Raw genomic sequence first — 144,179 nt, 5'->3', positions numbered from 1 at the left:
GCAGGCTGCCGCACTACAGTTTCAGCCCCCGACACAAAGCCCACTGACTGTCGGGCCATACAATGCCCAGGTCTGACACCAGCAGCCTGTGACAGGGAGAGCTCCGTGCGATGACAGGAAGAGACTGGACAGTGCTGGGGAGGGGGCTGCACCTCCTGTCTCCTCTCTCCCCCTCACCCTCCTTCCCTCTGCCGTGCAGTCTTACAACCCTCCATAGGCAGAGCAGGGAGGGGAGAGGAGGAGAGGCCGTGTATCCTGTCTCCCTCTGCAGCGCAGGGCGGGTGAGTGTCTGTGTATATATGTGTCTGTGTATATATGTGTCTGTGCATGTGTCTCTGTGTGTCTGTGTATATATGTGTCTGTGTATATATGTGTCAGTGTTTACACGTGTCTGTGTTTACATGTGTCTCTGTGTGTCTGTGTATATGTGTGTCTGTGCATATATGTGTGTGTGTGTGGGGGGGGGGGAGCTGCCTAATCTGGGGTACAACTATGCTCGTAATCTGGGGGACAACTATACTGATCTGGGGGACATCTATACTGATCTGGGGGACATCTATACTGATCTGTGGGACAACTATACTGATCTGGGGGACAACTATACTGATCTGGGGGACAACTATGCTCCTAATCTAGGGGACATCTATACTGATCTGGGAGACATCTATACTGATCTGGGGGACAACTATACTGATCTGGGGGACATCTATACTGATCTGGGGGGCATCTATACTGATCTGGGGGACAACTATACTGATCTGGGGGACAACTATACTGATCTGGGGGACATCTATACTGATCTGGGGGACAACTATACTGAGCTGGGGGACATCTATACTGATCTGGGGGACATCTATACTGATCTGGGGGACATCCATACTGATCTGGGGGACAACTATACTGATCTGGGGGACAACTATGCTCCTAATCTAGGGGACATCTATACTGATCTGGGAGACATCTATACTGATCTGGGGGACATCTATACTGATCTGGGGGACATCTATACTGATCTGGGGGACATCTATACTGATCTGGGGGACATCTATACTGATCTGGGGGACAACTATACTGATCTGGGGGACAACTATACTGATCTGGGGGACATCTATACTGATCTGGGGGACAACTATACTGATCTGGGGGACATCTATACTGATCTGGGAGACATCTATACTGATCTGGGGGACATCTATACTGAACTGGGGGACATCTATACTGATCTGGGAGACATCTATACTGATCTGGGGGACATCTATACTGATCTGGGGGACATCTATACTGATCTGGGGGACAACTATACTGATCTGGGGGACAACTATACTGATCTGGGGGACATCTATACTGATCTGGGGGACAACTATACTGATCTGGGGGACAACTATACTGATCTGGGGGACATCTATACTGATCTGGGGGACAACTATACTGATCTGGGGGACATCTATACTGATCTGGGGGACAACTATACTGATCTGGGGGACATCTATACTGATCTGGGGGACAACTATACTGATCTGGGGGACATCTATACTGATCTGGGGGACATCTATACTGATCTGGGGGACAACTATACTGATCTGGGGGACAACTATACTGATCTGGGGGACAACTATGCTCCTAATCTGGGGGACAACTATGCTGCCTAATCTGGGGGACAACTATGCTGCCTAATCTGGGGAAAAACTATGCTGCCTAATCTGGGGGACAACTATGCTGCCTAATCTGGGGGATAACTATGCTCCTAATCTGGGGGACAACTATGCTCCTAATCTGGGGGACAACTATGCTGCCTGATCTGGGGGACAACTATGCTGCCTAATCTGGGGGACAACTATGCTCCTAATCTGGGGGACAACTATGCTCCTAATCTGTGGGACAACTATGCTGCCTGATCTGGGGGACAACTATGCTGCCTGATCTGGGGAAAAACTACCTGGCCCTTCCACAATATTTTTAGTTTCTCATGTGGCCCCATGGGACAAATGACAGCCTTTGGCTGTCCAGGCATGCTGGGAGTTGTAGTTTTGCAATAGCTGGAGGCACCCTGGTTGGGAAACACTGATTTACTGTTTTAATGTGTGAAACTATCTGCTGCGCTCTGTATCTAATCCTGTCATGTGCGATACTGTCTGCTGAGCCTATGCATCTAAATCTGTCATGTGTGATACTGTCTGATTAGCTTGTTTATATGACATTGCGCAGGGGGACGTCACTCGTCATCAGAGAGAGCCAGCGTTGCTGTCACGCACCACCACTACCGCTGCCGCTGGCATAAATAGGGTTTTGGTAGGTATTCTCTAAATGTAAATTTTTTGTGCGATACAGGAAAATTCCCCCCGCATATATATTGTATCCCTCCAATCCCCTATGCCATTTCTTAAACCCCCCTCCCATCCCCCGTGCCATTTCTTAAACCCCTGATCCCTCAGCCCCTGTGCAATCTGACCCCTCCCCTTTTGTAGCTCCACCCCCCACATAGCCACACCCATGACAGGTATTTTTCTGAGGGAAAGGTGGCAACCCTAGTCCAGGGAAATTGAGATTTGACGTCTGCAGCGAGCGCTTCTCACTGAGCGACGGGTCTCATCCCAGGTATTGCAGGGGGACCCCCCACGATCAGCTACTTATCCCATAACCCATGGATAGGGGATAAGTTAATTTTTGCCATAGTTCTCCTTTAATTGGCCAGAACACACCTAAAATCGGTCCCAGCCAAACATTGCTTCGTGTCCTGTCATTTCTCCCAGCTGTTCTTTTTCTACCTGCTTGTAAGGAATGCCTACACTCTCTAATTCCTTAAAGTGGTACTCCGCCCCTAGATATCTTATCCCCTACCTTAAGGATAGGACAAAAGATGACTGATCACTGGGACCCCCGCGATCTTCATGCATCACCCGGCGTTCTGAATAATATATTTAGAACTCTGGGTTCTCGTGGTGCGGGTCGTGACCTCTCGCCTCGCCCTTTCCATTTATGTCTATGGGAGGTGGTGTGATGTCACAAGAAGGTGTGGCATGATGTCACGAATCCCACCACAGGAACCAGTGATCTAAACATACTATTTAGAATTTTGGTTGCTGCATGGGGATTGCTGGGGTCCCAGCAGCAGGATTCCCTTGATCAGACATCTTATCCCCTATCCTTTACATAGGGGATAAGATATCTAGAGGCGGAGTACCCCTTTAAGGGACAGTTCATGTACCCAAAAGTTGATCCTTTGCAACCGTATGACCCCTAGCAAGTTCCCTGCATGAGTCCCATTCATCAGAAAAAGGCTTGTGCATGGAACTTGCTGGGTGTTCTACGTTTGCCTCATAAACTGCACCACCCAGCACCAGTTGCCTCTCTCCGCACCGCATTATGCAGATCGTGCAGGAGAGCAGCTTTGGTCATCCATGTTTTGCTAACTCTATTTTCACACACAGAAATAAATAAATGAGTCGAACAAGTCAAAGAACAGTTTTAAAAAAGGGGAACTTTATTTATTATTTATTAAAATGTTTGTGTAGGGGATTTTTTGTAACCTCCCATCACTCACAAAGAGCGTACAGTAACTAATACTCAGGACAGGAAAAACCTCCAGAGGGGAGGAAACCTGTAGGGAATCCATGGCTACTGTATGGCCCTTCCTCTGGGCATACTAAAGGAGGTTACCTCTAGAATTTGGGCAAATGTTTCTGTGTATGTGCATGATTCCTAGGCCTGTGCCTTCATCCAACGTCTTGCTGTAGGTCCCGAAATGCTACTCCATGTCCTGGAAATAGTGCATCTAAGATATGGGACAAAAAAGATAGATTATTTACATGTTTATCATAGAAATGCACATGGAACTGCAATAAAGACCTTTTGGACAAAACAATGTAACACTTACCAGTCACAGTCATGTGCATGACTTTGCATTCCCGCGTCCCTACACAGTGTCCAGCACCGGCCCCTCACTGATGGAGAATGAACAGGAGCAGTGTTATTTCTGCTCAGTGCTGCTCTTTGGTGGACAATGGTTATGACATCACATGTGTGACACACTGTTACCTCCTGGGAGTTCTATTTCAGTAGTGCTGCTCTCTGATTGGCTGAAAATCAAAAAAGCTTTCTAATATATTCTGTATGACTGTTATCTAAGGTTTTTGACAATTTTTATTAAAATGGCGCCACTCCCTGTGGGTGCGTTATATTTGTTTCTCCTAACCAGACATTCTGTATATGTAATATCATTTGGTGGCCCCAACAGCCTGGGCCCATAGGTTTCTTACATAGATCAATGCTACTCCGGTAGGCTCAATGAGCAGCGCTGGCCGCCGGGACGTCTGACGAGTGACGTCCCTGACGTTGCTGTCTGGAGCGAAGGATGTCACTAGTCAGACGTCCCAGCAGCCATTGATTTAAAGTGGTCGTGGCTCCTGCTGCCAGTTCAAGATCAGACACCATGGCCCTAGATTGACATACTGCAACACCGATCCCCTGTGGCTGCCCACCTGTTGCAAAACTACAACTCTCAGCCTTAGGCTGTCAGGGCATGCTGGGAGTTGTAGCTTTGCAATAGCTGGACAGACGTCTGTCGAAAGGGGGGAAAAAGCACCAGAAATAAAGCAATGTGGGCTTTGAAAAACACCATTTATATGTTGTTTTTAATCACAGCCTAAGCCTAGGAACAAACACAATTCTTGTTTGATGTTTTTTTTCTTTTTTTGCAAAAAACAAACAAACATCAAAATCTTCCCCCTCATGTCTTTTCTCAGCTATCTTTGTGTTATTTTTGCTGAAAGCACTGGGGGGGGGGGGGGGGGGGGGGGGGTCTTAGAGATTTATCAAAACCAGGGAAGAGGGAAAGTGGACCAGTTGCCCATAGCAACCAATCAGGTAGTTTCTTTCATTTTTAAAAAGGCCTCTGAAAAGTGAAAGAAGCGATCTGATTGGTTGCTATGGGCAACTGGTCCACTTGACCTCTGCACAGGTTTTCATACATCTGTCCCAATGTGTATTATTATCATCATCATCATCATCATCATCATCATTATTATTATTATTATTATTATTATTATAGGAAGTGTTTTTTCACCCTCTGGCTTTTCTCATTACAAGTCATGTGATTCTTTCATCATTTGACTGAAGGATTTCTATAAAAAAAAATAGTGAGAAAATACCCCTCCCCCCCCCCCCAAAAAAAAAAACATGCTCTCGGCATCCCACAGATTTGATAGCCTAAAAACACCATAAAAGGATGAAGAAGGTGGCTTGACACGCTGGAGCAAAGACGCACATAGTGTGGGCTCCTGCCTGACCGGTCTTATAACAGGCATTTGACCGGGATATGGGAGGCAGATCATGGAACAAAAAGAAGCCAAAGGTCGCTCAAAGCTCCGGGCATCCACCAAACCCCATCACACGCTTCTTTGCTCCCGCTCCTGCACCGCGACAGCCAGGAGAGTCTGCCCGGCCGTCTTCCTCAGCGCCGGCAGCTTCGTCCCACGTGACCTCCTCACTGCATAGCAGCGCGGCGCTGACAAGGCCTAGGCGCACAGCTCCCAGGGGAAAAGAAGACAACGCCAGCCTCTCTGCCATGTCGCTCCCACACAGCGGACCGCTATCATCGCCACCACAGGTGGCTCAAGTAAGGTCTCTTCCCTCTCCCCCACTTGAGAACTTTCCGGCGTTGGGCTCGCCTCCCCCGCTGGGGAATGACACTCTCCTTACCCGGGGGCCTGTGCTCTCCACAGCTTCCCCTTCTCTAAACATGGCGGACATGGTGCCGGCCCCCGCCCCATATGCTGCGGCGGCAGCTGAAGTTCGTGTACTTGTACACGACCGCCCTAGCGACCGTTCCTCCAAGACCCTGCACGGTCTCCCTGCACCAGTCATACCAGACCACCCTCCTCGACCGTCTGGAGACGCTGCTGTGCCCGACGCTGACCTCCGTCCACAGCCTCTATCACAGGCAGCCACTACACCTGACCGAGACCCCAGTGTCGCCCTGCCTGATCAAGGGCACAAGGTTGTCAGAAAGCCTAGACCCCAGAAACATACAATCTCTGACCCCGGCTTACCCCGGGGACCCTCCCCTCTTCTGCTGGATCACCCCTCACCTGTCAAAGGACCCCCAGCCAGAGATGTTACAGACTGGACAGGTGAAATGGACTCAGATGCCTCCCATTCTGATAAAAGCCCGCATGACTCCTCTGCTGAAAGTGATGTTCCGGAATACTGAGGTGAGAGCCCGCCGGCTAAAAAGAAGCTATTTAAAACTCCACTGAAACACGGCCAATCAGACGCATCCTCATCCTCTGACGACTCACACACCCTGACTGGGGGTTCCCCTCCCAAACCTGCCGTACCCAGGCTTACGCCTCTGAGAACTGCCACCCCTGCTGACCCCACTACTCTACCTCTGCCCATGCTTCCCTCACCTGAAGCAGCGGCTCATGTCCTTAAGGACCATCCGGAGTTACAAGCTCTTCTGACATTGCTGCCGACCAAAGCTGATATGCATACTTTAGCCTCGGAACTCAGGTCCGCTTGGAAACAGGATCTTAAGCCAGTGAAGACGGCCGTCTCATGTCTCCAGGATAGAGTTCATCAACTTGAAGACCTACACTCTAAAACTGCCTCCCAGCTGCAACAATTGCAGGAAGCCACGGCTAACCTGACTCTCCAACAGGCCCTAACGGTGGACCATATAGACGATATGGACAATTGAAACCGCAGGAATAACATCAGAGTTAAAGGTCTCCCGGAATTGGTACCCCCATAGGACCTCTCTACCACCCTGCAGAGGGTTTTCAATGAAATCCTACAGAAACCTGCAGATTCGCCACTGGAACTCGATCGCGCTCATAGGGCGCTTAAGGCTAAAAGCCCAGACCCCAAAAACCCGAGGGACGTACTCTGTCGAGTACACCACTTCGTACAAAAAGATGACATAATGCGTAAGGTCCGTACCATCAAGAACGTCACCTACAACGGGACCCAGATCCACCTGTATCCGGACCTGTCCTTACGCACCCTTCGCCTATGGGCCTAGCTGAAACCACTCCTCCAGATGCTCCAGAGGGCGCAGATTGTTTACAGATGGGGATACCCTTTTTCGCTGTCAGCCCGACACGGGACGACAACTGCTACACTCCGGTGTCCTGCGGATCTGCCTGGCTTCCTATCCACTTTCAAGTTGCCTACTGTCCACCTGCCTGAATGGGATCTACTGTTCACCCCAATGCCTAGGGGTCCGCCGACCGCTTCCACACTCATACGACCCTCCCCACCCGGACCAACTGGGAGGACCCCAGACCAGCTGCCTCAACGACAGAAGCGCAAAACCTGATCTGGTTGGGAACCATACCCAGCTGACTCTTAAGCGCTCATTGGACTCTCCTGTACTGAGTTGTGGCCCCTGACTACCTGTCCGATGTCCCCGGTCCGTTAGACTCCTACCGGTGGTCTGCGTACCCCCCCTTTTTTGGTGTTTGTCCACCACGCCCTGACCCTAGTTATGTTTACTGGCCCATATTGCCTCCCAGCCATTAGTTTTCTTTACTTGTCCATAGCCTGTTATCCATTAGAGCCCTACACTCCTGCATTAGTGTCGGGCCCCATTAGCTGTTAATCGGTCCTGTTTAAGGCCCACATAGTTCCTACTTACTGGTTTATGAGTAAGATGTTGTTTCGTGATTGTATACACCTTTTGCTCTGGCGCGCCTTCTGCGTTGCCCACATTAGTATAGACGTCGGACTGGATCCGACTAAGTCTGCGGCCCTTATGGCCTCCCTCTCTAGACCCTTTGTACCTGTGCCTATGCAGTTACTGCTCTCCCTCTTTTTTACCCCCTCTCACCCTACTGTCTTCTCTTTTGTTCCTTCTTTTCACAGGTACCTGAATTTCGTGCGGTGTTGGCCTCTCGGACTGGACTCCCCCCCGACCTCTCTCCCTCCTGGTGAGTTTGCTACTATTTTAGGTTGCTCTCATGGCAGCTGACATTCATGTCTCTACCCTTAACGTTAAGGGTTTTAACACACCTGAGAAACGGGCCCAATTATTATACTCCCTACATAAACAACGGGTGCATATCCTTGCCATACAAGAGACGCACTTTAAAGTGGGCCATCTCCCCCCACTCACTAATAGATACTACACGACCTGGGTACATAGTGTTAACCCTGAGACCAGAACAAAAGGAACCTCTATAGCCTTCCACAAATCCCTCCCGATTAAGATCCGCTCCTCTATCTCTTTGCTAACTGCTCACTCTCTGACAAACCCCTCACTATAGCATCTATCTACGCCCCGAACCATGACCAGGTTTCCTTTCTCATAAAGACTCTAGACGCACTCTCCCAATTTGCGGATGGCCCTATAATCTTGTGCGGGGACTTCAATCTGCCCCTCTGTCCTGCAGACGACACCTCCTCAGGCCACACTTACCTGTCCCACACCAAACTAAGAGCTCTGAAACGCAAGCTTCACCTCCACCAATTGGTAGATGTCTGGAGAGCCCTGAGTCCCCAAGACCGCGACTATACTTTCTACTCATACCCTAGGCATACTTACAGTAGGATTGACTATGTGTTTTGCTCGCACTCCCTCCTACCTCGGTTCTCTTCGGCTGAGATTGGAGTAGCGACCCTATCTGATCATGCCCCAGTGACCTGCACCTTCTCGCTGCCCTCTTTCGCCAAACCCCAGGCCTCATGGAAGCTAAATGAATCTCTACTGCTTGACGAACTGTGCCTTCTGGATCTCAGGTCAGATATCTCTCACTTTGCTCAAGATCATGCTCATGATACCTCTTCTCCCCTAATTAAGTGGGAAGCACTCAAATGCGTGCTACGTGGCACTTTAATGAGGCTTGGGGCACGGCTCAAGAGGGCAGCTTCGGACAAGTTACACTCTCTACTCCAGCAACTTCACAATTTAGAGACACAACACAAAGGATCTCAGTTTGAAACGACCTTTCGCGACCTCCTCAAAGTACGCCAAGAACTTCTGGCGCTACTTAACAGCAAACACAGGTACTATCGCCAACTCACAGGCAAATTGTTCTACACTTGGGGTAATAAGTCGGGCCGTCTCCTGGCGAGAGCCTTGAAAGATAGAAAATCCTCCCTGTTCATCCCTGCTGTCCGGTCTACAACTGGACAGACCACATATCTCACTGCAGAGATTCTAGAGTCCTTCCGTTCTTATTTCGACCCTCTACAACCTTCCTAAACCTTCGGGTCTCGATTCCTCACTCTCCTCCCTTCCCTCCCTTGCCCAGTACATGGCTGCCACTGCCCTCCCGCGCCTCTCCCCTGAGGTCATTGCCACACTTGATGCTCAGTTCACCCCTGAGGAGCTGAACCTTGCCATCTCTAACATGCCCGCTGGCAAGAGTCCCGGGCCAGATGGCTACACAGCAAAATTTTTCAAGGTCCTCAGGGAGGAACTGACGGCCCCCCTACTGTCCGCCTTTAATGAGGTCTCCGATGCCTCCCCCATCCCCCAATCCTTCCTCAGGGCCTTTATTACGGTAATCCCTAAGGAAGGGAAAGACCCCCTCCTGTGCCCCAGTTACAGGCCCATCTCTTTGCTGAACTTAGACGCCAAGCTCTTTGCAAAGCTAATAGCTACTAGACTGGCCTGCCATATGGAATTCCTGATCCACCCGGACCAGGTCGGGTTCATTCGTAGTAGAGAAGCGAGAGATAACACTCTACGGGCCTTCGCTGCCATACATCATGCGCGCCATAGCAAAATACCTCTATTTCTGCTCTCACTTGATGCAGAGAAGGCCTTCGACCAGGTGGATTGGGAATTCCTAGGGGCCACCCTGTCTCAAATTGGTTTGGGTTCCTTAATGACACAACGCATCATGGCCCTATATAGATCCCCCCTAGCTCAAATTTGTATTAATGGCCAACTGTCCAAGCCCTTTGAGATTTGTAATGGCACGAGACAGGGGTGCCCTCTCTCCCCGCTCCTCTACGTACTATGTATGGAGCACCTGCTCGTAGCCATCCGTAATAACCCGGATATCAAGGGATTGCCCATGTCTCGTGACCATTGTAAATGCTCGGCATTTGCTGACGATGTACTATTATTCTTGTCCTCCCCGCTCACCTCTCTACCGTCCCTGCTCTCTACTATCTCTACATTCTCCAACTACAGTAATTATAAGTTGAACCCCTCTAAGAGTGAAGCCCTGAACATCTCCCTTGAGCCTCGTTTGGTCCAATCACTTAAGTCTCTATATCCCTTTAGGTGGCAACCGGTGTCTCTTAAATACCTAGGCGTTCACGTCCCAGCCAATCTAACAGTCACGTTCTGAGTCAACTTCCCTCCCCTGTTACAGACGTTGCGCTCGGACCTGGCCAAATGGGAGCGCAGAGACTTCTCCTGGCTGGGCCATATTAATGTCTTCAAGATGAACGTGCTCCCACGCCTTTTGTATCTCTTTGCCTGTGTCCCCACATGTGTGCCTCGCACCTTCTTCCGAGAGGTAGCTGCACTCCAGTCGGGCTTTGTCTGGGCCAACAGCCGTCCGAGAATAGCTAGAAAATTTTTATATAGACGTAAGACGGAGGGGGGGGGGTTGGCACTGCCAGATTGCCTCTCTTACTATCTAGCGACAATCTTGGTCCGTGTCTTAGATAGCTTTCGAATCCAAAAAGGAAAGCAGTGGGTGACATTGGAAGGCCAGTCCTGTGGCCTGGCTCCCAGAAACCTACTATGGCTGCCGGATACCCTCTCCGCCATACGTACTTCCACTACCCTACCCCCTGTTATAGACTCGATAGCCCAAACGTACTCAACTTACCTAACAAGATTACCTTTGTTCTCTCCAGATGGTCCTCTGGTACCCCTGTTTGGCAATAAATCGTTCCCCCCTGCACTTTCTGCCCCGACATTTCTTGCCCTGAAACGGATAGATAACCCCACATTCCACTCACTGCTACTAGCCGATAACCTGAAACCACTCCCCGACATTTTGGGAGACTCCCCGCACTCCATAATGCATTTGTTCCAATACAACCAGCTACGCCACTTTTATGCCGCCAACAAGGACTCCCTCCTCCTTCACCGCCCACTCACCCGGTTTGAGACCCTGTGTGTAACAGACGCGGCGGTTCCGCACGTGGTCAGGGTCTTATACTCCTTACTACTAGACGTGAACTCCTCTACCCCACTCCCCTTCCGCTCTGCCTGGGAGAAGGAGTTGGGCCGTACACTATCGGATGGAGAGTGGACGCGAGCCTTTAGGTTCTGTCACAAATCCTCGATTTCTTCTCGCGCACATGAAACCAATTATAAAATCATATCTCGGTGGTACAGAGTACCTGCTTTTCTTTCCCGCATGTATCCTTTGGTCCCAGATACATGCTGGAGATGCGGACACACAGGGGGAACCATGACACACATCTGGCTGACGTGCCCGGGTCTTGATGGTTACTGGGCCTCGATTCTCCACACAATACATTCTCTCACTTCCCTCTCACTCCCGAAATGCCCATCTACATTACTGCTTTCCATCCTTCCTTCTGCAATACCCACTCCAACTGCGAAATTAACCCACTTCCTCCTGTTGTCTGCAAGGGCGGTCATACCACGATTATGGAAATCCTCTACTCCCCCGACGTATTCGGCCTGGCTCAAGGAAGTTTCTCAGGTGTGTCGCATGGAAGAACTGCTAGCGGACTCACAGAGCCAGCTCCTTAAATTCCAATCGGTCTGGTCTCCATGGCTACGATTCCTGTCCTCCCCGGAGTTTCAGACTCGGGGTATACCAGAGTGATTCGCCACAGGGGTTGGGGTGGATGTCCAGGCTCGAGAGGTATGTACACTACCGTAATCATTCTGTTTTCTGCCCTACCTGTTTTTCTCTCCCTTTTATCCTCCTTTTTGTCTTTGTCTTTCCCTCTCCCTCCCCCCCCCCGTCCCATTACTGTTTCTCCACCCCCTCTCTGACCTCCTTTCTCCACCCATCTCCCTTACCATATAGCCCCTTACTTCTCGTCTCTCCCCCCCCCCCAAACATGGATGTTACACTCTTACTACCCTTTCACATCATTGCTTCATGCTACATGTGACCTCTGTTTTTATTTCCCCCCTACTGATAACGATGTACGGTGAAGTGGACCCTGTCCCAACCCCATACCCTTCAACTCTCCCTACATTCTACTGAAAGTGTACTCGCTCCACCTTGATATCACCAACACCAGAGAGTTGCCTTTACCTTCATAGCTTCCCATTATGATGCATTCGGGGTGTATTGTATTGTAATGTGTTGTATTTTACTGTTCCCGATGTTACTTGTACATGATATACGTATATCTGTGTTATTACGAAACTTTAATAAACTTTACTTTAAAAAAAAAAAAAGGATGAAGAAACCCCCATTAGTGTCTGGTGTTTCATATTACCCTATTGATTCCAACCTAACATGTGCCCGCAGCGAGCATGGTGTTTTTTATGACAAACACGCCAAGTGTAATCCCAGCTGAAATAATGTTTTCACAATAGGTGTGAACAGGCTGCAGGCTGTGCTAGATATATTTGCATAGTTGCGGCATACAGCACGTGCAGCATTTATGTGGCGGCTTTCCGCTGGCATATATGGCTTTCTGTGCTGGTGAATGCAGCGGGCACTTACTGGTGGTTTTTTCCTAGCTGCACAGTTTTGCACCACAACCACTCTGGTTGGGACCAGGCTGACCGATCTAATGACCAAGATGCCGCAGTGAACGGCTTTCTTTCTGTGAAAGTTCTGGTGAACTACAATGCTCAGAAGAGGAGGAGCGCCATTGAGCTTTTGGAAAGAGAATTAGTTTGGAATGGTCAGGGCCATGTGCGTTTACAAAGCCCCCGTGGTGCCAGAACAGTGGACCCCCCCACATGTGACCCAATTTTGGAAACTACACCCCTCACAGAATTTAATAAGGGATGCAGTGAGTATTTACACCCCCACAGATCTTTGAAACAGTGGGCTGTGCAAATGAAAAATTAAATTTTTCATTTTTGCGGACCACTGTTCCAAAAATCTGTCAGACACCTGTGGGGCGTAAATTCTCAATGTACCCCTTATTACATTACGTGAGGGGTGTAGTTTCCAAAATGGGGTCACATGTGTCAGGGGTCCATTGTTCTGGCACTATGGGGGCTTTGTTAACACATGTGGCCTTCAATTCCGGACAAATTTTCTCTACAAAATCCCAATGGTGCTCCTTCTCTTCTGAGCATTGTAGTTCGCCCGCAGAGCACTTTAAATTCACATATGGGGTATGTTCCTACTCAGAAGAGATGGGGTTACACATTTGGGAGGGCTTTTTTCCTATTTTCCCCTTGTAAAAATGAAAAATGTAGGGTAACACCAGCATTTTAGTGAAAAAATATATATTTTTTCATTTTCCCATCCAACTTTAATGAAAATTCGTCAAACACCTGTGGGGTGTTCAGGCTCATTATACCCCTTGTCACGTTCGGTGAGAGGTGTAGTTTCCAAAATGGGGTCACATGTGGGTATTTTTTTTTTTTTTTTACATTTGTCAGAACCGCTGTACAATCAGCCACCCCTGTGCAAATCACCAATTTAGGCCTCAAATGTACATGGTGCGCTCTCATTCCTGAGCCTTGTTGTGAGCCCGCAGAGCATTTTACGCTCACATCTGGGGTATTTACTTACTTAGGAGAAATTGTGTTACAAATTTTGAGGGTATTTTTTTCCTTTTACCGTTTGTGGAAATAAAAAGTATGGGGCAACACCAGCATGTTAGTGTAAATTTTTTTATTTTTTTACACTAACAGGCTGGTGTAGCCCCCAACTTTTCCTTTTCACAAGCGGTAAAAGGAAAAAAAGACCCCCAAAATGTGTAGTGCAATTTCTCCCGAGTACAGAGATACCCCATATGTGGCCCTAAACTGTTTCCTTGAAATACGACAGGGCTCCGAAGTGAGAGAGCGCCATGCGCATTTGAGGACTAAATTAGGGATTGCACAGGGGTGGACATAGGGGTATTCTACGCCAGTGATTCCCAAACAGGGTGCCTCCAGCTGTTGCTAAACTCCCAGCATGCCTGGACAGTCAGTGGCTGTCCAGAAATGCTGGGAGTTGTTGTTTTGCAACAGCTGGAGGCTCCGTTTTGGAAACCCTGCCGTACAAGACGTTTTTAATTTTTTATTGGCGGGGGGGGGACAGTGTAAGGGGGTGTATATGTAGTGTTTTACCCTTTATTATGTGTTAGTGTAGTATAGTGTTTTTAGGGTACATTCACACTGGCGTGTTACGGTGAATTTCCCGCTAGGAGTTTGCGCTTCGGCGAAAAATTTGTCGCAGCCCAAACTTGAAGCAGGAAATTTACTGTAAACCTGTCCATGTGAATGTACCCTGTACATTCACATGGGGAGGCAAACCTCCAGCTGTTTCAAAACTACAACTCCCAGCATGTACTGACAGACCGTGCATGCTGGGAGTTGTACTTTTGCAACAGCTGGAGGCACACTGGTTGGAAAACCTTCAGTTAGGTTCTGTTACCTAAGTCAGTATTTTCCAACCAGTGTACCTCCAGCTGTTGCAAAACTACAACTCCCAGCATGTACTAATCACCGAAGAGCATGCTGGGAGATGTAGTTATGCAACAGCTGGAGGTACCCAACTACAATTCCCAGCATGCCGAGACAGCTGTTTGCTTTCTGGGCATGCTGGGAATTGCAGTTTTGCAACATCTGGAGAGCTACAGTTTTTAGACCACTGCACAGTGATCTCCAAACTGTGGACCTCCAGATGTTGCAAAACTACAACTCCCAGCATGCTCAGACAACAAACAGCTATGTGGGCATGCTAGGAGTTGTAGTTTTGCAAGATCTGGAGGGATATAGTTTAGAGACCACTGTATAGTTGTCTCAAACTGCAGCCCTCCAGCTGTTGCAAAACTACATATTCCAGCATGCCCAAACAGCTGTCTGGGCATGCTGGGAGTTGTAGTTTTGCAACATCTGGAGGGCTACAGTTAGAGACCACAGTCTCGGTGTAGTCGAGTGAATTCACTTGCGATTTGCGCTGATGGGGGAGGGGGGGGGGTATTTGTGCGGGGTGCCTGCTGATTGATATCAGCAGTCACCCCGGCCCGGTCCCCACCCGGCGCGTGGCGGGGACTGAAATTCCCACGAGCGTATGGATACGCCCTGGGTCCTTAAGTACCAGGACGTCAAAGCGTATCCATATGCCCTAGGTCCTTAAGTGGTTAAACACTAAGGTTGAGGTTGGGGAAATTTGCCAGATTTGTAAATTATTTCTATTTAAAAATCTTAATCCTTCCAATACTTATCAGCTGCTGTATTCTACAGCTGCTGTATTTCTTTCCAGTCTGACCACAGTGCTCTCTGCTGACACCTCTGTCCATGTCAGGAACTGTCCGGAGTAGGAGAAGTTTACTATGGAGATTTTCTCCTACTCACAGAGAGCACTGTAGTCAGACCGAAAAGTACTATACAACTTCCGCTATAGCATACGGCAGCTGATAAGTACTGTAAGGATTAAGATTTTTAAGAAGTAATTTACAAATCTGTTTAACTTTCTGGCACCAGTTGATTTAAAAAAAAAAATGTTTTCCCCCGGAGTACCCCTTTTACGTAACACCTGTAAATTCTGCACTTCGAATATCAGCAGCCACTGAAGAGAGAGGTCATCCAACAACTGAGGTCCCAAAAAAATCTGCCACTAAATCCCTCAAGCAACCGTTCAGCCCCAGTCCAGAACCATCTGACCCGACCACAGGGACCAGTGTAGAGGAGAACAGAATGCCCTGGAAGGGAAAGCATTGGACTGAAGGGGCACATGACAGGGGGATTAGGCAGCGAGGAAAGGGTTAATGGGTTAGAGCGGGAGGTTCAAGGAGGATAGGGAGGAGCTAGGTACAGGGGTTATAAGTAGGTAGGCAGGAACTTAGGGCCAGTCGGGACACGAGGAGGAACGTGAGAAGAGCTCCCTATCTGATGGAGGACATGGACGCGATCTTGAGGCGAGTGGGGGAGGAGGTGCTGCTCCGTGGGCCCCAGTGGTTCGCGGAGCAGTTTCCGGGATTCGCGGCGCAGTCGGTGAGGGAGTTTGGGCCCCAGTCCAGCAGCCGGCGCTCTCGCCCTCCGGAGCGCCTTTCACCTGTGGCCTCTCCCTCTGCTAGACGCCGGCGGGTGAGCCCTTCGGCCGTTGCCGCTGGCGGGAGGTCCGAGGCGGCCAGCGGTGTGCGGTCGGGGGGAACGCCTGCCGCTTCAGATGCTGCGCTAGTGGGGACCGCGAGGCATGCGGGAGCGTGGTGCGGTGGCCTGCTCCCTGGGAGTGACGGTGATGGGGGAGCAGGCCAGGGGGAGGAGGACGACACGTGCCCCGGCTGACCCCGCCCCCCAGTCGGGGGGGGGGGCGGGCTCCTGCGGCCCTGGCAGTCACCCAGGCCTTGATTCATGCTGCACCTGCGGCCTCCTCCACTAGAGGAGGCAGGCGGCATACTAGATTGTCGCAGGCTGCTGCTGCTGCAGGGGGAGCTGCAGTGTACGGGGGGGATGAAATTAGCCCTAGCGATGCCAGTGGTGATGAGCTGTTGCTGGCTGATGGTCCTGCTGTTGCCCTGGACCAGTTGGCCAATCCCCTGCTTCCCTCGGGGTCGCAGGCACGGAGGTTAGCGGGGGCCGGAGTTCTTCCTGTGATGATGCCGCTGTTGGGGGTGATTTGACCGGTGTTGCTGCATTTCGCACGGAGGGGGTTCTTCAGGTCCAGCCTCCTGTCGTCGATGTGAGCCGAGTCCGTGATGTCCGGAGCCATCCCGGAGCTGGAGTTACGGCTGCTGGTCCAGAGCCGGTGAGGTCGGGTGAGTACACCACTGTCTCCACTGCTGCGGGTTCAGGGAGGGGGGGGGGGGGGTTGGGGGGTTTGCAATATTTTGTAGATGGGTTGCAAGCGTTGCTGCGCAGTAGCGGGTTGTCTGCGGGTGGGTCGCCGGTACCTGTGTGGGGCGCAGCGTCTTTGTCCAAGGGGCTGGTGGATCAAGGGGGTGCCGGGGGGGTGGATATAGTCGGGGGTTCTGGGGTTGCTCGGGCAAGCTCACCCCCGGTGGTGGGGGCGTCGGGATCCGGTGGGGGGGTTCGTTTGGCTGATTCTGCTCGGGGGGAGGTGTACGTGTGTTTCGAGGGCCCCTTGGGCGCGCACCTTAAGGCTGAGGTGCGGGAAAGGATTTGGAAGCGGGAGTATGTGGATATTTTTTCGCTACTCCCGCTTGAAAAATTTAATCTGGACAGGATTAGGCCGGATGAGTTGAAGCGTATGGAGAAGGTTGAGGAGGAGGAGCGCCGGCGGTATCGGCTGATACCTCGGACCTTCTCCAACTGGCTTCAGGCGTTCGCTAGTTTGGCCAGCGTTGTGGGAGAAAAGTCGCCGGAGTATTGCTCTGGTCTCTTTTGTTATTTGGTCGCTGTGGGAGAGGTGTATTGGGTGTATGGGGGTTCGGTGTGGCTTCGGTACGACGAACAGTTTAGGCAGCGGATGGCGGTGCGCCATGATTTGAGGTGGGACCATAAGGACATAGGGCTGTGGATGCGGCTTATGGCGGCTCCACGCAGTGGGGGTGGCCTGCAGTCCTTTCGGGACAGCGCCGGAGGTGCAGGGCCGGGGTCAGGGCGGTCCGGGGGGGCTGGTAAGGGTGTTTACTGGCAATTCAATGAAGGGAATTGCAAGTTCGGAGCAGAGTGCCGTTTTAAGCACGAATGCTCCGGGTGCGGAGTGGGTGGCCACGGGCTGTCGCGCTGTTTCCGGAGGGGTAAAGGCAAATTGGGGGAGGTTGATGCGAAGAGGGGTGACCCCAGTGCAGGTGGCAAGGATGGAGCCTTTCCTCGCCAAGTACCCAAATAGGGCGGCGGCGGAATTTTTGAGGGCGAGGTTTACGGACGGATTCCGTATCCCCTTTGAGGGGGTTCTGGATGGGAATGGGGAGGTTAGGAATTTGGTCTCGGCTCTTGCCCGGCCAGATTTGGTGGAGGAGAAACTGATGAAAAAGGTGTCTTTGGGTCGGATGGCTGGTCCTTTTGACTCGCCTCCGTTGGTGGGCTTGAGGGTTTCCCCATTGGGTTTGGTTCCTAAAAAGGAGCCTAATAAGTTCCGCCTGATTCACCACCTTTCACATCCTTCTGGAGGGTCGGTGAATGACGGCATTGACCCAGCTATCTGTGCTGTGTCTTATACTTCTTTTGATGCGGCGTTGGCGTGGGTCCGGAGGTACGGCCAGGGGGCCTTGTTGGCCAAGACGGACATTGAGGCCGCTTTTCGTCTGTTGCCGGTACACCCGGACAGTTTTGCGTTATTGGGGTGCTGTTTGGGAGGGCGGTTTTTTGTAGACATGTGTTTGCCCATGGGCTGCTCAGTTTCATGTGCGTTTTTTGAGCAGTTTAGCTCCTTTTTGGAGTGGGTGGTGCGGGTAGAGTCAGGTTTGGATTCGGTTTTGCACTACCTTGATGACTTCCTGTTTTTGGGCCCGGCGGGGTCTAGGGTGTGTGCTATTTTACTACAGGAAATGGAGAGGGTGTCGGGCTGGTTTGGCGTTCCGTTGGCGCCTGACAAGACTGAGGGCCCATCTACGTCGGTGAAGTTTTTGGGCATAGTGATCGACACTATGGCCATGGAGTGCCGGCTGCCAGAAGATAAGCTGGGCGAGATGAGGGAGGCGGTTCGGAAGCTGAAGCTGCGAGAGGTCCAGTCTTTGCTGGGGCGTCTCAATTTTGCGTGCCGGATCATGCCTATGGGGAGGGTTTTTTGCAGACGTCTCGCGGCGGTCACGGTGGGTGTTTCTCGGCCTAATCACTATGTGCGGTTGCCGATGGGGTTGCGTGAGGACCTGAGGGTGTGGCAGGATTTTTTGGGTCGGTATAATGGGCGCTCTGTGGTGATGGGGAGGCCGGTATCGAGCGTTGACCTGGATCTGTATACCGATGCAGCTGGGACTTGCGGGTTCGGGGCTTACCTTCAGGGTCAGTGGTGTGTGGGGCAATGGCCGGAGGTATGGCGGGAGACGGGGCTGACTAGGAACCTTGCCTTCCTGGAATTGTTCCCGATCATGGTTGCGGTGTTTGTATGGGGGGAGCTGTTTCGCAATAGGAATGTGTGCTTCCATTGTGACAACCTGGGGGTGGTTTTGGCTATCAACAACCAGACGGCGAGTTCTCCGCCAGTGGTCACGTTGCTGAGGCGATTAGTGTTGAGGGTGCTAGAGCTTAATTCTCAGGTGGTGGCGTTGCATGTGCCGGGGTGGATAATTCGGTGGCTGACGCTCTCTCTCGCTTACAGTGGGACCGTTTCCGGGAACTGGCGCCGGAGGCCGAGGTGACCGGCCTTCCGTGTCCGGAATGGCTGTGGCGTCTGGTTTAGAGGTGGCGCTCGCTTTAGTCTGTCGGTCAGTAAGCCAGGCTACTTGGGCTTCTTATCGACGCTGGTGGTCAGACTGGGAGACGCTACTGGGACAGTTGTCGTTTACGGGCGCCCCTGCAGATTGGGAGGCGGCCCTATTGTATTATGTTGGTAGGGCGTTTTGCGAGGGCGTGTCTCCGGCGGGGATTGGCCATCGGATGTCGGCTTTTGCGTTCTGGTTCAAAGTTCGTGGTTTGCCGGACGTCTCTAAGTCGTTTTTGGTGCGTCAGGCACTGCGGGGGTTTCGGAGGGGGGTGGTGTCCAGGGATTCGAGGCGTCCGGTGACTTTTCCGCTTTTGTGTCGGTTGGGGTCGGCGTTGGATGGGATTTGTTTTTCGGATTACGAGCGTTGTTTGTTTCGATTGCCGTTTGTTTTGGCGTTTTTTGGGGCATTTCGGATTTCGGAGTTGGTGGCCCCCAGTAGGCAGCGTGTTGGGGGCTTGCTTTTTTCGGATGTTAGTTTGGAAGGTGGGGTTTTGCGTTGTTTGCTGCGCCGTACCAAAACGGATCAGGAGGGTCGTGGGTTTGGCGGCCTTACGGGGCTCGAATATGTGTCTGTTTTTTTGCTATGCGGCTTTTTTTGAGTTGAGGGTGGGGCTTGTGGGTCCTTTATTGGTTCGTGGGGGGTTTTCGGAAGTGTTTGGCGGCGGTGGGTTGTGTGGCACGGGATTATAGCTCGCATTTGTTCCGCATTGGGGCGGCTACCGAGGCGTCTCGTTAGGGCTTGGGACCCGAGATCATTAGGCGGATTGGGAGGTGGGAGTCGAAGAGGTTTCAGTTGTATGTTCGTCCTCATTTGCTGTGATTGTTGTGTGTTGGGGGAGTGCGGTTTGTATTTTGTTATTGTTTTTTTTCTTTCAGGTGGCGGCCCGGGACTTGTGTGGATTATCGGCCACTCCTATGTGGTGAGGGGGGGGGTGCGGGCTGGTGTTCGTCCGGCGGGCCGGCAGTTGGGCTTGACGAGTTCGGCAGGTCAGGTCCACTGGTTGGGGAAGAGCGGAATGCGGTGGGCGGAATTGTTGGCCAGGGTTCAGTTTTTTGTACACTTGGACAGAGCCCCCAACGTCCTTGTCGTACACCTAGGGGGGAATGATTTGGGTGTGAGGAGATCCCGGGATCTGACCCGGGACATCAAGCTGGACTTGATGCGATTGTGGTCGTCCTTTCCAGGCCTGATCATCGTGTGGTCTGAAATGGTGGCCAGGAGGAAATGGAGGCAGGCCAGGTCTGTGGTTGGCATTAACCCCTTAAGGACTCAGGGTTTTTCCGTTTTTGCACTTTCGTTTTTTCCTCCTTACCTTTTAAAAATCATAACCCTTTCAATTTTCCACCTAAAAATCCATATTATGGCTTATTTTTTGCGTCACCAATTCTACTTTGCAGTGACATTAGTCATTTTACCCAAAAATGCACGGCAAAACGGAAAAAAAATCATTGTGCGACAAAATCGGAAAAAAAAAAACGCCATTTTGTAACATTTGGGGGCTTCCGTTTCTACTCAGTGCATAATTCGGTAAAAATTACACCTTATCATTATTCTGTAGGTCCATACGGTTAAATTGATAACCTACTTATATAGGTTTGATTTTGTCGCACTTCTGGAAAAAAACATAACTACATGCAGGAAAATTTATATGTTTAAAAATGTCATCTTCTGACCCCTATAACTTTTTTATTGTTCCACGTACAGGGCGGTATGAGGACTCATTTTTTGCGCCGTGATCTGAATTTTTTATCGGTATGATTTTTGTTTTGATCGGAATTTTTGATCACTTTTTATTCATTTTTTTAATGGTATAAAAAGTGACCAAAATACGCTTTTTTGGACTTTGGAATTTTTTTGCGAGTACGCCAATGACCGTGTGGTTTAATTAATGATATATTTTTATAGTTCGGACATTTACGCACGCGGCGATACCACATATGTTTTTTTTTTTTTTTTTTTACACTGTTTTATTTTTTTTTATGGGAAAAGGGGGGTGATTCAAACTTTTATTAGGGAAGGGGTTAAATGACCTTTATTAACACTTTTTTTTTCCTTTTTTTTTTTGCAGTGTTATAGGTCCCATAGGGACCTATAACACTGCACACACTGATTTCCTATGCTGATCACTGGCTTGTATTAACACGCCTGTGATCAGCATTATCGGCGCTTGACTGCTCCTGCCTGGATCTCAGGCACGGAGCAGTCATTCGTCGATCGGACACAGAGGAGGCAGGTAAGGGCCCTCCCGGTGTCCGATCAGCTGTTCGGGACGCCACGATTTCACCGCGGCGGTCCCGAACAGCCCGACTGAGCACCCGGGATACTTTCAGTTTCACTTTAGAAGCGGCGGTCAGCTTTGACCGTCGCTTCTAAAGGGTTAATACCGCACATCGCCACGATCGGCGATGTGTGGTATTAGCCGCGGGTCCCGGCCGTTGATGAGCGCCGGGACCGAAGCGATATGATGCAGGATCGCGGCACGATCCCGCTTCATATCGTGGGAGCTGGCGCAGGACGTAAATATACGTCCTGCGTCGTTTAGGGATTAATAGAGCACGGATTAAACTCAATAAGGTGGTGGGCAAATTCGTGGCCCGTAATGGTGGCCTGGTGGTGCGTCATAGAGAATTGGAGGGGAGCTCTTTGGAGTTCTTGGATGATGATGGCGTTCATCTGAATATTTTTGGTATGGATCTGTGGATCTTGGAGATTCGGGAGGTGGTGGAGCGAGCACTTAGTCTGTGGCGGAACGGGGACAAGTGAGGAGTCGCTTGTCGTCGTTGTGGCGGTGACAGGAGAGAGGCCTGGAGGTACAAGTGGATGGCATGGAGGTGATGGGATACAGTGTGGAGGTGGGCTGGGAGCGGTCCCAGCCCGATGGAAAATTCTGCAAGGGAACATGGGTTCCCAGGATGGTTGGGGGGCCTCACAAAATGGTGCTCCTGTGCAGGCGCTAACGGCTAGGAGCAAGTGAGGCCCCATTCTAGCTTGGGCTCGGTAACAGTGCCTTCAGGTCCTCCACCTGTATTAGGGACATGTTAATTGGTTAACTTATGTTAAGAATGTTTTATTCAATGTTATGTATGATGTTCATACAAGGTTGCCTTACAATGTTTTATTGTTATTTATGGTTTGATATTTAATAAAGGGGCTGCTGTGGCCTTGTTACCACCAACACTGTGTCTGTCATGTTTAAGGTAAGGGATTCCTCGTTACAAAGGGGGCTTTTGGGGGTTGGTGGATGGTAGGCTTTAGCAGCTATAAAATCCCCTAGTCAAGGGTCCAGGCTGTAAAAGAGAAGAACACTGGAGCAGCCAGATACACTGACTCTAAGGCTGAGCCTCATACTTCTATCGAAGCTGCAGAGTTATAGGGGAACTGTAAAAATGAAAGTACTGCGACCCCCAGTGTGGTCCGTCTGTGCCCCCATAAGGGTCAGGGTTGGAGGAGGCACAGGTTGAACAGACACACTACAATGGGAGTTGTAGTACTGTAGTTGTTAAAGAAAAAAAATATGTTTTCATCAGGTTGCCCATAGCAACCAATCAGATTGCTTCTTTCATTCTTGAGAAGACCTAAAAGAGAAAAATAAAAGAAGTGATCTGATAGGTTGCTAAGAGAAACTGGACAACATTTTCTCTCCACAGGTACATTTCCCCGATTGTCTTCATATTTAGGATGAGAATCTACTGACAAAGTGAGTAGCCAACCATTTCTGGGCATAAAACTCTGTAAGAGACAGCAGTCTGGGGGCGTCTGTGGTGGACATAAAGGAAGGGGGGGGTCCAGGGAAATTGAGATTTGACGTCTGCAGCGAGCACTTCTCACTGAGCGACGGGTCTCATCCCAGGTATTGCAGGGGGACCCCCCACGATCAGCTACTTATCCCATTACCCATGGATAGGGGATAAGTTAATTTTTGCCATAGTTCTCCTTTAATTGGCCAGAACACACCCAAAATCAGTCCCAGCCAAACATTGCTTCGTGTCCTGTCATTTCTCCCAGCTGTTCTTTTTCTACCTGCTTGTACGGCATGCCTACACTCTCTAATTCCTTAATGTGGTACTTCGCCCCTAGATATCTTATCCCCTACCTTAAGGATAGGACAAAAGATGACTAATCACTGGGACCCCCGCGATCTTCATGCAACACCCGGCGTTCTGAATAATATATTTAGAACTCTGGGTTCTCGTGGTGCGGGTCGTGACCTCCCGCCTCGCCCTTTCCATTTATGTCAATGGGAGGTGGTGTGATGTCACAAGAAGGTGTGGCATGATGTCACGAATCCCACCACAGGAACCAGTGATCTAAACATACTATTTAGAATTTTGGTTGCTGCATGGAGGGACAGTTCATGTACCCAAAAGTTGATCCTTTGCAACCGTATGACCCCTAGCAAGTTCCCTGCATTAGTCCCATTCATCAGAAAAAGGCTTGTGCATGGAACTTGCTGGGTGTTCTACATTTGCCTCATAAACTGCACCACCCAGCACCAGTTGCCTCTCTCCGCACCGCATTATGCAGATCGTGCAGGAGAGCAGCTTTGGTCATCCATGTTTTGCTAACTCTATTTTCACACACAGAAATAAATAAATGAGTCGAACAAGTCAAAGAACAGTTTAAAAAAAGGGGAACTTTATTTATAATTTATTAAAATGTTTGTGTAGGGGACTTTTTGTAACCTCCCATCACTCACAAAGAGCGTACAGTAACTAATACTCAGGACAGGAAAAACCTCCAGAGGGGAGGAAACCTGTAGGGAATCCATGGCTACTGTATGGCCCTTCCTCTGGGCATACTAAAGGAGGTTACCTCTATAATTTGGGCAAATGTTTCTGTGTATGTGCATGATTCCTAGGCCTGTGCCTTCATCCAACGTCTTGCTGTAGGTCCCGAAATGCTACTCCATGTCCTGGAAATAGTGCATCTAAGATAGGGGACAAAAAAAGATAGATTATTTACATGTTTATCATAGAAATACACATGGAACTGCACTAAAGTTCTTTTGGACAAAACAATGTAACACTTACCAGTCACAGTCATGTGCATGACTTTGCATTCCCGTGTCCCTACACAGTGTCCAGCACCGGCCCCTCACTGATGAACAGGACCAGTGTTATTTCTGGGGCTATGCCTTCATCCAACGTCTTGCTGTAGGTCCGGAAATGCTACTCCATGTCCTGGAGATAGTGCATCTAAGATAAGAAAAAAAAGATAAATTATTTACATGTTTATCATAGAAATACACATGGAACTGCACTAAAGTTCTTTTGGACACAACAATGTAACACTTACCAGTCACAGTCATGTGTATGACTTTGCATTCCCGCGTCCCTACACAGTGTCCAGCACCGGCCCCTCACTGATGGAGAATGAACAGGAGCCGTGTTATTTCTGCTCAGTGCTGCTCTTTGGTGGACAATGGTTATGACATCACATGTGTGACACGCTGTTACCTCCTGGGAGTTCTATTTCAGTAGTGCTGCTCTCTGATTGGCTGGAAAAAAAAAAAAGCTTTCTAACATATTCTGTTTGAGTGTTATCTAAGGTTTTTGACAATTTTTATTAAAATGGCGCCACTCCCTGTGGGTGCGTTATATTTGTTTCTCCTAACCAGACATTCTGTATATGTAATATCATTTGGTGGCCCCAACAGCCTGGGCTCATAGGTTTCTTACATAGATCAATGCTACTCCGGTAGGCTCAATGAGCAGCGCTGGCCGCCGGGACGTCTGACGAGTGACGTCCCTGACGTTGCGGTCTGGAGCGAAGGATGTCACTAGTCAGACGTCCCAGCAGCCATTGATTTAAAGTGGTCGTGGCTCCTGCTGCCAGTTCAAGATCAGACACCATGGCCCTAGATTGACATACTGCAACACCGATCCCCTGTGGCTGCCCACCTGTTGCAAAACTACAACTCTCAGCCTTCGGCTGTCAGGGCATGCTGGGAGTTGTAGCTTTGTAATAGTTGGACAGACGTCTGTCGAAAGGGGGGAAAAGCACCAGAAATAAAGCAATGTGGGCTTTGAAAAACACCATTTATATGTTGTTTTTAATCACAGCCTAAGCCTAGGAACAAACACAATTCTTGTTTGATGTTTTTTTCTTCTTTTTTTTTGCAAAAAACAAACAAACATCAAAATCTTCCCCCTCATTTCTTTTCTCAGCTTTCTTTGTGTTATTTTTGCTAAAAGCACTGGGGGGGGGGGGGGGGTCTTAGAGATTTATCAAAACCAGGGAAGAGGGAAAGTGGACCAGTTGCCCATAGCAACCAATCAGGTAGTTTCTTTCATTTTTAAAAAGGCCTCTGAAAAGTGAAAGAAGCGATCTGATTGGTTGCTATGGGCAACTGGTCCACTTGACCTCTGCACAGGTTTTCATACATCTGTCCCAATGTGTATTATTATTATCATCATCATCATCATCATCATCATCATCATTATTATTATTATTATAGAAAGTGTTTTTTCTTTGGTGTTTTGTTGTTTTGCAACAGCTCGAGGCTCCGTTTTGGAAACCCTGCCGTACAAGACGTTTTTAATTTTTTAGTGGGGGGGGCAGTGTAAGGGGGTGTATATGTAGTGTTTTACCCTTTATTATGTGTTAGTGTAGTGTAGTGTTTTTAGGGTACATTCACACTGGCGTGCTACGGTGAATTTCCCGCTAGGAGTTTGCGCTGCGGCGAAAAATTTGCCGCAGCCCAAACTTGAAGCAGGAAATTTACTGTAAACCTGTCCGTGTGAATGTACCCTGTACATTCACATGGGGGGGGGCAAACCTCAAGCTGTTTCAAAACTACAACTCCCAGCGTGTACTGACAGACCGTGCATGCTGGTAGTTGTACTTTTGCAACAGCTGGAGGCACACTGGTTGGAAAACCTTCAGTTAGGTTCTGTTACCTAACAGTATTTTGCAACCAGTGTGCCTCCAGCTGTTGCAAAACTACAACTCCCAGCATGTACTAATCACCGAAGGGCATGCTGGGAGATGTAGTTATGCAACAGCTGGAGGTACCCAACTACAATTCCCAGCATGCCGAGACAGCTGTTTGCTTTCTGGGCATGCTGGGGATTGCAGTTTTGCAACATCTGGAGAGCTACAGTTTTTTGACCACTGCACAGTGATCTCCAAACTGTGGACCTCCAGATGTTGCAAAACTACAACTCCCAGCATGCCCAGACAACAAACAGCTATGTGGGCATGCTAGGAGTTGTAGTTTTGCAAGATCTGGAGGGATATAGTTTAGAGACCACAGTCTCAGACTGTATAGTGGTCTCAATCTGCAGCCCTCCAGCTGTTGCAAAACTACATATTCCAGCATGCCCAAACAGCTGTCTGGGCATGCTGGGAGTTGTAGTTTTGCAACATCTGGAGGGCTACAGTTAGAGACCACAGTCTCAGACTGTAGCCCTCCAGATCAACTTACCGGCTTCTGTAGGATCCCGGGAGCCGTCCTCTTCAGAAGCACATGATGCCGCCCGCCGATCAACGTTACAGCTGCCTCCGGACGGGTAAGTGGACGTCGGCGCCCGGTCCCCTTCGGTTCCCCGTTCTGCCCCGCCTATTGTGGGTGGGCAGGACGGGGAAAACGAAAGTTAACCCCCCCCCGCCCCCGGTCTGCTATTGGTCGTCGCCTCTGACGATCAATAGCAGACCAATAGCAAGGATAGGAGGGGTGGCAACCCTGCCACCTCACTCCTATGCCTACAGGGGGATCGTGGGTGTCTTAGACAACCGCAATCCCCCTTCTATTCCGGGTCACCGGGTCACAATAGACCCGTATGACCCGGAATCGGCGCAAATCGCAAGTGTGGGGGGGGGGGTCTGATGACCCCCTGGGCATTTGCGCGGGGTGCCTGCTGATTGATATCAGCAGTCACCCCGGCTCGGTCCCCGCCCGGCGCGCGGCGTGGACTGAAATTCCCACGGGCGTATGAATACGCCCTGGGTCCTTAAGTACCAGGACGTCAAAGCGTATCCACATGCCCTAGGTCCTTAAGTGGTTAAACACTAACCTTGAGGTTGGGGAAATTTGCCAGATTTGTAAATTATTTCTATTTAAAAATCTTAATCCTTCCAATACTTATCAGCTGCTGTATTCTACAGAGGAAGTTATTTTCTTTTTGGATTTCTTTCCAGTCTGACCACAGTGCTCTCTGCTGACACTCTTTATTAGAAAAATACAAAACTTATCAAATACAAAACACAAAGCAAGCTAGACCAGCTATAACATAAATAAGAAATACTCTAGAACCAAAAACAAAACCTCATAAACAAAACCCTGCCTAACCGGCCAGCCCAGCTTTACTAAGATACTAAAATACTAAGATATTAAAATATGCCCAAAATATCTAATCAAACACTCACACGCTTACCGAAAATGAACATAAGAAAAATAAATAAATAAATAAAATAGCACAACTTGGCTTGTCAAAATATAAACATAAAAGTTATCATTACCCGACTATAACTCAAAACCATCCATACTTGGGAACACGCAACAAGAAAACTAAACAGAAAAGTAGCAAGCACACCTAAAAAAATAAATAAATAAATAAATAAATAAATAAAAATTTATTATATGTTTTTTTACATTTTTTTTAATATATTTTTTAATTTATTTTTTACATTTTTTATATTTTTTTAATCTATATATATATATATATATATATATTTTTTTTTTTTTTTTTTTTTTTTTTTTCTTATAAAAAAAAATTATAAATAAAAAAATTTATAAAAAAAATAAATTAAAATAAAAAAAAACATACAAAAAAAAACAATTATATTGTAATAATAATAATAATAATAATAATAATCAAAATAATCATATCACACATACATTCACTTACAAATCGTCCAAATTAACTGGATCCTCTATCCGGGACTAATGAAAATACCAAAGAAAACATAAAACAGACCAAATAACTGAAATAAACAAAATAAACCACATATCAACACAACAACTGATCCGGCTACCATAACGCTATAACATGAAACAATATGAAACAATATAGATATAACACAATATAGGTACAAAATTACTAAATTTACTATATAAATAAAATATAATATAAACAAAATATATGCACTACAGAAAACTCCTACAAAATCAATAGAAAACCCTAGGAAAAACCCTACACTAAAACTGTACCCTCACCCACACCACCCCTCCTGTACATGGGTCAGAGTCCATATCGTTCTTACAGTTCACAAAGTCCAGTCCTTAACTGACCCATGTCAGGTCCCCCAAAGATGAACACCACCACCCACAAGCACACCCTCCCCACCTAGCACTCCTCCCAACTTATACACAAACTTATACACACTGAACCACAACCCACTTTAGGCCCAAGTTTGGTCGCCTGTAAGCCCTTCATACCATATCAGCTTAAAAACAAAACAAAGAGGACTTCCGGTTCCGGCACGGCCGATGTAGAAGCCTCTGCAGTGAGCTCCCGCACCTCCCCAGCTTGTACCTGCCTGTACCCGGCTCCATACGTCCTCTCGTCCTGGTGACAGGCCCCCGGAGACGCTGCTCACCTCCAGGTATGGAGCGCTTCATTCAGCGCAGTGGAGGTCCGCCCGCAACGCCGCCACTGGCCTCTGCCATGAAATAAGCCGGCGGCTCACTCAAAATGGCCGCGGCCGCGACTGATAATACCGCAGTGCCGCGGGCGGCCTGCGCTGCACTCCCACAGCCTCTTCAGCCCTCTCCACACACTGAGGACTCTCAGGGGGAAATGGAGGTCACTTTGTCAGCCCCCTCACCTGCCAGTGCCTTACCTCCAGGACAGGTGGATAATGCAGATAGCAGGGGCATACATAACACCTCTGAGACTGCAGCACCAACAAGCCAGCCTCCTGTCTCACAAGGACTGCCAGTCCACTTTGACTATCAAATGCTGGCCACTGAAATGGCACTCCGCATTACCCCTAATGTGCAACAGATAGTGGAGGAGTATCTTAAAGCTACCTTACAGAACCTGACTTTGGAAGTGTCTGCTCATACAGGGCGAATCACTGACGTGCAGCAGAGGGTGTCCCACTTGGAGGATGGTGATTCTCTTATGGAACGACGATTGAAAGCGGCAGAAGTTGAACTGTCCAGAGTATCGGAGAAAATGGAGGACCTTGAAAACAGGTCCAGAAGAAATAACCTGCGTATAGTGGGTGTACAGGAATCTATACACCCCGCTGATCTGCAACGGTTCTGTGAGAGGGACTTACACAAAACACTGGGCCTGTCGCACCCCTGCCGGGTGGAAAGGGCACACAGGATCGGCCCGCCTCCAGATCCGCCTTCAAATGGTCCTGCAGCTTTGGCACATCGCCCTCGGCAAGTAATTTTGAAATTCCTGGACTTCAATGATAAGGTGGAGATATTACGTGCTTACAGACGACTATCCCAACCCCTTGTAGTCCAGGGTATGAGCCTTCTCATATTTGAAGATTTCTCTGTGGAGGTGGCTAAACGGAGACGAGCTTTCAGCGCCATCTGTACTGCACTCTTTAAAGCCAAATACAGATTCCAGTTACTGTATCCTGCTATATTGAGAGTGTTCCACCCTGACGGATCTATTTCCACCTATAAATCTCCAGAAGCCGCTTCCTCATCTTTGGAACAAATCCTGACTTCCTCATCCAGAACATCTGCACGCGCTACCCCGAGTAGGAGATCCCGCTCTTCCAGGCGAGACGACCGCTCCAGATCACCTGCCAGAGATGTAGCATGCTCTCCTGCGCCGAGAAGTCGCCGACGTAGACAACACTCTCCAAGGAATGGACACGGCGGGGAACGCACCTCCTCACCAGACTGAGACTTGTATTCCTTTTTGCACTGCCTCGCTGACTGATCCTCCCTTTCGGACAGACCGACCGCTACCCACTGGGAACAGGTTTTTCTTCTCCTCTCCTATTACTCTGTTATGTGTGTATATTTTTCTTTTTGCGGAGGGGGCATACCATTGCAAGAGGCCAAGATTGGAGACTACTTCTCCCTGGGTTAGCGTGTCTCTAACATGTGTTCTAACGTTGATATCACCGGGTCTCGGAGCCGACTAGTGAGGGGGAGGGGGCGGGGGGCCTCATTGTCCTGCTGTTTTTGATGCTACCTATGTCGTCAGAAAAAAGGAAGTCCCTTAACCCGACCTGGTGCGACTGGTTCCATCTGTCGGCCCACTGGGTTCTCATTAGTGTTTTTTTGATTGTTTTAGTTTATGTTTTCATTATGATGACTATGTTGCATTATTCTCCATGCTGTTTTTCTTTACAGGACATGGGTTTCATACCACACACTAAGGCTACACGTTATTGTCAGAACACACATTGGTTTCTTTTAGTCACTACTATGACATGCCTTCTTCCAACTGCATATTCTTTAGTGTTTTCTGATATATATCTGCCGGTCTCATTAGCAGGGTATTGTTATGCTTAAAATTATATCCTGGAATGTGAAGGGCCTTAGGTCCCCACACAAGCGGAGATTGTTTTTACGCTTCCTGAAGAGGTCCTATTCTCCGGATATTGTGTTATTACAAGAAACCCACCTAACAGACCAGGATTTCTTCAGGATGCGTCAACAATGGGTGGGTCAGGTTTACGGGTCCTCCGCCAAAGACGGCAAAGCGGGAGTCCTCACACTATTGAACAAGTCATTTGCCTTTTCTCTTATCTCTCACAGTACTGACTCGGACGGCAGAGTATCACACCTCACCATAGAACACAATGGGGAAATCCTGAGCCTATACAATATTTACGCACCTAATGGGGAGAATGGATCTTTTTTTAGGGAATTGGCTAGTGAGATCCAATCGGATACAGTAGACAGGAAACTGATAGGGGGCGACCTTAATACCGTTCTGGATGTCCGAGTAGACCGGAAAAACCCTAATGTTCACAACCCATTACCGAGAGCTCGGGATTGTGTTCTCACACCCTTCATGGACCAATTGGGCTTAGTGGATACCTGGAGACTTGTTCATCCGGACGATAGAGAGTTTACGCATTTCTCCAGTGTCCACGGATCATGGTCGAGATTAGATTATTTTCTTATGAGCATGGAGTTGAGCTATCGGTTGTGTTCGGTGGACATTGGAGATTTGGCATTATCAGACCATGCCCCAATAATCTTACACCTATTTCCCTCTTGCCCCAAGGGAATTGATATACTCTGGAGATTTCCTTCCTATCTGACAAAAGACGAGGACTTCGTGGAGTTGCTCAGGGCCTGGTGGTTAGAATTTGCCACTACAAATGACTCACACAGGCAAAACCTGGTATTGTTCTGGGAAACAGGGAAGGCAGTCCTCAGGGGACGGTTGATAGCCCATATCTCGGCACTAAAGCGCAAATCCAGCACACAACTTCTAGCCACCAGCTCTCGCCTAAAGGAAGCCTACGCTCTTTTTCTTAATTCCCCAAACGAATCACATAAGGAGTAGTGTTGAGCGGCATAGGCCATATTCGAATTCGCGAATATTCGCATATTCGTTATATTCTCGTTATATTTTCGCATATGCGAATATTCGCGTATGCGAAAATTAACATATGTGAATATTAGCACATACAATATGTGAATATTAGCACATACAAAATTAGCATACGCGCAAATTCGCATATGCGAAAATTAGCATATGCTAATTTTCGCATATGCGAATTTCCGCACGCCAGTCTCACACAGTAGTATTACAGCCTTCTTTACACCACACAAGCTGGAAGCAGAGAGGGATGATCACTGTGATGTGTACTGTGAAGAAAAAAAAAAAAAAAAAAACGAATATTTGTAATTACGAATATATAGCGCTATATTCGCGAAATTCGCGAATTCGCGAATATGCGATATTCGCGAATAATATTCGAATTGCGAATATTCGTGAGCAACACTAATAAGGAGGCATGGAAACAGGCCAAATCTGACTACGAGATATGGCTAGACAGACATGAGCGTATGAAAAGATTCCAATTTGAGGTTGATCTCTTCCGTCACGGCAACAAAGCTGGACGTCTTTTGGCTTGCCTGGCGAAAGGGAGACAGCCCCCCTCCCACATAACTACACTTAGGGACTCCACAGGTACTTTAAAACACGACCCTCACGCCATTAATACAATTTTAGAAAACTTTTATGCCACTTTATATGAAGACTCCCCTTCTAACCTACTGGCAGGAGAAACATTTTTGAGGAGTCTTGATCTCCCCTCTCTGTCGGATGACCAGAGGGAGGTGCTTAATGCTCCAGTCACAGAGGCAGAAATTCAGGCTGTCATCCGCAATTTACATAACAATAAAGCGCCAGGCCCTGACGGGTACACCGGGGAATTCTTTAAATCGCTTTTACCACAACTTTCACCACTACTTACCGATGTATACAAGGAATTTCTATCTACGGGCAATATCCCTGATGAAGCTTCTATGGCCTATATTAAAGTATTGCCTAAAAGGGGTAAAGACTTAAGGGATCCCGGCTCATACAGGCCCATATCATTAATAAACCAGGATATCAAAATCTTGTCCAAAATTCTAGCAGACAGACTGGCGAGGTTCATGCCGACACTAGTGGATACCCACCAGGTAGGCTTTATCAGACAACGATCCGCAACCATGAATATCAGAACGGTCGTGGCCGTCTTGGACCGGCTCCAGCATAGCCCTCAACGGGGAGATCGACCAGCGCTACTGGCTCTTGACGCCGAAAAGGCGTTCGATAATTTGAGATGGGACTGGTTGGGGATGGTGCTGGACCGGGCGGGCCTGCACGGTGCGTTTCGTAATTATTTAACGGGAGTATATAGGGCGCCCACGGCCAGGATCTACACGCCAGGGATACTGTCATCACCCATTGCGTTATTTAAAGGAACGAGACAGGGTTGCCCTCTTTCGCCCCTTCTCTTCGACCTTGCATTGGAACCTCTAGCGCGATCATTACTGACATCCCCAGTGTACGAGGGCATCAAGGTCGGAGAGCGGGAGGTGAAACTTACCATGTTCGCAGATGACATTTTGCTCTTCTTAAATGACCCAGACACCTCACTGCATGTTATTCTTGACCACCTAACCCTCTTTGGCACCTTCTCGGGATATAGGGTCAACGTCTCCAAATCGGAACTACTTCCACTGGGTGTACACCCGCCGCGATGGGTGGCTAACATAACTCAATTGGGTATACGCATAGCGGATTCCTCGGTTACCTATTTGGGGATCAAAGTGGGAAAAACTCCTGATACGATTTATTTTCTTAACTTCCCCCCAATCATATCCAAAATATGCACAGAACTGACAAGATGGCATGGCCTTCCTCTAACCTTCATGGGGAGATGTCATTTAGTTAAAATGATTAGTTTCCTAGCGGCTCCTATATCCACTCCAGACCTTACCACTACTCCTTAAACACGCAGATATACATAAATTAAATTCGGCCTTCACTAAATTTATATGGGCGGGCAAGCGTCCCCGCATTGCTCTACACAAATTAATGCTAGATAAGAAGGAGGGGGGACTGAATTTCCCTAACGTGAGGGGATACAATCTTTCTTGCTTGTTTTGTTTTGTGATCGATTGGATCCATGGCTCTTCCTTTCATGTGGTAGGCGATTTGGAAAGGGCGCTCGCGCACCCCTGGGATCTGCGGATCCTGTTACACACCGCTTAAGCGAAAATGCCCAGCTAATGAAACAATCTGTCCTTCTAAGGGACACCGTGGCCACATGGAAGGAAGTTCGTAAATTATTTAAGCTACCATTCCTGGTCTCTAAATATCACCCGTTGACTTGTCATCCCGAATTGCCTGTAACCATCCCTACACACACATTCACTTTGTGGGCACACCAGGGTCTATCTTCTGCATGCGATCTTATTGATAAACCCAACAAACGCTGGCTATCTCCTCAAACCTTATTGAACACCTTTCAACTGCCACCCTCCCATATATTCCCTTTAAATCAGTTATATTCTTTTTTTTCCTCACGCTTACGCAACCCTAAGATAGAAACACATGACCATGCCATAGATTACCTTATTGGTTCGGTCCCTCATAAGCTGTCGATATCCTCCATATACGTGACACTTAAAAAGATGTTGATCAAGACGGACCCCTCTAAAATATTTGCTTCCTGGTCCAAATGGATCCCTGATGTGGATATCTCTGACTGTATATTACGTGGGCGGTTGATCATTCGTAGGTGTGTCATTAATGAACGATGGCGATAAACGTACTTTAAACTTGCTCATAGGGCGATCTATGGTTTTAACATCTTACCGACTCCCAATATCCCGGATAGGATCACTGCCTGCCCCAAATGTTCCACTCTCCTAATTGACCTTTGGCATGGCGTTTGGACTTGTTCTCACATAGTACCCTACTGGAGAATACTGCTCACCTATATTCATAGGCGTGCGCATGGGGTGTGCCGGATGTGCCCAGGCACACCCTAATCAAGCCCAGGGAGGCATCCGAGGCCACCATGAGCAGCCCGCAGAGGACCCCCCCGTCACATTCGGGACATCCCTGTGTCCCGAAAGATCTTTTCGGGACACAAGGATGTCCCGGTTACCTTTCTACAGTGGCCCCCGTGTTAACTTTCAAAACACAGGGGCCGCCGGGAAGTAGCGCACGCAGGGACGTCATTGACGTCCCGTGCGTGCGCCCATAGCAACAGAGGAGCGGAGAAAGAAGGAAGGAAGAGGATGCGCGCGCCGGCCGGAATGGTAAGTGACCAACACGAGCTGGTGTGGGGGAAACTATACTGCACCTAATGTGGGGGAAACTATACTGCACCTAATGTGGGGGAAACTATACTGCACCTAATGTGGGGAAAACTATACTGCACCTAATGTGGGGAAAACTATACTGCACCTAATGTGGGGAAAACTATACTGCACCTAATGTGGGGGAAAGTATACTGCACCTAATGTGGGGGAAAGTATACTGCACCTAATGTGGGGGAAAGTATACTGCACCTAATGTGGGGGAAAGTATACTGCACCTAATGTGGGGGAAAGTATACTGCACCTAATGTGGGGGAAAGTATACTGCACCTAATGTGGGGGAAAGTATACTGCACCTAATGTGGGGGAAAGTATACTGCACCTAATGTGGGGGAAAGTATACTGCACCTAATGTGGGGGAAAGTATACTGCACCTCATGTGGGGGAAAGTATACTGCACCTCATGTGGGGGAAACTATGCTGCAACTAATGTGGGGGAAACTATGCTGCAACTAATGTGGGGGAAACTATACTGCACCTAATGTGGGGGAAACTATACTGCACCTAATGTGGGGGAACTATACTGCACCAAATGTGGGGGAACTATACTGCACCTAATGTGGGGGAACTATACTGCACCAAATGTGGGGGAACTATACTGCACCTAATGTGGGGGAACTATACTGCACCTAATGTGGGGAAACTGTACTGCACCTAATGTGGGGAAACTGTACTACACCTAATGTGGAAAGATATACTGCACCTAATGTGGGGAACTATACTGCACCTAATGTGGGGGAACTATACTGCACCTAATGTGGGGGAACTGTACAGCACCTAATGTGGGGAGCTATACTGCACCTAATGTGGGGAACTATACTGCACCTAATGTGGGGGAACTATACTGCACCTAATGTGGGGGAACTATACTGCACTTAATGTGGGGGAACTATACTGCACTTAATGTGGGGGAACTATACTGCACTTAATGTGGGGGGAACTATACTGCACCTAATGTGGGGGAACTATACTGCACCTAATGTGGGGGAACTATACTGCACCTAATGTGGGGGAACTATACTGCACCTAATGTGGGGGAACTATACTGCACCTAATGTGGGGGAACTATACTGCACCTAATGTGGGGGAACTATACTGCACCTAATGTGGGGGAACTATACTGCACCTAATGTGGGGGAACTGTACTGCACCTAATGTGGGGGAACTGTACTGCACCTAATGTGGGGAAACTGTACTGCACCTAATGTAGGGGAACTGTACTGCACATAATGTGGGGAACTGTACTACACCTAATGTGGGGGAACTGTACTGCACTTAATGTAGGGGAACTGTACTGGTGCAGTACAGTTCCCCCGCATTAGGTGCAGTACAGTTCCCCCGCATTAGGTGCAGTACAGTTCCCCCGCATTAGGTGCAGTACAGTTCCCCCACATTAGGTGCAGTACAGTTCCCCCACATTAGGTGCAGTACAGTTCCCCCACATTAGGTGGCACCTAATGTGGGGGAACTGTACTGCCAACCTAATGTGGGGGAACTGTACTGCCAACCTAATGTGGGGGAACTGTACTGCCAACCTAATGTGGGGGAACTGTACTGCCAACCTAATGTGGGGGAAATGTACTGCCAACCTTATGTGGGGGGACGTATACTGCACCTAATGTGGGGGAACTATACTAACTGTGTGTATGTGTGCGTATATATACATATATGCACGCGCGCGGCGTGAGTTTGTGCTTTAGGGTGCACACCCTAATGCAATAGGCTGCGCACGCCTATGCCTATATTACACAAACATGGAATGTGACTCTGTCTAACTCTCCAAGAGCTCTACTGTTTCATCAATTCAGACCACCTGACCCTGACCACTCACGACACTCCCTACCAAAAGTAACCCAATTGGTCCATATTATACTATTGGTGGCATTGAGATGTATTTTTGATTCATGGCTGTCATCCTCACCACCTACTATTTCTACGGTGACTTCCCAAATGAAGCGTCTATGCAACCTCGATAGGCTTGACTCGGAGAGGCATAAGACCACACGCACTACCAAATTCTTTGATAAGTGGGAAGTGTTTATTCTAGAGCATTATTCAACAGATGAAATTGCAGAAATAGTTAGGCCCTTCAGTTCCACTGAGTGGTACTGTTTGGGAGTCATCGGGTATACCTTGGGGGCCCTACAACTTCCATCATGAATACACCATTGCTAAACCTGTCAAGGGGGTACACGTTTACAATGTTTATGCATACACGTTTGAATGGGATTCTTGAACTGTGTAGCTCTACTGTTGATATGATGAAATACTGTTCTGTCTACATACTGCTCATGTATCAGTCCATATGTCCACATGTCCTAATGACCCTATTGCACAGCTCTGTATCCAAATGGCGAATGTTTTGCTCTATCGTTGGATTGTTATACTGTTTTTCTTTTCTTTTTCTTGAAAATTTTCAATAAAATGTGTTTAAAAAAAATAAATAAAAAAGGTAGCATGCACATGCATTAGCCCTCCACCAGGAAGAAGGATGGCAGACCTGATACATCCAAAATAATTTTACACTCTTTCTCTAACTCCCCCTACAATTCTCCCTAATCCTATCCCTCCATTCAAACTAACCCTGTTCTCATCCTATCTCTATCCCTATAACACTGTCCCTAACCAAAATAAAGGTACTCTACCTAAAAGGTCTAGTACCTAGGGCACATCAAAAGAAAACCCTCTCCATAGGAGAGAAGCCCTACTGTTACCAAGACTGCCATACTCCAAAGACCTGATCTTCCCGAGGTCACCGATGATGTTCCTACAGACCTCCACCTCGGAGAGGATTTTCTGTTGGGTGGACACTAAGCACCGTGCATTCCACGTGTAGCACCTAACCACTAAACTAACTAAGAATAAAGTGCCCCGATCTTGGTCAATCAGGTTCCTGAATGCCCCATAAGCCCAGTCCGGATAGGTAAGGCCGGCAAGTTGATTCCAGCCGATGGAAGCACCCACCCTGTTGTAAACCCCTATATTAAAGGGACAATGAAGCAGGAAATGGTCCATGCTTTCCAGCGTGTCCCCGCACTCTTCTCGGGGACATCCCCGGTCATCAGAGTTCATACACTTCAAATTGTCCCTCACATATAGCTTCCCCTGAAAGCAGCGCCAGGCCAAGTCCCAAAACTTCTGGGGGATTCTTTTCATGTTTAAAAGGTACAACCCCACCCTCAGATCCCGACCTGGGCAGTCCCTGAGCGCCATAGGCTTCTGGAAGTGGGTCAACAGAACTCGTTTGTCAAGGAACTGCCTTGACTGGGTCCTGATCTCCCACACTCCCAGACCCCACCGACGTATCGCCTTCAGAGTCGGGGTAGCGTAAGCCGGAAGATATCCATGGGGCGTACGGAGGTCCTTCACTTGCCCTCCTGTCTCCCATTCCTGGAAGAAAGGCCGAAACCATACCCTGCAGGAGAGTACCCACGGTGAAGCCCTCTCTGACCAGAGGTTTGAGATGTTAGCTTTCAAGAAGGTGTTGGTTAAGAACATAGAACCATAGATAAACCCCCTAGTCTCCTTGTGCGGTACGTAACCTCCCTCTTGACTAGGTTCATCCTGTTTCCCCACAACAGTTGGAAAAACAGGCTGTAGATCCTAGTGTAGTAAGCTTCTGGCAAGATACATACGCTGCCCAGATAGATAAACAAGGGGAGAAGGTACGATTTGATCAGGTGTACCCTTTCCCTTCCATTGGTCCACCTTCTGAGCGGCATCCTGGAGCTTACCATCCAAGTTTTTGGTGGGATAATCATCCTGGCTGAATATGATGCCCAAAACTTTTGCTGACTCTTGGGGCCCTGGAAGGGTGTCCGGGAGATCAAACGTGGGATCTCCCCCTCCCAGCCAGAGACTCTCACACTTATCCCGGTTGATCTTAGACCCAGATGCCTCCGAGTAGCGGTCCACTTCCAACATCACCACATCGACCTCCTCTCGCGAGGAGACATCGTCAGCGTACGCCACCACTCTCTTGGCGACATCCAGCTCCGCCAGACTCATCCTGACTCCCACAACGGCCCACAATCTACCCTCCGGACGAAGGGATCAATCGCAAACACGTATAAAAGCAGGCTCAAAGGACAGCCCTGACGGACACCGGACCCCACCTCAAAAGAGCGGCCAGACCAACCGTTCACCAGTGGGAAACTCTCTGCCCCTGCATACAAGATCTTAAGCCAATTAACAAAAGTACTCGGTAAGCCATATCTCAGGAGGACGGACCAGAGGTACTCGTGGTTCACCCGATCAAACGCTTTGGCCTGATCCAGGGACAGTAAGTACCCCTTCCAGAAACCAGCACTACTCCGCTCCACTGCCTCCCTGACACTAAGGACCGCACTTAAGGTGCTTCGGCCTGGAACAGAGCAGTGCTGAGCCCCCGAAAGAAGCCGGGGTGCAAACTTCACCAGCCGATTAAACAGTATCTTAGCCAGAAGCTTCCTGTCCGTATTGAGAAGAGCTATGGGCCTCCAATTCTCAATACGGCTGGGATCTTTACCCTTTGACAGAAGAATCAGGGCTGACCTCCTCATTGAATTCGGCAGAGTGCCCGAGGAGAGACACTCATTGAATACCTCAGTCAAGAGGGGAGCTAAAGACTCCTTAAAGGTCCTGTACCACTCGGATGTTAAGCCATCCGGACCTGGCGACTTCTTAGGGGCTAGCCCCTCGATCGCCAGTCTCACTTCCTCTTCCCTGATTTCTTCTGCCAAAATATCAAGAGAGGGGTCTACCCCTGGCTCAGGAATGGTTTAAGCCAGGAAAGCCGACATCTTGTCTTGATCTAGATCCTTCCTTCCCAAGAGGTGCGAGTAGAAGGATCTGACGACCTCCAAGATCCCTTGTCTGGACCGATTCAGAGATCCTGTACTATCAATCAGTCCTGAAATGACTTTACTACTCACTGACATCTTACAGTTTCTGTAAGGGTCGGGCGAGCGGTACTTCCCGAAATCCCTCTCAAAAACCAAAGATGCGTGCCTATCGTACTGACACCCCATCAGCAAGGATTTCACTCTGGAGATATCCTCACGGCTACCTCCAGTCGAGACAAGAAGCTCGAGTTTCCTCCTCAGACCCTGATACAGGCGATACCTGTTCAGGGACCTGAGGCTCGAGAGCTGGCGGAAGAACCCCGCAACCCGCTTCTTGAATATCTCCCACCACTCTGACTTACTACTACATAGGCCCAGTAAAGGTACCTGACTCTGAAGAAAATCCTCAAAGGACTGTCTTATCTCCGCTTCCTCCAAGAGGTACAAATTCAGCTTCCAATAACCTTTTCCCATCCGGGGGGTCTCTGAAACATTCAGGGAAAACAAAATCATACAGTGGTCGGAGAACTCCACCACAACCACGGACACTGCGGAAGAGACGGATTCCTCCTTTAAATAAAACCTATCTATCCTAGACCTGCGACTACCTTGATGATAGGTGAAACCCGTGTGGCTTGAGGGGCTCCGGATTTGGGCGTCCTCTAGGCGAGCTTCTCTAGCTATGCTAATCAGTGCCACACTATCGCAAGTCAGCGGACCATTGGAGCCTCTCCTATCTTGGGACCTCGTGACATTATTGAAGTCCCCTCCAAAGATCACTTGCCGACTCGTAAAAAGAAAGGGCTTAATCCTCATAAAGAGATCTTTACGGCCCCGCTTAGTTTGCGGGGCGTAGATGTTAATGAGCCGGAGCTCTTGTCCCTTCATGAAGACATCTAAGATCAGGCACCTCCCCATTTCTAACTCAATAACCCGTCTGCATTCAACAGGAGCGGTAAAAAGGACCGCCACCCCACTATACGGCTCAGCCGCAAGAGACCAGTGGGAGGGACCACGCCTCCACTCTCTTCTGGCTTTTACCAGGGAGGCTAGATCTGACAACCTGGTCTCTTGTAAAAAGAAAATGTCGGCTTCAACACGGCCGAGAAAATCAAAGGCTGCGAATCTAGCCGTATCTGATTTTATGCTGGCACAGTTAATGGATGCCAACGTCAGTGGGGTGAGTGCCGCCATCCTGGGTGATTGAGTTAGATGGCCTCACCCCTTAAACCTTCTTCCTCTCCTTCCCTCCCCCCCCCATCTGAATCGGAGTAAGACTCTTTGCCTCTTTTTAAACTCAGGGATATATCCATCCCAGGATCTTTACCTCCAGCATCTGGTGTTACATCAGCCCCTGAGGAAACTGCCCCAGAGGAAGGAGGCTCGGCACCTTCTGGAGGCCGCACTGCCTCCGGACCCTCGAGAAGAGGAGGGGAGATGGTATCCCCAAGGGCCTCATATCAATTTGAAAGGACGATCAGAGGGTCAGAGACTGAGTTGTTCCTTCTATGGTCTGAGGCTACAACTGAAGAGGAGGACGGCGCTGCCTTACTCTTACCCTTCTTCCTCCTCTTCTTCTTTTCCTGGCCACCATTTACTGTCTGCCCCTCCTTCTCCTCCTCATCCACAGTTTCGGATTCAGAGGCATGACTGGAGGAAGGAGCATCTTGACCTTCTTCCCTACGCAGTCTCCCTATCTCCTCATCCAGTTCAGTCCCACCCAAAGCCTCAGAGTTATTCTGACCTCCTTCTGAGCCAGTGTCTGGAGTGGGACCCCGAGCCACCCCTGGCACCTGGGCATTCTCAAGGGCCCTCTCCAACCTGCGCTTCTCCTCTCGCCTCCGCATAGAGGGGGTCTTATGTTTTTCCTTTACTGGCTTTGGTGCCCCCTCTCCTCCACTAGTCCCCTCCCCCGCAGGGGCAACCGTTAGGCTCTCCCCAGCCGGGGCGGTCACAGTGTTAGAGAACGAGCGTGGACACCGGCTGAACGGGTGACCTAAGTCACCACACAAGTTACACCGATCTGCCCACAGGTGGCCACCAGATGACCCACCGCACAGCAGAGGGCACATATCTGCTGAGTGCAGTTGGCACTAAAGTGGTTTGGGTCACCACACCGTTGACACAGCCTCGGCTGCCCCTGGTAGAAGATCTGAATCCTGAAGAAGAAAGGCGGCCGAAGGGATGTGGGTGACCGTGTTCCCTGAACGCCTGAGACGAACGGAAAACGTCCAGGCCCCAGACCATATATTGTGCTCGTCAAAGTTCTTCCGGGGGACGTCCGTCACCTCCCCGTACCTGCCCAGCCAGGTCATAATGTCATAACAAGAAAGTGACTCGTTACGGGTCAAAACGGTCACTTTCTTTACCATACTCTGGCGAGATACCGCTTTTACAGCGAAATCTCGCCATCCGGGCTCGTTTTTCATCAGCTCATAATTAGACCAAAAGAGATCTAGTCCTTCCGGCCTAACAAAGCTGACGTCAAACTCGGAGGAGCCGAAGGGGTGAATCAGGGCAAAGATGTCCCCAGCCCTGAAACCCATCTGGAAAAGAAGCTCCACCACCTTGCCCCTTTGGGGGCACGCATCTTCACCTTTCCAGACCAAACGGGCCACATTCCTGCGACCTACCTCCTGCCCGGGTGTCTGGAGGGACCATACGGTCTCCCCATTCCTCTCTCGGAACACTCCCAGACCATGTCTCTCCACCCAATAAGACAGGTCCATCTCCTTTCCCTCTACCTGGAGCGTCCTTTCTCCTCTCTTTAGTGCCTCCAGGAGGCGCCGTTGCAACTGACCTTCACCAGATGCAGGAGGTAAAGATCCTACTGAACCCCCAGCCTCCACACTTGCATAACTCCTGACGACCGGGGGGGCAGCCGAACCAGACACCGTCCCTACATCCCCGCCTAGGCCACCTGTACTGCCACAAAAGCCACTCTTATTCCTACCATCCACACCACTACTACTACTCTCATTCGCTCCACTACTCCTCCCATCTGCACCACTACCACTCCTCTCATTCACACCACTACCACCCCTCCTATTCACTCCATTATCACCACTCTTATTCACTTCACTGCCACTCCTCCCGATCACTCCACTACCACTCCTCCCATCTGCACCACTATCACTCCTCTCATTCACTCCACTATCACCACTCTCATTCACACCACTACCACTCCTCCCATCCACAACACTACCACTCCTCCCATCTACACCACTACCACTGCTCCCATCTACACCACTACCACTCCTCCCATCTGCACCACTACCACTCCTCCCATCTGCACCACTACCACTCCTCTCATTCACTCCATTATCACCACTCTCATTCACACCACTACCACTCCTCCCATCTACACCACTACCACTCCTCCCATCTGCACCACTACCACTCCTCCCATCTGCACCACTACCACTCCTCCCATTTGCACCACTACCACTGCCACATACACTCCTCTCATCCACAGCACTACCTCTCCCATCTTTCACACACCTTGTATTAACATTGCTTTTATTGACAGTATTTTTGGGATCAGCAGCTGCTTCACCCACTACCTCTGGGCTGGCCTGGACATGCTTTAGCTTGGCCTTTTTGTACATTCTCAGGTCATCTGGCGGCTGCCATTGTCGGCGACCCTGACTCCTCCTCCATTCGAGATGTCACCGCTGACATCACCTCCCGAAGCTGAGGCTGCCCCTCCAGGCGCACCTCCACCACTCCTCCTGCCACTGATGCGCAGGGACTACACTCTCTCACAGGAGAGATCCCTGCAGTGCCTGCGCCACACACTGCGCCCAACCGCACGGGCTCAGCAGCAGGTTCTGACACCTGGATGCTCCCCCCCCCTCTCAGGGGAGTGCCCCGCAGCACCGACACTACTAGCAGCGCCCAGGGGACCGCCCCCCGAGCAGAAGATCTCGCCACACACCTCAGGCGCCTGGACACTCCCCCCCCCTCTCAGAGAAGTGCCCCGCAGGGCTAGTAACATTGCTCACAATACTCGGGGAACCGCTCCCCTTGCAAACTGCCGCATAGCTATTGTCCACTATTAGCCCTTCCTGCTCTTCCCTACCAGCAGGACGCGTGACTGTAGCACCCACGGCCATATTGGATGCAGCACTGTACCCCCCCGTGCTGGTCCCGTTCCACAGCAGAAGCGAGATTTGGCTGGGTGGGGGGCCCAGCAGCCTGAACCAACATTTCAGGTGGCCCAGACTGCTGGATAGGAGAGAAAACAAACTTTATCTGCTCCTCAGCCTTTTTCTTCTTCTTTTTCTTCCTCTTCCTCTCCTCAGGGCCCAGGTCCTGGCCAAAACTGAAATTTTCCAGACGGGTGGGTGACTATTGCATCACTATGGCCCGCAGGAGCCCCCCACAGACCAGTCCACTGTCACCGCCATCATTACTGAGGTGGCTGGTAAGGCGACTTGGGCAGGGTTGATGTAATCCGCACTCGGGGTGACAGAGGTCTTAGGGGCACACAGGGTATCACACACATCCCCCTCACTCTCATCACCCTCACTTCCGCCATCTCCCTCACCACCTTCCTCCATCTTCTCCTCCGTGACACACAAGCACTCTTCCTTCCCCTGACTATCCTCTTCCTCCTTCACAGCTGTCCGCATGGTTTTATAGCGGTCTTCATTCTTCAATTTTTCTTTAAACATGCCCGCTCCCTCTATAATCAGCATTCGGGCTCTCACCACCTCCTGCTCCTCTGCCTTCAGCTCACACACCCTGGCAGCAAACTTAGCCCTCATAGCCTTGGCAGAGTTATCTGTTTTGTAGCGAGCAAACCTCAGGTCTTCCCTTATGATTTTCAGCTTTTTCCCCAGCTGCTCATATTCTACTAGATTTGTCTGCATGCGGGAACCGAAAGTAGCTAGCGACTCCCTGGGACCCTTCACCCCTCATTGCTGGGGTTCCATAATATCAGACACAGTCCCCGAAGACATAATAATAAGCTTCTTATCGGACGCCTTGCGGTTTCCAGCGACGGACGGGGGAGTGGGCTCCACATTACTGCGGAGCCTGCTGGATCTTCTCACCCTGTCTTTGGAATCGGCCGTAGCTCTCTCACTCCCACCCCCCGCCGGCCTAGTTCGAGGGGTGGAAGTCTGGGGCTCCATAGCAGGAGGCTCTCCCAAGGAAGCTGCCACCCTCCTGGGGAAAAGGCTGTAGGAAACACTGCTACAATCCTCTCTCTCTGGAAAACTCTGGAAGTCAGACACACCCAACAGCTGCTGTGTTCCACAGGAAGTGCTCTCTGCTGACACCTCTGTCCATGTCAGGAACTGTCTGGAGTAGGAGAAGTTTACTATGGAGATTTGCTCCTACTCACAGAGAGCACTGTAGTCAGACCGAAAAGAACTATACAACTTCCTCTATAGCATACGGCAGCTGATAAGTACTGTAAGGATTAAGATTTTTAAGAAGTAATTTACAAATCTGTTTAACTTTCTGGCACCAGTTGATTTAAAAAAAAAAAAAAATGTTTTCCCCCGGAGTACCCCTTTTACGTAACACCTGTAAATTCTGCACTACGAATATCAGCAGCCACTGAAGAGAGAGGTCATCCAACAACTAAAGTCCCAAAAAAATCTGCCACTAAATCCCTCAAGCAACCGTTCAGCCCCAGTCCAGAACCATCTGACCGGACCACAGGGACCAGTGTGGAGGAGAACAGGGTCCAGGCTGTAAAATAGAAGAACACCGGAGCAGCCAGATACACTGACTCTAAGGCTGAGCCTCATACTTCTACCGAAGCTGCAGAGTTATAGGGGAACTATAAAAATGAAAGTACTACAACCCCCAGTGTGGTCCGTCTATGCCCCCCTAAGGGTCAGGGTTGGAGGAGGCACAGGTTGAACAGACACACTACAATGGGAGTTGTAGTACTGTAGTTGTTAAAGAAAAAATATATGTTTTCATCAGGTTGCCCATAGCAACCAATCAGATTGCTTCTTTCATTCTTGAGAAGACCTCTGAAAAATAAAAGAAGTGATCTGATTGGTTGCTAAGAGCAACTGGACAACATTTCCTCTCCACAGGTACATTTCCCCGATTGTCTTCATATTTAGGATGAGAATCTACTGACAAAGATAGTAGCCAACCATTTCTGGGCATAAAACTCTGTAAGAGACAGCAGTCTGGGGGCGTCTGTGGTGGACATGAAGGAAGGGGAGGGGTCCAGGGAAATTGAGATTTGACGTCTGCAGCGCGCGCTTCTCACTGAGCGACGGGTCTCATCCCAGGTATTGCAGGGGGACCCCCCACGATCAGCTACTTATCCCATAACCCATGGATAGGGGATAAGTTAATTTTTGCCATAGTTCTCCTTTAATTGGCCAGAACACACCCAAAATCGGTCCCAGCCAAACATTGCTTCGTATTCTGTCATTTCTCCCAGCTGTTCTTTTTCTACCTGCTTGTAAGGCATGCCTACACTCTCTAATTCCTTAAAGTGGTACTCCGCCCCTAGATATCTTATCCCCTACCTTAAGGATAGGACAAAAGATGACTGATCACTGGGACCCCCGCGATCTTCATGCAGCACCCGGCGTTCTGAATAATATATTTAGAACTCTGGGTTCTCGTGGTGCGGGTCGTGACCTCACGCCACGCCCTTTCCATTTATGTCTATGGGAGGTGGTGTGATGTCACAAGAAGGTGTGGCATGATGTCACGAATCCTGCCACAGGAACCAGTGATCTAAACATACTATTTAGAATTTTGGTTGCTGCATGGAGATTGCTGGGGTCCCAGCAGCAGGATCCCCTTGATCAGACATCTTATCCCCTATCCTTTACATAGGGGATAAGATATCTAGAGGCAGAGTACCCCTTTAAGGGACAGTTCATGTACCCAAAAGTTGATCCTTTGCAACCGTATGACCCCTAGCAAGTTCCCTGCATGAGTCCCATTCATCAGAAAAAGGCTTGTGCATGGAACTTGCTGGGTGTTCTACGTTTGCCTCATAAACTGCACCACCCAGCACCAGTTACCTCTCTCCGCACCGCATTATGCAGATCGTGCAGGAGAGCAGCTTTGGTCATCCATGTTTTGCTAACTCTATTTTCACACACAGAAATAAATAAATGAGTCGAACAAGTCAAAGAACAGTTTAAAAAAAGGGGAACTTTATTTATAATTTATTAAAATGTTTGTGTAGGGGATTTTTTGTAACCTCCCATCACTCACAAAGAGCGTACAGTAACTAATACTCAGGACAGGAAAAACCTCCAGAGGGGAGGAAACCTGTAGGGAATCCATGGCTACTGTATGGCCCTTCCTCTGGGCATACTAAAGGAGGTTACCTCTATAATTTGGGCAAATGTTTCTGTGTATGTGCATGATTCCTAGGCCTGTGCCTTCATCCAACGTCTTGCTGTAGGTCCCGAAATGCTACTCCATGTCCTGGAAATAGTGCATCTAAGATAGGGGACAAAAAAGATAGATTATTTACATGTTTATCATAGAAATACACATGGAACTGCACTAAAGACCTTTTGGACAAAACACTGTAACACTTACCAGTCACAGTCATGTGCATGACTTTGCATTCCCGCGTCCCTACACAGTGTCCAGCACCGGCCCCTCACTGATGAACAGGACCAGTGTTATTTCTGGGGCTATGCCTTCATCCAACGTCTTGTTGTAGGTCCGGAAATGCTACTCCATGTCCTGGAGATAGTGCATCTAAGATAAGAAAAAAAAGATAAATTATTTACATGTTTATCATAGAAATACACATGGAACTGCACTAAAGATCTTTTGGACACAACAATGTAACACTTACCAGTCACAGTCATGTGTATGACTTTGCATTCCCGTGTCCCTACACAGTGTCCAGCACCGGCCCCTCACTGATGGAGAATGAACAGGAGCAGTGTTATTTCTGCTCAGTGCTGCTCTTTGGTGGACAATGGTTATGACATCACATGTGTGACACGCTGTTACCTCCTGGGAGTTCTATTTCAGTAGTGCTGCTCTCTGATTGGCTGAAAATCAAAAAAGCTTTCCAATATATTCTGTATGACTGTTATCTAAGGTTTTTGACAATTTTTATTAAAATGGCGCCACTCCCTGTGGGTGCGTTATATTTGTTTCTCCTAACCAGACATTCTGTATAAGTAATATCATTTGGTGGCCCCTACAGCCTGGGCCCATAGGTTTCTTACATAGATCAATGCTACTCCGGTAGGCTCAATGAGCAGCGCTGGCCGCCGGGACGTCTGACGAGTGACGTCCCTGACGTTGCTGTCTGGAGCGAAGGATGTCACTAGTCAGACGTCCCAGCAGCCATTGATTTAAAGTGGTCGTGGCTCCTGCTGCCAGTTCAAGATCAGACACCATGGCCCTAGATTGACATACTGCAACACCGATCCCCTGTGGCTGCCCACCTGTTTCAAAAGTACAACTCTCAGCCTTCGGCTGTCAGGGCACGCTGGGAGTTGTAGCTTTGCAATAGCTGGACAGACGTCTGTCGAAAGGGGGGAAAAGCACCAGTAATAAAGCAATGTGGGCTTTGAAAAACACCATTTATATGTTGTTTTTAATCACAGCCTAAGCCTAGGAACAAACAAAATTCTTGTTTGATGTTTTTTTTTTTTTTTGCAAAAAACGAACAAACATCAAAATCTTCCCCCTCATTTCTTTTCTCAGCTATCTTTGTGTTATTTTTGCTAAAAGCACTGGGGGGGGGGGTGTCTTAGAGATTTATCAAAACCAGGGAAGAGGGAAAGTGGACCAGTTGCCCATAGCAACCAATCAGGTAGTTTCTTTCATTTTTAAAAAGGCCTCTGAAAAGTGAAAGAAGCAATCTGATTGGTTGCTATGGGCAACTGGTCCACTTGACCTCTGCACAGGTTTTCATACATCTGTCCCAATGTGTATTATTATTATCATCATCATCATCATCATCATCATCATCATTATTATTATTATTATTATTATTATTGGAAGTGTTTTTTCTTTGGTGTTTTTTTCCCTCTGGCTTTTCTCATTACAAGTCATGTGATTCTTTCATCATTTGACTGAAGAATTTCTATAAAAAAAAAAATATAGTGGGGGGGGGGGGTGTGGCTCGGCACGCTGGAGCGAGGACGCTTTGTGTGAGAGCTCCGTCCTGACCGGTTTTAAAACAGGCGACCGGAACGGTTATGGGAGGCAGATCGCACCACAAACAACAGAAAAAGGCTCCTAAAGGTCCCGGCAACCACCCAACCCGCATTACCCGCTTCTTCAAGTTGCTCCCAACTTCCCAGCAGCCGGAGAAGGAAGCGCGCCATTCCCCCACTGCTCTGCCGGCTCCGAGACACGTGACCTCCCCGCTATCAGCCCCTGCAGCTTCCGTAATGGCGGCGGCCACACACGCTGGAGATGGAGAACGGAGCCCTCCTCTGCAACCACCGGGAGCCGTGACACAGATGGAGGCACCCTCTGCACCACCTGTGCATCAAGTAAGCCTTGTCACCTTCCCCCCTGTGTCTAGTGACATGGTGCTGTGCAGCGCTGACCAGAAACACCTTCTCCCTCCTGTGTCCCCTCAGCTCCCTGCTCCCTCAGTGTTGCCTGCATCAGAATGGAGACAGGGGCACAGACCTGAACCCTCATATACTGCTGCTCCCATGAGAAGTCTCCCCAGTGATATGTCAGCGGACTCTGTGGTAACCCATGGCAACCATATCACTCGTCTCTCACTGAATGTTGCTCAGGCTGCACTGCCCTCCACTCCTGGGTTTCCCTGTGTATCCTTAACCCCGCAGCAATCTGAAATGGACTACCCACCTCTGACTCCTCCAGAACTCCCAGCTGTTAATGAGCAATGGCAGACAGTAAAGCGTAAATCTAAGCCCAGGGCTACTCAGTCTCAGCACTCTCAGGACAGCCCTACTTATCCCCCCCTGGACAGCCTTCCCTGACCCCAGTCCAGGGACCCCCTGCCAGGGATGTCACGGACTGGACGGGTGAAATGGACTCTGATGCTTCTAACTCGGAAAGGGGTTCACAAGACTCCTCTGCAGACAGTGATGTTCCTGATTTCTGGGGTGACAGTCCGCCTGCGAAGAAGAAATTATTTAAAACTCCATCAAAGTTGCGCCACCTCAGAAGGCGCACTTCTGACTATTCCTCCTCGGACGGTTCCCTCACTCCTAAGGGGGGCTCACCTGCTAAACACCCGGCACCTGTCAGGATTGCTGCTTCTCCCAATCCTAATGCTGGGCCATACATCACCCCTGCTTCCACCTTACCCTCGCCTGAGGCGGCGGTTAACACCCTCAAGAACCACCCGGAATTACAAGCCTTGCTGGCCCTGCTCCCGACTAAAGCTGATATGCAGGCGCTTGCCACAGATCTACGTTCTGCATGGACACAGGATCTCAAACCCATGAAAACTGCAGTCACATCTCTTCAGGAAAGGGTGCATAGCCTCGAGGAACAACAATCTGCTACGTCTTTACAGATACAAAAATTGCAGGAGGCGACGGCGAACCTAACTATCCAAAATGCCCTTACAGTGGATCACATCGACGATATGGACAACAGAAACCGCAGGAACAATATTAGAATAAAAATCCTGCCAGAGTCTGTGCTGCCCGCTGACTTACCTGCCACACTCCAGAGGCTGTTCAATGAAATCGTTCAGAAACCGGCAGATTCACCAATTGAATTGGATAGGGCTCATAGAGCTCTGAAAGCCAAAAATCCCGATCCCAAACGTCCAAGAGACGTGATCTGCAGGGTGCACCACTTCCTCCAGAAGGATGAGATTATGCGCAAAGCGCGACACCTTAAGAATATATTGTATAATGGGACTCAGATCAACCTGTACCCTGACCTCTCCTTGCGCACACTGCGCCTACGAGCCTCACTGAAGCCGCCTCTTCAGATTCTACAAAATGCGCAGATTGTCTACAAATGGGGATTCCCCTTTTCACTAACAGCTAGACATGGGACGACTTCTGCCACCCTCAGATGTCCTCCTGACTTGCCAAAGTTTCTTGCCACATTCAAGCTCCCGCCGATGCAACTGCCGGAATGGGATCAGATGTTTGTTTTTCCACCTCAGAAGCCCCCTGCCGCTTCCTCTGCTGGACATTCCTCCTCGCCCAGGCGACAGGGGAGGTCATCGAACCCGATGATTCCAAGACAGACACATGCTGCCTGATCTAGTTGGGACTTCTTACAATTGTCATCGTAGGATCTACAGTATGGACTGCGAATGCATTGATTCCTACGGTTCCCAGACCTTCATCCCCCTGGACAGTTACATGTGTCGCTGGGTTATATTTTCTTGTTTATTGCACATAGTGGATACCGCCCCTCGGCCCATTTTTCTGTGGGTCTCTTAGTGTTGTGGGGCCTCCCTGAATATCTGCCTCCTGTTATGTAGTTTTCATTCGGGTTCCCTACCCGTCCAGCTACTTCATAGCCTGTTTTCCATATGCGCCCACCACTCTGCGGGTTGGATTGGGCTCCTTTAGTTATTTAACGGTCATACTCAGTTCTGTATGATGTTGATTGTGTTTGTTTTTGCGTACTCCATACTTTGGTGTGCCTTTCATGCTACCCGCCATAGTATAGACGTCGGGCTGGTTCCGACTAGGTCTCAGGTCCTTATGACCTATCCTCTTAGTCCCTGTATATCCGTGTCTGTACGGATATTGCTAACTCTTGCTGTCCTGTTCTTATTTTTCTTTGTCTCCCCTCTCTCCCACAGGCTACCTATTATCTCGTGGTGCTGGCCTCCCGGACTGATCATCCCCTCGGTCCTCCTCCTCCTGGGTGAGTTAATTGTAATCCCTCCACACACATATGATGGCTGACATTAATATCACATCCCTTAACGTTAAGGGATTCAACATCCCCGAGAAAAGAGCGCAGACCCTGTATGCACTACATAAATAGAGGACACATATAGTGGCCCTACAGGAAACCCACTTCAAAGAGGGTCATCTCCCCTCAGGCACTAATAGATATTACCCAACCTGGTTAAATAGTGTAAATCCTGAATCCAGGACGAAGGGGGTCTCACTGCTTTTTCACAAGTCACTCCCACTCACAGTTCTTTCCTCCTCTATAGATCCGAATGCGCGATTCATATTTGCAAATTGTTCCCTCTCTGACAGGACTATTACTGTAGCGTCGATATATGCCCCGAACCGCGACCAGGTTCCATTTCTGATTAATACCTTGGATGCCCTGGCTCGGTTTGCAACTGGGCCTGTGATACTATGTGGGGACTTTAATCTCCCCCTTTTCCCCTCAGTGGACACCTCCTCGGGCCATTCCTACATATCACATAGTCGTCTGAGAGCCCTGAGACAGAAACTCCACTCCCTACAATTGCTAGATGTCTGGAGAACGCTGCGCCCACAGGATAGAGACTATACTTTCTACTCCCACCCCAGGAATTCATACAGTAGGATTGACTATGTCTTTTGCTCTCATTCCCTTCTCCCTGCATTTCATTCAGCTGCGATAGGGATAATGACTGTCTCTGACCACGCCCCTGTCACCTGCTCCTTCTCGTTGCCCTCCTTTACCAAACCCCATGCCTCCTGGAGGCTTAATGAGTCCCTACTCCTAGATGAATTATGTCTGCTAGATCTCAAACAGACGATCTCAAACTTTCACAGGGATCACTTACATGACACCTCTTCTCCACTGATTAAATGGGAGGCACTCAAGTGTGTCCTCAGGGGCATCCTAGTGAGGCATGGGGCGAGGCTTAAAAGGGCGGCCTCGGAGAAACTCTCTGCGCTGCTCTTGAAACTATCGGCGCTTGAAACACAACATAAGCAGACGCAGCAAGACACTGTATACAGGGATCTGATTGGGGTTCATCAGGAGCTTCTGTCCCTGTTAAATGCTAAACACCGTCACTACAAACAGATCACTGGTAAATTGTTCTATGAGTGGGGTGATAGGTCGGGACGCCTCCTGGCTAATGCCTTACGTGAGAAGAAGTCTTCTCTATATATCCCTGCCATCCGTACTGGATCTGGCTCAGTTACTCACCTAACCCTGAGCATCCTGGAGGCGTTTCATAGCTACTACACTACCCTCTATAATCTACCCAAGCCCCTGGGTCTACGATCTCCTAATGACACCGCTTTTCCCTCCTTGGCGCACTATATCTCCGACACGGCACTCCCCCAACTCTCCCCTGACGTTCTTACCTTCATGGAGACTCCGTTCACTGCTGAAGAACTCGACCTCGCTATCGCCTCCTTACCGGCAGGCAAAAGCCCGGGGCCTGATGGCTACACGGCTAAATTCTATAAGGTACTCAGAAGTGAACTGACTTCTCCGATCCTATCTGCATTTAACGACATCTCAGACTCCACCGACATACCACAATCCTTCCTGAGAGCCTTCATCACAGTGATCCCCAAGGAGGGAAAGGACCCCCTTTTGTGCCAAAGCTATAGACCCATTTCCCTGATAAACTCAGACGCTAAACTGTTCGCAAAATTAATAGCTAACAGGTTGTCTGGCCACATGGATTCCCTAGTCCATCCGGATCAGGTTGGCTTCATCCGGGGTAGGGAAGCAAGAGATAACACGCTTCGTGCCTTCTCCACGATTCATCATGCTCAAAATCAACGCCTGCCGTTGTTACTGCTGTCCTTAGATGCTGAAAAGGCATTTGACCGGATGGACTGGGACTTCATGTCTGCCACCCTTACTCAAATTGGTCTGGGTCCTGTAGCGAGACAACGTATCATGGCCCTATATAGACACCCCTTTGCACAGATACGTGTCAATGGTCAACTATCCGCGCCGTTTGAGATTTGCAATGGTACTAGACAGGGGTGCCCCCTCTCACCCCTTTTGTATGTTCTATGTATGGAACACTTGCTTAACGCGATCCGCAACAATCCTGACATCAGGGGGTTACCGCTGTCTCATGACCATTGCAAATGCTCGGCATTTGCGGATGATGTCCTCTCGTACATTTCTTCCCCCCTGACATCCTTGCCCTCCCTAATGGCCTCTATAGACCTATTCTCAAATTATAGCAATTATAAGTTAAACTTGGCCAAAAGCGAGGCTCTGAATATTACCCTCTCTTCACATGAGGTGTCCCTACTCAAATCTCTGTACCTGTTTAAATGGCAATCAATAGCTTTAAAATACCTGGGCATGCATGTCCCTTCTAACCTTGCAGACACCTTCAAGGTCAATTTCCCCCCTCTGCTGCAGACGCTGCGTAATGACCTAACCAGGTGGGAGCGCAGGGACTTTTCCTGGCTGGGGCGGATAAATATCTTTAAGATGAACGTGCTACCTCGACTCCTCTACTTGTTTGCTGGGGTTCCGACGCACTTGCCTCGCTCTTTTTTCAGGGAACTCTCTGCGCTCCAGTCGGGTTTTGTGTGGGTACGCAAGAGGCCTCGTATTGCTAGGAAACTACTATACAGATGCAAAACTGATGAGGGACTGGCGTTCCCAGACTGCCTATCGTACTATCTGGCGGCCGTTCTAGTCCATGTACTGGACAGCTTCCAGGACACTTCTAATAAGCTGTGGGTCAGAATTGAGGGGCGCTCTAATCTACTCTATCCTCCGCTCCGCTTTCACCTTACCTCCAGTGATGGACTCCATAGCTAAAACGTACTCGGCGTATTTGGGTAGCCACTCCCTGATAACACCAGACGGACCACTAACGCCCATCTTTGGGAACCCCGCCTTCCCCCCGGCCCTTTCCTCCACATCATTTCGATCTTTTCATAGATTGGAGGGTACCACTCTCTCCTCTGTCCTATCGCAGGATAGTCTGAAATCTCTCCCGGACATCTTAGGCGATGCTCCCCACTCTATTCTACACTCCTTCCAGTACAACCAGTTACGACACTTCTACAGCTCCAACAAAACCTCCCTCAATCTGCATAGACAGCTCACTACCTTTGAAAGCTTATGCGCCACCTCCAACACTGTTCCCCATGCTGTGAGCGTAGTATATTCACTGCTCTAACGCACAGGCTCCTCCACTACTTTGCCTTTCCGTACGGCATGGGAGAGGGAAATTGGCGGTGTGCTCTCGGATGCTGATTGGTGCATGCATTGACCCTCTGTCATAGATCTTCCATCTCCTGCAGGATACACGAGACTAATTATAAAATAATATCCTGCTGGTATAGAGTTCCTGCTCTTCTCTCCCGTATTTACCCATCTGTCTCGGATTCTTGCTGGAGATGTGGACATCGGGGAGGAACTATGACGCATATATGGCTGTCCAGCTCTATGCTTGATGATTTTTGGGCCTCCGTCCTAGACAGAATCCGCACATTCACCTCTCTAACCCTCCCAAGGGAACCGGCTGTCATACTACTCTCGATCCTGCCGCGAGACACACCCAAACTTACCTCCAAACTAACACATTTCATAGTTACATAGTTACATAGTTAGTACGGTCGAAAAAAGACATATGTCCATCAAGTTCAACCAGGGAATTAAGGGGTTGGGGTGTGGCGCGATATTGGGGAAGGGATGAGATTTTATATTTCTTCATAAGCATTAATCTTATTTTGTTCTAGGAATGTATCTAATCCTGTTTTAAAGCTGTTAATTGTTCCTGCTGTGACCAGTTCCTGAGGTAGACTGTTCCATAAGTTCACAGTTCTCATGGTAAAGAAGGCGTGTCGCCCCTTGAGACTAAACTTTTTCTTCTCCAGACGGAGGGAGTGCCCCCTCGTCCTTTGGGGGGGTTTAACCTGGAACAGTTTTTCTCCATATTTTTTGTATGGGCCATTAATATACTTATATACGTTTATCATATCCCACCTTAAACGTCTCTTCTCAAGACTAAACAATTGTAACTCCTTTAATCGCTCCTCATAGCTAAGATGTTCCATTCCCCATATTAGTTTAGTCGCGCGTCTCTGCACCCTTTCCAACTCCGCAGTGTCCCTTTTATGGACAGGTGCCCAAAACTGAACAGCATATTCCAGGTAAGGCCGTACCAATGATTTATAAAGGGGGAGTATTATGTCCCTGTCCCTTGAGTCCATGCCTCTTTTGATACATGACAATATCCTGCCGGCTTTGGAAGCAGCAGCCTGACATTGCATGCTATTCTGTAGTCTGTGATCTACAAGTACACCCAGATCCTTCTCTACCAGTGACTCTGCCAGTTTAATCCCCCCTAAGACATACGATGCATGCAGGTTATTAGTACCCAGATGCATAACTTTACATTTATCCACATTGAACCTCATTTGCCAAGTGGATGCCCAGACACTTAGTCTATCCAAGTCATCTTGTAACTTATGCACATCCTCTATAGACTGTACTGTGCTACAAAGCTTGGTGTCATCTGCAAAGATAGAAACAGAGCTGTTAATACCATCCTCTATATCATTAATAAATAAATTAAACAACAGCGGGCCCAGTACAGAACCTTGGGGTACACCACTAATAACCGGGGACCAATCAGAGTACGAATCATTGACCACCACTCTCTGGGTACGATCCATGAGCCAGTGTTCAATCCAGTTACAAACTAAAATTTCCAAACCCAAAGACCTTAACTTACCTGTCAGACGTCTATGAGGGACACTATCAAATGCTTTAGCAAAATCCAGAAACACTATATCCACAGCCATTCCTCTGTCAAGGCTTCTACTCACCTCTTCATAAAAGCAAATTAGATTGGTTTGACAACTTCTATCCTTAGTAAACCCATGCTGGTTATCACTTATAATACAATTATCCCCTATGTATTCCTGTATGTAATCCCCTATAAGTCCTTCAAACAATTTACCCACAATGCACGTTAAACTTACCGGTCTATAGTTTCCTGGGGAAGACCAGAGAATCTCTAAATATCATGAACAGGGGTACAGATATTACTGAACTTACCTCTCTAAGAACTCTTGGGTGTAGTCCATCCGGTCCTGGGGATTTGCTTACATTTATATCACTTAACTTACCTTGTACCATCTCTACATTAAGCCAGTTCAGTACATTACATGATGTGTTACCAGCACTGACCTGGCCAATGTCAGCTCCTTTTTCCATAGTGTATACAGAACTAAAGAACCCATTCAGTAGCTCCGCCTTCTCTTGATCGCCTGTGACAACCTCCCCATTATCATTATTAAGGGGTCCTACATGCTCTGTCCTTGGTTTTTTTGCATTTATATGTCTAAAAAAATATTTAGGATTAGTTTTGCTTTCTTTGGCCACCTGTCTCTCATTTTGAATTTTTGCTGTTTTTATTACATTTTTACAGATTCTATTAAGCTCCTTGTACTGTTTAAATGTTATAGCTGACCCATCAGATTTGTATTTTTTGAAGGCTATTTTTTTGTTGTTTATTGCTCTTTTAACATCATGTGTCAGCCATGTAGGATTTAGTTGTAATCGTTTATATTTGTTCCCCTTTGGTATATATTTAGCTGTATAGTTATTTAGAGTTGATTTAAAGATGTCCCATTTACCTTCTGTATCAGTATTTGAGAACACCTCCCCCCAGTCTATGTCCTGTAGTGCAGATCTCAGCCCAGGGAAATTTGCCTTTTTAAAGTTATATGTTTTTGCCTTCCCCGCCTGTCTTTGTTTTCTACATTTTAAGTCAAAAGTAACTATATTGTGGCCGCTATTCCCAAGGTTTTCCCGCACAGTTACATTACCAACCAGCTCTGCGTTGTTGGAAATGATCAGATCCAACAAGGCATCACTTCTTGTTGGGTCCTCCACAAACTGGCCCATAAAATTATCCTGCAATAAATTTAGGAATTGTCGCCCCTTTGTAGTTTTAGCCAACCCCGGACCCCAATCTATATCTGGATAGTTAAAATCTCCCATTATTACCACTGTACCTGCCCGGGCGGCCCTCTCTATTTGTTTATGAAGCTGAACTTCTATCTCTTCAGTGATATTAGGGGGTCTGTAGATTACCCCAAATATTATTTTTTCAGTATTTCCCTCCTTTTGTAATTCTACCCACAGTGATTCCACATCCTCAGAATCATCACACACTATGGCATCGTTCACACTGACTTTCATACCACTTCTTACATACAGACAGACTCCACCACCTTTTCTGTTCATTCTATCCTTGCGAAACAATGTAAACCCCTGCAGATTGACAGCCCAGTCATGCGAGGAGTCCAGCCATGTCTCAGTGACCCCAACTATATCAATATGTTCCTCCAGTATCAAGGCCTCAAGCTCCCCCATTTTATTTGCTAGGCTTCTGGCATTTGTGAACATACACTTTACATTTCCATCCTTTATGTTATTGGGGTTAATGGGATTCAAGGGTGTAAGTTTTATTTTCCTATGAAGCTTATTCCTATTAACTATTCTAACCCCTCCCTCCGCTCCACCCCCAGGTACATTTATAATTCCCACCTCTCTATCTACACTATCTTCCCCCTCTTTGCTGTAGGTTCCCTCCCCCCAAGTCCCTAGTTTAAACACTCCTCCACCCTTCTAGCCATCTTCTCCCCAAGCAAAGCTGCACCCTCCCCATTGAGGTGCAGCCCGTCCCTACGGTAGAGCCGGTAACCGAAAGCGAATCTGTAGAATGGAGGAGCTGCTGGCGGACTCCAGACGCCAATGCACCAAATTTCATGAGGTTTGGGCCCCCTGGCTGGCCTTTGTGTCCTCGCCCGATTTCAGAACCCGGCACTTGGATGACTCGAGGGGATGATTGATCGACGATTGGGGACTGACCCGGACAGGTATGTGCACCACAAGAGAACCTCACTATATGCCGCCTTCAGTCTGTGGTCCTAGCCACTCTCTTCTCTTGTCTTTCTTTTCTATTCTTCCCTCCCTCCTTTCTATCTCCGCACACTTGATTCACTCTTTGACTTGCCTGCCCTTTCTTTTTCTCCTCCTCTCCTTTCCCATGTCCCTTATGCTCCCCGTTTTTTTTTTTTCTTCCCTCCCTTCCCACCCCTTTTCCCTCCCTTCCTCCTTCTCCCTCCGTTCCCCTCTCCTCCTCAAAACCCCTACCACCTTCTTAGTCTCAGGCCGACTCACGCTTGGTCTCATGACTACGAGTAGGTGTCGCTCCAGCTAGCTCCGTTGGACTTCAGAGGTTATTTCTCACTTAGATAACGACTGTTTCTCATGCCTGTCTATTACCTCAGACCTGTGTAGTTTCAGCTTGATTGTATTTACTGTGGGAGCTCATTCCGGATGTCGTGGGACGATGTTGACACCTGTGACTATGTTTCGTGATTTACAATGTTGTAAGTACTTGTTCATACTGACGAGATGTTTCTTCTATTGCCCTGTTGTCATTGTTGTATATGATACTTAATGATAATAAAAAGATATTTTGGAAAAAAAATATAAAAATAGTGAGAAAATACCCCCCCCCCCCCCAAAAAAAAAAAAAAAAAACATGCTCTCGGCATCCCAAAGATTTGATAGCCTAAAAACACCATAAAAGGTTGAAGAAACCCCCATTAGTGTCTGGTGTTTCATATTACCCTATTGATTCCAACCTAACATGTGCCCGTAGCGAGCATGGTGTTTTTTATGACAAACACGCCAAGTGTAATCCCAGCTGAAATGAATGTTTTCACAATAGGTGTGAACAGGCTGCAGGCTGTGCTAGATATATTTTGCATAGTTGCGGCATACAGCATGTGCAGCATTTATGTGGCGGCTTTCCGCTGGCATATATGGCTTTCTGTGCTGGTAAATGCAGCGGACACTTACTGGTGGTTTTTTCCTAGCTGCACAGTTTTGCACCACAACCACTCCGGCTGGGACCAGGCTGACCGATCTAATGACCAAGATTCCGCAGAGAACGGCTTTCTTTTTGTGAAAGTTCTGGCGAACTACAATGCTCAGAAGAGGAGGAGCGCCATTGAGGTTTTGGAAAGAGAATTAGTTTGGAATGGTCAGGGCCATGTACGTTTACAAAGCCCCCCGTGGTGCCAGAACAGTGGACCCCCCCACATGTGACCCCATTTTGGAAACTACACCCCTCACAAAATTTAATAAGGGGTGCAGTGAGTATTTACACCCCACAGATCTTTGGAACAGTGGGCTGTGCAAATGAAAAAATTAATTTTTCATTTTTACGGACCACTGTTCCAAAAATCTGTCAGACACCTGTGGGGCGTAAATTTTCAATGTACCCCTTATTACATTACGTGAGGGGTGTAGTTTCCAAAATGGGGTCACATGTGTCGGGGGTCCATTGTTCTGGCACTATGGGGGCTTTGTAAACACATGTGGCCTTCAATTCCGGACAAATTTTCTCTGCAAAATCCCAATGGCGCTCCTTCTCTTCTGAGCATTGTAGTTCGCCCGCAGAGCACTTTAAATTCACATATGGGGTATGTTCTTACTCAGAAGAAATGGAATTACAAATTTTGGGGCAAGCTTTTTTCCTATTTTCCCTTGTGAAAATGAAAAATTTAGGGTAACACCAGCATTTTAGTGAAAAAATATATATTTTTTCATTTTCCCATCCAACTTTAATGAAAATTCGTCAAACACCTGTGGGGTGTTCAGGCTCATTATACCCCTTGTCACGTTCGGTGAGGGGTGTAGTTTCCAAAATGGGGTCACATGTGGGTATTTTTTTTTTTTTTGCGTTTGTCAGAACCGCTGTACAATCAGCCACCCCTGTGCAAATCACCAATTTAGGCCTCAAATGTACATGGTGCGCTCTCATTCCTGAGCCTTGTTGTGAGCCCGCAGAGCATTTTACGCTCACATCTGGGGTATTTCTGTACTCAGGAGAAATTGTGTTACAAATTTTGGGGGTCTTTTTTTCCTTTTACCGCTTGTGGAAATAAAAAGTATGGGGCAACACCAGCATGTTAGTGTAAATTTTTTTTATTTTTTTACACTAACAGGCTGGTGTAGCCCCCAACTTTTCCTTTTCACAAGCGGTAAAAGGAAAAAAAGCCCCCAAAAATTTGTAGTGCAATTTCTCCCGAGTACAGAGATACCCCATATGTGGCCCTAAACTGTATCCTTGAAATACGACAGGGCTCCGAAGTGAAAGAGCGCCATGCGCATTTAAGAACTAAATTAGGGATTGCACAGGGGTGGACATAGGGGTATTCTACGCCAGTGATTCCCAAACAGGGTGCCTCCAGCTGTTGCTAAACTCCCAGCATGCCTGGACAGTCAGTGGCTGTCCAGAAATGCTGGGAGCTGTTGTTTTGCAACAGCTGGAGGCTCCGTTTTGGAAACCCTGCCGTACAAGACGTTTTTAATTTTTTATTGGGGGGGGGGACAGTGTAAGGGGGTGTATATGTAGTGTTTTACCCTCTATTATGTGCAAGTGTAGTGTAGTGTTTTTAGGGTACATTCACACTGGCGTGTTATGATGAATTTCCCGCTAGGAGTTTGCGCTGCTGCGAAAAATTTGCCGCAGCCCAAACTTGAAGCAGGAAATTTACTGTAAACCTGTCCGCGTGAATGTACCCTGTACATTCACATGGGGGGGGGGGGCAATCCTCCAGCTGTTTCAAAACTACAACTCCCAGCATGTACTGACAGACCGTGCATGCTGGTAGTTGTACTTTTGCAACAGCTGGAGGCACACTGGTTGGAAAACCTTCAGTTAGGTTCTGTTACCTAACTCAGTATTTTCCAACCAGTGTGCCTCCAGCTGTTGCAAAACTACAACTCCCAGCATGTACTAATCACCGAAGGGCATGCTGGGAGATGTAGTTATGCAACAGCTGGAGGTACCCAACTACAATTCCCAGCATGCCGAGACAGCTGTTTGCTTTCTGGGCATGCTGGGAATTGCAGTTTTGCAACATCTGGAGAGCTACAGTTTTTAGACCACTGCACAGTGATATTGGGGAAGGGATGGGATTTTATATTTCTTCATAAGCATTAATGTTATTTTGTTCCATGAATGTATCTAATCCTGTTTTAAAGCTGTTAATTGTTCCTGCTGTGACCAGTTCCTGAGGTAGACCGTTCCATAAATTCACAGTCCTCATGGTAAAGAAGGCGTGTCGCCCCTTGAGACTAAACTTTTTCTTCTCCAGACGGAGGGAGTGCCCCCTCGTCCTTTGGGGGGGTTTAACCTGGAACAGTTTTTCTCCATATTTTTTGTATGGGCCATTAATATACTTATATACGTTTATCATATCCCCCCTTAAACGTCTCTTCTCAAGACTAAACAATTGTAACTCCTTTAATCGCTCCTCATAGCTAAGATGTTCCATGCCCCATATTAGTTTAGTCGCGCGTCTCTGCACCCTTTCCAACTCCGCAGTGTCCCTTTTATGGACAGGTGCCCAAAACTGAACAGCATACTCCAGGTGAGGCCGTACCAATGCTTTATAAAGGGGGAGTATTATGTCCCTGCCCCTCGAGTCCATGCCTCTTTTGATACATGACAATATCCTGCCAGCTTTGGAAGCAGCAGCCTGACATTGCATGCTATTCTGTAGTCTGTGATCTACAAGTACACCCAGATCCTTCTCTACCAGTGACTCTGACAGTTTAATCCCCCCTAAGACATACGATGCATGCAGGTTATTAGCACCCAGATGCATAGCTTTACATTTATCCACATTGAACCTCATTTGCCAAGTGGAGGCCCAGACACTTAGTCTATCCAAGTCATCTTGTAACTTATACACATCCTCTATAGACTGTACCGTGCTACAAAGCTTGGTGTCATCTGCAAAAATAGAAACAGAGCTGTTAATACCATCCTCTATATCATTGATAAATAAATTAAACAGCAGCGGGCCCAGTACTGAACCTTGGGGTACACCACTAATAACCGGGGACCAATCAGAGTACGAATCATTGACCACCACTCTCTGGGTACGATCCATGAGCCAGTGTTCAATCCAGTTACAAACTAAAATTTCCAAACCCAAAGACCTTAACTTACCTGTCAGACGTCTATGAGGGACAGTATCAAATGCTTTAGCAAAATCCAGAAACACTATATCCACAGCCATTCCTCTGTCAAGGCTTCTACTCACCTCTTCATAAAAGCAAATTAGATTGGTTTGACAACTTCTATCCTTAGTAAACCCATGCTGGTTATCACTTGTAATATAATTATCCCCTATGTATTCCTGTATGTAATCCTGTATAAGTCCTTCAAACAATTTACCCACAATGCACGTTAAACTTACCTGTCTATAGTTTCCTGGGGAAGACCTAGAGCCCTTCTTGAAGATTGGTACCACATTCGCCTTGCGCCAGTCCCTTGGCACAATACCAGACACCAGAGAATCTCAAAATATCATGAACAGGGGTACAGATATTACTGAACTTACCTCTCTAAGAACTCTTGGGTGTAGTCCATCCGGCCCTGGGGATTTGCTTACATTTATATCACTTAACTTACCTTGTACCATCTCTACATTAAGCCAGTTCAGTACATTACATGATGTGTTACCAGCACTGACCTGGCCAATGTCAGCTCCTTCTTCCTTAGTATATACAGAACTAAAGAACCCATTCAGTAGCTCCGCCTTCTCTTGATCGCCTGTGACAACCTCCCCATTATCATTATTAAGGGGTCCTACATGCTCTGTCCTTGGTTTTTTTGCATTTATATATCTAAAAAAATATTTAGGATTAGTTTTGCTTTCTTTGGCCACCTGTCTCTGGTTTTGAATTTTTGCTGTTTTTATTACATTTTTACAGATTTTATTAAGCTCCTTGTACTGTTTAAATGTTATAGCTGACCCATCAGATTTGAATTTTTTGAAGGCTATTTTTTTGTTGTTTATTGCTCTTTAATATCATTTGTCAGCCATGTAGGATTTAGTTTTAATCGTTTATATTTGTTCCCCTTTGGTAAATATTTAGCTGTATAGTTATTTAGAGTTTATTTAAAGATGTCCCATTTACCTTCTGTATCAGTATTTGACAACACCTCCCCCCAGTCTATGTCCTGTAGTGCAGCTCTCAGCCCAGGGAAGTTTGCCTTTTTAAAGTTATATGGTTTTGCCTTCCCCGCCTGTCTTTATTTTCTACATTTTAAGTCAAAAGTAACTATATTGTGGTCGCTATTCCCAAGGTTTTCCCGCACAGTTACATTACCGACCAGCCAGGGGCAGACACAGACAGCAGAGGGCCCCTGTGCAAAGAATGTGCCTGCCCCCCCCCCAGCACTGTGCCCCCTCATGTACCTAGACCCCTCCGGATTGCCTCCACTTATCCCGCCCGTGTAGTGTCGCCACTTGCCTTGTCCACCACAGGTGGATGGAACGGCTTCTGAGGTGGGCTCCGAGTGGCCCCTGTCCCTCTCAGTGTGCGGACCAGGCCCCATTAGTACTCCCCCGGGTCAGCCTGACCCGTATCTAGCTGGGAGGCAGAGGGCAGTGCTCCCCTTTACACTCGCACCCCTTGACTTAGCACGACACCCCTTGGCACCCCCTGGTTCCTTGGCTCCTTAGTAATAGAAGTGACTTACAGGCAGGGCCAGACTGGGACGAAAAATAGGCCAAGGCATTTTAAAATAAACAGCCCATTTTTATAGTGGGGGTCTGACTCATGGGACCCCCACCAATCACCTTGGTTCAAGTGGCTCCCCAGATGTTGGAAAGCTGCAACTCCCATCATGTCTGAAGTGACTACAGCTGATGGGACAGTCAGGAGACTACACAATGATATCAGTGACTACAGCTCTGATGGGACAGTTAGGAGAATACACAATGATATCACTGACCTGAGTGACGTCTTCTCTGTTGTCTTTACTTTTCTTCTTCATCTGGTCCAGACACCGGAATTTCTTCCATCTTCTCTGCAGAGTCTGACACCTGGACATCATTGGTTCCTTAATTTGTCAGTAGATCCTCATCCTCTGTATGATGACAATAATCATTATAACCTTGCCAAATACTGTACCCATGAATATAATACTGCCAACCACTGTACCCCTGAATATAATACTGCCAACCACTGTACTCCATTAATATAATACTGCCAACCACTGTACCAACCACTGAATCATCCCATACACCCCACGCACTCCATCCTCAGTCTCATCACCCCATATACCCCACGCACCCCATCCTCAGTCTCCTCATCACCCCATACACCCCATCCTCAGTCTCCTCATCACCCCATGCACTCCATCCTCAGTCTCCTCATCACCCCATACACCCCATGCACTCCATCCTCAGTCTCCTCATCACCCCATGCACTTCATCCTCAGTCTCCTCAACACCCCCATACACCCCACGCACTCCATCCTCAGTCTCCTCATCACCCCATATACCTTAAGCACCTCATCATTATTACACAGCTGACACCCCCCCCCCCCCCCCCCCGGTCCTTCTCATCAGGGCTGCCGTCAGAAATTTTGGGGCCCCTTACACAGGTCAAGGCCCCCTTCAACCCCTCCCCGCCCCCAGGTAATTTTTAGATTGCATATACTTACCAATGTTGTGCCATAGCACAGAATTTGTTATTGGCGCTACCTTACTACAGGCTGTTGAAGCTTTCTGCACTAACGGAGCACAGATCAGACGAGCCGGAGGCAGATAGGTACCCTCCGCTGAGTTGATCGGGACACCACAATTTTGCTGTGGTCCTGATCAGCTCCTCTGGGCTATCTGGCAACCTATTTTCATACTTTTAGATACTGCAATGAACTTTGATTGTGGCATCTAATGTGGTTAATGCTGGACATCACCCTGATTGGTGAACTCTGGCATTAGCCACATGTCCCAGCTCTAACCAACCGGTTATGAAGCATAGAACTGGAGGGGGGCAGGACGTACATTTACACCCTGCAACCTTAAGGAAATACACATATACAGCCTCATATGTGTACACAGCCTCTATATACTCATACACAGCGCCAATACACACATATAGTCATGGCCGTAAATGTTGGCACCCCTGAAATTTTTCTATAAAATTCTCACAGAAAAGGATTGCAGTAACACATGTTTTACTATACACATGTTTATTCCCTTTGTGTGTATTGGAACTAACCCCCCAAAAAGGGAGGAAAAAAGCAAATTGGACATAATGTCACACCAAACTCCAAAAATGGTCTGGACAAAATTATTGGCACCCTTTCAAAATTGTGGATAAATAAGATTGTTTCAAGCATGTGATGTTCCTTTAAACTCACCTGGGGCAAGTAACAGGTGTGGGCAATATCAAAATCACACCTGAAAGCAGATAAAAAGGTGAGAAGTTCACTTAGTCTTGGCATTGGGTGTCTGTGTGTGCCACACTAAGCATGGACAACAGAAAGAGGAGAAGAGAACTGTCTGAGGACTTGAGAACCAAAATTGTGGAAAAATATCAACAATTTCAAGGTTACAAGTCTATCTCCAGAGATCTAGATTTGCCTTTGTCCACAGTGCGCAACATTATCAAGAAGTTTACAACCCATGGCACTGTAGATAATCTCCCTGGGCATGGATGGAAGAGAAAAATTAATTAAAGGTGTAAACGCAGGATAGTCCTGATGGTGGATAAGCAGCCCCAAACAAGTTCCAAAGATATTCAAGCTGTCCTGCAGGCTCAGGGAGCATCAGAGTCAGCACGAACTATCAGTCGACATTTAAATGAAATGAAACGCTATGGAGGGGACCCAGGAGGACCACACTGCTGACACTGAGACATAAAAAAGCAAGACTACATTTTGCCAAAATGAACTTGATTAACCAAAATCCTTCTGAGAAAACGTCTTGTGGACAGATGAGACCAAGATAGAGCTTTTTGGTAAAGCCCATCATTCTACTGTTTACCGAAAACGGAATGAGGCCTACAAAGAAAAGAACACAGTACCTACAGTGAAATATGGTGGAGGGTCAATGATGTTTTGGGGTTGTTTTGCTGCCTCTGGCACTGGGGGCCTTGAATGTGTGCAAGACATCATGAAATCTGAGGATTACCAACGGATTTTGGGTCGCACTCTACAGCCCAGTGTTAGAAAGCTGGGTTTGCGTTCAAAATCTTGGGTCTTTCAGCAGGACAATGACCCCAAACATACGTCAAAAAGCCCCCAGAAATGGATGACAACAAAGCGCTGGAGAGTTCTGAAGTGGCCAGCACTGAGTCCAGATCTAAATCCCATTGATCACCTGTGGAGAGATCCTTAAATTACTGTTGGGAAAAGGCACCTTCCAATAAGAGACCTGGAGCAGTTTGCAAAGGAAGAGTGGTCCAACACTCCGGCTAATAGGTGTAAGAAGCTTATTGATGGTTATAGATAGCGACTTATTTCAGTTATTTTTTTCCAAAGGGTGTGCAACCAAATATTAAGTTAAGGGTGCCAATAATTTTGTCCAGACCATTTTTAGAGTTTGGTGACATTATGTCCAATTTGCTTTTTTTCCTCCCTTTTTTGGTTTAGTTCCAATACACACAAAGGGAATACACATGTGTATAACAAAACATGTGTTACAGCAATCCTTTTCTGTGAGAAATACTTCTTTTTCTTGAAAAATTTCAGGGGTGCCAACATTTACCATTATGACTGTATATGGCACTGAATACATAATCTGAGACTTTAAAACCTCACTTTTAATACTTCTTCTAAAAACCATATATCAAAAAAGAAAGTGAATAGAACTGTATTTATACATATCTGCAGCTATTTCCGGCCACCATCTTAGTAGCCATATTAATACTTGCCGCCTGTACACACCGACCATATATGCACACTTGCCTGAGTGAACATCCAATTTTCAACATCAATGTGTTAGTCTTATATACAATCATGTGTTCCATGCCCATCACAAGAATCCTTGTCAGTTATTTTATGTATTTGCATGTATTCAGAATTAGTAGTGTTAGTTTTGTAGTCATTATTAGTATATTATTGAGAGTTTTAGCGCACTCCGAAACATCAATGTATAAATCCTCTCTCTGGCAGACTACATTCTCAGTCTCTTACTGCATACTATCAAATGAATGGCATTAACCCATACAGTGCATACAACATAACTGTTCTTAGGACATCTTCATATCTGCAGGTACTATTAGTTACCCAATGCCCACATTCTAAGATTAGTCACATGAAGTAAACAAACAATCCTCCACATTAGTGTGAAACAAAAGCTGTTATCCTGATTTTGCTTCCTAATTGGCTTTTCCTTTTTCTTTTAGACTCTATACGTTTCCGGCTGTCCTGTCATCAGGAATTGATGTGACAGTATTTACAGTCATAAATATGTGGCTTTGCGTGTATATGACACGACGATGATGGCGGCCATAACACATACACACACTACCCCTGACTGTTGAGACCCAATTAGCTCCTAGCAGGCTATAACTACCCCTCCCCCTTATTACAATAATTAATTAAATAATAACTGACACAACAACAATTCAACTTTTTATGGGTGGGGATCGGCCACAGCTTTATTTATAAAATTACTTATATAAATAACAATTTAACTGTAACAAAGACACCGATTGGCTTCTTGCCAACCCGAGAGGTGCTGCCACACTGTCCTGTGTGGAGGTCTACCCCGGGTTGACCCCGCTTTCACCGTCTTCTTACCGCCAAGCTGTGACTTACAATAAACAGAGATACAAAGAGGGAGGGAGGGCAAAACTCCGGGTCCTGGGCAGATTGAGGGGGGAAGGGAGGCACCACAGCTATAAATACCCAGGGGAGGGCCCCTGAAAGCCCGGGAAACTATTACACCACTGATTGGTGCACTCCTTCCCCCCACCCATGGGACATACCACTATAGTTACCAACAAGTTTTTACAGACGGGGGAGGGGGCTAAAAACCTTGCCTGTATATTTCTTAACCCCTTAACTGCTCACCAGTCAGGGGGCAAGCTAGTTATGCACAGCTTGCCCCTTCAGACTGTTGAGACCCAATTAGCTCCTAGCAGGCTATAACTACCCCTCCCCCTTATTACAATAATTAATTAAATAATAACTGACACAACAACAATTCAACTTTTTATGGGTGGGGATCGGCCACAGCTTTATTTATAAAATTACTTATATAAATAACAATTTAACTGTAACAAAGACACCGATTGGCTTCTTGCCAACCCGAGAGGTGCTGCCACACTGTCCTGTGTGGAGGTCTACCCCGGGTTGACCCCGCTTTTACCGTCTTCTTACCGCCACGGAGGAGACCAGTTAGCCCTACACTGGGCTCCGACCCCCACCCAAGAGATACTGGATAGCCAACACCTGGGGCCACTTCAGCCCCCCGGACACACCCAACACATTTCCTCTCCAGGAAATCCGCTCAACACATTTCCTCTCCAGGAAATCCGCCCAACACATTTCCTCTCCAGGAAATCCGCTCAACACATTTCCTCTCCAGGAAATCCGAGGTACCTGCCGCCAGGACCTATTTTTTATATAAATTTGTATTCATTAATTTTATTTATTAATCTTTTTTTTTTTTTTTTAATAACTCTTGTGCGAACACATCTCTCAGACTCACCCATACCACGAAGAGAGCCGCAGTACTCGCACCACCTTGCGGAAAACCACTCGCAAAACATAACACATATGGGAAACATCAAACTGGGCGAAAATAGCAACGCAACATGCAGATCGCCAGCACCCCACGCGCTGCGCTACCCTCTCCGGAAACCAAGCCATCTCCGCCGGCCCCGATACAAAAGAGGGCGAATCTCAAACTCACAACACCCCATCCTATCAAAGAAAAGCAAAACCCAAAACAGACAAAAAACTCGAAACTGAATAATCGGGGGCGTGGAGCAAAAAAGAAAAAAGGGGGGGGGGGCGCCCCACAGCCGCCCCGTCAAGCAATAGGACGACAACCCGAAAAAACAGTAATTCGCTGACCCCCATGCAGCACAAGCTGCGCTACCTGGATCTCCGAAGCAGTCTCGGACAAAAAAGGGGGCCTTTAATTTTTATAATTTTTTTTTTTTTTTTTTATTACTGTGTCGCAAATTGCACAAAATAGGCACCCAAAAAACAGACACCCCAGTCCCAGATGAGGAGAAAGGAAGTGCCCCATCCACATAGCCCCGAAAAAAGCCAGCGCAAACCTCGGATGAGCAAAACGATGCAAAAGCGACAACCAAAAATCCGACCCGCAGCTGCCACCAAGTGACCCAAAAATGATAGGAAAAACCGGTCGCCAACAGCAAGGCCACCCACTCGCGGGCCCAGCCCCTAGGTACGCACCAACATCCCACCGACCACAAAGTAGAAAAGAAAAAATTACCCCCCGCCATGCGCCAACCGCACCCCACTGGTTTGCAGCACAATGGGAAAGCCACCCACCTGTTTTCTCCTTTTTTTTGAATAGAAGGTGATTCACATGAACAGGTGAAGATACCCGGCATCATGTACTAAGAATGTTATTTGGATGCACAGAGAACACAGCCCAAATCTCGAACCTCCTTGGAGATGTGACACAGCAGTCAACTTCCGTCATCACATCATATGAAAACGAAATAGGAATAAACATCAGAGCCCGGAAGGTTACTACAAAAGGCATTCCAGGTACGAAAAACAAATCCCCTATCCACAGACACATTTGGAACCTCCGGGACCCCCCTCCACTGTAGACATCCCGGCCACCACACCACCAACCACTCGCAAACGCCTTACCGTGAGTGTGACCAAGTCGCAGGAGCCACCAAAGCGGACCAAGAAATACACACCAAACTCCACGATGACCCACGGGCCAGCCACACAGGCAAACCTTCCGACTCCGCTCAAGGGAGCAACCTCCAGAACCACTGCCAGAGAAAAACGAGACAAAGCGTCAACACCCAATACCGACCCCAGGGAGCACAGCCCCAAAATAAATAGTAACTCCAAACAGCGAAGCACTAGGCACAACAAGCCGAACACAAGAAGAAATCCGCAAGAGTAATATCAGTGACAACTCCCCGAATGTCAGACCGACAACACGCCACGATCACTCAAAGCACCCCAGAAAAGAAGAAAAGTAACACCAAATTAGAGCGCTACCAAGCGCAGGGGCCAAGCCAACCCACACAGTATCGTTACAAGTCCAGAACATGAGCTGCCGAAGCAAGCACCCAAAGTCCCACAACCAATACCAAGGCAAAAGCGCTAACAAAACCCAAGCATGGCAGAAACCCACTGACTACCAAGACCCAGGGCTAAACCACCCAGCAGCACCACTGGGAAACCAAACCACACCAACAACCAACCAAACCGGCCACATCCGGAAACAGAGCGAGCTTCCCGTGAGCTGCAACGGGGGACAGAAAGCAGGCCTGTCCACTGCACGACACATGAAAAAACCCCAACCAGCTGAAACGTCAGCTCTTAGCGCACCCGGGGCACACATGCGGGGGCACAGATACCACACACCCTCGGCGGCCAGAGACAACCTGGAGGAAAAAACTCCGCCCGGAACCATATTCCATGTGGAACAATCAGGAAACCAGCAAGGACCGTAACCAGGGCACCTAGCGAGCCCCGAAGAAACCAAAACAGAGAAAAACGCAATCACACCCTGACCACAGGAAAGCAGCAGACCAACGCCAACGCGGCATGCGGAACCCATGCTAATCTACTCAGTATTGTTCCAATTTTAACATATGTGCTGCCGAAGCGAGCACCAAATATGGAACGCTTCACAATTTGCATGTCAGCCTTGCAACAACAAACCACACCCCCACAAGCGCAGAGCACAGGAGAATCGCCCTCCGGAATACCACCACGAACAGAAAAACTCACAAGGCAAGGCAAACAGAGACTCAAGCGAACCTACCCCCGGAGACTCAAGCGAAACCTACCCACCGAACACATCAGCTAAAGCACCCAAAACGACATACAGAAGTCCCATGCCTACCAGAGATTGGGAAAATACGGAGAGATAAACCAAACAAAAGGGGGAGAAAACCAAAAGAAACAAAACCGTAACTGGGCGGCACCCACCGAATCAGGAAAAGGAGCAAGCCGCAGGAGCCAAGTCTGCCAAACCCGGCCACCCAGAGCGTAAGGCCAAAAGAGCACTCACCGCAGAAAACATTTTTTTTTTTTTACTTTTTTATGATACCCTACCAAAGCACCCTGACATAGAGGAAGAAAGCAGGATTAGAACTCTGGTCTCCCACACAATACACATTCATCTGATGGCTGCTCAGACCACTGACCTACAGCCAGAACCCAAGAAGAGACGTACTCAACTCCCAACCAGAGACCAAACTCAACATACACACAGAAACAAAAGGACGAACACTGCACAGAACGCAGCCATAAGCACACTAACCGGGGAAGGGGCCAAGCCCCGCATCAGAACACCCACCAATTCCAGAAGATAGAGAAGCCAACAGCTGGAAGAATCACTTCACCACCGCCGCAGGCGTGGGACAAGGCAAGTCGGAGACCGCCGGTTCGCGGGCACTCCGCCACCACACTCACTACCCCTCCACGGGGGGCATTGGAGAGGCAGGAGGAAGAAGGGGGGGGGGGGGGGGGGGGGGAGATCTGGGAACACGGGGCAGAGAGGTGATGGGGGGGGGGCAGACGCAGTGGGCAGGGGGGGGGGGTGGTAAGGGGAGAGGTGCCAGCGTGGGCGGAGTGAGAAGCTGGGTAAATGAGAGGGGACGATAGGAGAGCTCAAATAATTTGCGCCGTAATCCGAAAGAGCCCGCAGTACCCTTGCCCTTTTCTCGGATTGTTTTTTTTAATTTATTTATTTATTTATTTTTTTGTGAACGCCGTTTATTAATACATATAGTAGAAAAATTGACCGAATATGCTAAACAGAAATGTCATATGTGTATTAAATTACCAATATTATTTATTATGTATATCATGTGTATAATGAAATTTTATATTTATTTCTTTTAATTTAAAATAATTTTATTTGAATTATTCATTTATTTATATTTGCGTGCACGCCATAGACGGAACACTTCAAACGACGACATATTGTTATACCCCAGACATGCACGCATGGCACATACATGCATGTCTGCAACACACATATTTTTTTTTTTATTTATTTATTTATTTCTAGTTATACCTATATATACACATACATACACTTTTATTTATTTATTTATCGATTTTTTTTTTCCATTTATTTACACACACACATATATATATATATATATATATATATATATATATATATATATTTTTTTTTTTTTGGGTATTATTTATTTATTTATTTATTTTTTATTTTTTATTTTTTGGATGGGGAAAAGGGGGCAAACCAAACTTTTATTATTGAAGGGTTAAATGACCTTTATTGACTTAATTCTTTTTTTTTTTTTGTTTGCAATGTTATAGCTCCATAGGAGCCATAACCCTGCACACACTGCTCCGAACACTGATCACTTGCCATGTATTAACATGGCAATGATCGGTGCTATCAACGATTGATTAAGCCTGAATTTCAGGCTTGGAGCAATCAATCAACGAGCGGACGCGCAGGAGGCAGGTAAGTAACCCTCCTGCTGTGTCCCAGCTGATCGGGACAAGGCGATTAGATCGCGATTGTCCCGGTCAGCCCGACTGAGCAGCCGGGATGCTTGAAAGTACATCTTCAGACGCGGCGATGAACTTAGATCGTCACGTCTAAAGATGTAATGCCGGACATCTGCCCGATCGGCGATGTCCGGCATAGCATGGGTCCTGGTTGCTAAGAGCAACCGGGACCCCACGGATATAACGTATATAGCATTATATCTGAAGGAGCGCAAATGGACGTTAATAAGCGTCGATTTGCACATAGGGAGTTAAAACAGCAGCAGCCCCCCAGGGGCCGCTGCCTCCAGAGTCAGGGGGGGGAACAGGGGGGGGGGAAGAGACGGAGGGGACCGCAAAGAGGAAAAAGAGACGGAGGAGGACAGGGGGGGAGACAAGGAAAACAGCAGAGCATGCTCATAAGGAGCACGCCCATAGGGAGGGATACAGGCACAGGCAGGGGAGAGGGCTTTGGCCACGGGCAGGGAAGAGGGCAAAAGGAACGGGCGGGACAGGGCTCACAGGGGCCATAGTGGGTAGGAGAGCGGGACTGTGAGAGGTCCGCCAGCCTCCCAAACCCGCCTCGGGTGCAACAGGAGGGGAGGCCAGCTCAGCCATAAGTGAGCATGCCAGCCCCCACCCTCCTGCTCCATCCAGGCCACAAATAAAAGGAAGACACATACCAGCCAGCAGTCAAAACTCCGGGTCCTGGGCAGATTGAGGGGGGAAGGGAGGCACCACAGCTATAAATACCCAGGGGAGGGCCCCTGAAAGCCCGGGAAACTATTACACCACTGATTGGTGCACTCCTTCCCCCCACCCATGGGACATACCACTATAGTTACCAACAAGTTTTTACAGACGGGGGAGGGGGCTAAAAACCTTGCCTGTATATTTCTTAACCCCTTAACTGCTCACCAGTCAGGGGGCAAGCTAGTTATGCACAGCTTGCCCCTCCAATTATACACACACACATGGCCATCATACACAGCTTCTGTATGCACATACACTGCCTCTATATACACACATGCATCATAAATATATACACTGCCTCTATATACACACATGCATCATAAATATATACACTGCCTCTATATACACACAGCCATCATACACACATACACAGCTGCTATATGCAAACACTGCCCCTTTATACACACATTGCCATCATACACATACACAGCTTCTATATGCATATACACTGCCACTATATAGACACACACTGCCATCATACACACATATCAGCCACTATACACAAACACTGCCACTATATACACACACTGCCATCATACACACATATATAGCCACTATATACACATACACTGCCACTATATACACACACTGCCATCATACACACATATACAGCCACTATACAAACACTGACACTATATAGACACACACTGCCATCATACACACATATATAGCCACTATATACACATACACTGCCACTATATAGACACACACTGCCATCATACACACATATACAGCCACTATATAGACACACACTGCCATCATACACACATATACAGCCACTATACACAAACACTGACACTATATAGACACACACTGCCATCATACACACATATATAGCCACTATATACACATACACTGCCACTATATAGACACACACTGCCATCATACACACATATCAGCCACTATACACAAACACTGCCACTATATACACACACTGCCATCATACACACATATATAGCCACTATATACACATACACTGCCACTATATACACACACTGCCATCATACACACATATACAGCCACTATACAAACACTGACACTATATAGACACACACTGCCATCATACACACATATATAGCCACTATATACACATACACTGCCACTATATAGACACACACTGCCATCATACACACATATACAGCCACTATATAGACACACACTGCCATCATACACACATATACAGCCACTATACACAAACACTGACACTATATAGACACACACTGCCATCATACACACATATATAGCCACTATATACACATACACTGACACTATATAGACACACACTGCCATCATACACACATATCAGCCACTATACACAAACACTGCCACTATATACACACACACTGCCATCATACACACATATACAGCCACTATACTCAAACACTGACACTATATAGACACACACTGCCATCATACACACATATATAGCCACTATATACACATACACTGACACTATATAGACACACACTGCCATCATACACACATATACAGCCACTATATACACATACACTGCCACTATATAGACACACACTGCCATCATACACACATATATAGCCACTATATACACATACACTGCCACTATATAGACACACACTGCCATCATAAACACATATATAGCCACTATATACACATACACTGCCACTATATAGACACACACTGCCCCTTTATACACACATGGCCATCATACACAAACACAGCTTCTATATGCATATATACTGCCACTATATAGACACACACTGCCATCATACACACATATATAGCCACTATATACACATACACTGACACTATATAGACACACACTGCCATCATACACACATATACAGCCACTATATACACATACACTGCCACTATATAGACACACACTGCCATCATACACACATATACAGCCACTATACACAAACACTGACACTATATAGACACACACTGCCATCATACATGTCACGATTCGGCTTACAGGTAGTGGATCCTCTGTGTCAGCGAGGGATTGGCGTGGACCGTGCTGGTGGACCGGTTCTAAGAGGCTACTGGTGTTCACCAGAGCCCGCCGCAAAGCGGGATGGTCTTGCTGCGGCAGTAGCAACCAGGTCGTATCCACTAGCAACGGCTCAACCTCGCTGACTGCTGAGAAGGCGTGGGACAGAAGGACTAGGCAGAGGCAAGGTCAGACGTAGCAGAAGGTCGGGGAAGGCGGCAAGGTTCGTAGTCAAGATGGATAGCAGGAGTTCAGGTAACACAGGCTTTGGACAACACTAAACGCTTTCACTGGCACAAGGCAACAAGATCCGGCAAGGGAGTGCAGGGGAAGTGATGTGATATAGCCAGGGAGCAGGTGGAAGCCAATTAAGCTAATTGGGCCAGGCACCAATCATTGGTGCACTGGCCCTTTAAGTCTCAGAGAACCGGCGCGCGCGCGCCCTAGAGAGCTGAGCCGCGCGCGCCAGCACATGACAGCAGGGGACCGGGACGGGTAAGTGACTTGGGATGCGATTCGCGAGCGGGTGCGTCCCGCTGTGCGAATCGCATCCCCGACGGCCATGTCAGTGCAGCGCTCCCGGTCAGCGGGACCGACCGGGGCGCTGCAGGGAGAGAGACGCCGTGAGCGCTCCGGGGAGGAGCAGGGACCCGGAGCGCTCGGCGTAACAATACACACATATATAGCCACTATATACACATACACTGCCACTATATAGACACACATTGCCATCATACACACATATACAGCCACTATATACACATACACTGCCACTATATAGACACACACTGCCATCATACACACATATACAGCCACTATATACACATACACTGCCACTATATATACACACACTGCCATCATACACACATATCAGCCACTATACACAAACACTGCTACTATATAGACACACACTGCCATCATACACACATATATAGCCACTATATACACATACACTGCCACTATATAGACACACACTGCCATCATACACACATATACAGCCACTATATACACATACACTGCCACTATATAGAAACACACAGCCATCATACACACATATACAGCCACTATACACATACACTGCCACTATATATACACACACTGCCATCATACACACATATACAGCCACTATACACAAACACTGACACTATATAGACACACACTGCCATCATACACACACATATAGCCACTATATACACTTACACTGCCACTATATAGACACACACTGCCATCATACACACATATACAGCCACTATATACACATACACTGCCACTATATAGACACACACTGCCATCATACACACATATCAGCCACTATACACAAACACTGCCACTATATAGACACACACTGCCATCATACACACATATATAGCCACTATATACACATACACTGACACTATATAGACACACACTGCCATCATACACACATATACAGCCACTATATACACATACACTGCCACTATATAGACACACACTGCCATCATACACACATATACAGCCACTATATACACATACACTGCCACTATATATACACACACTGCCCCTTTATACACACATGGCCATCATACACAAACACAGCTTCTATATGCATATACACTGCCACTATATAGACACACACTGCCATCATACACACATGGCCATAAATAAATACACTGCCTCTATATACACACATGGCCATCATACACATACACAGCTTCTATATACACATATACAGCTTCTATATACACATACACAGCTTCTATATACACATACACAGCTGCTTTATACACACACTGCCCCTTTATACACACACAGCCATCACACACACACACTCTGCCCCCATATACACACACACAGCCATCATACACTGCCCCCATACATACATACACACACACGCAGCCATCATACACTGCCCCATACACACACACACACACACAGCCATCATACACTGCCCCCATACATACATACACACACACACACACACACAGCCATCATACACTGCCCCCATACACACACACACAGCCATCATACACTGCCCCCATACACACACACACACACACACACAGCCATCATACACTGCCTCCATACACACATGCACTGCCCCCATATATATATACACACACACAGCCATCATACACTGCCCCCACACACACACACACACACAGCCATCATACACTGCCCCCATACATACATACACACACACACACGCAGCCATCATACACTGCCCCCATACACACACACACACACACTGCCATCATACACTGCCCCCATACATATATACACACACACACACACACAGCCATCATACACTGCCCCCATACACACACACACAGCCATCATACACTGCCCCCATACACACACACACACACACAGCCATCATACACTGCCTCCATACACACATGCACTGCCCCCATATATACATACACACACACACAGCCATCATACACTGCCCCCATACACACACACACACACACAGCCATCATACACTGCCCCCATACACACATGCACTGCCCCCATACATACATACACACACACACAGCCATCATACACTGCCCCCATACACACACACACACACAGCCATCATACACTGACCCCATACACACACACACAGCCATCATACACTGCCCCATACACACACACACACACAGCCATCATACACTGCCCCCATACACACATGCACTGCCCCCATACATACACACACACACACACACAGCCATCATACACTGCCCCCATACACACACACACAGCCATCATACACTGCCCCCATACACACATGCACTGCCCCCATACATACATACACACACACACAGCCATCATACACTGCCCCCATACACACACACACACACACACAGCCATCATACACTGCCCCCATACACACATGCACTGCACACACACACACACACACACATCATACACTGCCCCCATACAAGTAAGTACCTGTGTGCAGTGTAGTCTGCTGCTCCGCTCCTCTATTGCAGGCAGTGGGCAGGAAGAGGAGGGACACGTGAGGTGACGTCACTGGCCAGCTGCTACTAGCAGGCCCTGCTGGTAACTGAGAGCCACGCACAGGCATGTCTCATACCAACTGCAGCCCCTGACATTATAAAGTGAAAGAGTTCTGCCCTCCGGACGGAGCTCCCTCTTGCTCCAGCCCCCGCTGGCCAGTCTGGGCAACAGACAGGGCAGGGCTGGAACATAAGAAAAAAGAATGTGATGTAGTCAGTCAGTGTACAGTGATGCCCCCCCCAGCTGTCAGTGAGTGACAGTCACTCACTGACTCGCAAGAAAGAGTGTTGGGGCCAGTAGGGCCTCCCTGAGGGTCCGGGCCCCTTACTGGGGTACCGGTTGTACCCCCCTGATGGCGTCCCTGCCTGTCCGTCTCGGCCGGCCGGTTTAAAGGTAAAGGACTGCTGTCAGCGGCAGGTCCGGGACCTGTTGCTGCAGCATTTAGCATGAAGTACTGGCAGGGGGCCCTGCAGGGGCCCAGACTGTGAGGCCCAGGCTGTGACCTGGGCCACTAGGTGGGCCCCCTAACACGCTGGGCCCCTGTGCAGCCGAACCGGCTGAACAAGTGATATGTCCGCCCCTGCAACCAGCTCTGCGATGTTGGAAATGATCAGATCCAACAAGGCATCACTTCTTGTTGGGTCCGCCACAAACTGGCCCATAAAATTATCCTGCAATAAATGTAGGAATTGTCGCCCCTTTGTAGTTTTAGCCAACCCCGGACCCCAGTCTATATCTGGATAGTTAAAATCTCCCATTATTACCACTGTACCTGCCCGGGCGGCCCTCTCTATTTGTTTATGAAGCCGAACTTCTATCTCTTCAGTGATATTAGGGGGTCTGTAGATTACCCCAAATATTATTTTTTCAGTATTTCCCTCCTTTTGTAATTCTACCCACAGTGATTCCACCTCCTCAAAATCATCACACACTATGGCATCGTTCACACTGACTTTCATACCACTTCTTACATACAGACAGACTCCACCACCTTTTCTGTTCATTCTATCCTTGCGTCACCGCAGCCTCCGGACGGGTAAGTGGACGTCGGCGCCCGGTCCCCAACGTCGCCGCAGCCTCCGGACGGGTAAGTGGACGTCGGTGCCCGGTCCCCTTCGGTTCCCCATTCTGCCCCGCCTATTGTGGGTGGGCAGGACGGGGAAAACAAAAGTTAACCCCCCCGCCCTCGGTCTGCTATTGGTGGCCACCTCTGTCGATCAATAGCAGACCAATAGCAGGGATAGGAGAGGTGACAACCCTGCCACCCCACTCCTATGCCTACAGGGGGATCGTGGGTGTCTTAGACAACCGCGATCCCCCTTCTATTCCGGGTCACCGGGTCACAATAGATCCGTATGACCCGGAATCGGCGCAAATCGCAAGTGTGAATTCACTTGCAATTTGCGCCGATCGCCGATGGGGGGGGGTCTGATGACCTCCCTGGGCATTTGCGCAGGGTGCCTGCTGATTGATATCAGCAGTCACCCCGGCCCGGTCCCTGCCCAGCGCGCAGCGGAGACTGAAATTCCCACGGGCGTATGGATACGCCCTGGGTCCTTAACCCCTTAAGGACCGAGCCCTTTTTCACCTAAAGGAAAATAGACCCCTATGACCCGGAATCGGCGCAAATCGCAAGTGTGAATTCACTTGTGATTTGCGCCGATCGCCGATGGGGGGGGGGATCTGATGACCCCCTTGGGAATTTGCGCGGGGTGCCTGCTGATTGATATCAGCAGTCACCCCGGCCCGGTCCCCCGCCCGGCATGCGGCGGGGACTGAAATTCCCACGGGCGTAAGGATACGCCCTTGGTCCTTAAGTACCAGGACGTCAAAGCGTATCCATACGCCCTAGGTCCTTAAGTGGTTAAACACTAACCTTGAGGTTGGGAAAATTTGCCAGATTTGTAAATTATTTCTATTTAAAAATCTTAATCTTTCCAATACTTATCAGCCGCTGTATTCTACAGAGGAAGTTATTTTCTTTTTGGATTTCTTTCCAGTCTGACCACAGTGCTCTCTGCTGACACCTCTGTCCATGTCAGGAACTGTCCGGAGTAGGAGACGTTTACTATGGAGATTTGCTCCTACTCACAGAGAGCACTGTAGTCAGACCGAAAAGAACTATACAACTTCCTCTGTAGCATACGACAGCTGATAAGTACTGTAAGGATTAAGATTTTTAAGAAGTAATTTACAAATCTGTTTAACTTTCTGGCACCAGTTGATTAAAAAAAATAAAATAAATGTTTTCCCCCGGAGTACCCCTTTTACGTAACACCTGTAAATTCTGCACTACGAATATCAGCAGCCACTGAAGAGAGAGGTCATCCAACAACTGAAGTCCCAAAAAATTCTGCCACTAAATGCCTCAAGCAACCGTTCAGCCCCAGTCCAGAACCATCTGACCGGACCACAGGGACCAGTGTGGAGGAGAACAGGGTCCAGGCTGTAAAATAGAAGAACACCGGAGCAGCCAGATACACTGACTCTAAGGCTGAGCCTCATACTTCTACCGAAGCTGCAGAGTTATAGGGGAACTGTAAAAATGAAAGTACTACAACCCCCAGTGTGGTCCGTCTGTGCCCCCCTAAGGGTCAGGGTTGGAGGAGGCACAGGTTGAACAGACACACTACAATGGGAGTTGTAGTACTGTAGTTGTTAAAGAAAAAAAAAGATGTTTTCATCAGGTTGCCCATAGCAACCAATCAGATTGCTTCTTTCATTCTTGAGAAGACCTCTGAAAAATAAAAGAAGTGATCTGATTGGTTGCTAAGAGCAACTGGACAACATTTCCTCTCCACAGGTACATTTCCCCGATTGTCTTCATATTTAGGATGAGAATCTACTGACAAAGTGAGTAGCCAACCATTTCTGGGCATAAAACTCTGTAAGAGACAGCAGTCTGGGGGCGTCTGTGGTGGACATGAAGGAAGGGGGGGGGTCCAGGGAAATTGAGATTTGACGTCTGCAGCGAGCGCTTCTCACTGAGCGACGGGTCTCATCCCAGGTATTGCAGGGGGACCCCCCACGATCAGCTACTTATCCCATAACCCATGGATAGGGGATAAGTTAATTTTTGTCATAGTTCTCCTTTAATTGGCCAAAACACACCCAAAATCGGTCCCATTCAAACATTGCTTCGTGTCCTGTCATTTCTCCCAGCTGTTTTTTTTCTACCTGCTTGTAAGGCATGCCTACACTCTCTAATTCCTTAAAGTGGTACTCCGCCCCTAGATATCTTATCCCCTACCTTAAGGATAGGACAAAAGATGACTGATCACTGGGATCCCCGCGATCTTCATGCAGCACCCGGCGTTCTGAATAATATATTTAGAACTCTGGGTTCTCGTGGTGCGGGTCGTGACCTCACGCCACGCCCTTTCCATTTATGTCTATGGGAGGTGGTGTGATGTCACAAGAAAGCAAGTTCCCTGCATGAGTCCCATTCATCAGAAAAAGGCTTGTGCATGGAACTTGCTGGGTGTTCTACGTTTGCCTCATAAACTGCACCACCCAGCACCAGTTACCTCTCTCCGCACCGCATTATGCAGATCGTGCAGGAGAGCAGCTTTGGTCATCCATGTTTTGCTAACTCTATTTTCACACACAGAAATAAATAAATGAGTCGAACAAGTCAAAGAACAGTTTAAAAAAAGGGGAACTTTATTTATTATTTATTAAAATGTTTGTGTAGGGGATTTTTTGTAACCTCCCATCACTCACAATGAGCGTACAGTAACTAATACTCAGGACAGGAAAAACCTCCAGAGGGGAGGAAACCTGTAGGGAATCCATGGCTACTGTATGGCCCTTCCTCTGGGCATACTAAAGGAGGTTACCTCTATAATTTGGGCAAATGTTTCTGTGTATGTGCATGATTCCTAGGCCTGTGCCTTCATCCAACGTCTTGCTGTAGGTCCCGAAATGCTACTCCATGTCCTGGAAATAGTGCATCTAAGATAGGGGACAAAAAAAGATAGATTATTTACATGTTTATCATAGAAATACACATGGACCTGCACTAAAGACCTTTTGGACAAAACAATGTAACACTTACCAGTCACAGTCATGTGCATGACTTTGCATTCCCGCGTCCCTACACAGTGTCCAGCACCGGCCCCTCACTGATGAACAGGACCAGTGTTATTTCTGGGGCTATGCCTTCATCCAACGTCTTGCTGTAGGTCCGGAAATGCTACTCCATGTCCTGGAGATAGTGCATCTAAGATAAGAAAAAAAAGATAAATTATTTACATGTTTATCATAGAAATACACATGGAACTGCACTAAAGACCTTTTGGACACAACAATGTAACACTTACCAGTCACAGTCATGTGTATGACTTTGCATTCCCGCGTCCCTACACAGTGTCCAGCACCGGCCCCTCACTGATGGAGAATGAACAGGAGCAGTGTTATTTCTGCTCAGTGCTGCTCTTTGGTGGACAATGGTTATGACATCACATGTGTGACACGCTGTTACCTCCTGGGAGTTCTATTTCAGTAGTGCTGCTCTCTGATTGGCTGAAAATAAAAAAAAAAGCTTTCTAATATATTCTGTATGACAAGGTTTTTGACAATATTTATTAAAATGGCGCCACTCCCTGTGGGTGCGTTATATTTGTTTCTCCTAACCAGACATTCTGTATATGTGATATCATTTGGTGGCCCCTACAGCCTGGGCCCATAGGTTTCTTACATAAATCAATGCTACTCCGGTAGGCTCAATGAGCAGCGCTGGCCGCCGGGACGTCTGACGAGTGACGTCCCTGACGTTGCGGTCTGGAGCGAAGGATGTCACTAGTCAGACGTCCCGGCAGCCATTGATTTAAAGTGGTCGTGGCTCCTGCTGCCAGTTCAAGATCAGACACCATGGCCCTAGATTGACATACTGCAACACCGATCCCCTGTGGCTGCCCACCTGTTGCAAAACTACAACTCTCAGGCTTCGGCTGTCAGGGCATGCTGGGAGTTGTAGCTTTGCAATAGTATGACAGACGTCTGTCGAAAGGGGGGGAAAAGCACCAGTAATAAAGCAATGTGGGCTTTGAAAAACACCATTTATATGTTGTTTTTAATCACAGCCTAAGCCTAGGAACAAACACAATTCTTGTTTGCAAAAAAAAAAACAAACATCAAAATCTTCCCCCTCATTTCTTTTCTCAGCTTTCTTTGTGTTATTTTTGCTAAAAGCACTGGGGGGGGGGGGGGGGGGGGACTTAGAGATTTATCAAAACCAGGGAAGAGGGAAAGTGGACCAGTTGCCCATAGCAACCAATCAGGTAGTTTCTTTCATTTTTAAAAAGGCCTCTGAAAAGTGAAAGAAGCGATCTGATTGGTTGCTATGGGCAACTGGTCCACTTGACCTCTGCACAGGTTTTCATACATATGTCCCAATGTGTATTATTATTATTATCATCATCATCATCATCATCATTATTATTATTATTATTATTATTATTATTATTATTATTATTATAGGAAGTGTTTTTTCTTTGGTGTTTTTTTTCCCTCTGGCTTTTCTCATTACAAGTCATGTGATTCTTTCATCATTTCACTGAAGGATTTCTATAAAAAAAAAATAGTGAGAAAATACCCCCCCCCCCCCCCCCCCCAAAAAAAAACAAAAAAAAACATGCTTTCGGCATCCCACAGATTTGATAGCCTAAAAACACCATAAAAGGATGAAGAAACCCCCATTAGTGTCTGGTGTTTCATATTACCCTATTGATTCCAACCTAACATGTGCCCGCAGCGAGCATGGTGTTTTTTATGACAAACACGCCAAGTGTAATCCCAGCTGAAATGAATGTTTTCACAATAGGTGTGAACAGGCTGCAGGCTGTGCTAGATATATTTGCATAGTTGCGGCATACAGCACGTGCAGCATTTATGTGGCGGCTTTCCGCTGGCATATATGGCTTTCTGTGCTGGTGAATGCAGTGGGCACTTACTGGTGGTTTTTTTCCTAGCTGCACAGTTTTACACCACAACCACTCCGGTTGGGACCAGGCTGACCGATCTAATGACCAAGATGCCGCAGTGAATGGCTTTCTTTCTGTGAAAGTTCTGGTGAACTACAATGCTCAGAAGAGGAGGAGCGCCATTGAGCTTTTGGAAAGAGAATTAGTTTGGAATGGTCAGGGCCATGTACGTTTACAAAGCCCCCCGTGGTGCCAGAACAGTGGACCCCCCCACATGTGACCCCATTTTGGAAACTACACCCCTCACAGAATTTAATAAGGGGAGCAGTGAGTATTTACACCCCCACATATCTTTGGAACAGTGGGCTGTGCAAATGAAAAATTACATTTTTCATTTTTACGGACCACTGTTCCAAAAATCTGTCAGACACATGTTGGGCGTAAATTCTCAATGTACCCCTTATTACATTACGTGAGGGGTGTAGTTTCCAAAATGGGGTCACATGTGTCTGGGGTCCATTGTTCTGGCACTATGGGGGCTTTGTAAACATATGTGGCCTTCAATTTCGGACAAATTTTCTCTACAAAATCCCAATGGCGCTCCTTCTCTTCTGAGCATTGTAGTTCGCCCGCAGAGCACTTTAAATTCACATATGGGGTATGTTCTTACTCAGAAAAGATGGGGTTACAAATTTGGGGGGGCTTTTTTCCTATTTTCCCTTATGAAAATGAAAAATGTAGGGTAACACCAGCATTTTAGTGAAAAAATATATTTTTTTTCATTTTCCCATCCAACTTTAATGAAAATTCGTCAAACACCTGTTGGGTGTTTAGGCTCATTATACCCCTTGTCACGTTCGGTGAGGGGTGTAGTCTCCAAAATAGGGTCACATGTGGGTATTTTTTTTTTCCGTTTGTATGAACCTCTGTACAATCAGCCACCCCTGTGCAAATCACCAATTTAGGCCTCAAATGTACATGGTGCGCTCTCATTCCTGAGCCTTGTTGTTAGCCCGAAGAGCATTTTACGCTCACATCTGGGGTATTTCCGTACTCAGGAGAAATTGCGTTACAAATTTTGGGTGTCTTTTTTTCCTTTTACCGCTTGTGGAAATAAAAAGTATAGGGCAACAACAGCATGTTAGTGTAAATTTTTTTTATTTTTTTACACTAACAGGCTGGTGTAGCCCCCAACTTTTCCTTTTCACAAGCGGTAAAAGGAAAGAAAGACCCCCAAAAATTTGTAGTGCAATTTCTCCTGAGTACGGAGATATCCCATATGTGGCCCTAAACTGTTTCCTTGAAATACGACAGGTCTCCGAAGTGAGAGAGCGCCATGCGCATTTGAGGACTAAATTAGGGATTGCACAGGGGTGGACATAGGGGTATTCTACGCCAGTGATTCCCAAACAGGGTGCCTCCAGCTGTTGCTAAACTCCCAGCATGCCTGGACAGTCAGTGGCTGTCCAGAAATGCTGGGAGTTGTTGTTTTGCAACAGCTGGAGGCTCCGTTTTGGAAACCCTGCCGTACAAGACGTTTTTAATTTTTTATTGGGGGGGGGGCAGTGTAAGGGGGTGTATATGTAGTGTTTTATCCTTTATTATGTGTTAGTGTAGTGTAGTGTTTTTAGGGTACATTCACACTGGCGTGCTACGGTGAATTTCCCGCTAGGAGTTTGCACTGTGGCGAAAAATTTGCCGCAGCCCAAATTTGAAGCAGGAAATTTACTGTAAACCTGTCCGTGTGAATGTACCCTGTACATTCACATGGCGGGGGGGGGGGGGGGCAAACCTCCAGCTGTTTCAAAACTACAACTCCCAGCATGTACTGACAGACCGTGCATGCTGGTAGTTGTACTTTTGCAACAGCTGGATGCACACTGATTGGAAAACCTTAAGTTAGGTTCTGTTACCTAACTCAATATTTTCCAACCAGTGTGCCTCCAGCTGTTGCAAAACTACAACTAACAGCATGTACTAATCACCGAAGGGCATGCTGGGAGATGTAGTTATGCAACAGCTGGAGGTACCCAACTACAATTCCCAGCATGCCGAGTCAGCTGTTTGCTTTCTGGGCATGCTGGGGATTGCAGTTTTGCAACATCTGGAGAGCTACAGGTTTTAGACCACTGCACAGTGATCTCCAAACTGTGGACCTCCAGATGTTGCAAAACTACAACTCCCAGCATGCCCAGACAACAAACAGCTATGTGGGCATGCTAGGAGTTGTAGTTTTGTAAGATCTGGAGGGATATAGTTTAGAGACCACAGTCTCAGACTGTATAGTGGTCTCAAACTGCAGCCCTCCAACTGTTGCAAAACTACATATTCCAGCATGCCCAAACAGCTGTCTGGGCATGCTGGGAGTTGTAGTTTTGCAACATCTGGAGGGCTACAGTTAGAGACCACAGTCTCAGACTGTAGCCCTCCAGATCAACTTACCGGCTTCTGTAGGATCCCGGGAGCCGTCCTCTTCAGAAGCACATGACGCCGCCCGCCGATCAACGTTGCCGCAGCCTCCGGACGGGTAAGTGGACGTCGGCGCCCGGTCCCCTTCGGTTCCCCGTTCTACCCCGCCTATTGTGGGTGGGCAGGACGGGGAAAACGAAAGTTAACCCCCCCGCCCCCGGTCTGCTATTGGTCGTCGCCTCTGACGATCAATAGCAGACCAATAGCAAGGATAGGAGGGGTGGCAACCCTGCCACCTCACTCCTATGCCTACAGGGGGATCGTGGGTGTCTTAGACAACCGCGATCCCCCTTCTATGCCGGGTCACCGGGTCACAATAGACCCGTATGACCCGGAATCGGCACAAATCGCAAGTGTGAATTCACTTGCGATTTGCGCCGATCACCGATGGGGGGTCTGATGACCCCCCTGGGCATTTGCCCGGGGTGCCTGCTGATTGATATCAGCAGTCACCCCGGTGCGCGGCGGGGACTGAAATTCCCACGGGCGTATGAATACGCCCTGGGTCCTTAAGTACCAGGACGTCAAAGCGTATCCATACGCCCAAGGTCCTTAAATGGTTAAACACTAACCTTGAGGTTGGGGAAATTTGCCAGATTTGTAAATCATTTCTATTTAAAAATCTTAATCCTTCCAATACTTATCAGCTGCTGTATTCTACAGAGGAAGTTATTTTCTTTTTGGATTTCTTTCCAGTCTGACCACAGTGCTCTCTGCTGACACTCTTTTTATTAGAAAAATACAAAACTTATCAAATACAAAACACAAGGCAAGCTTAACCAGCTATAACATAAATAAGAAATACTCTAGAACCAAAAACAAAACCTCTTAAACAAAACCCTGCCTAACCGGCCAGCCCAGCTTTACTAAGATACTAAAATACTAAGATATTAAAATATGCCCAAAATATCTAAAGGAAAAAGGGGGGGGGGAGGGGGGAGGGAAAAGAAGGGGGAGGTTTTTGTGGGAAGGGGCAGTGACCCAGAGAAGAGGAAAAAAGAAAGAAGAAGAGGGAAGAAGAAAAAAACTCAAAAAATAAACTCAAAAAATACAAAAAATTATATCAGTAATGTAGGATCGTATCCATTCTTTTGTTCAAACCTTGAGGATATCTAGTCCCCAGCTTCAGGATCCAAAAGATCTCACGGTCTAGAATCTTATGTCTAAGATTACCTCCTCTAGTTGGAACCGTGACCCTTTCAATCCCCTGAAGCCGGAGGCCAGAGGTATCCCCAGCATGCGCCTCCGCGCAGTGCTTGGATACCATTGAGACGTTCCTAGATAGGAAATGTGGTACATCGGAAATATGCTTCCGAATCCTCATTTTCAGAGAACTTGTGGTGCAGCCCACGTATTGTACCTGACAGCTAATGCATGTAAACAGGTATACGACACCAGTGGTGTTACAGTTTACATACTGTTTAATTGGAAAACTAGTATGGTTAACTGTAGACACAAATGTAGTAGAATTAGAAATATAGCTGCAACAAATGCACCTTTTAGCCCCACACTTAAATGATCCAATGTATGTCAGCCAAGTGGGTTTAGTAGAGGCCTTATCCTGGAACAGGCTAGGAGAGAGACGTTGGCCAATAGTGGGTGCTTTCTTAGACACACATCTATGGCCCCCTATCAAAGCCTGTTTAAAATCTGGATCACTACTTAAGATTGCATTATACTTATTGATGACCTTCTTAATTTTATGAAACTCTATGCTATACTGGGTAGAAAACACTACTGGTGAATTATTTCTGTTATCAAACTTAATGTTTCTGTTATGACTATAGCTATGAATAACATTTCTATCATCACCATTATGTGTTTCACCGTGCATGTCAGAAGTAATGCCCATCAAAGACTTGCGATCTTTACCATTGGCAACCGCAAGGGCTTTATCAATGGTCCACTGTGGATAATTCCTTGCTCTAAGGCGGTTGCCTATGGAAACTGCCTCCCCACTAAAATCAACCTCTCGGGTACAATTACGCCGAGCTCTAATGAGCTCACCAGTTGGAAGGTTCTCTATAACATGTCTGGGGTGACAGGAATCGGCATGCAGGATGGAATTCACTGCAGTATGTTTCCTATAGGTAGATGTTATAACCTGGCCGACTTCTCTGTCACCCCACAGACGCAAATCCAAAAAATTGATCACCTCTTTCTCCACAGTTACAGTGAATTTTAAATTCAACTCATTCTGATTGATGTATTCCAAAAATTCCTGTATGGCCGCTACATCAGACCTCCAAATAAAGAGGAGATCGTCAATGTAGCGGCCATACCACACCAAAGCGTGACTGTGGGGATTATTGGAGGCAAAGAGAATCCCCCTCTCCCACCAACACATGTAGATGTTGGCGAGAGAGGGGGAGAACTTCGCCCCCATCGAAGCACCGGTGGTCTGCAGGAAAAACACGCCATTGAACATAAAAAAGTTATGCTTTAACAAATAATCTACTACCAATAGCATGTATTCCCGGAGACCACCGGGGTATCGAGAATAGGTTTCCAGAAACCAGGATAAGGCTAATAAGGCAAGATGATGTGGTATGACAGAGTACAGTGAGGTGACATCAGCTGTCACCCACTGATACCCCTCATGCCATTGTATCAAGTCCAACATTTCTAACACATGTTTTGTGTCTCTTATGTAACCTGGGATAGTAGGAATGAGTGGCTGTAAAAGTGAGTCAATCCACTCGCGCACTGCCTTGCGCACTTTGGGCAGTGAATGGAATATAGGTATAACAGGGCTATCAATAATTAAATATTTTGCAATACTTTCTGTGATATGTCCATTCACTGCACCAAGATGCACAAGGGACTCTAGGATCTTCTTAAATTTCGGAGTCGGGTCACTTGGAAGAGGTCTGTATGTGTCTAGATCATTTAACATCTCCATATTTAACTTGCTATAGAGTCCCCTATCCAATATGACCACCGCTCCTCCTTTGTCTGCTTGTCTTATGACTATGCTGTCCATGTTTTCCAATTCTTTGAAGAGCATTCCTTTGTTTGAATGATAAATTATATTTAACAGAATGGTTTTGCATGGACAGCATAGTCAAGTCTGACTCCACAGCATCTTGAAAATTATCTAGTGCTGGGGTGCGGGACATGATGGGGTAAAAGTCCCTATTGGAAGTGACAAAGTCAGGGATATCAGTTGAAAAACTGGTATCACACTGATCCTGTAAATTGGACGCCAGGGCAAGTTCGGAAAAGCTAAAACTGGCCGTGGAGCTCAATGGGGATGTATGTGAGAACCCAGAGACATGAGATGAATGCAAAGAGATGTTTATGTTGGACACATCCGATACAACAGCATCACTAGAATAAGTATTGGTAACATCAGATACGGTATTCTTCTCAATATTGACAAAATGTTTACGTAAAGTGATGTTACGAACAAAACGGTTTAAATCAAGTAAAGTCCGGAATAAATCAAATCTACATGTGGGGGCAAAAGAAAGTCCACGGGACAAAACTTTCAGTTGTGTATAAGAAAGAATGGTGGCAGATAAATTAAATATGGGAATAGAAGTCTTTACCTCTTCTGATTGTGCTTCATTAGCCTGGTTTGAACGATGTTTTCTGCCGGCACGGCGTTTTTTGACGCCTTATTCTGGATCTTCATCCTATGCGGTGTCGGCAGAGGCGAAGAAGAAGCATTTGGGGTCACAGTCCCAGTTTGGGATCCCAGATCACTGGTGTCATCCATTCCACTTGATTCAACAGAGGAAAAGCTAACTCTCAAGTCCTTTTTATTTTGTGATTTATCTTGTTTCTTATATATATTTTTCTTCCCTTGTTTCTTCAGGATGGACCTGGGAGTGATGTTCTTCCCAGTGTTGGGCCAGATGAAAACAGAGTTGGTTTTATAGTCCTCCAAATTTCGCAGGAATTTTCTTTGTTTTACATCTACAATTGAGGATTCCACTTTCTTTATCTGTTCTGTAATTTTAGTATTGTATTCCACATAAATAGGGTTCTGTTCATGCTGTTCCAAGGAGGATTTAATGGTGGAGATTTTATCATTCACCTCTGCAAGTGCTTTTTCTTCGTACTGTATTATCAGTTTAATAAACTTCAAAGACAAATCAGCTAGCAGAAGTTCCCACTCTTGCTTAAACTGCTGGCAAAAGACGGTAGTGGGGAACTTTTTAATTCTTAGTCCCCTGGAAATCATTGTTTGATCCACATAATTTTTTAACGTGGTCATATCCCACCAAATTTTGGTTTCAGACAGCATAGCTACCTCCAATTCTCGGAGTGCGATATTAAGATCAAGTGTTTCCTGAGTGTCCATACTGGTGGCATTAAAAATGCAGTGCATGCGTTCCTCACGAGTTAAATTCCCGTTGTGAAGAGCTTCACCTCCACCCGTGGCCATATTGAACAATGCAAGTCCAGTGCCGTATATCACCGGGGGATAGGTAAATCAAGCTTCGGGAGCTGGGGGAGCGCGAGGCTGGTCCACACAGGTAAGATAGAGAAACAGCAATGCTTCAGCTCACCCCAGGTGCGCACGGACAGAGCGCGGACCTCGCCCAATTGAACAGCAGAAGAAAGAGGAGTCCAGCGTCCAGAAACTCGGAGGATAATATTTATTCACCAGATGGTCATAACAGGAACACAGGGTACAGTGACGCGTTTCGGCTTTACAACAAAGCCTTAGTCATACACAACTTGTAGTACAAAAAGAACAGGTTTTATACATGTGGGTGGGCGGACATGACGCAACGGCACACCTGCACTGACAGGTGGACGTGACGTCAAAGGCCACACCTACACGAGATGGTATAACCACCCACATGTAGAAACCAATGGCAACCGCCACTGCAAGACATGCAAAACATAAATTAGAAATCCATAAAATTGTATAAGATTTATCAAATATGGACGCTTTTACATGAAAACAGTATTAAAATATATTAACATACATAGATATAACAGTTTCTTTATTACAAAAATATATTAAATATAAAAGAGGAGAAAGATATCAACATCATTTGTAAATTACAGAAATCTATCTCTCATAGTAATAAAAGAAAAGAAAACCGCATATCTTAGAAGCATTCACACTCATGGTTTATATATATGAGTGTATCGCGGAATTATGCTATCGCACTACAAATGTAACAGCTATAACCATAATAATCGTTGAAAAATAAACAGATAAGAAAGGGGGGAAGGGGGTGGGAAAAGGGGGGGGGGGGAAGGGAAAGAGAGAGGGGGGGGAGGGGGGAGGGAAAAGAAGGGGGAGGTTTTTGTGGGAAGGGGCAGTGACCCAGAGAAGAGGAAAAAAGAAAGTAGAAGAGGGAAGAAGAAAAAAACTCAAAAAATAAACTCAAAAAAATACAAAAAATTATATCAGTAATGTAGGATCGTATCCATTCTTTTGTTCAAACCTTGAGGATATCTAGTCCCCAGCTTCAGGATCCAAAAGATCTCACAGTTTAGAATCTTATGTCTAAGATTACCTCCTCTAGTTGGAACCGTGACCCTTTCAATCCCCTGAAGCCGGAGGCCAGAGGTATCCCCAGCATGCGCCTCCGCGCAGTGCTTGGATACCATTGAGACGTTCCTAGATAGGAAATGTGGTACATCGGAAATATGCTTCCGAATCCTCATTTTCAGAGAACTTGTGGTGCAGCCAACGTATTGTACCTGACAGCTAATGCATGTAAACAAGTATACGACACCAGTGGTGTTACAGTTTACATACTGTTTAATTGGAAAACTAGTATGGTTAACTGTAGACACAAATGTAGTAGAATTAGAAATATAGCTTCTTCCCTCTTCTTCTTTCTTTTTTCCTCTTCTCTGGGTCACTGCCCCTTCCCACAAAAACCTCCCCCTTCTTTTCCCTCCCCCCCCCCTTTTTCCTTCCCCCCCCCCCCTTTTCCCACCCCCTTCCCCCCTTTCTTATCTGTTTATTTTTCAACGATTATTATGGTTCTAGCTGTTACATTTGTAGTGCGATAGCATAATTCCGCGATACACTCATATATATAAACCATGAGTGTGAATGCTTCTAAGATATGCGGTTTTCTTTTCTTTTATTACTATGAGAGATAGATTTCTGTAATTTACAAATGATGTTGATATCTTTCTCGTCTTTTATATTTAATATATTTTTGTAATAAAGAAACTGTTATATCTATGTATGTTAATATATTTTAATACTGTTTTCATGTAAAAGCGTCCATATTTGATAAATCTTATACAATTTTATGGATTTCTAATTTATGTTTTGCATGTCTTGCAGTGGCGGTTGCCATTGGTTTCTACATGTGGGTGGTTATACCATCTCGTGTAGGTGTGGCCTTTGACGTCACGTCCACCTGTCAGTGCAGGTGTGCCGTTGCGTCATGTCCGCCCACCCACATGTATAAAACCCGGTCTTTTTGTACTACAAGTTGTGTATGACTAAGGCTTTGTTGTAAAGCCGAAACGCGTCACTGTACCCTGTGTTCCTGTTATGACCATCTGGTGAATAAATATTATCCTCCGAGTTTCTGGACGCTGGACTCCTATTTCTTCATATATATATATATATATATATATATATATATATATATATATATATATATACATATATATATATATATATATTTTTTTTTTTCAATAAAAAAAAAATTATAAATAAATAAATAAAATAAAAAATAAATTAAAATAAAAAAAAACAAAAAAACAAAACAATTATATTGTAATAATAATAATAATAATAATAATCAAAATAATCATATCACACATACATTCACTTACAAAATGCACAAATTAACTGGATCCTCTATCCGGGACTAATGAAAATACCAAAGAAAACATAAAACAGACCAAATAACTGAAATAAACAAAATAAACCACATATCAACACAACAACTGGTCCGGCTACCATAACGCTATAATATGAAACAATATGAAACAATATAGATATAACACAATATAGGTACAAAATTACTAAATTTACTATATAAATAAAATATAATATAAACAAAATATATGCACTACAGAAAACACCTACAAAATCAATAGAAAACCCTAGGAAAAACCCTACACTAAAACTGTACCCTCACCCACACCACCCCTCCTGTACATGGGTCAGAGTCCATACCGTTCTTACAGTTCACAAAGTCCAGTCCTTAACTGACCCATGTCATGTCCCCCAAAGATGAACACCACCACCCACAAGCACACCCTCCCCACCTAGCACTCCTCCCTCCCAACCAACTTATACACAAACTTATACACACTGAACCACAACCCACTTTAGGCCCAAGTTTGGTTGCCTGTAAGCCCTTCATACCATATCAGCTTAAAAACAAAACAAAGAGGACTTCCGGTTCCAGCACGGCCGATATAGGAGCCTCTGCAGTGAGCTCCCGCACCTCCCCAGCTTGTACCTGCCTGTACCCGGCTCCATACGTCCTCTCGTCCCGGTGACAGGCCCCCGGAGACGCTGCTCACCTACAGGTATGGAGCGCTTCATTCAGCACAGTGGAGGTCCGCCCGCAACGCCGCCACTAGCCTCCGCCATGAAATCAGCCGGCGGCTCACTCAAAATGGCCGCGGCCGCGACTGATAATACCGCAGTGCCGCGGGCGGCCTGCGCTGCACTCCCACAGCCTCTTCAGCCCTCTCCACACACTGAGGACTCTCAGGGGGAAATGGAGGTCACTTTGTCAGCCCCCTCACCTGCCAGTGCCTTACCTCCAGGACAGGTGGATAATGCAGATAGCAGGGGCATACATAACACCTCTGAGACTGCAGCACCAACAAGCCAGCCTCCTGTCTCACAAGGACTGCCAGTCCACATTGACTATCAAATGCTGGCCACTGAAATGACACTCCGCATTACCCCTAATGTGCAACAGATAGTGGAGGAGGTTCTTAAAGCTACCTTACAGAACCTGACTTTGGAAGTGTCTGCTCATACAGGGCGAATCACTGACGTGGAGCAGAGGGTGTCCCACTTGGAGGATGGTGATTCTCTTATGGAACAACGATTGAAAGCGGCAGAAGTTGAACTGTCCAGAGTATCGGAGAAAATGGAGGACCTTGAAAACAGGTCCAGAAGAAATAACCTGCGTATAGTGGGTGTACAGGAATCTATACACCCCGCTGATCTGCAACGGTTCTGTGAGAGGGACTTACCCAAAACACTGGGCCTGTCGCACCCCTGCCGGGTGGAAAGGGCACACAGGATCGGCCCGCCTCCAAATCCGCCTTCAAATGGTCCTGCAGCTTTGGCACATCGCCCTCGGCAAGTAATTTTGAAACTCCTGGACTTCAATGATAAGGTGGAGATATTACGTGCTTACAGACGACTGTCCCAACCCCTTGTAGTCCAGGGTATGAGCCTTCTCATATTTGAAGATTTCTCTATGGAGGTGGCTAAACGTAGACGAGCTTTCAGCGCCATCTGTACTGCACTCTTTAAAGCCAAATACAGATTCCAGTTACAGTATCCTGCTATATTGAGAGTGTTCCACCCTGATGGATCTATTTCCACCTATAAATCTCCAGAAGCCGCTTCCTCATCTTTGGAACAAATCCTGAATTCCTCATCCAGAAGATCTGCACGCGCTACCCCGAGTAGGAGATCCCGCTCTTCCAGGCGAGACGACCGCTCCAGATCACCTGCCAGAGATGTAGCATGCTCTCCTGCGCCAAGAAGTCGCCGACGTAGACAACACTCTCCAAGGAATGGACACGGCGGGGAACGCACCTCCTCACCAGACTGAGACTTGTATTCCTTTTTGCACTGCCTCGCTGACTGATCCTCCCTTTCGGACAGACCGACCGCTACGCGAGCCACTGGGAACAGGTTTTTCTTCTCCTCTCCTATTACTCTGTTATGTGTGTATATTTTTCTTTTTGCGGAGGGGGCATACCATTGCAAGAGGCCAAGATTGGAGACTACTTCTCCCTGGGTTAGCCATGTGTTCTAACGTTGATATCACCGGGTCTCTGAGCCGACTAGTGAGGGGGAGGGGGCGGGGGGCCTCATTGTCCTGCTGTTTTTGATGCTACCTATGTCGTCAGAAAAAAGGAAGTCCCTTAACCCGACCTGGTGCGACTGGTTCCATCTGTCGGCCCACTGGGTTCTCATTAGTGTTTTTTTGATTGTTTTAGTTTATGTTTTCATTATGATGACTATGTTGCATTATTCTCCATGCTGTTTTTCTTTACAGGACATGGGTTTCATACCACACACTAAGGCTACACGTTATTGTCAGAACACACATTGGTTTCTTTTAGTCACTACTATGACATGCCTTCTTCCCACTGCATATTCTTTAGTGTTTTCTGATATATATCTGCCGGTCTCATTAGCAGGGTATTGTTATGCTTAAAATTATATCCTGGAATGTGAAGGGCCTTAGGTCCCCACACAAGCGGAGATTGTTTTTACGCTTCCTGAAGAGGTCCTATTCTCCGGATATTGTGTTATTACAAGAAACCCACCTTACAGACCAGGATTTCTTCAGGATGCGTCAACAATGGGTGGGTCAGGTTTACGGGTCCTCCGCCAAAGACGGCAAAGCGGGAGTCCTCACACTATTGCACAAGTCATTTGCCTTTTCTCTTATCTCTCACAGTACTGACTCGGACAGCAGAGTATCACACCTCACCATAGAACACAATGGGGAAATCCTGAGCCTATACAATATTTACGCACCTAATGGGGAGAATGGATCTTTTTTTAGGGAATTGGCTAGTGAGATCCAATCGAATACAGTAGACAGGAAACTGATAGGGGGCGACCTTAATACCGTTCTGGATGTCCGAGTAGACCGGAAAAACCCTAATGTTCACAACCCATTACCGAGAGCTCGGGATTGTGTTCTCGCACCCTTCATGGACCAATTGGGCTTAATGGATACCTGGAGACTTGTTCATCCGGACAATAGAGAGTTTACGCATTTCTCCAGTATCCACGGATCATGGCCGAGATTAGATTATTTTCTTATGAGCATGGAGTTGAGCTATCGGTTGTGTTCGGTGGACATTGGAGATCTGGCATTATCAGACCATGCCCCAATAATCTTACACCTATTTCCCTCTTGCCCCAAGGGAATTGATATACTCTGGAGATTTCCTTCCTATCTGACAAAAGACGAGGACTTCGTGGAGTTGCTCAGGGCCTGGTGGTTAGAATTTGCCACTACAAATGACTCACACAGGCAAAACCCGGTATTGTTCTGGGAAACAGGGAAGGCAGTCCTCAGGGGACGGTTGATAGCCCATATCTCGGCACTAAAGCGCAAATCCCGCACACAACTTCTAGCCACCAGCTCTCGCCTAAAGGAAGCCTACGCTCTTTTTCTTAATTCCCCAAACGAATCACATAAGGAGGCATGGAAACAGGCCAAATCTGACTACGAGATATGGCTAGACAGACATGAGCGTATGAAAAGATCCCAATTTGAGGTTGATCTCTTCCGTCACGGCAACAAAGCTGGACGTCTTTTGGCTTGCCTGGCGAAAGGGAGATAGCCCCCCTCCCACATAACTACACTTAGGAACTCCACGGGTACTTGAAAACACGACCCTCACGCCATTAATAAAATTTTAGAAAACTTTTATGCCACTTTATATGCAGACTCCCCTTCTAACCTACTGGCAGGAGAAACATTTTTGAGGAGTCTTGATCTCCCCTCTCTGTCGGGTGACCAGAGGGAGGTGCTTAATGCTCCAGTCACAGAGGCAGAAATTCAGGCTGTCATCCGCAATTTACATAACAATAAAGCGCCAGGCCCTGACGGGTACACCGGGGAATTCTTTAAATCGCTTTTACCACAACTTTCACCACTACTTACCGATGTATACAAGGAATTTCTATCTACGGGCAATACCCTGATGAAGCTTCTATGGCCTATATTAAAGTATTGCCTAAAAAGGGTAAAGACTTAAGGGATCCCGGCTCATACAGGCCCATATCATTGATAAACCAGGATATCAAAATCTTGTCCAAAATTCTAGCAGACAGACTGGCGAGGTTCATGCCGACACTAGTGGATACCCACCAGGTAGGCTTTATCAGACAACGATCCGCAACCATGAATATCAGAACGGTCGTGGCCGTCTTGGACCGGCTCCAGCATAGCCCTCAACCGGGAGATCGACCAGCGCTACTGGCTCTTGACGCCGAAAAGGCGTTCGATAATTTGAGATGGGACTGGTTGGGGATGGTGCTGGACCGGGCGGGCCTGCACGGTGCGTTTCGTAATTATTTAACGGGAGTATATAGGGCGCCCATGGCCAGGATCTACACGCCAGGGATACTGTCATCACCCATTGTGTTATTTAAAGGAACGAGACAGGGTTGCCCTCTTTCGCCCCTTCTCTTCGACCTTGCATTGGAACCTCTAGCGCGATCATTACTGACATCCCCAGTGTACGAGGGCATCAAGGTCGGAGAGCGGGAGGTGAAACTTACCATGTTCGCAGATGACATTTTGCTCTTCTTAAATGACCCAGACACCTCACTGCATGTTATTCTTGACCACCTAACCCTCTTTGGCACCTTCTCGGGATATAGGGTCAACGTCTCCAAATCGGAACTACTTCCACTGGGTGTACACCCGCCGCGATGGGTGGCTAACATAACTCAATTGGGTATACGCATAGCGGATTCCTCGGTTACCTATTTGGGGATCAAAGTGGGAAAAACTCCTGATACGATTTATTTTCTTAACTTCCCCCCAATCATATCCAAAATATGCACAGAACTGACAAGATGGCATGGCCTTCCTCTAACCTTCATGGGGAGATGTCATTTAGTTAAAATGATTAGTTTCGCGCGGCTCCTATATCCACTCCAGACCTTACCACTACTCCTTAAACACGCAGATATACATAAATTAAATTCGGCCTTCACTAAATTTATATGGGCGGGCAAGCGTCCCCGCATTGCTCTACACAAATTAATGTTAGACAAGCAGGAGGGGGGACTGAATTTCCCTAACGTGAGGGGATACAATCTTTCTTGCTTGTTTCGTTTTGTGATCGATTGGATCCATGGCTCTTCCTTTCATGTGGTAGGCGATTTGGAAAGGGCGCTCGCGCACCCCTGGGATCTGCGGATTCTGTTACACACCGCTTATGCGAAAATGCCCAGCTTAATGAAACAATCTGTACTTCTAAGGGACACTGTGGCCACATGGAAGGTGGAAGCTACCATTCCTGGTCTCTAAATATCACCCGTTGACTTGTCAACCCGTTGACTTGTCATCCCTTTAAATCAGTTTTATTCTTTTTTTTCCTCACGCTTACGCAACCCTAAGATAGAAACACATGACCATGCCCTAGATTACCTTATTGGTTCGGTCCCTCATAAGCTGTCGATATCCTCCATATACGTGACACTTAAAAAGATGTTGATCAAGACGGACCCCTCTAAAATATTTGCTTCCTGGTCCAAATGGATCCCTGATGTGGATATCTCTGACTGTATATTACGTGGGCGGTCGATCATTCGTAGGTGTGTCATTAATGAACGATGGCGATAAACGTACTTTAAACTTGCTCATAGGGCGATCTATGGTTTTAACATCTTACCGACTCCCAATTTCCCGGATAGGATCACTGCCTGCCCCAAATGTTCCACTCCCCTAACTGACCTTTGGCATGGCGTTTTGACTTGTTCTCACATAGTACCCTACTGGAGAATACTGCTCACCTATATTACACAAACATGGTATGTGACTCTGTCTAACTCTCCAAGAGCTCTACTGTTTCATCAATTCAGACCACCTGACCCTGACCACTCACGACACTCCCTACTGAAAGTACCCCAATTGGTCCATATTATACTATTGGTGGCATTGAGATGTATTTTTGATTCATGGCTGTCATCCTCACCACCTACTATTTCTATGGTGACTTCCCAAATGAAGCATCTATGCAACCTCGATAGGCTTGACTCGGAGAGACATAAGACCACACGCACTACCAAATTCTTTGATAAGTGGGAAGTGTTTATTCTAGAGCATTATTCAACAGACGAAATTGCAGAAATAGTTAGGCCCTTCAGTTCCACTGAGTGGTACTGTTTGGGAGTCATCGGGTATACCTTGGGGGCCCTACAACTTCCATCATGAATACACCATTGCTATATCTGTCAAGGGGGTACACGTTTACAATGTTTATGCATAAACGTTTGAATGGGATTCTTGAACTGTGTAGCTCTACTGTTGATATGATGAAATACTGTTCTGACTACATACTGCTCATGTATCAGTCTATATGTCCACATGTCCTAATGACCCTATTGCACAGCTCTGTATCCAAATGGCGAATGTTTTGCTCTATCGTTGGATTGTTATACTGTTTTTCTTTTCTTTTTCTTGAAAATTTTCAATAAAATGTGTTTAAAGAAAAAAAAAAAAAAAAAGCTAGCGTGCACATGCATTAGCCCTCCACCAGGAAGAAGGATGGCAGACTTGATACATTCAAAATAATTTTACACTCTTTCCCTAACTCCCCCTACAATTCTCCCTAATCCTATCCCTCCATTCAAACTAACCCTGTTCTCATCCTATCTCTATCCCTATAACACTGTCCCTAACCAAAATAAAGGTACTCTACCTAAATGGTCTAGTACCTAGGGCACATCAAAAGAAAACCCTCTCCATAGGAGAGAAGCCCTACTGTCACCAAGACTGCCATACTCCAAAGACCTGATCTTCCCGAGGTCACCGATGATGTTCCTACAGACCTCCACCTCGGAGAGGATTTTCTGTTGGGTCGACACTAAGCACCGTGCATTCCACGTGTAGTACCTAACCACTAAACGAACTAAGTATAAAGTGCCCCGATCTTGGCCACCCAGGTTCCTGAATGCCCCATAAGCCCACTCCGGATAGGCAAGTTGATTCCAGCCGATGGAAGCACCCACCCTGTTGTAAACCCCTATATTAAAGGGACAATGAAGCAGGAAATGGTCCATGCTTTCCAGCGTGTCCCCACACTCTTCTCGGGGACATCCCCGGTCATCAGAGTTCCTACACTTCAAATTGTCCCTCACATATAGCTTCCCCTGAAAGCAGCACCAGGCCAAGTCCCAAAACTTCTGGGGGATCCTTTTCATGTTTAAAAGGTACAACCCCATCCTCAGATCCCGACCTGGGCAGTCCCTGAGCGCCAGAGGCTTCTGGAAGTGGGTCAACTGAACCCGTTTGTCAAGGAACTGCCTTGACTGGGTCCTGATCTCCCACACTCCCAGACCCCACCGACGTATCGCCTTCAGAGTCAGGGTAGCGTAAGCCGGAAGATATCCATGGGGCGTACGGAGGTCCTTCACTTGCCCTCCTGTCTCCCATTCCTGGAAGAAAGGCCGAAACCATTCCCTGCAGGAGAGTACCCACGGAGAAGCCCTCTCTGACCAGAGGTTTGAGATGTTAGCTTTCAAGAAGGTGTTGGTTAAGAACACCACAGGTTTTACCATAGATAAACCCCCTAGTCTCCTCGTGCGGTACGTAACCACCCTCTTGACTAGGTTCATCCTGTTTCCCCATAACAGTTGGAAAAACAGGCTGTAGATCCTAGTGTAGTAAGCTTCTGGCAAGATACATACGCTGCCCAGATAGATAAACAAGGAGAGCAGGTACGATTTGATCAGGTGTACCCTTTCCCTGAGGGTCATAGACCAACCCTTCCATTGGTCCACCTTCTGAGCGGCATCCTGGAGCTTACCATCCCAGTTTTTGGTGGGATAATCATCCTGGTCGAATATGATGCCCAAAACTTTTGCTGACTCTTGGGGCCCTGGAAGGGTGTCCGGGAGATCAAACGTGGGATCTCCCCCTCCCAGCCAGAGACTCTCACACTTATCCCGGTTGATCTTAGACCCATATGCCTCCGAGTAGCGGTCCACTTCCGACATCACCACATCGACTTCCTCTCGTGAGGAGACGAAAATAGTGACATCCTCAGCGTACGCCACCACTCTCTGGGCGACATCCAGCTCCGCCAGACTCATCCCGACTCCCGCCAACGGCCCACAATCTACCCTCTGGACGAAGGGATCGATCGCAAACATGTATAAAAGCGGGCTCAAAGGACAACCCTGACGGACTCCGGACCCCACCTCAAAAGAGCGGCCAGACCAACCATTCACCAGTGGGAAACTCTCTGCCCCGCATACAAGATCTTAAGCCAATTAACAAAAGTACTCGGTAAGCCATATCTCAGGAGGACGGACCAGAGGTACTCGTGGTTCACCCGATCAAACGCTTTGGCCTGATCCAGGGACAGCAAGTACCCCTTCCAGGAACCAGCACTACTCCGCTCCACTGCCTCCCTGACACTAAGGACCGCACTTAAGGTGCTTCGGCCTGGAACAGAGCAGTGCTGAGCCCCCGAAAGAAGCCGGGGTGCAAACTTCACCAGCCGATTAAACAGTATCTTAGCCAGAAGCTTCCTGTCCGTATTGAGAAGAGCTATGGGCCTCCAATTCTCAATACGGCTGGGATCTTTACCCTTTGACAGAAGAATCAGGGCTGACCTCCTAATTGAATTCGGCAGAGTGCCCGAGGAGAGACACTCATTGAATACCTCAGTCAAGAGGGGAGCTAAAGACTCCTTAAAGGTCCTGTACCACTCGGATGTTAAGCCATCCGGACCTGGCTACTTCTTAGGGGCGAGCCCCTCGATCGCCAGTCTCACTTCCTCTTCCCTGATTTCTTCTGCCAAAACATCAAGAGAGGGGTCTACCCCTGGCTCAGGAATGGTTTCAGCCAGGAAAGCCAACATCTTGTCTTGATCTAGATCCTTCCTTCCCAAGAGGTGCGAGTAGAAGGATCTGACGACCTCCAAGATCCCTTGTCTGGACCGATTCAGAGATCCTGTACTATCAATCAGTCCTGAAATGACTTTACTACTCACTGACATCCTACAGTTTCTGTAAGGATCGGGCGAGCGGTACTTCCCGAAATCCCTCTCAAAAACCAAAGATGCGTGCCTATCGTACTGACACCCCATCAGCAAGGATTTCAGTCTGGAGATATCCTCACGGCTACCTCCAGTCGAGACAAGAAGCTCGAGTTTCCTCCTCAGACCCTGATACAGGCGATACCTGTTCAGGGACCTGAGGCTCGAGAGCTGGCGGAAGAACCCCGCAACCCACTTCTTGAATATCTCCCACCACTCTGACTTACTACTACATAGGCCCAGTAAAGGTACCTGACTCTGAAGAAAATCCTCAAAGGACTGTCTTATCTCCGCTTCCTCCAGGAGGGACGAATTCAGCTTCCAAAACCTTTTCCCATCCGGGGGGTCTCTGAAACATTCAGGGAAAACAAAATCATACAGTGGTCGGAGAACTGCACCTCGACCACGGACACTGCGGAAGATACGGCTTCCTCCTTTAAATAAAACCTATCTATCCTAGACCTGCGACTACCATGATGATAGGTGAAACCTGTGTGGCTTGAGGGGCTCCGGATGTGGGTGTCCTCTAGACGAGCTTCTCTAGCTATGCTAATCAGTGCCACACTATCGCAAGTCAGCGGACCATTGGAGCCTCTCCTATCTTGGGACCTCGTGACATTATTGAAGTCCCCTCCAAAGATCACTTGCCGACTCGTAAAAAGAAAGGGCTTAATCCTCATAAAGAGATCTTTACGGCCCCGCTTAGTTTGCGGGGCGTAGATGTTAATGAGCCGGAGCTCTTGTCCCTTCATGAAGACATCTAAGATCAGGCACCTCCCCATTTCTAACTCAATAACCCGTCTGCATTCAACAGGAGCGGTAAAAAGGATCGCCACCCCACTATACGGCTCAGCCGCAAGAGACCAGTGGGAGGGACCACGCCTCCACTCTCTTCTGGCTTTTACCAGGGAGGCTAGATCTGACAACCTGGTCTCTTGTAAAAAGAAAATGTCGGCTTCAACACGGCCGAGAAAATCAAAGGCTGCGAATCTAGCCGTATCTGATTTTATGCTGGCACAGTTAATGGATGCCAACGTCAGTGGGGTGAGTGCCGCCATCCTGGGTGATTGAGTTAGATGGCCTCACCCCTTAAACCTTCTTCCTCTCCTTCCCTCCCCCCCCATCTGAATCGGAGGAAGACCCTTTGCCTCTTTTTAAACTCAGGGATATATCCATCCCAGGATCTTTACCTCCAGCATCTGGTGTTACCTCAGCCCCTGAGGAAACTGCCCCAGAGGAAGGAGGCTCGGCACCTCCTGGAGGCCGCACTGCCTCCGGACCCTCGAGAAGAGGAGGGGAGATGGTATCCCCAAGGGCCTCATATCGATTTGAAAGGACGATCAGAGGGTCAGAGACTGAGTTGTTCCTTCTATGGTCTGAGGCTACAACTGAAGAGGAGGACGGCGCTGCCTTACTCTTACCCTTCTTCCTCCTCTTCTTCTTTTCCTGGCCACCATTTACTGTCTGCCCCTCCTTCTCCTCCTCATCCACAGTTTCGGATTCAGAGGCATGACTGGAGGAAGGAGCATCTTGACCTTCTTCCCTACGCAGTCTCCCTATCTCCTCATCCAGTTCGGCCCGACCCAAAGCCTCAGAGTTATTCTGACCTCCTTCTGAGCCAGTGTCTGGAGTGGGACCCCGAGCCACCCCTGGCACCTGGGCATTCTCAAGGGCCCTCTCCAACCTGCCCTTCTCCTCTCGCCTCCGCATAGAAAGGGGTCTTATGTTTTTCCTTCACTGGCTTTGGTGCCCCCTCTCCTCCACTAGTCCCCTCCCCCGCAGGGGCAACCGTTAGGCTCTCCCCAGCCGGGGCGGTCACAGTGTTAGAGAACGAGCGTGGACACCGGCTGAACGGGTGACCTAAGTCACCACACAAGTTACACCGATCTGCCCACAGGTGGCCGCCAGATGACCCACCGCACAGCAGAGGGCGCATATCTGCTGAGTGCAGTTGGCACTAAAGTGGTTTGGGTCACCACACCTTTGACACAGCCTCGGCTGCCCCTGGTAGAAGATCTGAATCCTGTCGCGTCCCAGAAAGGCGGCCGAAGGGATGTGGGTGACCGTGTTCCCTGAACGCCTGAGACGAACGGAAAACGTCCAGGCCACAGACCATATATTGTGCTCGTCAAAGTTCTTCCGGGGGACGTCCGTCACCTCCCCGTACCTGCCCAGCCAGGTCATAATGTCATAACAAGAAAGTGACTCGTTACGGGTCAAAACGGTCACTTTCTTTACCATACTCTGGCGAGATACCGCTTTTACAGCGAAATCTCGCCATCCGGGCTCGTTTTTCATCAGCTCATAATTAGACCAAAAGAGATCTAGTCCTTCCGGCCTAACAAAGCTGACGTCAAACTCGGAGGAGCCGAAGGGGTGAATCAGGGCAAAGATGTCCCCAGCCCTGAAACCCATTTGGAAAAGAAGCTCCACCACCTTGCCCCTTTGGGGGCACGCATCTTCGCCTTTCCAGACCAAACGGGCCACATTCCTGCGACCTACCTCCTGCCCGGGTGTCTGGAGGGACCATACGGTCTCCCCATTCCTCTCTCGGAACGCTCCCAGACCATGTCTCTCCACCCAAAAAGACAGGTCCATCTCCTTTCCCTCTACCTGGAGCGTCCTTTCTCCTCTCTTTAGTGCCTCCAGGAGGCCGCCACACTTGCATAACTCCTGACGACCGGGGGGGGGGCAGCCGAACCAGACACCGTCCCTACATCCCCGCCTAGGCCCCCTGTACTGCCACAAAAGCCACTCTTATTCCTACCATCCACACCACTATTACTACTCTCATTCGCTCCACTACTCCTCCCATCTGCACCACTACCACTCCTCTCATTCACACCACTACCATCCCTCCTATTCACTCCATTATCACCACTCTTATTCACTTCACTGCCACTCCTCCCGATCACTCCACTACCACTCCTCCCATCTGCACCACTACCACTCCTCTCATTCACTCCACTATCACCACTCTCATTCACACCACTACCACTCCTCCCATCTACACCACTACCACTCCTCCCATCTGCACCACTACCACTCCTCCCATCTGCACCACTACCACTCCTCCCATTTGCACCACTACCACTGCCACATACACCCCTCTCATCCACAGCACTACCTCTCCCATCTTTCACACACCTTGTATTAACATTGCTTTTATTGACAGTATTTTTGGGATCAGCAGCTGCTTCACCCACTACCTCTGGGCTGGCCTGGACATGCTTTAGCTTGGCCTTTTTGTACATTCTCAGGTCACCGGCGGCTGCCATTGTCGGCGACACTGACTCCTCCTCCATTCGAGATGTCACCGCCGACATCACCTCCCGAAGCTGAGGCTGCCCCTCCAGGCGCACCTCCACCACTCCTCCTGCCACTGATGCGCAGGGACTACACTCTCTCACAGGGGAGATCCCTGCAGTGCCTGCGCCACACACTGCGCTCAACCGCACGGGCTCAGCAGCACCGACACTACTAGCAGCGCCCAGGGGACCGCCCCCCGAGCAGAAGATCTCACCACACACCTCAGGCGCCTGGACACTCCCCCCCCTCTCAGAGAAGTGCCCCGCAGGGCTAGTAACATTGCTCACAATACACAGGGAACCGCTCCCCTTGCAAACTGCCGCATAGCTATTGCCCACTATTAGCCCTTCCTGCTCTTCCCTACCAGCAGGACGCGTGACTGTAGCACCCGCGGCCATATTGGATGCAGCACTGTACCCCCCCATGCTGGTCCCGTTCCACAGCAGAAGCGAGATTTGGCTGGGTGGGGGGCCCAGCAGCCTGAACCAACATTTCAGGTGGCCCAGACTGCTGGATAGGAGAGAAAACAAACTTTATCTGCTCCTCAGCCTTTTTCTTCTTCTTTTTCTTCCTCTTCCTCTCCTCAGAGCCCAGGTCCTGGCCAAAACTTAAATTTTCCAGACGGGTGGATGACTATTGCATCACTATGGCCAGCAGGAGCCCCCCACAGACCAGTCCACTGTCACCGCCATCATTACTGTCACTTTCCTCAGAGGTGGCTGGTAAGGCGACTTGGGCAGGGTTGATGTAATCCGCACTCGGGGTGACAGAGGTCTTAGGGGTACACAGGGTATCACACACATCCCCCTCACTCTCATCACCCTCACTGCCGCCATCTCCCTCACCACCTTCCTCCATCTTCTCCTCCGTGACACACAAGCACTCTTCCTCCCCCTGACTATCCTCTTCCTCCTTCACAGCTGTCCGCATGGTTTTATAGCGGTCTTCATTCTTAAATTTTTCTTTAAACATGCCCGCTCCCTCTACAATCAGCATTTGGGCTCTCACCACCTCCTGCTCCTCTGCCTTCAGCTCACACACCCTGGCAGCAAACTTAGCCCTCATAGCCTTGGCAGAGTTATCTGTTTTGTAGTGAGCAAACCTCAGGTCTTCCCTTATGATTTTCAGCTTTTTCCCCAGCTGCTCATATTCTACTAGATTTGTCTGCATGCGGGAACCGAAAGTAGTTAGTGACTCCCTGGGACCCTTCACCCCTCATTGCTGGGGTTCCATAATATCAGACACAGTCCCCGAAGACATAATCATAAGCTTCTTATCGGACGCCTTGCGGTTTCCAGCGACGGACGGGGGGAGTGGGCTCCACATTACTGCGGAGCCTGCTGGATCTTCTCACCCTGTCCTGGGAATCGGCCGTAGCTCTCTCACTCCCACCCCCCGCCGGCCTAGTTCGAGCGGTGGAAATCTGGGGCTCCATAGCAGGAGGCTCTCCCAGGGAAGCTGCCACCCTCCTGGGGAAAAGGCTGTAGGAAACACTGCTACAATCCTCTCTATCTGGAAAACTCTGGAAGTCAGACACACCCAACAGCTGCTGTGTTCCACAGGAAGTGCTCTCTGCTGACACCTCTGTCCATGTCAGGAACTGTCTGGAGTAGGAGAAGTTTACTATGGAGATTTGCTCCTACTCACAGAGAGCACTGTAGTCAGACCGAAAAGAACTATACAACTTCCTCTATAGCATACGGCAGCTGAAAAGTACTGTAAGGATTAAGATTTTTAAGAAGTAATTTACAAATCTGTTTAACTTTCTGGCACCAGTTGATTTAAAAAAAAAATGTTTTCCCCCGGAGTACCCCTTTTACGTAACACCTGTAAATTCTGCACTACGATTATCAGCAGCCACTGAAAAGAGAGGTCATCCAACAACTGAAGTCCCCAAAAAATCTGCCACTAAATCCCTCAAGCAACCGTTCAGCCCCAGTCCAGAACCATCTGACCGGACCACAGGGACCAGTGTGGAGGAGAACAGGGTCCAGGCTGTAAAAGAGAAGAACACTGGAGCAGCCAGATACACTGACTCTAAGGCTGAGCCTCATACTTCTACCGAAGCTGCAGAGTTATAGGGGAACTGTAAAAATGAAAGTACTACAACCCCCAGTGTGGTCCGTCTGTGCCCCCCTAAGGGTCAGGGTTGGAGGAGGCACAGGTTGAACAGACACACTACAATGGGAGTTGTAGTACTGTAGTTGTTAAAGAAAAAAAATATGTTTTCATCAGGTTGCCCATAGCAACCAATCAGATTGCTTCTTTCATTCTTGAGAAGACCTCTGAAAAATAAAAGAAGTGATCTGATTGGTTGCTAAGAGCAACTGGACAACATTTCCTCTCCACAGGTACATTTCCCCGATTGTCTTCATATTTAGGATGAGAATCTACTGACAAAGTGAGTAGCCAACCATTTCTGGGCATAAAACTCTGTAAGAGACAGCAGTCTGGGGGCGTCTTTGGTGGACATGAAGGAAGGGGGGGGTCCAGGGAAAATGAGATTTGACGTCTGCAGCGAGCGCTTCTCACTGAGCGACGGGTCTCATCCCAGGTATTGCAGGGGGACCCCCCACGATCAGCTACTTATCCCATAACCCATGGATAGGGGATAAGTTAATTTTTGCCATAGTTCTCCTTTAATTGGCCAGAACACACCCAAAATCAGTCCCAGCCAAACATTGCTTCATCTCCTGTCATTTCTCCCAGCTGTTCTTTTTCTACCTGCTTGTAAGGCATGCCTACACTCTCTAATTCCTTAAAGTGGTACTCTGCCCCTAGATATCTTATCCACTACCTTAAAGATAGGACAAAAGATGACTGATCACTGGGACCCCCGCGGATCTTCATGCAGCACCCGGTGTTCTGAATAATATATTTAGAACTCTGGGTTCTCGTGGTGCGGGTCGTGACCTCCCGCCACGCCCTTTCCATTTATGTCTATGGGAGGTGGTGTGATGTCACAAGAAGGTGTGGCATGATGTCACGAATCCCACCACAGGAACCAGTGATCTAAACATACTATTTAGAATTTTGGTTGCTGCATGGAGATTGCTGGGGTCCCAGCAGCAGGATCCCCTTGATCAGACATCTTATCCCCTATCCTTTACATAGGGGATAAGATATCTAGAGGCGGAGTACCCCTTTAAGGGACAGTTCATGTACCCAAAAGTTGATCCTTTGCAACCGTATGACCCCTAGCAAGTTCCCTGCATGAGTCCCATTCATCAGTAAAAGGCTTGTGCATGGAACTTGCTGGGTGTTCTACGTTTGCCTCTTAAACTGCAACACCCAGCACCAGTTACCTCTCTCCGCACCGCATTATGCAGATCGTGCAGGAGAGCAGCTTTGGTCATCCATGTTTTGCTAACTCTATTTTCACACACAGAAATAAATAAATGAGTCGAACAAGTCAAAGAACAGTTTAAAAAAAGGTGAACTTTATTTATTATTTATTAAAATGTTTGTGTAGGGGATTTTTTGTAACCTCCCATCACTCACAAAGAGCGTACAGTAACTAATACTCAGGACAGGAAAAACCTCCAGAGGGGAGGAAACCTGTAGGGAATCCATGGCTACTGTATGGCCCTTCCTCTGGGCATACTAAAGGAGGTTACCTCCATAATTTGGGCAAATGTTTCTGTGTATGTGCATGATTCCTAGGCCTGTGCCTTCATCCAACGTCTTTCTGTAGGTCCCGAAATGCTACTCCATGTCCTGGAAATAGTGCATCTAAGATATGGGACAAAAAAGATAGATTATTTACATGTTTATCATAGAAATGCACATGGAACTGCAATAAAGACCTTTTGGACAAAACAATGTAACACTTACCAGTCACAGTCATGTGTATGACTTTGCATTCCCGTGTCCCTACACAGTGTCCAGCACCGGCCCCTCACTGATGAACAGGACCAGTGTTATTTCTGGGGCTATGCCTTCATCCAACGTCTTGCTGTAGGTCCGGAAATGCTACTCCATGTCCTGGAAATAGTGCATCTAAGATAAGGGGGGGGGTCTTAGAGATTTATCAAAACCAGGGAAGAGGTAAAGTGGACCAGTTGCCCATAGCAACCAATCAGGTAGTTTCTTTCTTTTTTAAAAAGGCCTCTGAAAAGTGAAAGAAGCGATCTGATTGGTTGCTATGGGCAACTGGTCCACTTGACCTCTGCACAGGTTTTCATACATCTGTCCCAATGTGTATTATTATTATCATCATCATCATCATCATCATTATTATTATTATTATTATAGGAAGTGTTTTTTCTTTGGTGTTTTTTTCCCCTCTGGCTTTTCTCATTACAAGTCATGTGATTCTTTCATCATTTGACTGAAGGATTTCTATAAAAAAAAATTGTGAGAAAATACCCCCCCCCCCCCCAAAAAAAAAAAAAACATGCTCTCGGCATCCCACAGATTTGATAGCCTAAAAACACCATAAAAGGATGAAGAAACCCCCATTAGTGTCTGGTGTTTCATATTACCCTATTGGTTCCAACCTAACATGTGCCCGCAGCGAGCATGGTGTTTTTTACGACAAACACGCCAAGTGTAATCCCAGCTGAAATGAATGTTTTCACAATAGGTGTGAACAGGCTGCAGGCTGTGCTAGATATATTTGCATAGTTGCGGCATACAGCACGTGCAGCATTTATGTGGCGGCTTTCCGCTGGCATATATGGCTTTCTGTGCTGGTGAATGCAGCGGGCACTTACTGGTGGTTTTTTCCTAGCTGCACAGTTTTGCACCACAACCACTCCGGTTGGGACCAGGCTGACCGATCTAATGACCAAGATGCCGCAGTGAACGGCTTTCTTTCTGTGAAAGTTCTGGTGAACTACAATGCTCAGAAGAGGAGGAGCGCCATTGAGCTTTTGGAAAGAGAATTAGTTTGGAATGGTCAGGGCCATGTGCGTTTACAAAGCCCCCCGTGGTGCCAGAACAGTGGACCCCCCCACATGTGACCCCATTTTGGAAACTACACCCCTCACAGAATTTAATAAGGGATGCAGTGAGTATTTACACCCCACAGATCTTTGGAACAGTGGGCTGTGCAAATGAAAAATTTAATTTTTCATTTTTACAGACCACTGTTCCAAAAATCTGTCAGACACCTGTGGGACGTAAATTCTCAATGTACCCCTTATTACATTACGTGAGGGGTGTAGTTTCCAAAATGGGGTCACATGTGTCGGGGGTCCATTGTTCTGGCACTATGGGGGCTTTGTAAACACATGTGGCCTTCAATTCCGGACAAATTTTCTCTACAAAATCCCAATGGCTCTCCTTCTCTTCTGAGCATTGTAGTTCACCCGCAGAGCACTTTAAATTCACATATGGGGTATGTTCTTACTCAGAAGAGATGGGGTTACACATTTGGGGGGGCTTTTTTCCTATTTTCCCTTGTGAAAATGAAAAATTTAGGGTAACACCAGCATTTTAGTGAAAAAATATATATTTTTTTCATTTTCCCATCCAACTTTAATGAAAATTTGTCAAACACCTGTGGGGTGTTCAGGCTCATTATACCCCTTGTCATGTTCGGTGAGGGGTGTAGTTTCCAAAATGGGGTCACATGTGGGTATTTTATTTTTTTTTGCGTTTGTCAGAACCACTGTACAATCAGCCACCCCTGTGCAAATCAACAATTTATTCCTCAAATGTACATGGTGCGCTCTCATTTCTGAGCCTTGTTGTGAGCCCGCAGAGCATTTTACGCTCACATCTGGGGTATTTCCGTACTCAGGAGAAATTGCGTTAAAAATTTTGAAGTCTTTTTTTCCTTTTACCGCTTGTGTAAATAAAAAGTATGGAACAACACCAGCATGTTAGTGTAACATTTTTTATTTTTTTACACTAACAGGCTGGTGTAGCCCCCAACTTTTCCTTTTCACAAGCGGTAAAAGGAAAAAAAGACCCCCAAAATTTGTAGTGCAATTTCTCCCGAGTACGGAGATACCCCATATGTGGCCCTAAACTGTTTCCTTGAAATACGACAGGGCTCCGAAGTGAGAGAGCGCCATGCGCATTTGAGGACTAAATTAGGGATTGCACAGGGGTGGACATAGGGGTATTCTACGCCAGTGATTCCCAAACAGGGTGCCTCCAGCTGTTGCTAAACTCCCAGCATGCCTGGACAGTCAGTGGCTGTCCAGAAATGCTGGGAGTTGTTGTTTTGCAACAGCTGGAGGCTCCGTTTTGGAAACCCTGCCGTACAAGACGTTTTTAATTTTTTATTGGGGGGGGGGGGGGCAGTGTAAGGGGGTGTATATGTAGTGTTTTACCCTTTATTATGTGTTAGTGTAGTGTAGTGTTTTTAGGGTACATTCACACTGGCGTGTTACGGTGAATTTCCCGCTAGGTGTTTCCGCTGCAGCGAAAAATTTGCCGCAGCCCAAACTTGAAGCAGGAAATTTACTGTAAACCTGTCCGTGTGAATGTACCCTGTACATTCACATGGGGGGGCAAACCTCCAGCTGTTTCAAAACTACAACTCCCAGCATGTACTGACAGACCGTGCATGCTGGGAGTTGTACTTTTGCAACAGCTGAAGGCACACTGGTTGGAAAACCTTCAGGCGTTTCCATCGCCTTCCACAGAAACTTTCCCATACAAGTTTCCTCATCCCTGATAGATCCCAATGCCCGGTATGTCTTTCTGAACTGCATGATCGCAGACCGTTGCCTCACCATAGCTTCCATATACGCTCCCAACCATTCTCAGGTCCCCTTCCTACTTCGCACGCTAGACACTCTCTCAGAGTTCGCATCTGGCCCCATTATTCTATGTGGGGATTTGAATGTGCCCTTACACCCCCCCACTGATACATCGTCAGGCCACTCCATACTCTCACACAACAAACTTAGGGCCCTGCGCAAGAAACTTCATGCCCTGCAGTTCAGCGACACGTGGCGCGTGTTCCACCCGGAGGGGCGGGATTACACGTTCTTTTCCCACCCCAGACAATCTTATAGTAGACTCGACTATATATTTTTTCCCCACCACCTCCTCGCTAATATTTCTAAGACTGACATAGGCATCATGACGCACTCCGATCATGCCCCTGTCTTCTGCACCTTTTCTGTCCCCTCGTTTGCCAAGCCCCATGCTTCATGGAGGCTGAACGAGTCACTGTTATTGGATACGTTGTGTCTCCAGGAACTTAAATCCTCCATCCATCAATTTACTCTAGATGATGCTTCTGACCCCACTTCTTCTACTATGAAGTGGGACACTCTAAAATGTGTACTCCGGGGGGTGCTGATGAAGCATGGGGGTCGGATTAAGAGGAAAACATCCGCTAAATTTCTCTCCCTGACACGATCACTTCACAGGTTAGAGACACTACATAAAGCGTCTCAACAGGAGGACCTTTACAGGGAACTGATCCGGGTGCGTCATGAACTGCTAGCTCTATTGAACGCTAAACATTACAGACAACTCACAGGCAGGGTTTTTTACGAGTGGGGTAACAAGTCTGGTAAATTACTAGCCTCTGCTCTAAAGAACAAGCGTTCCACTACATATATCCCTGTTATCCAATCGGACAATGGTACCACATCCCACCTCACCCCTGACATCTTAACTGCGTTCCATAACTATTACAACCAACTATATAATCTCCCTCGACCACCCGCCCTCTCCAACTCCGCCACGTCTCCTCAACTATTGGGTGATTATGTAAACGCTACGGCGCTCCCGTGCCTACCACAGGATATAATCCAGGCATTGGAGACCCCTTTCTCCCAAGAGGAGCTGAGGTCTGTAATCTCTTCTCTCCCTTCAGGGAAAAGTCCAGGCCCAGATGGATATACTGCTAAGTTTTTTAAAACTCTTAGTTCAGAATTGCTGACCCCGCTCCTCTCGGCGATTAACGAGGTTGCACCTGGATCCCCTCCCCCCCCCTCCTTCATGCAAGCATTTGTAACGTGATACCTAAAGATGGTAAGGACCCCTTACTATGCTCCAGTTACCGCCCAATCTCCTTGATCAATGTAGACGCAAAAATCTTTGCAAAACTGCTGGCAAACAGGTTAGCGGACCACATGAATTCTCTCGTCCACCCCAATCAAGTAGGCTTTATCCGAGGTCGAGAGGCACGTGACAATACCCTGAGAACCTTCTCGTCCATACACTACGCCAAACGTCAAGGTCTTCCTCTAATGCTTCTATCGCTGGACGCAGAGAAGGCCTTTGATCGGGTGGACTGGGAGTTTATGGAGTCCACACTGTTACAAATAGGCCTAGGTCCAGTGATGAGGGGGAGGATCAGGGCCCTGTACACCAACCCCCAAGCGCAAATCCGCGTCAATGGCCAACTGTCTGCCCCTTTTTCTATTCGCAATGGCACGAGACAGGGGTGTCCGCTGTCCCCTTTATTATATGTCTTGTGTATGGAGCATTTGCTGGTTGATATCAGACAAAGTGCCGACATACGGGGGATACCCCTTCCTCAGTGCCATTATAAATGTTCTGCCTATGCGGACGATCTTCTATTGTTCTTGTCCTCCCCACAGATCTCCCTGCCCTCCTTGTTGGCCACTATATGTAAATACTCTAGTTTTAGCAACTACAAACTAAACCCTTCTAAATGCGAGGCGATGAATATTACGGTCTCACCCCGAGTCATGCAGTCCCTGAAGGCATCATACCCCTTTAAATGGCAGACACATTCCCTTAAATATTTAGGGATCCAAGTACCCAGCGACTACGCTGACACATACCGCTTTAACTTCTCCCCACTTTTACAGACGCTGCGCTCCGACCTGGCCAGATGGGAGCGCAGAGACTTCTCTTGGCTGGGCAGAATTAACATTTTGAAAATGAATGTACTCCCACGCCTACTCTACCTCTTCTCATGTATACCATTGTACCTGCCCCGCTCCTTTTTCCGTGAGGTCTCTGCGGTCCTATCTGGCTTCGTCTGGGCCGGGCGTCATCCACGCCTGGCTAGACAGATCCTGACACGGAGGAAGAAAGATGGTGGTTTGGCACTTCCAGATCCGACCTCCTATTACCTGGCCTCAGTCCTCACCAGAGTGTTGGATGGTTTTCACCACAGACCTGACAAGCAGTGGGTGACTTTTGAAAGTAGAGCCATGCAAATGGACGTGAAATCCCTGTTATGGACGCCTGGTCTCCTGACTGCTGGGAAGGCCCCCCCTAACATGCCTCCGATTGCGGCCTCTGTACTTAAGACATACAAGTCCTATTTAGCTCGCCTACATTTTCTCCCTTCACCAGGGCCGCTGACCCCGCTCTTTGGCAACCCAGCTTTCCGACCGGCGCAGCACTCCCACTCTTTCTTATCCTTTCATAGAGATGAGGCCCCTACATTTCGAGATCTAATGACCCCGACGGCTCTAAAACCCATTACTGATCTGTTTCACGACTCCTCTCCCTCTGTGGCGAAGACCTTTCAATACACCCAAGCTGCACACTTCTATGCATCTCAGAAAATGCGATTGACCCTACACAGGCCTCTCACACCCTTTGAATCCCTGTGTACCTCCACCTCCCAAGTAATTAAACCGGTCAGCACACTCTACACATATCTCCTTACAGCCACTTCTGTGGTGCCCGTTTCCTTTTGCTCGGCATGGGAGAGGGAGCTTGGTACCACGATTACGCCGGTGGAGTGGAAGGGGGCCGTTGAATGGTGCCATCGGTCCTCTGTATCGTGCAAAGCTCATGAGACCAACTATAAGATTCTTACACGTTGGTATCGCGTTCCCTCACTGCTCGCTAGAATATACCCGGGAGTCTCTGATGTATGTTGGCGGTGCGGAGGTCCGGGTGGTACCATGTTACACATATGGCTAACCTGCCCCGAGTTAGACTCGTTCTGGTCTCAGATCCTGGACATTATGTCTAGGCTGACTTCTATTGCGATTCCCAGGGACCCTAAGATACTCCTTTTATCCATTCTCCCAGACCGTATACCCAAGTCAGCCTCGAGACTGCTTCATTTCCTCATATTAGCCGCTAGAACCGTGATCCCGAGATTGTGGAAATCTTCAGTCTCTCCCACGGTCTCGATCTGGCTCAAAGAAGTTTCCCATCTCCATAGAATGGAGGAACTCCTGGCTGACTCCCACAATCAGTTAGATTGCTATTACAGTATTTGGAGGCCCTGGTCGGAATTCATGTCCTCGAGTGACTTCGAAGCCCTGTACACCACCACACAGCCTCGTAGCCCATTGTCTTCCGCCACTCACTGACTGTGATGACTGCCTGGGTGACCCCGATGTTCGTGCTCCGCCTGGAATGCCTCCGGATTGCTGGCCTGACCTATTGCTCTCCCTCCTGCCCCCTCCACCCCTGTTTTCCTTTCCGCTTCCTTCCCTCCTCTTTTTTCTTTTTTCTTCCCTCCCTTTTCTATTACTCCTCTACTATGTCCTCTCCTATCCTCTCTTCCTCCCCCTACTGACATTTGATGCTCACTGACACCTGTACTCCTACCTGAGACCCGATATCGGGTAAGTTATTGCAAGCCTTTAGATATGTATCTCCTGAGTAGTGTGACCTCGCTCCTGAGTGACTTCAACCCTCGTACCTCCACTCCCCACGCAGGGTTGTCCATCTCCTATCTCTTTTCCGAACTTACTGCAAGTGACCTCGATGCTCAATTGAAACCCTGGAGTGAACAGTTATACCTGCTGAGTACTCCCCTGCCTATGTTTCTGTCATGCCGTATATTAATGACATCCATGTTGCAAATATTGCTCCCCACTGGCAAAGCTTGCAATTACTGTTAATGTTTCTTGTTTATTTTTGAAAAATTAATAAACTCGCATTGTGAAAAAAAAAAAAAAAATAGTATTAAATCCCGTCACAAATATTGTGAACTTGCTCATACAATAATTCTAGAACAAAGGTTTCTCGACGCGTTTCTGCCGAAGTGCCTCGGCGTCCTCAGGGGAAACCCTTTTAGATTATTATTTTAAATCAAATAGATGATAAAAATCAAATACAACCCTCACAGACTAATGCAGGTCTGATGCTTATAATGTCAAGCATACCCAGACCTATGATACTGTAGGGGTGGCCACAGGACATCAGGTACCTAGAAAAAAGAAAAAGCACATGATAGTGTATGGTGGGGGAAATACTTTCCATTTTTTAGAGACAATTCCCCATTTCCTCTACTTACATACAGGCAATGCTGCCTAGGTTTACCTGGAAAAAAGCACAGAGGAAAAATAGCCTTTTTACTAACTCTCCTGGAAAGGCCGACTGTGGAGAAAACTGTACGCTCGACAGATAATCTACTCACGGTTACGAGGTCCGGGCAAAGAATAGATGCGGTGATGTGCAAACCTGCCGAAGCAGGGAGCCGCGATCCTCGGCTTCACTGCACATATCGCATAGCGACGGCGTCTGACGTTATATCCGGTCGCCCAGACACACACGTCAGAAGGCCGTGCCCCGTCAGACGCCTCTGAGATGCGCGGCTAGGATAGTCTATGCGCATGCGCAGATGGCGGCGATCCCGATCTCAAAAAAGTGTTTACATAGGCTCAATGTTACTCAGTCTTGTCAGTGGGCGCAACAATGTGGATTATAAGAATATAGAGTAAGTGTTGGGGATGTAAGAACAACACCGTACCCAAAGCCCATGTTTTAGAGAAGTATGAGATGCTCAAGGCAGAACCACGCATATGTAGATTCACTACAGCTTTGGACAAGGGGGGCCAATAATGACTGATTTGTGGACATGTTTTTTGCACATATGAGGCCAAGCACTCCACGGATACCATAAGGTGCCTTGTATTTAAGTTGGGCACAGAGCCACTGAGGTGACTATTGGGACCATGGAGTGGTAGGCGTCATATGTGCACTAAAAATAGAGAAAGGGGCGGCAAATTTAGATATATGAAAGGGAGAGTGACATGGTCTACCAGGGGTGGGAGTCCCTAGGGGGGAATGGTGACTGGGATTAAATTGGGCCTAAGGGAGCCTGTAAATCCCTACACTAACTAACAGGCCCTAATCCTAGGCAGGATGGTCAGCCCTAAAAAGGGCGGTCCCGCTCACAACCTCCTAAGGTTCCCTACAAACCCTAACTATAGGGAATGGTGACACTAGCTCCGAGGATCATCTAAGACCCTCACTAACTGCCTAATAGTCACCGAACTATGACCGTGTCACAAAAAACAAGCAAAGTTAAGTTGTTCATTTAAACCTCTAGGAAATGTCGTATCAAGTCTATGTATCCATCTGCTCTCTTTTTGAAGAAGTAATCGATCAAGGTCCCCTCCCCTAGCTGATGGTATCACTTTTTCAATACCAATAAATTTGAGATTTTTATAATTCCCTGCATGTACAGTGTTCACATGTCTAGCTAGGGGGGTATCCCGATGGTGCCTGATGTCCCCCAAATGTTCCAGCATGTGTTTTTTTAGTGCACATATGACTCCTACCACTCCATGGTCCCAATAGTCACCTCAGTGGCTCTGTGCCCAACTTAAATACAGGGCACCTTATGGTATCCGTGGAGTGCTTGGCCTCATATGTGCAAAAAACAATATATGGACATTACATGTCCACAAATCAGTCATTATTGGCCCCCCTAGTAATTGTCCAAAGCTGTAGTGAATCTACATATGCGTGGTTCAGCCTTGAGCATCTCATACTTCTCTAAAACATGGACTTTGGGTACGGTTTTGTTCTTACATCCCCAACACTTTCTCTATATTCTTATAATCCACATTGTTGCGCCCACTGACAAGACTGAGTAACATTGAGCCTATGTAAACACTTAGTTACTTTTTTGAGATCGGTATCGCCACCATCTGCGCGCGCGCATAGACTATCCTAGTCGCGCCTCTCAGAGGCGTCTGACGGGGCGCGGCCTTCTGACGCGTGTGTCTGGGCGACCGGATATAACGTCAGACGCCGTCGCTATGCAATATGTGCAGTGAAGCCGAGGATCGCGGCTCCCTGCTTCGGCAGGTTTGCACATCACCGCATCTATTCTTTGCCCGGACCTCGTAACCGTGAGTAGATTATCTGTCGAGCGTACAGTTTTCTCCACAGTCGGCCTTTCCAGGAGAGTTAGTAAAAAGGCTATTTTTCCTCTGTGCTTTTTTCCAGGTAAACCTAGGCAGCATTGTCTGTATGTAAGTAGAGTAAGTGGGGAATTATCTCTAAAAAATGGAAACTATTTCCCCCACCATACACTATCATGTGCTTTTTCTTTTTTCTAGGTACCTGATGTCCTGTGGCCACCCCTACAGTATCATAGGTCTGGATATGCTTGACATTATAAGCATCAGACCTGCATTAGTCTGTGAGGGTTGTATTTGATTTTTATCATCTATTTGATTTAAAATAATAATCTATAAGGGTTTCCCCTGAGGACGCCGAGGCACTTCGGCAGAAACGCGTCGAGAAACCTATGTTCGAGGATTATTGTATGAGCAAGTTCACAATATTTGTGACAGGATTTAATACTATTGAGAAACCTTTGTTCTAGAATTATTGTATGAGCAAGTTCACAATTTTTGTGACAGGATTTAATACTATTTTATATTTCTTCATACTTTTCTAATTGGGGCATATTCGGTCCATAAACCCATAATGAGTATTGAGAAGATTGTTTTCATGTTTGTCCGGTATTTGCACTGAGTCATCCACACTGGATGCAGCACCTATTTTTTGATATTTTACTTTGATTTAGTAAAAGTTATGTTTTAATAGAGTCACTCCCCATACTCTTTGTGTGTTATACTAAGGGTTATTCAGACCAATTGTTTATTGTTGACTGGGAGCTAGAGGTCTTCTGCCAGACCTGTATATCCTGAGCAGTAGTGTATTATTTTAAGTACTGTAAGGATTAAGATTTTTAAGAAGTAATTTACAAATCTGTTTAACTTTCTGGCACCAGTTGATTTAAAAAAAAAAAAAAAAATGTTTTCCCCCGGAGTACCCCTTTTACTTAACACCTGTAAATTCTGCACTACGAATATCAGCAGCCACTGAAGAGAGAGGTCATCCAACAACTGAAGTCCCAAAAAAATCTGCCAATAAATCCCTCAAGCAACCGTTCAGCCCCAGTCCAGAACCATCTGACCGGACCACAGGGACCAGTGTGGAGGAGAACAGGGTCCAGGCTGTAAAATAGAAGAACACTGGAGCAGCCAGATACACTGACTCTAAGGCTGAGCCTCATACTTCTACTGAAGCTGCAGAGTTATATGGGAACTGTAAAAATGAGAGTACTACAACCCCCAGTATGGTCCGTCTGTGCCCCCCTAAGGGTCAGGGTTGGAGGAGGCACAGGTTGAACAGACACATTACAATGGGAGTTGTAGTACTGTAGTTGTTAAAGAAAAAAAATATGTTTTCATCAGGTTGCCCATAGCAACCAATCAGATTGCTTCTTTCATTCTTGAGAAGACCTCTGAAAAATAAAAGAAGTGATCTGATTGGTTGCTAAGAGCAACTGGACAACATTTCCTCTCCACAGGTACATTTCCCCGATTGTTTTCATATTTAGGATGAGAATCTACTGACAAAGTGAGTAGCCAACCATTTCTGTGCATAAAACTCTGTAAGAGACAGCAGTCTGGGGGCGTCTGTGGTGGACATGAAGGAAGGGGGGGGTCCAGGGAAATTGAGATTTGACGTCTGCAGCGAGCGCTTCTCACTGAGCGACGGGTCTCATCCCAGGTATTGCAGGGGGACCCCCCACGATCAGCTACTTATCCCATAACCCATGGATAGGAGATAAGTTAATTTTTGCCATAGTTCTCCTTTAATTGACCAGAACACACCAAAAATCGGTCCCATCCAAACATTCCTTTGTGTCCTGTCATTTCTCCCAGCTGTTCTTTGTCTACCTGCTTGTAAGGCATGCTTACACTCTCTAATTCCTTAAAGTGGTACTCCGCCCCTAGATATCTTATCCCCTACCTTAAGGATGGGACAAAAGATGACTGATCACTGGGACCCCCGCGATCTTCATGCAGCACCCGACGTTCTGAATAATATATTTAGAACTCTGGGTTCTCGTGGTGCGGGTCGTGACCTCACGCCACGCCCTTTCCATTTATGTCTATGGGAGGTGGTGTGATGTCACAAGAAGATGTGGCATGATGTCACAAATCCCACCACAGGAACCAGTGATCTAAACATACTATTTAGAATTTTGGTTGCTGCATGGAGATTGCTGGGGTCCCAGCAGCAGGATCCCCTTGATCAGACATCTTATCCCCTATCCTTTACATAGGGGATAAGATATCTAGAGGCGGAGTACCCCTTTAAGGGACAGTTCATGTACCCAAAAGTTGATCCTTTGCAACCGTATGACCCCTAGCAAGTTCCCTGCATGAGTCCCATTCATCAGAAAAAGGCTTGTGCATGGAACTTGCTGGGTGTTCTACGTTTGCCTCGTAAACTGCACCACCCAGCACCAGTTACCTCTCTCCGCACCGCATTATGCAGATCGTGCAGGAGAGCAGCTTTGGTCATCCATGTTTTGCTAACTCTATTTTCACACACAGAAATAAATAAATGAGTCAAACAAGTCAAAGAACAGTTTAAAAAAAGGGGAACTTTATTTATTATTTATTAAAATGTTTGTGTAGGGGATTTTTTGTAACCTCCCATCACTCAAAAAGAGCGTACAGTAACTAATACTCAGGACAGGAAAAACCTCCAGAGGGGAGGAAACCTGTAGGGAATCCATGGCTACTGTATGGCCCTTCCTCTGGGCATACTAAAGGAGGTTACCTCTATAATTTGGGCAAATGTTTCTGTGTATGTGCATGATTCCTAGGCCTGTGCCTTCATCCAACGTCTTGTTGTAGGTCCCGAAATGCTACTCCATGTCCTGGAAATAGTGCATCTAAGATAGGGGACAAAAAAAGATAGATTATTTACATGTTTATCATAGAAATACACATGGAACTGCACTAAAGACCTTTTGGACAAAACAATGTAACACTTACCAGTCACAGTCATGTGCATGACTTTGCATTCCCGTGTCCCTACACAGTGTCCAGCACCGGCCCCTCACTGATGAACAGGACCAGTGTTATTTCTGGGGCTATGCCTTCATCCAACGTCTTGCTGTAGGTCCGGAAATGCTACTCCATGTCCTGGAGATAGTGCATCTAAGATAAGAAAAAAAAATACATTATTTACATGTTTATCATAGAAATACACATGGAACTGCACTAAAGACCTTTTGGACACAACAATGTAACACTTACCAGTCACAGTCATGTGTATGACTTTGCATTCCCGCGTCCCTACACAGTGTCCAGCACCGGCCCCTCACTGATGGAGAATGAACAGGAGCAGTGTTATTTCTGCTCAGTGCTGCTCTTTGGTGGACAATGGTTATGACATCACATGTGTGACACGCTGTTACCTCCTGGGAGTTCTATTTCAGTAGTGCTGCTCTCTGATTGGCTGAAAATAAAAAAAAGCTTTCTAATATATTCTGTATGAGTGTTATCTAAGGTTTTTGACAATTTTTATTAAAATGGCGTCACTCCCTGTGGGTGCGTTATATTTGTTTCTCCTAACCAGACATTCTGTATATGTAATATCATTTGGTGGCCCCAACAGCCTGGGCCCATAGGTTTCTTACATAGATCAATGCTACTCCGGTAGGCTCAATGAGCAGCGCTGGCCGCCGGGACGTCTGACGAGTGACGTCCCTGACGTTGCGGTCTGGAGCGAAGGATGTCACTAGTCAGACGTCCCAGCAGCCATTGATTTAAAGTGGTCGTGGCTCCTGCTGCCAGTTCAAGATCAGACACCATGGCCCTAGATTGACATACTGCAACACCGATCCCCTGTGGCTGCCCACCTGTTGCAAAACTACAACTCTCAGCCTTCGGCTGTCAGGGCATGCTGGGAGTTGTAGCTTTGCAATAGCTGGACAGACGTCTGTCGAAAGGGGGGAAAAGCACCAGTAATAAAGCAATGTGGGCTTTGAAAAACACCATTTATATGTTGTTTTTAATCACAGCCTAAGCCTAGGAACAAACACAATTCTTGTTTGATGTTTTTTTCTTTTTTTGCAAAAAACAAACAAACATCAAAATCTTCCCCCTCATGTCTTTTCTCAGCTATCTTTGTGTTATTTTTGCTAAAAGCACTGGGGGGGGGGGTCTTAGAGATTTATCAAAACCAGGGAAGAGGGAAAGTGGACCAGTTGCCCATAGCAACCAATCAGGTAGATTCTTTCATTTTTAAAAAGGCCTCTGAAAAGTGAAAGAAGCGATCTGATTGGTTGCTATGGGCAACTGGTCCACTTGACCTCTGAACAGGTTTTCATACATCTGTCCCAATGTGTATTATTATTATCATCATCATCATCATCATCATCATTATTATTATTATGATAGGAAGTGTTTTTTCTTTGGTGTTTTTTTCCCCTCTGGCTTTTCTCATTACAAGTCATGTGATTCTTTCATCATTTGACTGAAGAATTTCTATTAAAAAAAATATAGTGGGGGGGGGGTGTGGCTCGGCACGCTGGAGCGAGGACGCTTTGTGTGAGAGCTCCGTCCTGACCGGTTTTAAAACAGGCGACCGGAACGGTTATGGGAGGCAGATCGCACCACAAACAACAGAAAAAGGCTCCTAAAGGTCCCGGCAACCACCCAACCCGCATTACCCGCTTCTTCAAGTTGCTCCCAACTTCCCAGCAGCCGGAGAAGGAAGCGTGCCATTCCCCCACTGCTCTGCCGGCTCCGAGACACGTGACATCCCCGCTCTCAGCCCCTGCAGCTTCCGTAATGGCGGCGGCCACACACGCTGGAGATGGAGGACGGAGCCCTCCTCTGCAACCACCGGGAGCCGTGACACAGATGGAGGCACCCTCTGCACCACCATCGGTGCATCAAGTAAGCCTTGTCACCTTCCCCCCTGTGTCTAGTGACATGGTGCTGTGCAGCGCTGACCAGAAACACCTTCTCCCTCCTGTGTCCCCTCAGCTCCCTGCTCCCTCAGTGTTGCCTGCATCAGAACGGAGACAGGGGCACAGACCTGAACCCTCATATACTGCTGCTCCCATGAGAAGTCTCCCCAGTGATCTGTCAGCGGACTCTGTGGTAACCCATGGCAACCATATCACTCGTCTCTCACTGAATGTTGCTCAGGCTGCACTGCCCTCCACTCCTGGGTGTCCCTGTGTATCCTTAACCCCGCAGCAATCTGAAATGGACTACCCACCTCTGACTCCTCCAGAACTCCAAGCTGTTAATGAGCAATGGCAGACAGTAAAGCGTAAATCTAAGCCCAGGGCTACTCAGTCTCAGCACTCTCAGGACAGCCATACCTATCCCCCCCCCTGGACAGCCTTTCCTGACCCCAGTCCAGGGACCCCTTGCCAGGGATGTCACGGACTGGACGGGTGAAATGGACTCTGATGCTTCTAACTCGGAAAGGGGGTCACAAGACTCCTCTGCAGACAGTGATGTTCCTGATTTCTGGGGTGACAGTCCGTCTGCGAAGAAGAAATTATTTAAAACTCCATCAAAGTTGCGCCACCTCAGAAGCTGCACTTCTGACTATTCCTCCTCGGACGGATCCCTCACTCCTAAGGGGGGCTCACCTGCTAAACACCCGGCACCTGTCAGGATTGCTGCTTCTCCCAAACCTAATGCTGGGCCATACATCACCCCTGCTTCCACCTTACCCTCGCCTGAGGCGGCGGTTAACACCCTCAATAACCACCCGGAATTACAAGCCTTGCTGGCCCTGCTCCCGACTAAAGCTGATATGCAGGCGCTTGCCACAGATCTACATTCTGCATGGACACAGGATCTCAAACCCGTGAAAACTGCAGTCACGTCTCTTCAGGAAAGGGTGCTGTCACGATTCGGCTGGCAGGAGGATTCGGCTGGCAGGAGGTGGATCCTCTGTGCCAGAGAGGGATTGGCGTGGACCGTGCTAGTGGACCGGTTCTAAGTTACTACTGGTATTCACCAGAGCCCGCCGCAAAGCGGGATGGTCTTGCAGCGGCGGTAGTAACCAGGTCGTATCCACTAGCAACGGCTCAACCTCTCTGACTGCTGAAGATAGGCGCGGTACAAGGGAGTAGACAAGAGCAAGGTCGGACGTAGCAGAAGGTCGGGGCAGGCAGCAAGGATCGTAGTCAGGGGCAACGGCAGGAGGTCTGGAACACAGGCTAGGAACACACAAGGAAACGCTTTCACTGGCACAATGGCAACAAGATCCGGCGAGGGAGTGCAGGGGAAGTGAGGTATACATAGGGAGTGCACAGGTGAACACACTAATTAGACCAACTGCGCCAATCAGTGGCGCAGTGGCCCTTTAAATCGCAGAGACCCGGCGCGCGCGCGCCCTAGGGAGCGGGGCCGCGCGCCGGGACAGGACCGACGGAGAGCGAGTCAGGTACGGGAGCCGGGGTGCGCATCGCGAGCGGGCGCCACCCGCATCGCGAATCGCATCCCGGCTGGGGGCGGTATCGCAGCGCACCCGGTCAGTAGATCTGACCGGGGCGCTGCAGTAGCGAGGGTGTTGCGAGCGCTCCGGGGAGGAGTGGGGACCCGGAGCGCTCGGCGTAACAGTACCCCCCCCCTTGGGTCTCCCCCTCTTCTTGGAGCCTGAGAACCTGAGGACCAGACTTTTGTCTAGGATGTTGTCCTCAGGTTCCCAGGATCTCTCTTCAGGACCACAGCCCTCCCAATCAACCAAAAAAATTTTTTTCCCTCTGACCGTCTTGGAGGCCAGTATCTCCTTCACGGAGAAGATGTCAGAAGAACCGGAAACAGGAGTGGGGGAAACAAGTTTGAGAGAGAAACGGTTGATGATGAGTGGTTTAAGGAGAGAGACATGAAAGGCAATGGGAATACGAAGAGAAGGAGGAAGAAGAAGTTTGTAAGAGACAGGATTAATTTGGCACAAGACTTTGAAAGGACCCAGATAGCATGGTCCCAGTTTGTAACTGGGGACACGAAAGCGGACATATTTAGCGGAGAGCCATACCTTGTCTCTGGGAGCAAAAATGGGGGGAGCTCTTCTTTTCTTATCGGCAAACTTTTTCATGCGAGATGAAGCCTGTAAAAGAGAATTTTGGGTCTCTTTCCATATGGTGGAAAGATCACGAGTCACTTCATCCACAGCGGGCAAACCAGAGGGCAAGGGAATAGGGAGGGGGGGGAAGAGGGTGACGGCCGTACACCACGAAAAATGGGGATTTAGCAGAAGATTCAGAGACTCTGAAGTTGTACAAGAATTCGGCCCAAGGTAGAAGATCTGCCCAGTCATCCTGGCGGGAGGAAACAAAATGCCGTAAATAGTCACCCAGGACCTGGTTAATTCTTTCTACTTGCCCATTGGATTGAGGATGATAAGCAGAAGAGAAGTTTAATTTAATCTTGAGTTGTTTACAGAGAGCCCTCCAGAATTTTGACACGAATTGGACACCTCTATCCGAGACGATCTGCGTGGGCAAACCGTGAAGACGAAAAATGTGTACAAAAAATTGTTTTGCCAACTGAGGCGCTGAAGGAAGACCAGGAAGAGGAATAAAATGTGCCATCTTGGAAAATCGATCAACGACCACCCAAACAACAGTGTTGCCACGGGATGGGGGTAGGTCTGTAATAAAGTCCATACCAATCAGAGACCAAGGCTGTTCGGGGACAGGCAGAGGGTGAAGGAGACCAGCAGGCTTCTGACGAGGAGTCTTATCCCGGGCACAGACAGTACAGGCCCGCACAAAATCAACAACATCCGTCTCCAGAGTCGGCCACCAATAGAAACGAGAGATGAGTTGCAAGGACTTTTTGATGCCCGCATGGCCTGCGAGGTGGGAGGAGTGACCCCATTTGAGAATCCCGAGACGTTGGCGTGGAGAAACGAAGGTCTTCCCTTGAGGAGTTTGCCTGATGGAGGCTGGAGAAGTGGAGATCAGACAGTCAGGAGGAACGATGTGTTGCGGAGAGACCTCTACTTCCGAGGCATCCGAGGAACGAGAGAGAGCATCGGCCCTAATGTTCTTGTCGGCAGGGCGAAAATGAATTTCAAAGTTAAAACGGGCAAAGAACAACGACCACCTGGCCTGGCGAGGATTCAGCCGTTGGGCAGACTGGAGATAGGAGAGATTCTTGTGATCGGTGTAAATGATAACTGGAAATTTTGATCCCTCCAGCAGATGCCTCCATTCCTCAAGTGCCAATTTAATGGCCAGTAGTTCTCGATCCCCGATGGAGTAGTTCCTCTCCGCCGGAGAGAAGGTCCTAGAAAAAAAACCACAAGTAACAGCATGCCCGGAAGAATTTTTTTGTAGAAGGACCGCTCCAGCTCCCACTGAGGAGGCATCAACCTCAAATAGGAAGGGTTTAGATGGGTCAGGTCTGGAGAGCACGGGAGCAGAAGAAAAGGCAGACTTGAGACGTTTAAATGCGTCTTCCGCTTGGGGAGACCAGGACTTAGGATTGGCATTCTTCTTGGTTAAAGCCACGATAGGAGCCACAATAGTGGAAAAATGTGGAATAAATTGTCTGTAATAATTGGCGAACCCCAAAAAACGTTGGATAGCACGGAGTCCGGAGGGGCGTGGCCAATCTAAGACGGCAGAGAGTTTATCTGGGTCCATTTGTAGTCCCTGGCCAGAGACCAAGTATCCTAGGAAAGGAAGAGATTGACATTCAAACAGACATTTCTCCATTTTGGCATAGAGTTGATTGTCTCGAAGTCTCTGAAGAACCATGCGGACATGCTGGCGATGTTCTTCTAAGTTGGCAGAAAAAATCAGAATATCGTCCAGATACACAACAACACAGGAATATAAGAGATCACGAAAAATTTCATTAACAAAGTCTTGGAAGACGGCAGGGGCGTTGCACAGGCCAAAGGGCATGACCAGATACTCAAAGTGTCCATCTCTGGTGTTAAATGCAGTTTTCCATTCGTCCCCCTCCCTGATGCGGATGAGATTATATGCACCTCTTAAGTCCAGTTTGGTAAAGATGTGGGCACCTTGAAGGTGATCAAAGAGTTCAGAGATAAGGGGTAGGGGGTAGCGGTTCTTTACCGTGATTTTATTAAGTCCGCGGTAATCAATGCAAGGACGTAGGGAGCCATCTTTTTTGGACACAAAGAAAAATCCAGCTCCGGCAGGAGAGGAGGATTTGCGGATAAACCCCTTTTTTAAATTTTCCTGGATGTATTCAGACATAGCAAGAGTCTCTGGGGCGGACAGAGGATAAATTCTGCCCCGGGGTGGAGTAGTGCCCGGGAGGAGGTCAATAGGACAGTCATAAGGCCTGTGAGGAGGTAAAGTCTCAGCTTGCTTTTTGCAAAATACGTCAGCATAGTCCATATAAGCCTTAGGAAGACCGGTTACAGGGGGAACCACAGGGTCACGGCAGGGAGTACTGGGAACCGGTTTAAGACAGTCCTTGAAACAAGAAGTACCCCAGCTCTTGATCTCTCCTGTGGACCAATCAAGGGTTGGGGAATGGCGTTGAAGCCACGGTAGTCCAAGGAGAATTTCGGAAGTGCAATTGGAGAGGACCAAAAACAAAATTTTTTCGTGATGAGGTCCGATGCACATTAGGAGGGGCTCCGTGCGGTAACGCACGGTACAGTCCAATCTTTCATTGTTAACACAATTGATGTAGAGGGGTCTGGCGAGACTGGTCACCGGGATGTTGAACCTGTTGATGAGAGAGGCCAAAATAAAATTTCCTGCAGATCCGGAATCCAAGAAGGCCATAGTAGAGAAGGAGAAGGTAGAGGCAGATATCTGCACAGGCACAGTAAGGCGTGGAGAAGCAGAGTTGACATCAAGAACTGTCTCACCTTTGTGCGGAGTCAGCGTACGCCTTTCCAGGCGGGGAGGACGGATAGGACAATCCTTCAGGAAGTGTTCGGTACCGGCACAGTACAGGCAAAGATTCTCCATGCGGCGTCGTGTCCTCTCTTGAGGTGTCAAGCGAGACCGGTCAACTTGCATAGCCTCCACGGCGGGAGGCACAGGAACGGATTGCAGAGGACCAGAGGAGAGAGAAGCCGGGGAGAAAAAACGCCTCGTGCGAACAAAGTCCATATCCTGGCGGAGCTCCTGACGCCTTTCGGAAAAACGCATGTCAATGCGAGTGGCTAGATGAATGAGTTCATGCAGGTTAGCAGGAATTTCTCGTGCGGCCAGAACATCTTTAATGTTGCTGGATAGGCCTTTTTTAAAGGTCGCGCAGAGGGCCTCATTATTCCAGGATAATTCGGAAGCAAGAGTACGGAATTGGATGGCGTACTCGCCAACGGAAGAATTACCCGGGACCAGGTTCAGCAGGGCAGTCTCAGCAGAAGAGGCTCGGGCAGGTTCCTCAAAGACACTTCGAATTTCCGAGAAGAAGGAGTGTACAGAGGCAGTGACAGGGTCATTGCGGTCCCAGAGCGGTGTGGCCCATGACAGAGCTTTCCCAGACAGAAGGCTGACTACGAAAGCCACCTTAGACCTTTCAGTAGGAAACTGGTCCGACATCATCTCCAAGTGCAGGGAACATTGTGAAAGAAAGCCACGGCAAAACTTAGAGTCCCCATCAAATTTATCCGGCAAGGATAGTCGTAGGCCGGAAGCGGCCACTCGCTGCGGAGGAGGTGCAGGAGCTGGCGGAGGAGATGATTGCTGAAGCTGTGGTAGTAGCTGCTGTAGCATCACGGTCAGTTGAGACAGCTGGTGGCCTTGTTGCGCTATCTGTTGCGACTGCTGGGCGACCACCGTGGTGAGGTCGGCGACAACTGGCAGTGGAACTTCAGCGGGATCCATGGCCGGATCTACTGTCACGATTCGGCTGGCAGGAGGATTCGGCTGGCAGGAGGTGGATCCTCTGTGCCAGAGAGGGATTGGCGTGGACCGTGCTAGTGGACCGGTTCTAAGTTACTACTGGTATTCACCAGAGCCCGCCGCAAAGCGGGATGGTCTTGCAGCGGCGGTAGTAACCAGGTCGTATCCACTAGCAACGGCTCAACCTCTCTGACTGCTGAAGATAGGCGCGGTACAAGGGAGTAGACAAGAGCAAGGTCGGACGTAGCAGAAGGTCGGGGCAGGCAGCAAGGATCGTAGTCAGGGGCAACGGCAGGAGATCTGGAACACAGGCTAGGAACACACAAGGAAACGCTTTCACTGGCACAATGGCAACAAGATCCGGCGAGGGAGTGCAGGGGAAGTGAGGTATACATAGGGAGTGCACAGGTGAACACACTAATTAGACCAACTGCGCCAATCAGTGGCGCAGTGGCCCTTTAAATCGCAGAGACCCGGCGCGCGCGCGCCCTAGGGAGCGGGGCCGCGCGCGCTGGGACAGGACCGACGGAGAGCGAGTCAGGTACGGGAGCCGGGGTGCGCATCGCGAGCGGGCGCCACCCGCATCGCGAATCGCATCCCGGCTGGGGGCGGTATCGCAGCGCACCCGGTCAGTAGATCTGACCGGGGCGCTGCAGTAGCGAGGGTGTTGCGAGCGCTCCGGCGAGGAGTGGGGACCCGGAGCGCTCGGCGTAACAGGTGCATAGCCTTGAGGAACAACAATCTGCTACGTCTTTACAGATACAAAAATTGCAGGAGGCGACGGCGAACCTAACCATCCAAAATGCCCTTACAGTGGATCACATCGGCGATATGGACAACAGAAACCGCAGGAACAATATTAGAATAAAAATCCTGCCAGAATCTGTGCTGCCCGCTGACTTACCTGCCACACTCCAGAGGCTGTTCAATGAAATCGTTCAGAAACCGGCGGATTCACCAATTGAATTGGATAGGGCTCATAGAGCTCTGAAAGCCAAAAATCCCGATCCCAAACGTCCAAGAGACGTGATCTGCAGGGTGCACCACTTCCTCCAGAAGGATGAGATTATGCGCAAAGCGCGACACCTTAAGAATATATCATATAATGGGACTCAGATCAACCTGTACCCTGACCTCTCCTTGCGCACACTGCGCCTACGAGCCTCACTGAAGCCGCTTCTTCAGATTCTACAAAATGCGCAGATTGTCTACAAATGGGGATTCTTCTTTTCACTAACAGCTAGACATGGGACGACTTCTGCCACCCTCAGATGTCTTCCTGACTTGCCAAAGTTTCTTGCCAAGTTCAAGCTCCCGCCGATGCAACTGCCGGAATGGGATCAGATGTTTGTTTTTCCACCTCAGAAGCCCCCTGCCGCTTCCTCTGCTGGACATTCCTCCTCGCCCAGGCGACAGGGGAGGTCATCGAACCCGATGGTTCCAAGACAGACACATGCTGCCTAATCTAGTTGGGACGTCTGACAATTGTCATCGTAGGATCTACAGTATGGACTGCGAATGCATTGATTCCTGTTGTTCCCAGACCTTCATCCCCCTGGACAGTTACATGTGTCGCTGGGTTATATTTTCTTGTTTATTGCACATAGTGGATACCGCCCCGCGGCCCATTTTTCTGTGGGTCTCTTAGTGTTGTGGGGCCTCCCTGAATATCTGCCTCCTGTTATGTAGTTTTCATTCGGGTTCCTTACCCGTCCAGCTACTTCATAGCCTGTTTTCCATATGCGCCCACCACCCTGCGGGTTGGATTGGGCTCCTTTAGTTATTTAACGGTCATACTCAGTTCTGTATGATGTTGATTGTGTTTGTTTTTGCGTACTCCATACTTTGGTGTGCCTTTCATGCTACCCGCCATAGTATAGACGTCGGGCTTGTTACGACTAGGTCTCAGGTCCTTATGACCTATCCTCTTAGTCCCTGTATATCCGTGTCTGTACGGATATTGCTACCTCTTGCTGTCCTGTTCTTATTTTTCTTTGTCTCCCCTCTCTCCCACAGGCTACCTATTATCTCGTGGTGCTGGCCTCCCGGACTGATCATCCCCTCGGTCCTCCTCCTCCTGGGTGAGTTAATTGTAATCCCTCCACACACATATGATGGCTGACAATATCACGTCCCTTAACGTTAAGGGATTCAACATCCCCGAGAAAAGAGCGCAGACCCTGTATGCACTACATAAACAGAGAACACATATAGTGGCCCTACAGGAAACCCACTTCAAAGAGGGTCATCTCCCCTCAGGCACTAATAGATATTACCCAACCTGGTTAAATAGTGTAAATCCTGAATCCAGGACGAAGGGGGTCTCACTGCTTTTTCACAAGTCACTCCCACTCACAGTTCTTTCCTCCTCTATAGATCCGAATGCACGATTCATATTTGCAAATTGTTCCCTCTCTGACAGGACTATTACTGTAGCGTCGATATATGCCCCAAACCGCGACCAGGTTCCATTTCTGATTACTACCTTGGATGCCCTGGCTCGGTTTGCAACTGGGCCTGTGATACTATGTGGGGACTTTAATCTCCCCCTTTTCCCCTCAGTGGACACCTCCTCGGGCCATTCCTACATATCACATAGTCGTCTGAGAGCCCTGAGACAGAAACTCCACTCCCTACAATTGCTAGATGTCTGGAGAACGCTGCGCCCACAGGATAGAGACTATACTTTCTACTCCCACCCCAGGAATTCATACAGTAGGATTGACTATGTCTTTTGCTCTCATTCCCTTCTCCCTGCATTTCATTCAGCTGCGATAGGGATAATGACTGTCTCTGACCACGCCCCTGTCACCTGCTCCTTCTCGTTGCCCTCCTTTACCAAACCCCATGCCTCCTGGAGGCTTAATGAGTCCCTACTCCTAGATGAATTATGTCTGCTAGATCTCAAACAGACGATCTCAAACTTTCACAGGGATCACTTACATGACACCTCTTCTCCACTGATTAAATGGGAGGCACTCAAGTGTGTCCTCAGGGGCATCCTAGTGAGGCATGGGGCGAGGCTTAAAAGGGCGGCCTCGGAGAAACTCTCTGCGCTGCTCTTGAAACTATCGGCGCTTGAAACACAACATAAGCAGACGCAGCAAGACACTGTATACAGGGATCTGATTGGGGTTCATCAGGAGCTTCTGTCCCTGTTAAATGCTAAACACCGTCACTACAAACAGATCACTGGTAAATTGTTCTATGAGTGGGGTGATAGGTCGGGACGCCTCCTGGCTAATGCCTTACGTGAGAAGAAGTCTTCTCTATATATCCCTGCCATCCGTACTGGATCTGGCTCAGTTACTCACCTAACCCTGAGCATCCTGGAGGCGTTTCATAGCTACTACACTACCCTCTATAATCTACCCAAGCCCCCGGGTCTACGATCTCCTAATGACACCGCTTTTCCCTCCTTGGCGCACTATATCTCCGACACGGCACTCCCCCAACTCTCCCCTGACGTACTTACCTTCATGGAGACTCCGTTCACTGCTGAAGAACTCGACCTCGCTATCGCCTCCTTACCGGCAGGCAAAAGCCCGGGGCCTGATGGCTACACGGCTAAATTCTATAAGGTACTCAGAAGTGAACTGACTTCTCCGATCATATCTGCATTTAACGACATCTCAGACTCCACCGACATACCACAATCCTTCCTGAGAGCCTTCATCACAGTGATCCCCAAGGAGGGAAAGGACCCCCTTTTGTGCCAAAGCTATAGACCCATTTCCCTGATAAACTCAGACGCTAAACTGTTCGCTGTTGGCTTCATCCGGGGTAGGGAAGCAAGAGATAACACGCTTCGTGCCTTCTCCACGATTCATCATGCTCAAAATCAACGCCTGCCGTTGTTACTGCTGTCCTTAGATGCTGAAAAGGCATTTGACCGGATGGACTGGGACTTCATGTCTGCCACCCTTACTCAAATTGGTCTGGGTCCTGTAGCGAGACAACGTATCATGGCCCTATATAGACACCCCTTTGCACAGATACGTGTCAATGGTCAACTATCCGTGCCGTTTGAGATTTGCAATGGTACTAGACAGGGGTGCCCCCTCTCACCCCTTTTGTATGTTCTATGTATGGAACACTTGCTTAACGCGATCCGCAACAATCCTGACATCAGGGGGTTACCGCTGTCTCATGACCATTGCAAATGCTCGGCATTTGCGGATGATGTCCTCTCGTACATTTCTTCCCCCCTCACATCCTTGCCCTCCCTAATGGCCTCTATAGACCTATTCTCAAATTATAGCAATTATAAGTTAAACTTGGCCAAAAGCGAGGCTCTGAATATTACCCTCGCTTCACAAGAGGTGTCCCTACTCAAATCTCTGTACCCATTTAAATTGCAATCAATAGCTTTAAAATACCTGGGCATACATGTCCCTTCTAACCTTCCAGACACCTTCAAGGTCAATTTCCCCCCTCTGCTGCAGACGCTGCGTAATGACCTAATCAGGTGGGAGCGCAGGGACTTTTCCTGGCTGGGGCGGATAAATATCTTTAAGATGAACGTGCTACCTCGACTCCTCTACTTGTTTGCTGGGGTTCCGACGCACTTGCCTCGCTCTTTTTTTCAGGGAACTCTCTGCGCTCCAGTCGGGTTTTGTGTGGGCACGCAAGAGGCCTCGTATTGCTAGGAAACTACTATACAGATGCAAAACTGATGGGGGACTGGCGTTACCAGACTGCCTATCGTACTATCTGGCGGCCGTTCTAGTCCGTGTACTGGACAGCTTCCAGGACACTTCTAATAAGCTATGGGTCAGAATTGAGGGGCGCTCTAATCCACTCTATCCTCCGCTCCGCTTCCACCTTACCTCCAGTGATGGACTCCATAGCTAAAGCGTACTCGGCGTATTTGGGTAGCCACTCCCTGATAACACTAGACGGACCACTAACGCCCATCTTTGGGAACCCCGCCTTCCCCCCGGCCCTTTCCTCCACATCATTTCTATCTTTTCATAGATTGGAGGGTACCACTCTCTCCTCTGTCCTATCGCAGAATAGTCTGAAATCTCTCCCGGACATCTTAGGCGATGCTCCCCACTCTATTCTACACTCCTTCCAGTACAACCAGTTACGACACTTCTACAGCTCCAACAAAACATCCCTCAATCTGCATAGACAGCTCACTACCTTTGAAAGCTTATGCGCCACCTCCAACACTGTTCCCCATGCTGTGAGCGTAGTATATTCACTGCTCTTACGCACAGGCTCCTCCACTCCTTTGCCTTTCCGTACGGCATGAGAGAGGGAAATTGGCGGTGTGCTCTCGGATGCTGATTGGTGCAAAGCATTGACCCTCTGTCATAGATCTTCCTTCTCCTGCAGGATACACGAGACTAATTATAAAATAATATCCTGCTGGTATAGAGTTCCTGCTCTTCTCTCCCGTATTTACCCATCTGTCTCGGATTCTTGCTGGAGATGTGGACATCGGGGAGGAACTATGACGCATATATGGCTGTCCTGCCCTATGCTTGATGATTTTTGGGCCTCCGTCCTAGACAGAATCCGCTCATTCACCTCTCTAACCCTCCCAAGGGAACCGGCTGTCATACTACTCTCGATCCTGCCGCGAGACACACCCAAACTTACCTCCAAACTAACACATTTCCTACTACTATCTGCCAGATCAGTAATTCCCAGACTCTGGAAGTCCTCTATGGCCCTCACTCACTCATCTTGGCTTAGGGAAGTATCGCACATCTGTAGAATGGAGGAGCTGCTGGCGGACTCCAGACGCCAATGCACCAAATGTCATGAGGTTTGGGCCCCCTGGCTGGCCTTTGTGTCCTCGCCCGATTTCAGAACCCAGCACTTGGATGACTTGAGGGGATGATTGATCGACGATTGGGGACTGACCCGGACAGGTATGTGCACCACAAGAGAACCTCACTATATGCCGCCTTCAGTCTGTGGTCCTAGCCACTCTCTTCTCTTGTCTTTCTTTTCTATTCTTCCCTCCCTCCTTTCTATCTCCACACACTTGATTCACTCTTTGACTTGCCTGCCCTTTCTTTTTCTCCTCCTCTCCTTTCCCATGTCCCTTATGCTCCTCTTTTTTTTTCTTCCCTCCCTTCCCACCCCTTTTCCCTCCCTTCCTCCTTCTCCCACTGTTCCTCTCTCCTCCTCAAAACCCCTACCACCTTCTTAGTCTCAGGCCGACTCACGCTTGCCCCTGATCCACTTATATGTTGGTCTCATGACTACGAGTAGGTGTCACTCCAGCTAGCTCCGTTGGACTTCAGAGGTTATTTCTCACTTAGATAATGACTGTTTCTCATGCCTGTCTATTACCTCAGACCTGTGTAGTTTCAGCTTGATTGTATTTACTGTGGGAGCTCATTCCGGATGTCATGGGACGATGTTGACACCTGTGACTATGTTTCGTGATTTACAATGTTGTAAGTACTTGTTCATACTGACGAGATGTTTCTTCTATTGCCCTGTTGTCATTGTTGTATATGATACTTAATGATAATAAAAAGATATTTTGGAAAAAAAAAAAAATAGTGAGAAAATACCCCCCCCCCCCCCCCCCAAAAAAAAAAAAAAAAACATGCTCTTGGCATCCCACAGATTTGATAGCCTAAAAACACCATAAAAGGATGAAGAAACCCCCATTAGTGTCTGGTGTTTCATATTACCCTATTGATTCTAACCTAACATGTGCCCGTAGCGAGCATGGTGTTTTTTATGACAAACACGCCAAGTGTAATCCCAGCTGAAATGAATGTTTTCACAATAGGTGTGAACAGGCTGCAGGCTGTGCTAGATATATTTGCATAGTTGCGGCATACAGCACGTGCAGCATTTATGTGGCGGCTTTCCACTGACATATATGGCTTTCAGCGGGCACTTACTAGTTGTTTTTTCCTAGCTGCACAGTTTTGCACCACAACCACTCCGGCTGGGACCAGGCTGACCGATCTAATGACCATGATGCCGCAGAGAACGGCTTTCTTTTTGTGAAAGTTCTGGCGAACTACAATGCTCAGAAGAGGAGGAGCGCCATTGAGCTTTTGGAAAGAGAATTAGTTTGGAATGGTCAGGGCCATGTACGTTTACAAAGCCCCCAGTGGTGCCAGAACAGTGGACCCCCCCACATGTGACCCCATTTTGGAAACTACACCCCTCACAAAATTTAATAAGGAATGCAGTGAGTATTTTTCATTTTTACGGACCACTGTTCCAAAAATCTGTCCGACACCTGTGGGGCGTAAATTCTCAATGTACCCCTTATTACATTACGTGAGGGGTGTAATTTAGAAATGGGGTCACATGTGTTGGGGGTCCATTGTTCTGGCACTATGGGGGCTTTGTAAACACGTGGCCTTCAATTCCGGACAAATTTTCTCTGCAAAATCCCAATGGCGCTCCTTCTCTTCTGAGCATTGTAGTTCGCCCGCAGAGCACTTTAAATTCACATATGGGGTATGTTCTTACTCAGAAGAAATGGGGATACAAATTTGGGGCAAGCTTTTTTCCTATTTTCCCTTGTGAAAATGAAAAATTTAGGGTAACACCAGCATTTTAGTGAAAAAATATATATTTTTTCATTTTCCCATCCAACTTTAATGAAAATTCGTCAAACACCTGTGGGGTGTTCAGGCTCATTATACCCCTTGTCACGTTCGGTGAGGGGTGTAGTTTCCAAAATGGGGTCACATGTGGGTATTTTTTTTTTTTTTGCGTTTGTCAGAACCGCTGTACAATCAGCCAACCCTGTGCAAATCACCAATTTAGGCCTCAAATGTACATGGTGCGCTCTCATCCCTGAGCCTTGTTGTGAGCCCGCAGAGCATTTTACGCTCACATCTGGGGTATTTCTGTACTCAGGAGAAATTGCATTACATATTTTGGGAGTCTTTTTTTCCTTTTACCGCTTGTGGAAATAAAAAGTATGGGGCAACACCAGCATGTTAGTGTAATTTTTTTTATTTTTTTACACTAACAGGCTGGTGTAGCCCCCAACTTTTCCTTTTCACAAGCGGTAAAAGGAAAAAAATTTGTAGTGCAATTTCTCCTGAGTACGGAGATACCCCATATGTGGCCCTAAACTGTTTCCTTGAAATACGACAGGGCTCCAAAGTGAGAGAGCGCAATGCGCATTTGAGGACTAAATTAGGGATTGCACAGGGGTGGACATAGGGGTATTCTACGCCAGTGATTCCCAAACAGGGTGCCTCCAGCTGTTGCTAAACTCCCAGCATGCCTGGACAGTCAGTGGCTGTCCAGAAATGCTGGGAGCTGTTGTTTTGCAACAGCTGGAGGCTCCGTTTTGGAAACCCTGCCGTACAAGACGTTTTTAATTTTTTATTTTGGGGGGGGGGGGGGACAGTGTAAGGGGGTGTATATGTAGTGTTTTACCCTTTATTATGTGCAAGTGTAGTGTAGTGTTTTTAGGGTACATTCACACTGGCGTGTTATGATGAATTTCCCGCTAGAAGTTTGCGCTGTGGCGAAAAATTTGCCCAAACTTGAAGCAGGAAATTTACTGTAAACCTGTCCGTGTGAATGTATATTGTAGATTCACATGGGGGGGGCAAACCTCCAGCTGTTTCAAAACTACAACTCCCAGCATGTACTGACAGACCGTGCATGCTGGGAGTTGTACTTTTGCAACAGCTGGAGGCACACTGGTTGGAAAACCTTCAGTTAGGTTATGTTACCTAACTCAGTATTTTCCAACCAGTGTGCCTCCAGCTGTTGCAAAACTACAACTCCCAGCATGTACTAATCACCGAAGGGCATGCTGGGAGATGTAGTTATGCAACAGCTGGAGGTACCCAACTACAATTCCCAGCATGCCGAGACAGCTGTTTGCTTTCTGGGCATGCTGGGGATTGCAGTTTTGCAACATCTGGAGAGCTACAGTTTTTAGACCACTGCACAGTGATCTTCAAACTGTGGACCTTCAGATGTTGCAAAACTACAACTCCCAGCATGTCCAGACAACAAACAGCTATGTGGGCATACTAGGAGTTGTAGTTTTGCAAGATCTGGAGGGATATAGTTTAGAGACCACTGTATAGTGGTCTCAAACTGCAGCCCTCCAGCTGTTGCAAAACTACATATTCCAGCATGCTCAAACAGCTGTCTGGGCATGCTGGGAGTTGTAGTTTTGCAACATCTGGAGGGCTACAGTTAGAGACCACAGTCTCAGACTGTAGCCCTCCAGATCAACTTACCGGCTTCCGTAGGATCTCGGGAGCCGTCCTCTTCAGAAGCACGTGACGCCGCCCGCCGATCAACGTCGCCGCAGCCTCCGGACGGGTAAGTGGACGTCGGCGCCCGATCCCCTTCGGTTCCTCATTCTGCCCCGCCTATTGTGGGTGGGCAGGACAGGGATAACGAAAGTTAACCCCCCCGCCCCCGGTCTGCTATTGGTCGTCGCATCTGACGATCAATAGCAGACCAATAGCAGGGATAGGAGGGGTGGCAACCCTGCCACCCCACTCCTATGCCTACAGGGGGATCGTGGGTGTCTTAGACAACCGCGATCCCCCTTCTATTCCGGGTCACCGGGTCACAATAGACCCGTATGACCCGGAATCGGCGCAAATCGCAAGTGTGAATTCACTTGCGATTTGCGCCGATCGCCGATGGGGGGAGGTCTGATGACCCCCCCTGGGCATTTGCGCAGGGTGCCTGCTGATTGATATCAGCAGTCATCCCGGCCTGGTCCCCGCCCAGCGTGCGGCGGAAACTGAAATTCCCACGGGCGTATGGATACGCCCTGGGTCCTTAAGTACCAGGACGTCAAAGCGTATCCATACGCCCTAGGTCCTTAAGTGGTTAAACACTAACCTTGAGGTTGGGGAAATTTGCCAGATTTGTAAATTATTTCTATTTAAAAATCTTAATCCTTCCAATACTTATCAGCTGCTGTATTCTACAGAGGAAGTTATTTTCTTTTTGGATTTTTTTCCAGTCTGACCACAGTGCTCTCTGCTGACACCTCTGTCCATGTCAGGAACTGTCCGGAGTAGGAGAAATTTACTATGGAGATTTTCTCCTACTCACAGAGAGCACTGTAGTCAGACCGAAAAGAACTATACAACTTCCTCTGTAGCATACGACAGCTGATAAGTACTGTAAGGATTAAAATTTTTAAGAAGTTATTTACAAATCTGTTTAACTTTCTGGCACCAGTTGATTTAAAAAAATAAATAAAATGTTTTCCCCCGGAGTACCCCTTTTACGTAACACCTGTAAATTCTGCACTACGAATATCAGCAGCCACAGAAGAGAGAGGTCATCCAACAACTGAAGTCCCAAAAAAATCTGCCACTAAATCCCTCAAGCAACCGTTCAGTCCCAGTCCAGAACCATCTGACCGGACCACAGGGACCAGTGTGGAGGAGAACAGGGTCCAGGCTGTAAAATAGAAGAACACCGGAGCAGCCAGATACACTGACTCTAAGGCTGAGCCTCATACTTCTACCGAAGCTGCAGAGTTATAGGGGAACTGTAAAAATGAAAGTACTACAACCCCCAGTGTGGTCCGTCTATGCCCCCCTAAGGGTCAGGGTTGGAGGAGGCACAGGTTGAAAAGACACACTACAATGGGAGTTGTAGTACTGTAGTTGTTAAAGAAAAAATATGTTTTCATCAGGTTGCCCATAGCAACCAATCAGATTGCTTCTTTCATTCTTGATAAGAACTCTGAAAAATAAAAGAAGTGATCTGATTGGTTGCTAAGAGCAACTGGACAACATTTCCTCTCCACAGGTACATTTTCCCGATTGTCTTCATATTTAGGATGAGAATCTACTGACAAAGTGAGTAGCCAACCATTTCTGGGCATAAAACTCTGTAAGAGACAGCAGTCTGGGGGCGTCTGTGGTGGACATGAAGGAAGGGGGGGGTCCAGGGAAATTGAGATTTGACGTCTGCAGCGAGCGCTTCTCACTGAGCGCTTCTCTCATCCCAGGTATTGCAGGGGGACCCCCCACGATCAGCTACTTATCCCATAACCCATGGATAGGGGATAAGTTAATTTTTGTCATAGTTCTCCTTTAATTGGCCAGAACACACCCAAAATCGGACCCAGCCAAACATTGCTTTGTGTCCTGTCATTTCTCCCAGCTGTTCTTTTTCTACCTGCTTGTAAGGCATGCCTACACTCTCTAATTCCTTAAAGTGGTACTCCGCCCCTAGATATCTTATCCCCTACCTTAAGGATAGGACAAAAGATGACTGATCACTGGGACCCCCGCGGATCTTCATGCAGCACCCGACGTTCTGAATAATATATTTAGAACTCTGGGTTCTCGTGGTGCGGGTCGTGACCTCCCGCCACGCCCTTTCAATTTATGTCTATGGGAGGTGGTGTGATGTCACAAGAAGGTGTGGCATGATGTCACGAATCCCACCACAGGAACCAGTGATGTAAACATACTATTTAGAATTTTGGTTGCTGCATAGAGATTGCTGGGGTCCCAGCAGCAGGATCCCCTTGATCAGACATCTTATCCCCTATCCTTTACATAGGGGATAAGATATCTAGAGGCGGAGTACCCCTTTAAGGGACAGTTCATGTACCCAAAAGTTGATCCTTTGCAACCGTATGACCCCTAGCAAGTTCCCTGCATGAGTCCCATTCATCAGAAAAAGGCTTGTGCATGGAACTTGCTGGGTGTTCTACGTTTGCCTCATAAACTGCACCACCAGTGGCGTTGCTAAGGTTGGTGTCACCCGGTGCGATATAAAATGGTGTCACCCCCATACCTACCCCCCCCCCCAGTAAGTTTTTCGCCTGTTGTGACAGGCGCCACTGATGTAGAGCATTGTGAAAAATTCCAGTATAATAATCAGATATACCAGTTGCCAAAGAATGGGAAAGTGCTAAAAAAGGTTTCACCAATTAAAATTACAGCTCCCAGCATGACCTAAGCAGTGGTGAGGTTATGCTGGGAGCAGGCCCGATGCTGTCATAAGGCAAACCATGCGTCCGCTTGAGGGCGCATGGACTCGCAGCTGATGGGGGCGGAAAAATTAAGACTTTTTTTTATACTAAGACCCCCACCTGTGCGCCCCGCCGCCGCACAGCAGAGGCCACTGCTACCACTCCACCCTCTCTGGTTTTATTGCTGCGGCCCACCGAGATTCCCGAAATGGAGCTTCGCTTGTGTAGGCAGAAATCCTTGCACCGGCCCTGGCTGGGAGTTGTAGTTAGAACTTAGAAGTGACTACAGCTCTGATGGGACATAATGAGGAATACACACAATAATATCAGTGACTACAGGGGACTTCTCTATAGTCTTTCCTTATGCACCCTCATCATACATAAGGAGGATCATCCTCCTGCCAGTGGCACCCCTATCATCCAGGATGGTGGGGGTGCTACTGGCAGAAGGATGATCCTCCCAATGGATTATGAGGGTGCTACGGCCAGGATGATGGGGGTGCTACATCTGCAGGAGCATCCTCCTGCCAGCAGCACCCCCATCATCCCGGAGGATGATCTGCTGATGGATGATGGGGGTGCAGCACCCCCATAATTCATCAGTAGCACCCTCATCATACATAAGGAGGATCATCCTCTTGCCAGAGGCACCCCCCCCCCCATCATCATCCAGGAGGATGATCCTGCTGATGGATGATGGGGGTGCTACTCACAGGAGGATGATCCTGCTGATGGATAATGGGGGTGCAGCACCCCCATCATTCATCAGTAGCACCCCCATCATACATAAGGAGGATCATCCTCCTGGCAATGGCACCCCCCAGAGCCTCTCAGCACCCCCTTTCTCCCTGTTACATTAAAACATTAAATCAGTGTTTCCCAACCAGGGTGCTTCCAGCTGTTGCAAAACTACAACTCCCAGCATGCCCTGACAGCCAAAGGCTGTCTGGGCATGCTGGGAGTAATAGTTTTGCAACAGCTGGAGGCACCCTGGTTGGGAAACACTGCATTAAATACACAGTTTTGCAGAGAGGTCTCACCAGCTCACCAGTCTCTTGTCTTCACTTTCTCCTCTCCCCGGGCGGCTCCAGGTCCAGGAATGTCCGGGGGTTGGGGAGGAATTTATCACCCATGCAGACGCGGAGCACATGAGGCAGGGACACATCGGGGGAGGGAGCAGACGTGCGCACGGCACTTCTGTTCCCAAAAAGCATTGCACGTCTTAAAGAGGCAGCTTCCTGGGGCTGGGGGATAGGATTGTGTCGGGGGCTGAAACTGGAGTGCGGCAGCCTGCAGGTAATGAAAGAAGCCTCTTCTGTCTGGGGATGATGCAAATACCGGCTGAGATGAGTGACGGTGTGCAGATGTGGGGGGTGCTGCCGGCCGTGGTGTCACCCCTCCAGGCTGGTGTCACCCGGTGCGCTCCGCACCCCCCGCACCCGGGTCGCAACGCCACTGTGCACCACCCAGCACCAGTTGCCTCTCTCCGCACCGCATTATGCAGATCGTGCAGGAGAGCAGCTTTGGTCATCCATGTTTTGCTAACTCTATTTTCACACACAGAAATAAATAAATGAGTCGAACAAGTCAAAGAACAGTTTAAAAAAAGGGGAACTTTATTTATTATTTATTAAAATGTTTGTTTAGGGGACTTTTTGTAACCTCCCATCACTCACAAAGAGCGTACAGTAACTAATACTCAGGACAGGAAAAACCTCCAGAGGGGAGGAAACCTGTAGGGAATCCATGGCTACTGTATGGCCCTTCCTCTGGGCATACTAAAG

At 47.9% G+C, this 144,179-nt stretch overlaps 2 long non-coding RNA genes across 3 annotated transcripts; both read right to left on the bottom strand.

The window, feature by feature from the left end:
* Nucleotides 1–3,460: 3,460 nt before the first annotated feature.
* LOC130366791 (uncharacterized) lies at nt 3,461–4,174 on the bottom strand. Its single transcript, XR_008891928.1, has 2 exons — nt 3,875–4,174; nt 3,461–3,772 (listed from the first exon to the last, which is right to left on the bottom strand). It is a non-coding gene; the product is annotated as an uncharacterized LOC130366791 (long non-coding RNA).
* Nucleotides 4,175–24,073: 19,899 nt separating this feature from the next.
* On the bottom strand, nt 24,074–124,653 carry LOC130367829 (uncharacterized). 2 transcript variants are annotated; one of them, XR_008892197.1, is made up of 8 exons: nt 124,612–124,653; nt 122,908–123,109; nt 122,644–122,808; nt 110,525–110,689; nt 83,107–83,271; nt 47,524–47,688; nt 24,429–24,593; nt 24,074–24,325 (listed from the first exon to the last, which is right to left on the bottom strand). It is a non-coding gene; the product is annotated as an uncharacterized LOC130367829 (long non-coding RNA). The 2 variants fall into 2 exon arrangements; XR_008892196.1 differs by lacking the exons at nt 110,525–110,689; nt 122,644–122,808; nt 122,908–123,109; nt 124,612–124,653 and adding an exon at nt 83,372–83,507 and having other exon boundaries at nt 24,086–24,325.
* Nucleotides 124,654–144,179: the final 19,526 nt, after the last annotated feature.

This window comes from Hyla sarda, chromosome 4 (genome assembly GCF_029499605.1).
Source record: "Hyla sarda isolate aHylSar1 chromosome 4, aHylSar1.hap1, whole genome shotgun sequence".
In the NCBI taxonomy this organism is placed as follows: domain Eukaryota; kingdom Metazoa; phylum Chordata; class Amphibia; order Anura; family Hylidae; genus Hyla; species Hyla sarda.
Note: the sequence above shows the minus strand (reverse complement) of the source record. Positions and strands in the feature narration are given on the sequence as shown.